At 31.1% G+C, this 123,924-nt stretch overlaps 8 protein-coding genes, 5 long non-coding RNA genes and 1 other non-coding gene across 23 annotated transcripts; 5 read left to right on the forward strand and 9 right to left on the reverse strand.

The window, feature by feature from the left end:
* Positions 1–17,028: 17,028 nt before the first annotated feature.
* On the reverse strand, positions 17,029–18,078 carry LOC121127967 (LIM/homeobox protein Lhx1). The gene has a single exon (XM_040723548.2). The coding sequence runs from the start codon at positions 18,066–18,068 to the stop codon at positions 17,205–17,207; it is 864 nt and encodes a 287-aa protein (XP_040579482.1). The 5' UTR covers positions 18,069–18,078; the 3' UTR covers positions 17,029–17,204.
* An 18,372-nt stretch (positions 18,079–36,450) lies between these two features.
* Positions 36,451–38,828, reverse strand: LOC121128432 (uncharacterized). Its single transcript, XR_005868152.2, has 2 exons — positions 37,126–38,828; positions 36,451–36,596 (listed from the first exon to the last, which is right to left on the reverse strand). It is a non-coding gene; the product is annotated as an uncharacterized lncRNA (long non-coding RNA).
* A 7,227-nt stretch (positions 38,829–46,055) lies between these two features.
* On the forward strand, positions 46,056–46,128 carry TRNAM-CAU (transfer RNA methionine (anticodon CAU)). Its single transcript has one exon. It is a non-coding gene; the product is annotated as a tRNA-Met (tRNA).
* Positions 46,129–50,483: 4,355 nt separating this feature from the next.
* On the reverse strand, positions 50,484–51,891 carry LOC121128231 (transmembrane protein 134). Its single transcript, XM_040723804.2, has 3 exons — positions 51,607–51,891; positions 51,419–51,551; positions 50,484–51,361 (listed from the first exon to the last, which is right to left on the reverse strand). The coding sequence occupies exons 1-3, from the start codon at positions 51,766–51,768 to the stop codon at positions 51,180–51,182; spliced, it is 477 nt and encodes a 158-aa protein (XP_040579738.1). The 5' UTR covers positions 51,769–51,891; the 3' UTR covers positions 50,484–51,179.
* A 1,710-nt stretch (positions 51,892–53,601) lies between these two features.
* On the reverse strand, positions 53,602–56,604 carry LOC121128385 (uncharacterized). The gene is made up of 5 exons (XM_071893116.1): positions 56,207–56,604; positions 55,883–56,135; positions 55,353–55,817; positions 54,093–55,293; positions 53,602–54,029 (listed from the first exon to the last, which is right to left on the reverse strand). Exons 2-5 carry the CDS (start codon positions 55,917–55,919, stop codon positions 53,684–53,686), a joined length of 2,049 nt encoding a protein of 682 aa, XP_071749217.1. The 5' UTR covers positions 55,920–56,135; positions 56,207–56,604; the 3' UTR covers positions 53,602–53,683.
* A 3,334-nt stretch (positions 56,605–59,938) lies between these two features.
* LOC121128190 (uncharacterized) lies at positions 59,939–61,415 on the forward strand. The gene is made up of 2 exons (XR_005868089.2): positions 59,939–60,945; positions 61,034–61,415. It is a non-coding gene; the product is annotated as an uncharacterized lncRNA (long non-coding RNA).
* On the reverse strand, positions 61,303–63,253 carry LOC121128188 (uncharacterized). Of its 2 annotated transcripts, none has more exons than XM_071892969.1 (6): positions 63,010–63,253; positions 62,669–62,884; positions 62,085–62,586; positions 61,778–62,025; positions 61,439–61,714; positions 61,303–61,377 (listed from the first exon to the last, which is right to left on the reverse strand). In XM_071892969.1, exons 1-6 carry the CDS (start codon positions 63,229–63,231, stop codon positions 61,321–61,323), a joined length of 1,521 nt encoding a protein of 506 aa, XP_071749070.1. In that variant the 5' UTR covers positions 63,232–63,253; the 3' UTR covers positions 61,303–61,320. The 2 variants fall into 2 exon arrangements, with proteins under 2 accessions (XP_071749070.1, XP_071749071.1); XM_071892970.1 differs by having other exon boundaries at positions 63,118–63,247.
* Positions 63,254–64,772: 1,519 nt separating this feature from the next.
* On the reverse strand, positions 64,773–69,298 carry LOC121128560 (metalloprotease TIKI2). Of its 2 annotated transcripts, XM_040724156.2 has the most exons (6): positions 69,037–69,207; positions 68,709–68,864; positions 68,212–68,643; positions 67,416–68,154; positions 65,376–65,727; positions 64,773–65,315 (listed from the first exon to the last, which is right to left on the reverse strand). In XM_040724156.2, exons 1-5 carry the CDS (start codon positions 69,073–69,075, stop codon positions 65,693–65,695), a joined length of 1,401 nt encoding a protein of 466 aa, XP_040580090.1. In that variant the 5' UTR covers positions 69,076–69,207; the 3' UTR covers positions 64,773–65,315; positions 65,376–65,692. The 2 variants fall into 2 exon arrangements, with proteins under 2 accessions (XP_040580090.1, XP_040580089.1); XM_040724155.2 differs by lacking the exons at positions 64,773–65,315; positions 65,376–65,727 and having other exon boundaries at positions 66,976–68,154; positions 69,037–69,298.
* Positions 69,299–71,127: 1,829 nt separating this feature from the next.
* Positions 71,128–73,333, forward strand: LOC121128561 (uncharacterized). Its single transcript, XR_005868194.2, has 3 exons — positions 71,128–71,360; positions 71,735–71,953; positions 73,040–73,333. It is a non-coding gene; the product is annotated as an uncharacterized lncRNA (long non-coding RNA).
* A 4,562-nt stretch (positions 73,334–77,895) lies between these two features.
* Positions 77,896–83,264, forward strand: LOC121128562 (uncharacterized). Of its 5 annotated transcripts, none has more exons than XR_005868195.2 (4): positions 77,896–78,252; positions 78,313–80,034; positions 80,088–82,440; positions 82,505–83,264. It is a non-coding gene; the product is annotated as an uncharacterized lncRNA (long non-coding RNA). The 5 variants fall into 5 exon arrangements; XR_011783324.1 differs by having other exon boundaries at positions 77,896–78,224; positions 78,297–80,034; XR_011783327.1 differs by having other exon boundaries at positions 78,774–82,440.
* Positions 83,265–85,443: 2,179 nt separating this feature from the next.
* LOC121128564 (tropomyosin) lies at positions 85,444–87,060 on the reverse strand. Its single transcript, XM_040724157.2, has 2 exons — positions 86,571–87,060; positions 85,444–86,140 (listed from the first exon to the last, which is right to left on the reverse strand). Exons 1-2 carry the CDS (start codon positions 86,924–86,926, stop codon positions 85,660–85,662), a joined length of 837 nt encoding a protein of 278 aa, XP_040580091.1. The 5' UTR covers positions 86,927–87,060; the 3' UTR covers positions 85,444–85,659.
* A 10,145-nt stretch (positions 87,061–97,205) lies between these two features.
* Positions 97,206–98,581, reverse strand: LOC121127954 (uncharacterized). Its single transcript, XR_005867976.2, has 2 exons — positions 97,913–98,581; positions 97,206–97,861 (listed from the first exon to the last, which is right to left on the reverse strand). It is a non-coding gene; the product is annotated as an uncharacterized lncRNA (long non-coding RNA).
* A 12,865-nt stretch (positions 98,582–111,446) lies between these two features.
* LOC121127998 (putative cystathionine beta-synthase MT1108) lies at positions 111,447–113,261 on the forward strand. Its single transcript, XM_040723574.2, has 4 exons — positions 111,447–111,785; positions 112,023–112,349; positions 112,493–113,011; positions 113,080–113,261. The coding sequence occupies exons 1-4, from the start codon at positions 111,701–111,703 to the stop codon at positions 113,109–113,111; spliced, it is 963 nt and encodes a 320-aa protein (XP_040579508.1). The 5' UTR covers positions 111,447–111,700; the 3' UTR covers positions 113,112–113,261.
* A 7,133-nt stretch (positions 113,262–120,394) lies between these two features.
* Positions 120,395–122,085, reverse strand: LOC121128297 (3-hydroxyisobutyryl-CoA hydrolase, mitochondrial). 4 transcript variants are annotated; one of them, XM_040723879.2, is made up of 4 exons: positions 121,917–122,055; positions 121,471–121,847; positions 121,223–121,422; positions 120,395–121,166 (listed from the first exon to the last, which is right to left on the reverse strand). In XM_040723879.2, exons 2-4 carry the CDS (start codon positions 121,729–121,731, stop codon positions 120,584–120,586), a joined length of 1,044 nt encoding a protein of 347 aa, XP_040579813.1. In that variant the 5' UTR covers positions 121,732–121,847; positions 121,917–122,055; the 3' UTR covers positions 120,395–120,583. The 4 variants fall into 4 exon arrangements, with proteins under 4 accessions (XP_040579813.1, XP_040579812.1, XP_071748957.1 ...); XM_040723878.2 differs by having other exon boundaries at positions 121,223–121,847; XM_071892856.1 differs by having other exon boundaries at positions 121,471–122,020.
* Between the last annotated feature and the right edge of the window lie 1,839 nt (positions 122,086–123,924).

Genomic DNA, 123,924 nt, shown 5'->3' on the forward strand with positions numbered 1-123,924 from the left:
ACTTTGAATTGTAAACTTAGCCCTGCACACTCTAAAACTTATTTAAAGGTCTAATATAACTATTTAAGGGACAATATGGATCTATAAAATTCCTAAGGAACAGTACATTATCATAGGGATTTAGGAAATAGTGTCAAAATGAATATAAAAAATATCAACTTGAGTATAAAATTAAGAGTTTATGATTTAGAGGTATTCGCGTACTATTGTGATACAGACACATTTAAAAATGTATTATAATAAATCGGTATTGTAAATTTGTCTATCACGTTCAAGGGTCATTTTCTCAACTTTACGTTAGCTTAAGTAATTAGCTTTTGTAACTAATTATTTATGCTTTTATATAACAGAATATAAATTAATTTAAATTCCTCAACTTTCATTCATTATTGAATGAGTATGCGTTCAGATGTCAATGGAACACCCGGTATATAAGGACCAATCTTAAGACTGGACCGAATAAATCAACATCACTCTAACGCATAGTTGTTACTTTTAAGCCATAAAATGCTTAAAGCAAATATTACATGGATATTGTACATATATATATGTACAATTATTAAGGCAAAATGGTCAAGTATTGAAGCCGTTCTATAGGTAGGTTTACCTTTACCATGCAATTCGTTAAACAATAATGGCATAGGTATACAAAAACGTGGGTGTTTTAATCAATATTCATTTTATTTATTGTGCAATTGAAGGGGTTTTTAATTTAAATTCTCCAAATACTTACATTTGGACGTTACCATAAATTCAAACTTGAAAAATTGGGGAAATACCTACCCTTGATTAATTAATTATTCATTAAATTATTGTTGGATTTGTACAAACTCCCCCTCCAAAAAAAACAAAAAAAAACAAGTTTAATAAATTAACCGCATACAAGTTTATATTTTTATATGTAGGTACATAATTTGTTAGCAAAACAACTTGGTCCTTTGTGCATATGTTTTTTATTATTTTGTAGATAAGTATTTGTAAAAATGTATGTAGAATGTATAAAATTAATGTTAGATTATTTTGTTCTTCCTTTTAAAATGAAACGTATTTTTCTTTTTCTAATTCTTTCACCCCCCCCCTTTTTGTAGATATATAATTATAGGTTACTGCAAATGAGAAAATACCAAAGGATATTAGGCACTTACAGTTAGAGAGAGAAAGAAGAATAAAGAGGGAAAGACATTCAATATAGGGAAGACAGTCGACAATTAGTGCAAGAGTCCTTTTTTGGAGCATCAAAAGGGCTATGGCCACAAAATATGCAAAATGGTGACCAAAACTTGCAGCATCATTTGATTACGATTGCATCCCCCTTATTTTGAAATACAAAGTTTCATTACGCAATCAAACGACAGCTGAAACAAGTTTTGTTTTTATCCCATGTTTCTAAGTGCAAAACGTTTTTAGCGATCTTCTCCACGCGGGTGTTAGTGCAATGAAGGTTGCAGAGATCATTGACATCTCCATCCGGACTCCCTACAACATCAAAAGTCCGTTAAAACCACATACATCCAAGAATAACCAAAACTTTTGGAGTAAGAATATGGCTGACTTCTGGCCCCCATAGACTTTGCAGTTTGGGGCCTCTTTGATAATGATGTCTTCCGCACTTCTTATGATAATTTAGATTATCTGAGAGATGACATTATAAGTGTGGAAGTCTCCATGTACTCGGGCTTCATTGTCAAGAGCTGCTAGTCTTTTCCGCGTGTGCTTATGAAGGAGAACATATTGAATAAAAAATATAGACAAATATATTATTCAAACAACTCACAAATTGGTTTTGACTTGTTTTTCTTGTTTCCATAAAAATCACGTTTTTCATCATTGAGTCCCTTAAAAAAAAGCAACAATTTTGTCTCCTTTTTTTTGAGATATTTGATAAAAACGGATTTTGGGGAGTAGGACCACTTCTTTGGAGGATTAATATTTTTGTAATGGTCAGTGCTAAATTATTTTTGCTTTAACTGACATCATTTGAATTATTAGTTATTTTGGCTATCAATTGATTTAATTGATCATAATTAAGAACTCACTCATTGTGAAGATATTGAATCACTCTATATCAAAGGGTCAGTTGCAACAAGCGTTGCAACTCTCCCCTTATTGTGTATTCTTTTTTGTGACTTTATATACCAATTGACGCATTATCATTGTACATGTAATATGTAGCCCAAAAATGGCTCTGAAGAGGCTTGTGTGGGAGTGTGATTGCACTTACAGACTGAATTGAAGTGAATATTTCCGAATCATAGTATTGATTAGTGATTTATAAATAATATTAATCTTGATTTTATCGTATCATACATAGAAAGTTAATGATTGCAATAATTAATGACATATGTTTATTCCTTTAAAATATTTTATAGTCTAATTATCTCCTTTTCCAACTAAACTCAATATTTTAACCTTTACAGCCGTCCTTAACGACAATTACAACATTTCACGGATCGAAGGACAATTCCCCCCAAGTCACAAATTTGCACATTTCTGGGCCTTGGACTTCTGATCCCTCTAATCTTACGACCTCAGCCTTCCACTATGATAGAGCACCGTGCAGAGAAAGTCCAACCGCACTCACAACAACATTGACTCCATCAAGTCAGCCATTCTGGAAGCATGGGAGGTCCCGTTCATAGAAGAAATTGTCTCATATTGCTTCTCATTTCGACAACGTGTCAAGAATGTTGTTGCAGATGAGGGAAACTACTTTGAATAGCTGAATTAGTAGTTTTTTGAACTCTCAATTAACAAATTTTTAATTCAAAAGTATAGTATATAATTAAATTTATAGCTGCCAGACCATTCTTTTGATATTTTTAAGTTTATTTCCGTCCACTCTGTGTATGGGCATGTGTTGTTAAACTTGTCCCAAATCTAAGTCAACTTATTCTAAGTGTTGTAACAATTCACAGTCTCGCCTACTATGAAAGTATTTAAAAGATAGTTCAGTCCGAGAATGTATAAACATCCAGACAACTCGGCGTCTACAACTTCTTAAGGAGACGTAGCTACATGGATATAACTACCTATATTAATAGTTCATAACATAAGTGTGTGTATTATCCGGAAGTTGTCAATTCCGAGTGTCATTTTCTCCTCTATTCATACATACATAAATAGAAACGGAACAAGTGCAATTAACATCAGCTATTGTCAAAACGTGTTATAATAATGATGATTACCTATTTAATTAGTCTTTGTGGAGGGTGGTGTTGGTGGTGGTAGAATCAATTACATAGGTAGATCTTAGGCAATTCTTGTTATTTATTTAGAACAACAAAGGAGAGGAGGGAATTCCTTTAAAGGACACACGGTTTTATAAGTAAAAAATATGTATTATTTCTTTTTGAGAATGGCTTCAAGCGTTTCACAAAAAATAAAATAAAAAAACTGTCGTTCGTTCAGTAGAAAAGTAAAGAAATTAACAGTTTTTTGTTGGTAAAAAATGTCAAAGGGATTTTCCCTATTTTTTTAAATTTAATATTCTTACAAAGTCGTTTCTTTAACCTCTAACGCCTTTAGTAGATATTTATTAAATTAACTCTTACTAGTAATTACACAAATAAATTCTCTTTTAAGGGTTATGTGTAGATCAAATATAAGTAGGAGTACATCATTAGTCATTAATTTCCATTGGACTAATTAATAAGATTAGAATGTAAGCTTTGTAACATTTTTTTATTAATAGTTATATGTGCAGGGTTGATCTTATCTTGTGGTACACAATTTATTTATTTCAAAAGTGAAATTTAAATGAGAGTTTTGGTGAGGACATTTATTTTGCGAAATCATCTTAAAGGAGTACGAACCACAACTTTTATTCAATGTCTGAGCCCTCAGCTCTAATAATTGAGTCCTAAATCCCTTGCAAACCTTGAATATGTAGTCAGACTCGAGCTTGGTTCACTCCGTCTCTGCGAGGAGTAGTAAACACCCTCTCTTCCAGACTCCCTAGATTGAGAGAGCTGGGATCTGGAGTGGAGGACATCCCTCATGTCGAGCTCCCAAAAGTTCGGAAAGTTGTCTCTCAGGAAGGCCTGAGTCTTTTATCTGGCTCAAAGTATCATTTTCTTATCTAGAGTAATCATCTGCATTGAGCCCCTCTTTCCTCTCAACAAAAAGTAACTACCGGACACTAGATTTTTTGTAATGAAGACATGTCCGACTGAAGCCTAGACATTGTTTGGATGTTTTTGTTGTGATGCAAAGGGTGTTCTTCTTATTCAGAGTGGCATCAACGGTAAACAAAAATCATCAAAAAAGAGCAAAATTTTGCCCAAATTTTTATTGGCCTAAAGAAAATTTAGAATCTTCTTTTCTCTTTCCAACCATCTCAGCTTTCTCTGCTCAGAGATAAGATCTCTTGTTCTTATTCTCCTCCGTGATTTTGTACCAATGTCATTCCGTATTGAAAATATGAAAATTAATATATACTGTTTCAACCACAGCAGACGGCCTAAACAAAAACCATAGCAATCCTAAACCTTGATCGGACGAAGGACCTCCTTAAAGTTGAATTCCCGTATTCCAATTAGGGCCACTTTTTTGGCAGGCATCCCCTGATGCCCTTTTCCACACCATTATCTGAAACTATACTACTGCCTTGAACATAAGCCTAAAAGGTACATTTTGGCTTTCAGGCAAGAACCCTTAAAGTAATGCATGTTTTTCTTGTTACTCTCACACTAAATTGCAGAATACTTACCTGTGTTTTCCAGTCTTCAATATTCCTTGAAATCGGATTCTCATGTCTGCGTCATATTACAGTGACTGTAGAGGATCCACCCCTCGTGGAATACTCTTGACTGAAGTAAAGATCGTATACTATTATGTATTTCATATATATTTGTTTGGCTGAGAGTATAGAGCCCAAACTTTCGTGTCATGTTAGGTATATTAATGAAGATTTTTTTTCTTCCTTGAAAAAACAACATCTGTTTTTTTTTTTTTTTCACTTGAATTCATTCATTTCTTGCGAAATTGCTGATTGATGACATATTAAATATATTTAGTCATAACTAGGGGTATAATTACAATTATTTTACCATCTTGTCAACCACTTGTTAGCCACATACATAGGTTTCTACCATATGTCATGAATAATTTCCCATGAGAAGAGTTGAATGATTATTACAAATACAATTTGTAGATTAATTTCGTTTTATGTTATGTATTTATTTTCTAATTTTCCATTTATTCTAGAGCTAATGCTTACAAAGTATTTCAATACTGATAATAAAAAATACTCATTACGAGAAGAAATGTACCTCATTTTCAACATGAGCGCCCAAAATCATCATCATCAGAGTATTTATTTAGTTATCTATTTTGTTAGTACTCAGGAGTAAAGAAGATTAAACTAATTGAAAATTTGTCAAATGATTTTAGCATCTTCTCAACTGGAGAGAGAGTTAGAGAAAAGGGAAAAAATAATTACCAAAGTAGATATTATTATTATCTTATAGATTATGTATTAAATGAGCATTTCTCTAATTTATTTTTTTCAATATTTTTAATGAGAATTCCGAACTTAATTAGAAAATTTTATTAGAAATTTTTTTCATTTTTACCCTTAATTAAATGAACTCATTTTTTGTCGTTTGGAGATTATGGATCATGTGGGTGAATTAATATTTGCAATCCTTTGTGATAGGGTTTTTTAATGGCTTAATATTTACTCTTTAGATAGTTTATTATTGTAAAAATTATATTTTTGCCTTTCTCTGATAGGAATATCCAATAAAATCTGAGTTTTATGTATCCTGAAGTCAAAATGGGCTGTAAATTTTGTGTCATGGATTTCAAATAAAGCATTGGTTTGTCTCCAATAGGCATTATTCAAACAATGGGAATAAAGTCTCCTTTATTTTTAAGATTCATAGATTTATTAAGAAGCAATTTAAGAGTATATTTATAATGTCTTTAATATGTTTCAAACTCAATTAATATTTGATTTAATAAGACAATGGATGCCTTTTTTCAGAAATTCATAGTTCCTAAAGGAATACATTAATAAAGCGTAAAAATTTCTCATTTGATAGCTGAAATTCTAAACTTGTGATAAATCCATCACAATAGGACAAGGAATATTATTAGACAAGTCACTTTTTTCGAGATTGCTGCTAGTACGTGAACAATATTCAATAATGGAAGACAAAAAAAGGATAAATAAATTAATCTATTTACCCAAGAAGCCGATTGAACAACAAAAGAAAAAATTAAAAAATACAATTAAAAACAAGGGAATTATAGTTTTATTTTTCTATATTTTTTATATAAAGTAAAAAGTTACTATGATTTAAATATTAAATCATTATTTAATTATATTCATTCGAATTTGATTGCTTATTCCCATAATTATGAGTTAGGACGCATGAATCTCTTTCAATCTTGAAATGAGTTTTTAATTAAAGACAAGCTACCTTTTATACCAGGGTTTTAAGCTAACATTTCATTCGTTTAAGGAAAAACCATTATTTGTTCTACTTATATAGAATGTCATAATAATTTAAAACGGAATGGTGACCTTATAAGTGTGTCCATTTTTAAATTTTTTCTACAGTACTTTGCAAAAACCAAGGACTTTCATAGTTATACATATTTAACACAGACTTTCATCAATTGAGTTTTAAACGTAATAGGGTCCTAGTGTCATGAGAGTAAGATCAAAGGGACCAAGAATGGTGTAACTAGTAGCATTTGATAGCTTTCTCTCTCGAATAAAGTTTGTACAAGATAGATTCTGATACACAGTCTAGACTATAATTGAATTTTGACTGCTGTACTTTGGCAATCTTACTGTATTGCTATCGTCCTAAGGTAACATCAGAACTACGGCTATGCAGTTTAAAAGTAGAAGAAAACTGTTAAAGCAAGGATAACTGAAGTTGACCTGGTCATAGGAACCATTCACAATTCTTCAAATGCTATCATATGCTATAAGTAGTAGCGATTCTATCCAAAATTGAAGAAATAATTTACTATGTCAGATGCCCTAAAGCTCCGATTCCAATACATATAGAAAAAGTCGTAAAAAGAGAGCTCAATATTTTGGGAAACTTTGCTGATAACGGACCACGTTCACATCTCACCCAAAAATTTTAACAATAAAAAATCGAGAAAAACAACAAAGAATTCGAAAGTCTTAAAAAATAACACAATCTTATTTACACCTTATTTTCTCCATTGATCTCTATGTCTGGAAATAATTACATTCAAGATTTTTTTATATATACTAATTTGTGATAGAATGCTCATTATGTTAAGTTTTAGTAAGTTTAATGATAATTTGTTTTCTATATCTTGGTATTAGTTTATTTAAAATACTTGTATTTTTGAAAAAAATATTCAAAATCAAATTAATCTTGATCTCAAGGGCTACTCTGAATTCTAATTTCGATCAATGTGGTATTATTAGAAGCATCTGTTTAAGCTTTTTTAAATGAAGCAAGAATTTTATGCCTTAGAGTTGCCAAGAAATGACCATTTTCTTGGATCGATAAATTTTTCACGTTTCGTTTTTATTAACGAGCTAAACATAAGTGTTGTATTCGTACTTTTATACCGAGTGGTCCATTGAAATCTGAACAATTACTTTGTCAATCATTAATGAAGGTTAAGTGATTGAAATTAATTCATAGTTTGATATATTAAAGCATACGGAATTAGTTACAAAAGAACTCAGACACATATCTATTTATGTTATTAATTTAGTTGCAATTATATTATTAATTAATAAATTATATCTGGTTGAAGTTTAAAATTCAAAGTGTTCATATTTGAATGGACCACTCGATCAGACCTAGGACAGCAGTCCATTCTCAATTTTCAGGTCTTAAATCAGGTAAAATCGATCCATTGGGACATCAATGTGGGTGTTTGTCTTTTTTTTAAATTATTCTGTTTTATAACTATGTCAAAATAATATATGTTCGTATTATATTTCATTACAATAAAAACCTAAATATTTTTTGCAAGATTTGAGCAATATCTTCATACTTCTCTCATATATTTCATTTGGTTTAATAAACCCATCAAAGTTTTTGGTCAAATTCCAAGGTCTGACAGTCCTAAAGATCGACCCAAGGACCGATAAGTTCGGTCCTACCAACTTGGACTGGTATAAATAAATAGAGACATCCACAGCACTACTGAACATAGCTAAATAGTGTCGTTTGTCATAAATAGCTTAGAGCATCACAAAATCCTGGGAATATACATATAATATTCAAATTAAATAATAGTAAATGTAAATATCAAGGACCTCTTCATATTTAATACAACATAAATTTCAGTTATATTTCCTCATTTTTTATTCCCCCTATAAAAGGCAATTTGACAAAAAAGGGGCAAACGATTTTTTGACAATTTTCCAAAGTATTACCTTTTATAAAAAAAACTATAACTAATAATAATTTTACTGCCATGTCTTCTCCTCCTTCATCCATATCCCTACCCCACACACCTCACGACGATCCATGTTAAATGATTTTTTTGTTGGAACATTTTTAACACTATAAATCTTGTTTTGTTTTTCACCTTCTTCCAAGGAATTTCATTTACAATAATAGACTTTATAATCGTCAGGAGGAGCAAACGTAATTAGAAAAAAAAAAGGTATTTTTTTTACAATTAAAAACGAATTTTGGTACTGTGGTCAATAAAATAAAAAATAAAACATTTTTAACTCTTTTTTTTTTTTTTTTTTTTGTGGATTTGTTTTGTTTTAGTAGGTGCCAAAAAATGTAATGACTTTTGTCTTTACATTCCCTGTTTTTTGAACATACCAGAGGGTTTTGTATGTACAACATACATATATTTGAGAGCCCTTTGCAAACTCATGCCCAAAAACTTTTTGACATTGCGTTGATTTATTTATTTTTCTTCTTCTTCTAACCAAGGATTTTTCATGTTCAACAACTTGTAGTTTTTAATGTAAACCGTTACAAGGGCGTCCGCAAGATTATATTATTGGGGCGGAGGCTTGATTTAAAAAAATCCATAGGTTTGCACAAAAAGTTTGAAAATATTTTTTTTTTAATTCAAAAATCTATAGCAATTCACCTATAAATATATTTTTTTGCAGATAAATTTCAAAAATCCATAGATATTCACAGAAAAAATCATAGTATCTATAAATATTTACAAAAAATTTATTTTTTGTTTATGGAAAAATATTTTTAAATTTTTTTTTTTTTTTTTTTTTTTTTTTTCTGCTGCATAATTTGGCCAAATTACTTTTTCATATCAAAGGCATATTTCAAAAAAAAAAAGAAAAGAAATAACCCTATATTTGACATTGCATTGATTTATTTATTTTCTTCCTTACTCAAGGATTTTTCATGTTCAACAACTTGTAGTTTTTAAAGAAAACCGTTATGATAATTTTTTTTTTTTTTTTTTTTTTTTTTTGCATTCATGCTGTGGATCCATGTTCCCTGCTGCTGTTGCTGTTCCTCACCCCCTTCTACAAAATATGGGGCACAAGTCTTGCTTCATACACGTGCCCTTGTTGTTATTCTGAAGACTCCAACCAAAATAATAATGATTCTTATATTGATGATGTCATTTCAAGGACCACACGGGGCTATTGACAGAGAGTTTATTCTTTCGTACGTTCAATCTTTCTTTCTTTAAAGCTTCTTCAATTCTTTTTTTTTATTCATGTTGTTAGAGCTGTTTTGATTATTGTTTTTTTTGTTATTTTAATGTATGTATTGGTTAGTTAGCGGGTTAGTTGGTTGGATGCCTCATCATGGTAGTTGTTGATTTATGGAACATAGTTTCCTAGGGTGGGGGGGATAAGGAGGTGATTGACAGTACTGAACATGGAACAAGTAAAATAAAATATATACATACTAGAACATACAATCTTAAAAATACACGTCAACACCATCAAAAATTAAGGTCATTTTCGGGGAAAATTAGTGATGGGACGGTTAATCGGAATCGGAGAAATAAGGGGAAATTTGTGATTCCGAGTCTTACTTATTACTGATGTTTAAGCATTTAGTACTTTTCTAAGTTATGAAAAAAAATAGCAGGCCTCCTCCGAATTAAGGAATTTTTTCTTTTTACTAGAAAATTAAATACTACTTGAAATTTAGTTTTTCTAATTTTTCCCCTAAAAATTTACTCTTCTGTGATTAACTATATATTTATACAAAAAAAATCTCCAACAAATTTAATATTGGTTGTTATTTTTTAATTTTTATATTAGAAATTTTATTTAAAAAAAGAAAATATTTTTTCCAGAACAACTAAGGATTTTTGAAAAGAAATTTCCAAAAAAATTATTTTTTGTAATCAGCTTGGGATTTTTGAATTGATATACGTCATTCAGTAGATTATCATAAGGATCTAGGGAATAATGTCAAAAGGAATATAAAAAATATCCACTGGAATATAAAATTACAAAGTTATGATTTAGAAGTATACAGGAACTTTGGTCGTGCTAAAGTACTGACGCATTTCAAAATGTAGATCAGTATTAGAGCCGGTAGTTTTAGCGCCATTACATCATATCAATTGTACAGTATGTCCACAAATTGATGGGGGTATTAAAAATATCCGTTTTATTGTTTAAAAAAATATTTTTGGTCGGAATAAAATGAAATTTAGCTGATACAATCATTAGGCAATATTGATTTTTTCTGATGCAAGGATTTTTGATGATTGCATCATACATCAGTATAAAAGTGCTCAGAAAATACCACAGGATGTTAGTTGAAATTCAATATCCAACATGGTGAGAGATCCCTCTAAAGAGACCAGGGCCAAGGCCAAGCCAGAGAGACTTTGCTCAAAGGTTACAGGTTCATCTCAGGACCATTGAGAATTGGCATAAGAAAAGGATGGATGGACAAACCCTTACAAATCAGGAGGGTCAAGGAAGGAATAAAAAAATTAGCAAAGTTCCCAAACTGGGGGTTTCAAATTCTTTGGCCAAAAAGAGGCAATCCACAAGAAACTTGCAGCAAGATTGACTTCAAAGGGCTATCCAAGTCATCTGTCCACAACTACCTGAGGTACTCTTTGAATGCTTTGCCATACAAACTTCGTCTGCACCCCATACTTTCAGACAACCAAAGGAAGACCCGGCTTCAATTCTGTCGTAAGTGGAAACACTGGACTGCAGATGACTGGAAATGTATCCTCTTGAGTGATGAAAGTCCATTTGAGCTATTTCATGCCCCAAATCCCAATCAAATCGGGTAAATATATACATAGAAATATGAATTAATGTCAGTCACTCAATCTTCATTAATTATTGAATTAGTAAATGTGCAGAATTCGATGGACCACCCGGTATCAAAAGATATTTCAAAATTTCAGAGCTAAATTTTAGTCTCGGAGCCTCCCTACAAATACTGATACCGTCTCAAGACTAGTTCATTATAATAAAAAAATTATAATAGTCAAATACAATTCTCAGAGGGTAAAAATCCCCAATTTTATTATTATACCTTATAGTATATACCTACATATATATAGCTGTTTTGTTACCTGATCACAACCAGGAAGCACAGACATTGACTGTAAAGATTTGAAATTACAAGTTATCTATTGCACATAATTCTGTTCAATGAATAAATCTACAATACTAGTGATTTATAGAAACACTTTTTTTAAAGCCAAATACAACAGATTTTTAGTATCCCTTCCCTCGTAAATTGTTTAGAGAGAGAGAGAGAGAGGCAAACATAAATTGTGTTTATATCTTTGTATTGAATACATAGGTACATATATTTTGTTACAAATACTTTTTTATTTGTTATGATTCTTATTTTTTTCCTTTAAAGATCCACTCTTTTAATGAGTAAACATGTTTATAATAAATATGTATTCAATACAAATCATTAACGATCACTATCCTCGTGGATTGTGTTTCTGAGAAGAAGAAAAGAAGAAAGCCTATTACTTCTTTAAATCACTATCAACTTTAATTGGGAAAAAACCAAGTTTTTCTTTTATTTATTAGATATAAAGTATAAATTATATTAGATAGATCAATTTAAGGAAATTTGAGTTATAGGTATAAAAACATCACTGAAAAGCGTCCGCTGGGGAATATATATATATTTTTTTTATTTGGAGGGGGGGGGGATTTATTTTTTTCTCAAATCCAAAAATTAATTTTTTTACAAGAAAATTTAAAAAATTAAATTTTTTGGAAAAAAAAATTTAAAAATTTAATTTCAAATATAAATCCTTTTCGAAAAAAAATTCAGAAACCTACCTCTATTCACAGAAGATTAAATTTAAATTAAATTTTTGAAAAATTAAATTTTTTAAAAATCCAAATAAATTTCAAATATTAAATTTTTGAAAAAAAAAAATCAAATTTGCTAGTAAAAAGTAAAAATTCCTCAATTGGGGAGGGGGCTACAACTCCTCCAGCCCACCCCCTTTGGACGCCCATGCCTTATAACAAGTATCAAAATCTTTCTAGAAGCTGACATAAAAAAAATCCGAGGAAATAATATACATTCAGTTCTAAAACTAAAATATATTGCTATAGCCACTAACGCCAATCGTAATAAAATGAACACTTAGATCAATGCCAGATTAAATTAATCCTATGAATGTGAAAATGTGAAGAACTATCATTTTTTATATTCTTCATAGAGTATACAAGTATTTGATAAGTTTCAACAGTTTATCATGATATCTTTTGTGGTTACGAACCAAATCCGAGACAATACTTTATAATTCCATACAAAAAAATGACGAAAAATGAACTCTTTCGTTAAAAGTCTAATAAATTCCTTATTTTTGATTTCAATGACAAAAATTATTATAAAATGAAGACATCCTAATTCAGAATCCTAAAAAAGTTAATTTTTGAAAGTTATTTAAGATTTTTTACTTAAAAAAATATTTTTGTAAATATTTAGACTCAAACAATAGTATTTAATATATTGCTCTCTGTTTGGGACATAAATAAATTTTTGCCTTATTAAGATTATATTTTTGTTTCTCAAGGAGGTAAAATCAATCAGTCAGACATCCTTTTTCATCCAAAGGCAAACAATTGTAACTATTGTAATCGTTTACCTATACAAACGGTGGATATTTGTATCATGGTAATTGAAAAACAAAATCCTGTTAATAGAATGGAAATAAGTAAATTATATTATGCATATTTTTGATCGATGAACAATCCCTTTATACCTTTTTATACAGAAATAATGAATTAATTTTTTTTTTTTTCCTTTGACGAAGTACAAATTAAATTCAAATATTACTATGTAAGGCGTTTCCATCTTTTGCATAATATTATATGGTTTTAAAATATTCATATGGAGCATTATTGATTCCATTTAGACAATGATTAAATTTTAAAGTACGAGAGATGGAGAGCGAATGAGCCATTCTTATTGTACAAAGTTTCACTAACACAAAAAAAAAGGAGTTTTTTTTTTTTACTCTCTTTGGAAAAGACAATGAGCCATTAAATTCAATGACAAGAAGGCGGTGTTTATTCTGACAGGTCGTTTCTATTCTCTTAGGAGTTTTTCTTACGTTTGACTTACTGTCAACAGCAGGAACAAAGCAGATGGGCCGCTTCACTAACTAACCCAAAAAGATTGGATTTCTATCTCCTTTTTTTTTTAAAGACGCAAAATGCTGTAACAGTGTAGAGAGCCCTTGAGAAACCCCTACCACGAACTTGAGGCTCCGGGCTAGTCAGAATATGTGTTAGTTCTTCAATAACATGTAATTATATGCGTATACTTGGATTTCTTACCCTGGATCGGGGATCTTCTCATGTAAATCTCAAATTTAATTATTTCTTCATAAACATAACCATCCTTTATGGTATTCATTCTATGAAAAGTTGAATACAATATATTGGGCATTCACTTTAGATGCAGTTTATAAGGATTTATGTCTCAGTCTGAATGATGGGCTTTGTGCCATAAAGCCCTACAGAAATCCCACAATTGATTATATAAAAATTAATTCCTATTCTAATTCTGAAATTTATATTGATTTTAAGTATTTAAAATTTATGCTTATTTCTGCAAATACAAAATTAACTTGACTGGATTAAACGGTATTTATTATGTTCTATTCCGGAAATGAGAAGTCTAATCGGTTTGAGTCCTTGATATGGGATATAAAATTGCTCCTTGAAAATCATTCCATAGCTTAAAACGCCCTCTACTCTGGAGTTTTACTATTAAAATAATAAATGAAAGCACATACGTAATTGACCAATTATTGAATTTCGTTTAGTAATATCTAAAGTATATTTTATGTGCCATAAGATATTGTTTCTCACTATAATCAATAAAGACTTGATTAAATTGTATCATTTGAATAAGCGAATCCAAGATAACGAAGTTAAATTAGCAGCGAATGTTCCATGGGGTGTCTCTTGCGTTCAAATCGGATACGTCCTTAAGATTTAGGACGGGCTCTGACGGGAAGTCAAAAAATTTCATCCCAAAGACTAATTATTTTAGGCGTAGAGATAAAGAGAAAGATATAAAAGAATTTCATCTATGATTTTTGTATCCTGAGTGAGATATCCACATAAAAATACAAATTAGGAATAAAAATTTATCAATTGATTTAACTTCTTTTTTTTTAAATTAATTTTTCCCTTGTTATCTATTCTTAATTCAAGCATAGGAATTATAATATTTATCATTCTTATAGTTATAAATATTGAATGCTAATAGTAACTCCAATCCTTGCTAAGGTGCTAGATTGGCGATGACGTCACAGACGGCATTTTAGCAAAGAATATTGATGTTTTGGTCCAATTTTTTATATACTTTGGAACTTTTAATACTGTATCTTTGCGCGTAAAAGTTGAATGTTAGCCCCTGTTTAAGGTTATTAAGTCCTTCTTACAAAAATAAGGCTTGCAATTATTAATGTTACATTCTTATACACAGATTGTGACCAAATGACTTCCTTTTTTATAATGTGTGGCATTCAGTCTGTACAAGTAATCGCAGGGTGGGGTGATTTCCTTCTAGCGGCAAGATTCTAAAGTTGGAGTATTGAGGTACGTGTGTTTCCCGTCGAAAATAAATATTGTCAAAAAAGGATTTGAAAGATTATTTAAATTACAATTAAGTGAATTTTAATTTAGCTCTAAAATTTTTTAGGGTGTAATTCGTATTTTTTCGATTTATAATTTACCTCTCTAAAACGTCTGAATTAAAAGTTATTTAAAGAGAAGCAAAAAAATACAAAAATCATAGGGTATTAATATAATGAAGTTTAGTTTAGGGCACTCTACACCTCTTTTTGAGAGAGGAATTTAAAATTTGAAGTGCATTTTATGCAAATAGATAGCTTAAAGGCCATATAATCCATATAAAGTTCAACCCAGATTCAAATAATATAAGTTATTTGACTATATTGATTAAAAATAAAAATATATATTGAAAAATATATATAATAGGCAAAAATACAACCAAGAAATAATCGAATATACATATATTAAAAATAAAATTAGCAATATCTGTACTACTTGAAGTTATTTAAATAGTATCAATTCTCTTTCTGCAGTAAATAAAGTCAAAGTTGAGATTCAAAAATAAATTACGTTACAGGGTGTGGATATGCTTTAGCCATCAGTTGGTACTCATTCACGGTAAAAATCCAGAATGTATCAAGAGTTTTTGAATCGAAATCTGTTGTGGTGTTTGGTCACATAAAAGTTTGATAAGTGCATCTTCCATGTCAGACGATCGATGATTAACAGAGGGATTAAAAGGGGAGTATCAAATTTTGTTTTTGAGGCGGACTATTAGTGTTGACACTCGGTCCAGAACCGAATTTTTTTTTTTTGGTTCGGTCTTAAGTGACTTTTTCTTGCCCGAATTTTATAGGTACCACTTTGTAGACGGATTTTGATTCGGTCTCACTTGATGTTCCGATTTTTTTTTTTGGTCTTATATATTATGAGAGACCTTTTTTCCCCTAGATAAACTGTCATTCATTTTTTTCAAAAAGATCTCAAAAGTACACAATATAAGTTCTGGAACAAAATCTGTATACGTGACGGCGGGAATTAAAATTAATTCAAGGTATCTCAGTTTAAACTTCACATAACGTCATTGTACTTGAAAAAACATATGATGTCATGTTATAAACAATTTATTTGTAAAATCGGTCTAGACCGACCGAACTAGACCGAATTTTTATATGAGGCCAGTCCAGACCGAGATTTTTTGTTGGACAAACAAAAAATATAACAATCTCAAACCAGTCTAGGATTTACAGAGCGGAATCCAACACAAGGAACTGTCTTCTGGGAAATGATCCAGAAAAGGCTTACAACAAATATGTACATTCAATATTATTTAAGCTTTAATGCCACACAATTTTTAACAATACTCTTTTGGACTGTTCTATGGGATGGCCTTGTCGTTCAATTCTAATCCGGCCTTTAAGACTTAAGATTGGGCGTTCAAACATTTTGGAACCGACTCATCCTTAATATTTAAGTAGATATGTAGGTGTATGTTTCGGCCAATATCCCCAAAACACGTACATGCATATTATATAATTTGTAGCATGCTTTTTACCTTCTTCCCTATAACGCTTATAATACATAGAATATAATTTTATTCCCGGTGTGAAGAAGAGGAAAAATAAAAGATCTTTATCAAGGATTATCATATAAATAACCTTCTTCTTCTTCTTCAAAACCTAATGTGCCTAATGTATATATATATAAGAACCATTTCTTCTTATTTCAAAATTGTCAAAATGTATATAATATGTAATATAATGAGAAAATAGACAACACTCCATATATAACCGAAAGGAGGAAAAAATGAAGAGAATAAATATATACTTATATTTTTTTACCAAAGAGAAAATGAAAATAAAAAATTGGGGAATGTTTGTGTTATTTATTGTTTTCATTTCGTTCAAAAACGAAAATGAAATAGAAATAACGTTTTCCCATTTTATAAATGTATATATATTATATTATATTCCTTATTATTTTACCAAATAGAAGAAGCAATAATGAATGACGTCATACAAAATGGATGGCGATGTATTGTATATCTATGTAATATAATATTTATTTATCTTTGTGGTATTTGTATGGCTTTAGTTATCACAGAAGTTAATATATATAGGCATGGTATTTGTAAATATATGTTGTAAAAAGGATTTTTAGAGGTAGGTGTTGATTGGTTGTCAGTTTTTGAAGAATAATATCCTTATAGCTGAGCAAAGTATTCTCCTCCAGAAGGAGGTGAAGGATATGACTCCAGAGGATAGGCGGGTTCTGGATGACTACTGTTATGGTTATAGCTGTTGACATAGGGGAGTTCATATGAGTCACATGTGGACGGAGGTGATGGGTAAGGAGATATCCAGAATTGGGATGGAGTTCTACTATTTTTGACACTGGACAGTCGACTTGCCATGAATCTCATCTGAGTCATTCTCTTTTCCTTACTCCGCTTGTTTTGAAACCAAACTTGAATGACCCGCATGGGCAGACCTGTTTCTTTAGCTAGTGCTTGTCTCATAGAGCGAGTAGGCTTTGGGGTGGAATCAAAAGCGGTTTTAAGGACATCCAACTGTTTTGTTTTGATGGTGGTTCGAGGCCCACGTCTGTTTTTGTTATCCTTTCCTTCTGAGCCACTAGAGTTGCTTTCTTCCGAGTCAGAGATACCACCGCATCCTTCAGAGTTATAATGTGTGGAACAGAGGATGTGACCGTCTTCTGAGACCCCGTAGGAGGTTCCCTCACTTAATAGGTGTCCACAAGAGACACAAGAGAAGCAGGAGGCATGGTATAGTAGTGTGGAAGATGCACGAAGAGAAAGGGATCCATACTCAATGACTTCTTGACAGGCGGAGCATTTGTGACCAAAGGATCGGTAATAGTCCTGTGGACAGTAGAGTCGATTCTGAGCATCCGAGTAACACTTTTCCGTGAGGCGTGATGAACAAAGGGAGCAAACAGAGCACTTGTCATGGATCTGAGTCTCTCCCCCGAGTGAGCTGAAGGGCTCAGAGTCTTGAATGGGTAAGGAACAAGTCCAGCAATCTTTATGCTGTTCATTTAATTCCATGATGATGATGATGATGATGTTGGTTCTGTATCCTTGAGGGTCAGTTGATTTAATGGTTTCACATTTATTTTTTTACTCAAAATGTTGAGGGAAAAAAAAATTAAAAAAAATTGAGGGACCGCGAAGAAGGGGGAAGAAGAAGACGAAGGAATAATAAGTTTATATTTTTCAACAAGTAACCCTCCCGCTGTGTCAAAAAAAGGGGTTGTTATTTCAGTATAAGTGGTTTCACTCTTAAAAATATACATTATTTTTTGCGACCGTCTTTAGGTCAGAGAGGTCGTTTGAGGGGGTTCCTCCTCCTCCTCCTTCTTGAGTTTTGTGTTCTTCACTCCCTTGATTGAATTTCACAACTTGTTGAATCGTCATACATCATTTCTGCAATCAATCATTCACAGAGTGCAACCCCATTTCCATGTAGGCATTTCAAGGGGCTTTCTTTTAAGGCTATTAATTACAAATGAATGACAAAGAAGTGGTTCTTTTTTGTCTTCCTATTGTTGTCTCAAGAAATTAGTCTTGTCATTCACTACTCCTGATAAGCATAATAATAACAGGAAGAATGTATTATTATTATATATACAATATACATAATATATGAAGACACTATAATTATAATTGTTCAAAACACATTTTGACAAGTTTATTTTAAAATAATTATACGACACGCCTTATTTTGTATACTTTTACACTTCCATTTTTATTTTTTTAGTTTGTCATTAATATCTAATAATAATAACACGAATAAGAACAACAAACTCATGGCCCGTGTGATTAATTCCCCCTCCTTCTTATGTGAATCTTTTATACAGAATCATTTTTATAAATAAAAAAAACGAAAAAAAGTCAATTTACTGGAGGAATAAGCAAGAATAAAAAGGAATAATTATTCGCCAAAATGAACTACAAGAATGTAACGAGACGTTTATCTATGTTTGTATGTATGTATGTACGTATATATAGTGTACAATGATATGTAACAATACACCCCAATGATATGCAAATTCGTTCCACTTGTTCGATACACAAAGTAGATTGTAGGACTTCTAGGAGATTTACAACCCAGGGAAATTGCACAATTTCAAACATTAATTATTTTGGAAGAAAAATTAAAAATCCATGGTTATTCACAAGAAATTTAATTTTTTTGGAAAAAAAATTGAGAAATTTAATTTCAATTATTAAATTTTTGGGAAAAAATTTAAAAAATCCATAGTTATTCACAAAAAATTTAAAAAAATCCATATTTATTCATAGAAAATTTAATTTTTTGAAAAAAAATTTGACAAATTTAATTTTAATTATTATATTTTGCGGGAAAAAATTGTAAATATTCGTAGTTATTCACAGAAAATTAAAGTTTTTCAAAAAAATGGGACAAATTGAAATTTTTTAATAGATTTCAAAAGTCCAGTTATTCTCAAAAAAAAATCAAAAATCCATGGTTATTAATATTTTAAATTTAAAATATTAATTTATTGGGAAAAATTTCATTAACTCGTAGCTATCGACAAAAAATTAAATTTTTGGAAATAAAATATGAACTATTACATTTAAAAAAAAAAAAATCTAGTAAAAAGCAAAAACTCCTTCATTTGGGGGCTACAGCCCCTCCAGCCAACCTCCTGTACATAAGGGAATATGTTCTAGGCTCACACATTATTTATGTTCCTTTAAATGACTTGTAAACTGTCCCTCAAAGGTTCAAACGTTCCGTATTTGGAATAACATAATATGTGTTTTGAAGCAGTATTATATGCGACATTTTAAATGTTTTAAATTTTTATAAAAATAGTTTGGTGGATTCTAGTGATACGAGAGTATACTTTCAGTCAGTGGGTGGGGTTGTGTATTAGCTATTATACGACTCCCAAAGTTTCTTTTTCTGCAGATCGGATCTGGTAACAGAATTCAAAAAAGCGCACAATTAGTTTAATAAAAGAAGAAAATTAGAACTGATTATATAAATATTTTAAATTGTAAAACTAGATTAAAATTTATTCTGTTTTCCTAAAATATTTAAATCAATACAAAAATTTCACAACTAAGTTATTGTTTACTTCCGGAATCCTAGAATTCTCCAGGATCCCGAAATTTAAAAAAATCTCTCTCTGGATCCTATTGAACGTCAAACGAGAAGCCTTAGTAGATAGTAAGTACATTCTAGGGATTGTCTCACGAGACCCTTTTGTTTTTCCTCGAGAAATCCCGATGTACGAAAAATATATAAAGAAGCCCTTTTTCGCATTCAAATCTACTCATCTTTTGATAAGAAAGTATAACGCCGTAGTCTTTTTGAGTGATACAAGAAATTTGACTAATTATTATTACTTAAAAGTATTGAGTTTTGATTATTAGATTTAAGTAAAGTCATGTTTTGGTTCGATTTCGAGTCAGACTGGAATCCAACACTATTGTTTACCGACGTAAAAATAAATACCTAAATCATATAATATAGGTCGCATCCTATTAACATACTACATTCAACTGGTTAAAAACCCAGTAAAACTAATATAGTTCATATGCGGGGAAGGAATGAATTGGCAAGTACGTGGAGTGGGAAAATTATATGATCACAACCTTATAATTGTATTATATAAATATTACTCTTAGTCTAAAAATTAGAGGGTCAATAGTTGTAATGGTTCCATCACCACTGCCTGCTATTAACATCGTCCATTATTCAATTTCTTGATATAAAAGCAAACGTTTGTTAATATAGATTAATGATTTTTCGGGATTGTTCTGGATTCATGAGATACCATTCAAATATTTCCAAGATACGAAAAACTGTCTAGAATGCATTGTAGTGTTGTGTCGGTCCATCCAGTCCTTGGTACCGGTCCTACGGACCGTCAATAATAGAACTTATCCAAGAAAAATTAAAAATAGTTGAGTGAATTCATCAAGGACGGAACTTGTCGAGTTTTTAGGATTGATAACCGTACTCAACTGATTAAACAAAGAAGGAATAAAGTTGAGTGAGGTCAACAAGGACCAAACTGTATAAGTTTTTAGGACTGAAAACAGGACTGAACTAGACGGAACCGAATTGAATAATTGAAAGGGACTGTAGTCTTGAATCCTAAGTAAGGACCCCACTAATGGCTTCTCCTCTTGTCTCACCCTGTCAAACAAAAAGAAGAACGAAAAAATAGAATATTTGTAAGTTATTTAAAGCAAGCATAGAACACAACAACCTTCCTCGAAATTAAATTCTCTGTAAATTAGTCTTTGAATATTTAATGGATATTACATTGTGAGTGTAGCTAAGCCATCTACTTAATGACTGTATTTTTTTTTTTGTAATTTCGGGAATGGAAATAGGTACAATAGATTATACCTAATTCTTTATTTTAACAAAAAGAAGACCCAAATGTGTATACTCATTTGCAATTATTTGTCATTATTATTATGGGTTCTTGATGGATGACATTAATTATGCAGAAGTCTGTGTTTGAAACTGAGCGCACTATTAGATATCAAAATAGGACTCTTATTATGAGGGAAAGAAGAAGAAGAAGAAACAAGGGGGGAGGAAGGGGGATATTAAATAATGAAATTGACCCCTCATTTGATGGGGGAGAGGGAAGTGAGGGGGGGTTGAATCTATCAAATGAAAGACGTGGAGATAAATCGTTTTTGAGTAAAAAAAAAAGCAAAAACAAAAATTGGTGCTTTCTAATACATATAATATCCCCTGCACTAACAAGAACGGTCTCTTGGGAGTCCCAGTGTATATATATATAAAGGTATATGTATACATACATAAAATGAAGGAAAGGAATAACCCAATTCTACTAGGGGAGTCAACAGAATCACTTCCAGAGGGCGTGACTGTACCTACAACCACCTTCTTTCAACTCTCTCATTCATCATCAATTTCTTCCAAAATGAGACTCTATTAGACTTGTAATGATGTTATATACCGGGTGTTCATAAATATGGGGTACACTTTTTAATAGAACTTTACCAGGATCTATTGCCATAATAAGAGGTCCTTCATCAACAGTATTTAGATGAGAAAAAACTTAGATTGCTGTAGTCTGTTACGAGCCACATCAATTTAAAAAAACTCTACTGCATATTTGTGGACACCCGGTAATTCATTCTCTAAAAACACCAATCAAAAAATATATATGATTAAATCAATCACCAAGTTATTTGTTTTGATATTTGAATAATTTGATAATTCTTTATTATTAAAAACAGAATTGAAAGAAAATTGACGAAAAATTAAATTATATATTTTATAAATCAAATATTTCATTCTTGATTGATTTAAATTGATTCATCCTTTTTTTTTTTTTTTTTTTTTTTCATTCTCTTTAAGAAGAAGAAAAATAACAAAAAGCGAGTAAATTGGCACATTCCACTAATATCATTACTTTCCATTAAGAACAAAGATATCATTTCCGACAAATTGGATTACCCAAAGAACCCGCTAAAATAAATAATAATCAACCCTTTTCCCTCGCGTGGACCCCTCATAATCTCTAAAAAAATGTCTTTATCTAAAGTCATTGTGATTGTACAATTTATTATTTAAATAAATATGGTCAAAGAATTTATTCTTTCGTAGTTTGACGGATTAATATTTATAATAATTAATAATTGATTCGTTTTTTTAAGCATCAAATTGGAATTTGTGTCTTTTTGGGGTGCATCTCGGTAGGAGAAATCTAATTTACTTAATCCGTTCAATTACTCCTGTTGTTGTCGTTGTTGTTGTTGTTGGAAGAGAAAGAAGAAAAGGCTCCTGTTCCTGAATTGATTCAGCTCCTCTGTTTTTGACAGATTCAATTTACACACGTTTTTTCTTACTCTTTTTCAATCTGGATTTTGTCGGGTTTTTCTCTGATCACACACACACACGTTTCACTTCCTCTCCTGTTGTTGATGAGTTAATTCTAATTACTCAAATTTTTTCTATATATCTCTATTGATCTAAAAATTCAATCAGCGCATTTCCAAATAGGTTTTTTTTTCTTCTATATATACAATTCTTTAGAAATTTCTGCATTTTTTTATTTATTCTTTCAATAGAAATTTACTTTTTTTTTTGTTCTCTTATTGTCCACATGCACACACAAAGCAGCTACAAGTTCACTATTGAAGACCTAAGCTTGTATGCACTATGTTACTCATTTTTGCTGATAAAGTAATTGAAAATGATAATAAATACATCAAATCACACGAAAATCAGCAGGACCCCAAGCTCTTATCTTAGAAAAAAAAACGAGGAAGAAAAGAAAGGCGTATCCATGTTGTTTAATGACTTCATTTGATAAAGGAGTGTGCACAGTACAAAAATGTATTTTTTTATACTTAAATTCAACTTTTGTGGCTGTATCTACATTAAGGACATTTTAACTTGAGTTTTATATAGTTTCCCAAAACTTGTAGTAGCATTTAAATACAATCATATCCCCTTTATTTATAACTACAAGGCTTAATTATCCAACCAAACGACAGCTGAGATTAAAATAAACTAGTTCTGTTCTCATGTCTCTAAATCTCTAAGTATAAAAATGCATCGGAACAACAATAAAAAAGGCAACACGTGTGCAATCTCCTCTGAACTGTTATCAGTAGCAAAAAAGCTCTAGAGACCATTAGAATCTCCATCCGGACTCCTACAACATCAACAAGTCTATTACAGTTCCATACAGCCAAGACGATCCACAACTTCTGCACAACAATATGGCCTGTCTCCATGAAGCTCTTCTCCAGTCTTGACCTCTATCCCATGGACTTTGCAGCAAGGAGTGTCTTAGAAAGTTTATATTTGACAGAAACTAAGTTCTAATTTATTTGAAAGAATGCAACACTTCATTGCAGATAGGATTGTTATGGCTACAATGCAGGGTTTTACACTGAATATATTAATTGCAGTTAGCATATTGTCGTTTCTGAAATATGGTAAATGTTGACTCTTGGTAACGAAAGAAAAGGTGGAATCAAAATCTATGGTAACTTCCAAAAAGTTATTATATTCAGATTTTTAAATATTGGCCGTTAAAATGTTTTCACAGTGGGTCAACGATATATCTGTATAAATTTAAAAATACATATTGCATATATGTAAGAAATAAGGGCGAACGGGGGTTAGAAGCAGGGTACTATTATTTTTTCGAAACTACCAGATTAAAAAATTATTTTTTTTGTCGGCACCAAAAAGATATAAAATACTACATGGCACAATATCAATATATTCATATCAATGGTCTTTAAAGATACCTTATTTTCTATTTCAATCAAATAAAGGGAATTTGTGTCATTTTTAGTTAAAACATCTATTGTCACAACAGGATCTCAATTTTTATTTTTTATACATTAAGGTGTCCCATAAAATCAAAAGTATTTTTTTTCAAAAACTCACTACTCCCCCCTATTTCTTTTCTATTTCATCTCAGCTACTCAAATATGGAAAAAATATATTTATAAGGACGATAACAGGTCCCAACGAGAGCTTAAAGTCAACTCGATGACTTGATTGTAGGGTGGACTGGGAAATTTACCTTCAAATAAAGATTACACAAAATTAACTAATCATTAATTTATTTTAACTTGTATTACTATTATTAAATAGATGTATGTCTTTTGTGTAAAAGTTTGGTTTGTCTAATTTGAAGTATTTTCAAGTAATTCAGTAAAACGTGTTTCAACTTTCACCTGTCCGCTCTACTCTATATAAACGGATGATTTTGAGCTTATCTTTCTGAATTGATATGTTAGGATCATCTTTAATTAATAACACAATAAATTAATGTTATTGGGTATATTTTATTTTAAGTGTTTATATTTAATAGTCAGGATCTTCTTCTGTTTATGAACGAAGCACAGTAGAAATTACTTTTGTTCCTCCTCCGCTCTAATTAAACTAGGAAAGTCTTTCGTCAACTTAACGGCTCTTTCAGTCCTATCATTAACTGTTCTAAGCATTGCCAATTTTTTTCGGGCTTCAATGACAAAAATCATAAATTTTAAAACGGGAAAATAGTTCATGCTTTTGACCACCGATATGAAGTCAAATATTTTTTATCTGAAATCAAATCTCCTATAATGATAAACGAGTTTCTTAATGAAACAATAAATAAAGTTATACCATAAATGATGACATAAGTTTCCTAAAGGTTAGCTTTTGACATTGTTTTGTCTATTTTTTCGTAAAGTTTGTATGATTTGAACAAAGCATAAATCATTATATAGTGTTTTGATTGATAATATACATTGAAGCTAAGGGTTAAGTTATATTATTACTATAAATAAGGACGATATTTTATCTTCTTTATTTATTTTAAGCCGGGAACTTAATAAGGACATTTTCATAGAGCTCTGACTGTCCAAGAAGCTTGGTGCACGAGGTGTATTTTTTTTTTTTTATGATTGTATCCATCTAAAAATATAATACGTAGTTTTATGAGCTCCATGTAATTATCTCTAACTAATTCTTTTGCTAGCTCACTCCGATAATATTTTAATAATTCGTCAATTTCCGAATCTGATACACTACTTTGTACTAATGATTGTACGGATCCTATTTTGAAGGAATCTATATTTTTCCAATAACCTTTTATTGTCTTGAAAGAGAAAAATATTTTGGACGGGCTGTTAGATTTTTGATTTTTACTTCGAAAACACTTTTTTAAATCAATTCATGAAGATGATGACGACAAGCAAATAAAATTTATCTTTCAAATTTTTGCTCCAGCCGCATAATGGTATCATTAAATCCACCGATCATTTGAAGCTGTGATATTGCAGTAAAGAACTTGCACATTTTCTTTGAGTTTTCAGTCTAGAATTGCTTTCCAAATAACTCGTGTCTGTTCTTTTCCTGTTGAATTATCCAACCTTGGAATTACAATAATTTGTTCTTGATATCCATATGTAATGAAAATGGCAAACGTTCTTCTTTCATCTTCCAGCTATTCAAAGCAGGCAGTAATTTTCCACAGCAATGTAAAGCTAAAAGTCGTTAATTGCCTTTGAAGTTAAAATCAAACAAGGTCACAACATTTCTCTAATTTCAAATGTAATATGTAAAACGTCACTGTCTTCAAAATATACTAAGACTAATTGTAATACTATTATGATAAATAAGATCTATTATTTATCAATTCTGAAAGATAAACTCAACATAATCCCTTTATATAGACTAGGGGGACATGGAAAGTTTAAACACGTTTATTGAATTACTTGGAGATACTTCAAATTATACAAACCAAACTGTTACGCAACAGACATACATTAACTTACTAATAGTCAAACGAGTTAAAATAAATTTATGATTAGTCAATTTTGTGTAATCTTCATTTGAATGTAAAGATTATAGTCCACCCAACGACCAAGGCATCGAATTGACATTAAGCTCTATTTTGCGCCTGTTATCGTTGTCTTAGACAAAAAAAAATCATATTTGACTAGATGAGATTAAAATGATATAAAATAAAAAAAATAGGAGGGAGGAAGTATGCATTCAAATTTTGTGAATTTTTTTTTTGCTAATGTCTTGGGACATTATTTTTATAGATATAGCACTACAGTGCCGTAATCACGTGTTTTTCATTTGGAAAAGGGACTTGTTTGGAAGGACTATGGATGAATCAACATTAATAGGCACCCGTTGATTAAGGCCGTTCTCTACAAATAGGTACAACCGCTGACTTGGCTTGCAAATAATTCATTAATCAATCTGAATTAGAGCAATATGAATTTTTTTAAGGCAATGCTGATCTTTTTGCGAAAAAAAAAGTATTTTTTTTCATTCATCAGCAGTTTCTTTTATTTCTATCACGATTCAAAAAATTACAAAAATTTGACACCATAAAAAAGGAAGACAAGACTTTGTGGTCTAAGTTTCTTTGATGGTTGTTAAAATCAGGGATGGTTCATGGTACAGAAAAAATTGATACTATAAGTAGTTAGAAAGCAAAGAGAATAGAAATTGCTTTAGATGATAGCTGTGTATGAATATAACTCTCAGAAAATGTGATAAATCTAGCAGACAATTTTATTTTTTCCGTTATTTACTAGTAAAGTAGTTTAAAGTTATGCTTAAAGAAAATGATGATCCATATATTGTAGTGACAAAGGAGTGATATAAAGTCCCATTTTAAGCATTAAGAATAACTTTACAAATAATAATGTTATAGAACTGAAGAATATCCCGCCAGAGCCTGTGTTTAGACACCAATTGTCTAAGTTGTTCAAATTGGCTAATTAAAAATGGAATTATTCCGGAAAAATCCACATTTTTTAGATCTTTGCCGAACTCCCAATAACTAATTATTTAATCAATTAAAAACAATAACATGAGATATTTTTTTATTAAATTTTGCATCTTTTTGTAACAAATAACAACTACATCTCTTTAATCTCTCAATAAAAGTCATTTAAAGAGAAAAAAAGAATGAAAAATTCACCGGGGATTCAACTACGGAAGTTCGGCCAATGACAATGGAGAACGTCACCTATCTGCTATGACTTTTAACACTATATATAACCAAACTTTAAATGTGTACTATCATTATGAAATGAAAATAAAACTTGTTAAAATTTAACAAAATTGTTTTATTGTCTTTTGGAAAATGGAAGTTATCTGGTCGGACTCTGTATATATGGCTTTGAGTATCAATTGCATAAAATTGGACTCCAAAGAATTTTGTAAATTCCAGTTATGAAAAGGAATTAAAAAAATTATTTTTGTATGTATATTATAAATTAAAGCAATTAGCTGATATTCAAAAGTTGCACCAATTTAGCTATTAATTAGCTAAATTGTAATTGTTTTAATTGAATATTTGCAATGTGGATAATGCAATAATTGAATATTCCTTAGATAAATATATATTTCATTTTATAATGTTTTACTTTTTTACTAATTGATTAACAATCTCAGACACATTAAGTCAGTGATTCTCAAACTTTTAACATTAGATATCACACCAGAAAATATCCAAATATCTCCAAATACTACCATTATTTAAAACTTTTTAAATTTGATAATTTTAGACATAATTTTACTTAAAATTTTGTATGACATATATTTTTCGTACAACTTAAAGGAAGTTTGTTACAGTTTGAGAATCACTGTATAATATAACATTATCAAAATATAATTCCAATTTTTTTACCTTGAATTTGGGATGGTGTGTTCTTGATTGCTTTTAACTCGAGAAAGACGAACAGAAATTTTATTATTCCAAATTTATGGTCTACAATGTGTTTATATATAAATATATATCTTTTTTAAATATCTGAATGATTTAATGTTGTTATTTTTCGCATTAAAAGATCAAATCTATAAAAATAGTTAGTAAGTACAAGTTTTGTAGATTCTAAAAAAATACATAAGTTATTTGGCTATATTTTTAGGAATCAGAGGAAATGTCTTTTAATTACAAAAAAACGTGGAAAAAATCACCCTTTCTTTGTAAGTCTAATAAATTCCGCATTTTTGATCACAATGACAAAAATCATAGTGTCCTGTAACGTAAAGACATATATGTTAGTTCATAATTTGAAAAAATCAATATTTTATTAGTCATTTAAGATTTGTTACTTGAATAAATATTTTTTTATATATTTATTAAGGTATCAAAACTAATTGATAGTATATAAAATATTGCTCTCTGTTTGTCATAAAAATAGAAAATTTGTGTAATAAATGTCATTGTTATGTATTTCGTGGAAAACAATCCGGAACACACACTCTTAATTCAAGGAAAAAATTGGTTAACTAGTTAGAATCCAAAGGAGATATGTCATTTGTAAATGATAGAATCTTTTAATGGTTAGTCATCTGACAGATGTAATAATTAATTATCTCTATGCTGGACTTCAAGTCGTCCCCGCTGCAGTAGGAAGTCACACTAACATCCTTCTCCAAAATGGTCTACTTATATGGAAAAGTCCATTACGTTGAGATCTGGAGAAGAAGGAGGCCACATGTCCTTGATATATTATTTTCGATATACTTGAGGCTCTGACACAGAACCTGATCTTTTCAGCTTTTGTAAGCCAGCTCTTCGGTGAAGATCTTCTCGTCAGTCCAAATGATTGAAACATGCGTACAATAATTGTGTAATTTCAGAAGCACCTTGCCCCGGGTCAGCCTCTTGGCCATTTTGGCCTCACTGAGAAGCTGCCACTTTTGTAAACGATACGGCTGCATCCTCAGGTCCTCCCTGAACACCCTACGCATGGTTATTGAGATACACAAGTACATGAGTCATCTTTATCATGGAGCTCTTCTCTTTGCGGTGGATCAACCTGGGTGTTCTCATGGACCTCGGACGACCACTCCTGGGCCTCTCATAAGCTGTCCTACAATTCTTGTGCAGCTTAATCTTGTAGTGGACCGATGAATTGGGGACATTGAGGTATTTCAGGGTCTTCTTAATGTCCCAACAGCTGTACCTTCCAAATGAAGCGAAATGATGCTGCACTTTGAGGCTCAAGAACACGTTTTAGAAACAGTTTGTTTAACTGCAAACAAAGATGATGAAGGCTGTGTAAATCCTTTGCAACAAACAGAATTGAAAAAAATACAGGAGTCCAGGAGAAATATTAAGTTGAAGTTGCTGTCCTAAGACCTATGTATATATCGACCATCCAATGAGAATTCCATATGGCACGAAAAAACTAGAAAATATATATTATCCGCAAAGTACTGTGACAGCCTGTATCTGGGACGTATAATATATTTTTTTTTCTATGCTTGATATATTTATTCATGGAGTTGAAATATTTTTCTGCAAAAAAAACTCTCTACCATTTTGCTAATATAAGTGAACAACGCTATTGCCTCATTGTTACAAAATTTTCATGACAAGGTGTTCTGCATTTTCTATTTAAAATTCTGATTTTTGGTTCTAATTTGCATAATTTGCACATACGAGATACAAATTTTACAAAATCGTCACTTGTATGAATGAATGAAAAATGTATTTGATAAAGAAAGGGCCATTAAATTTGTGAATTAGTCTCTTCTGTCCACTCTCCAAGTTGTACAAGGAAAAACAGTCATTTTTGAATTATTGATTAATTTTGATATTTAAGTGTTGGTCCGTGTTTTGTTCTTTAAACCAATTTTCTTATTTTATTAAAAATTTTTAAACTTGCTTCTATTTTAAATATAACATTTTTTGAATTCCATGTTCATGCCAGATAATTATTTGGCGTGCATTGTGATTTAAATAATTGTGACTTTGGCACAAAACAAAAATTTCAGATACTGAAAAGTGAACCTCTGATCTCATCCATGGTCCCACATGGAATTGAGGAGATTGACTTGGGCTGTTTTCTTTCACTCCTCCCATTCCAGTTTGGCCTTTTTGGACAGAGCCCTTCTTCCGCTCCAACGTTTTGGACTCGCTGATGGCATAGATGGCGTCCTGGAAACCCGTTACTGCTTGGAGTGGTCGAATGAAAATTTGTCGATAACGTTCAAAAAGTACTTGGGTTGTCCTGTACATACACTAAAGAGCTCAGGGGTTGTTTTGTTTTATAACTAATTGTTGCTTTAATATTTCGGAATATGAATCTTTTTCAATCACCCAACCTTCATTAATTATTGAATTAATAAGTTTTTAGATTTCAATGGATATGTTCTAAATTATTACGTTGAGGGATTGATATTTATTTCTTTCATCTCACAGCTGATAGTAGCTGATTTAATCAAACTTCTTGTCAGCTAAGCTGATCTTCCCCCAAACATTCTTCAAATTGTCAGGGCGACCATATTCATTTTCGGTTTCTTTTATTTTTACATACCGGGAGGACATGTTTTATGCCTCACTCCCTTTAAACAACCCCGTGTTATTTATTTATCTTCTACCATTTGTTCAAAAGCTTCATTTTACCCAAAAGTGATCTTTATTTGAAAATCTTTCCTTTGTCTATTTAATCAAAATACATTTATTTTGATCAATGATCAATGCCTCAATAATATACATATTTTTGTTCGTAAATTCTAGTGATGGGACAATTAATCGGAGTCGTAGAAACGGGTGTTCTTTTCTGGAATCGGACTCGGGAAAATAATGTTTAATTTGCGATTCAAATTCTTATTTATTAATTTTCTAAATTATGAAAAATTTCCCCTTTTTTTTTTCAAAAAAATTAATATTTTTAATTTTTCTCCAAAAAATTATTTTTCTGTATTTTTGAAATTTTTCTTAAAAAAATGTAATATTGTAATTTTTTTTTCAACAAAATTTTACATAAGAAAAATTTCTTTTTTTGAAATTTTTTCAAAAAAAATTTATATTTGATATATTATTTTCTCAACATTTTTTTTTTTTTTTCTTTAACAGCTTTGAATTTGTAAAATTTTTGCCGTTTTTTGTAAAAAACTATGGATTTAGGGAAAAGAAAATTAATTTTTTGAGAATTGCTATAGGTTTTTCTGAATTGTTGGTAAAACTTTAAATATCAAATTAGATATTTGAAATTTTATTCAAAAGAATTTAATTTTTCAAATAATTTTTTTTCCCCAAATATAATCCTGTGGGCGCCCCTGATAGCAAAATTGTATTTTTAACTATTATACAAATTAGTAATTAATTAGAATCGGCACCGGGAAATTTTAATTTGACTGACATAGTCATCGGGATTTTATTTGGAATCGTTCCATCACTGGTAATTACATGTGTTTTTTACATCACATCTAGGTAATATTACATCATATATCATAGAGAATGAAATAAATATGTAAACTTTTTGTCGTTGGAGAAAGAAAACTAAAATGTATAGACGTGGATTTAAGTACAATGACTTTCAAAATAAAATCCTTACTCAAAAACTATGAAAAAAAAAAAGAAAAAAACATATATTACATATTTCATTTTAAACTTTTTTTTCACTCTTTGGATTCGTACACACATTCATATGTAAACTTCGTTCTCTATTCTTCCTTTTTTCTTCATGGATTCCCTTGAGAGTTTTGGGATTTGCATTAGGCTCTCATTTCCATTCTTTATGTTAGACAGATGGGTTCTTTTAAAAAAAAAAATATATAGGAACAAAAAAATAAAAAACACAGAGAGTTTTAAATTTCCCCCAAATGTTTAAGACTATTTTGATTGCGTGTTTGTACATGAGTAAATAGTGGGATATTATTTGTTGTGAGGGGTCAGGATCTGTTAGGAGCACACATATTAGGGATGGGTATCGGAGGTTTTTGTTCCTACAGAGTAGACACGAGTAGTTGAACTTTTACCCAGATACACCGCAAGTAATTTCTCGCCTTAATCACAAATAATCTTCAGAACTATAGAATAATATACTAATGCAATTAAGTAATGTACCAAAGTTACTGATGAGAAGAGTTGAGAAGTTTGTAATGAAAAAACTACCTTTAAAAATTAAAATTGAAAATTTGGTTCTTCCTTGTGTAGTGTCTTCTTTTTCGTTCATTACTCAATAGGTCGTCGTGGTGTTCACTTCTCCCTCTGAAGAAGGCATTATCGCCTATATTTGGCAAAAAAAAATAATAACATTAGGTTGGGAAAAAAGTAATTTCTTATTTCCCAAATAATATTTAACTAATATATTTAGTTCATTATGCCTCACATAATGATCATACGAAAACGTACTTTCAAGGTGTGACTGTATACTATGAACGCTTTTGTAAACAGTATTGTGCTTGGGTGCTTCATTCGTGAATTGTCGTGCGTAGAGTATGGAGGTCTCAGAGGTAGAAATTCGACATATTTTATATTTTACTACCTGAAAGGGAAAAACTTGTCAAAAGGGACAAAGAAAACTTGCGATGTATACAAGACCGATGCCCTTTTGGTTCGCGTTGCATAGCTGTGGTTCGATCGATTTTTTTCCCTGCACAATTCTACCCTTTAGCGTGAACAACTCGACCGTTTGAACTTGGAGATCTAATGGAAGTGGCCAGCATTGGTGAATAGAGATATCAAGACAATGCCAGCCCGCACACATCTTTGATGACACGCCAGAATCTCCGGGAGCTCGGATGGGAAGGTCTCATACATCCAACCTACAGCCCAGACCTAACAACAAGTTCCCGTCTTTGGATACAAATTTGGCTTCAATGGAGGCCTGTGAAGATTTTTTGTCCGATTCATTTAGCTATAGAAACAAGGGTTTCTACGAAAAGGGCATTATGAAGTTGGATTCTCCTTGGTAACAAGTTATAGAATAGAACGACGCATACTTTAGTTAAATCGGATGAGTGTAACACTTCTTATAAAGGATAGCAATAAAGTGAAAAATACGAAATGACTTTTCCCCTAACCTATTATATTAGTATATATATCCTTCATCTATGATAAATACTATAAACCTGATTCGAGAAACACTGGAGAAGAAATTGTTATTTTTGAAATGTATTGCATTTACAGAAGACAATAAGTAATACCAACTTTGGGGGAATCCGGGATCTTGAGGAGTGGAGAATTGTTTTTTTGCCAAATTAAAAAAGTCCTTAAAGAACAAATCTTTAATTGGTGTTGCCTGTCCAGCACAAATGTATTAAGCCTTGAGAGCCTTCTTTTTGTTTCAGGAAAAACCCCCGACGCTGCTCCAAACGTTTTCGAAGATGAGTTCAGCGAGATTTAACAATGGCAAATGCATTCTGTCGTGTGCATATTTCATTCACCCATTAAAGAGATGTAGACCCTCACACACAAACTCTATTTTATACATATATATGACATATACTTTGGTAAGAAATGATATTTTCCTCTCAATAAACATCCAAAAATACTTTTTTGAAATTGTATCTACCGATGACTGAAGATTTTTGACTGAAGACAACTCAGTTAATCCCCTGCAATGTACACGTATTTGGGTAAGAGGTTGTGATTTTGTAAATTGATGTTCGGGATACGACTATTATTTGGACCCAGACCTATATTATTCCCCATGTACGTATGTAACATGGAAATCCAGCCTAGAAACAATTAACCAAATACTAGGTCATTTCTGTAACTTGTTTGTTGAAGGATTTTATTTTGTATCAAAAACAGAACAACTATTCAATCGCTCAAAATGTTTTGTCCTCTATTGTATACATGTCACTTGTGAGACTGTGCAGCTGTTATTTATTGATGGACTCACTGTTGCAGCAGATTCCATATGGCTATTTCGATATACTTGTTTAGTTTTTTGGGTATATTAAGTCTTGGAAAAATAACTTTTACTCATTTTTTTTTAATCTTAGAGTAATAGGGCATGATCAAACTGAAAAAAATATTTTATCGGCAAGGCGGTGTGACTTTCAATAGCTTGGGGTTTAATCTAAATTTTTTCTCAGTAACTATATTATATATTAAACTAGTGGTAGTACCCTGCATTCCCAAAGTAATTAGGTGTCGACTAAAGAAAAAATTTGCTTTAATAATGAAGAAGATAACTCTCCAAGAAATCGTTTGTAAATGTGTGCACGTCTAAAACATAACACTCTGAAATTTTTAAAAATAGTTAAATAATTCTGTAATTTTTAAAGTGGTCTGCGAATTAATTTATTCAACATGAAAGATGAGAGTCTTAGACACATGTCTACTCAATATGGCCGCCCATGTTCTCCACTACCAACTCCAGCCTGGACCAGAACTTGCTGCATGACTTGGCGATGAAGCTCTGATCGAGGTTGGCTCAGGCATTCTTGAGGGAAGACTTCAGCTGGTTCTTGGACTTGTATTGGACTCCCAACAGCATCCCCTTTAAACGTCCAAACACTGCGAAGTCAAGCAGCGAACAATCAGGCGAGTGAGGCCTTTTTCTTAAGCTTGTTGAGAAGAATCTTCGACCTTGCGATGCGTTTTTCCTTGTCTACAGGCTTGAAGGCTTGACGAGGAGTTCTCTTGTAGACCTTAAGGCGAAGATATTTCTTAACTAGCCGGTTCATAGTCCTTCTGCTGACGTTGAACTCCCTGGAGAGGCCGCTGACGGTGACCTTACCTCTCTTGCCCTCGGCAGACTTTTTCACGGCAGTAACCATTTCGTTCGACCTTCGAGGCCTTGACTTAGATCTTTTGGTCGCCTCAGGAGTCCCTTTGGCTACCACGCTGTAAACGGGGGTGTGGCTGCAGTTCAGAACCATTGCAATTTCAGTGGGAGTTTTTCCCCGCGCGGAAAATTCCAAAATTGCGACTCGGCATCTCTCCATATTATCGGCTGTTATTTCACTGTCGCTATTTAGATTTTACTGGAGTTTTGTTTATAACTAGTCAAGACTCTTGTCTCGAAGTATAAACCCGTTTCAACTCAATAAAATCCCGCATATGTGCATGGCGTAAAATTTAAAGGAGTGCTCAGTTTTAGACGTGCACACCTGTATTACTCTCATGAACACAATCCCATGTAACTACTCAATATTTATATCAATTCATATGATGTGTTCTCTCCTCAAGAAGCAAAGAATAATAATAAGACTTTGTAAAAAAACAAAAAACATTATGGGATAACTGAAGAGCCAGTGAGTGCTTTAGTCTCTGGAGCGCTCACTAAAAAGAACAGTGTTCCCTGTGTACACGCTTGATTGTACAAACAAAAGGCCAGCTATATTTCATTAATTCGACAACATTGTTATTTCTTAGATTTAAAAAAAATGTATATGATATGTATCATGGAACACTAGATACAGTATACACGCTCGATGCTACATGCCAAACAACTACGAAATCTATATTAACTACATTGTTTTTTAAAATCAAAAATGTCATTATTTTGTTGCAAAACGGCGCTACGTCCTTCTGCTTTGCTTATAAAAAACTAATAAACGTAAATAACGTTCATATCTCATTCAATAACGTTCAATTTTCCAACTATTATATAACTATATTAACTAAGCACTCAAATATATATTTTAGATGAAACACATTTATCAACTAAATATAAATAAACTCTTAAAAAAGTGTGAATTTGAATTATTTTAAATTCCAATATTACATTTACAAAATGTGATGATATATAATATAATAAAAAAACCCGTTTAATTACATGCTATAATTTATGATCAAATAACAACTACTATTGCATTTTTGTAGCCACACATTGAAAAAAGTACTCTAGAGTGTGTATTCTTTAAGTAAGAGTATTCATTTTTGGAGCTGGGATTTACCAATAAGTTTACATTAAATCCTCAAACTAAGTTTATCAGTACAGAACATGATTTTGTCATAAATAAATGGTTTTGAAGTCATCCTTTTTGTGAATGGAGTCAAAGATGAACATTTTAAAATCGTTTTAATCTTCCATATTTTTTCAATATATTTTTAATATTTTTTTACATTTTTTTCTTTCTTGTGTGAAACACACTTCAATATCAAAAGATTTGACATCAAAATCCCTTTTACCAATAATAATTATTGTTTTACATAAAAACGCAGACGAATGAAACTATGTAAGCAATGTTTTTATTGCTCCAACTATATGAAAGACGATGTACATATATGTGAGTAGTGGGTACATAATATGTATGTTGGTATCTCGCTACTCGCTTCTATTTTTCCCATACACAGTGTTTGACCTTTTTGTGACCTATACCTATAAAAAAGAGCGTACATATTAAAAAAAAAATAGCTCAAATTAGTGAAGAATTATTTTGTTTTTATTTTTTTACTACCGTCAATTTTTTAATGATCGAATAATATGGGGATGGGGCTCGCCCACCTTCTTCTGCTAAATTATGTAGGTATATATCTCCGAGTATATATATATATATATAACTATATTATAACAGAGCCTTGTGAAAAGTACCAAATATAAATCATCAATAGATTTATTGTGCCTCTAAGTTACAATGATAATTAAGGTGACTGTTGCAGCTTTACAGATACATAGGTGGTCCTGTATATGTTACATACATATGAACCTACGTATAGAGAAAGATCATTATTTCTCTTAGTGTTTTTCATCGTGTACATAAAATGAGGGTTTGTCATCATCACACTTTTGTAAGTATGAGTGTTTAATTTTCGAATAAAGTCAAGCATACTCTAAAAAGTATATTTATTTTATCCCTGAAGATTGTTATTAAAACTGAACTTGAAATTTTTATTCAATACGGCCTTACTCAGACTCAAAGACGCCCTGAAGGCTGCAAAACATTATGCATGTAGTTTTCTGACAAGTCAACCCATTTGGTTTAGATGGTGAACTCCAAAGATCTTACAGACCTTCCAGGGTTGTTGCAGACAACTCCTTCGACCTTTGCCTATATGGAATAATCCAAAGGATTAAGATCGGGGAGCTGGGAGGCGACATGTTCTTTGACACATTCAAAAGAAGCTTAGCTCTAGACAACTTCTTCTCCTTTGTGGCCGTCATAATGAGATATTTCTTCTTCCTAATTATGCTCCCAAGTAATCTTTAATGATCCTTTGGAGCATAACTTCCTTCGCATTATTCTTCTAGGTTATACCAGGAATCGTCTCCTCTGGATTTCTAGCAATGTGATTTTTCACACGTATGACCTTTGTTCTTACTGTTCGTTTCCAACCTTGTCCAGACTTTTTGGTGACTATTCCTTTGTTTTCAAATCGTTCTTAATGCCATATACGGCTGGACGGGTGATCTTGAGGTCATTAGCAATCTTGGTTGGGGCTTCTAGTCCATGAGCATTCCTAGTAGAGGATCTCTTTTGGCTTTCGTTTTGTCGTCCTTGAAAAAGCAGGCAATATTATAAGTAAAAACAATTACAAAGGATTATTCAAATTTAACGCAACCACACTTTTGTAAAAATTCCTACCGAAACTCGAGCCGTGATTATTTCTTTAAGTGTAAACTTAAATATGACGAATGGGGTGTTATATATATGGCCTGACTTTCTCTCGCTGATATAAGTATATCTATATACATACTTAATTGAACAAGGAGTTTAACTTTCCTTTACTCTGTACTTTTTGGATAATTTTTGTATAGTTTGTTTTAATGACTGATAAATTGGATGAATTATATATATTTTTGGACTCCTTAACTTTTATAATAATTTTATTAACAAAGAAAAGATTTTCCTAATTTTAAATTCGTATATTTATATTTTTGAGTGTTCCTTTTGATACAAAGTATATTATCATATTTAAAAATGTAATGAGTACAAATCAAAGTCAAATAAATTAAGAAGAAGGCTTAAAGCAATTAAGGAATAGCTTAGGTATGCGCATGCAATCCAGTTACCACATCTTACGTCCTTGAAGTATATACACTTACATGCGAGTATATATAGTTATATTATAATAATGATAAAATGAATTAGGTAAGCATCGAGTACAGGATTCTATCCCCGTAGCGATGTTTCTTAGTATGTTTAGTAGGTACAATTTGTATAAATATTATTTGACTTTTCGAAGAATGGATCTACAATGTGCATGACTCGGAGAATTTTTTGCTCTTTCGCGATCCTCTGGCGCAATATCCATCGTCGCAGTTACACTTCCATAATGATTAACCACCTTACAACTATAAGTCCCCTCATCCCCTGGTCCAAGGGATGCAATTTTAAGAACCACAAACCCAGACTCAGGATCGTAGTATACAGTATACTTATCTGAAGTGGGTAACTCAATACCTTTCCGCTTCCAAGAAACATGTAGTTCAGGAGCCCCCTCTATTTTTCCGATGAACACTGCATCGGATCCTTGACAGAATCGGAGGGATTTGAAGGGCTCTGTGAAGTGGGGAGGGGGAGTGTGAGGATCCGGGTCTCATGGGTTGAGATTGCTCCTTGCTTTCACTTGACACCTAGTGAATAAATATCCTTACTATTACTTTGATACTACTCCTAATGTCAAATACTTTTGAAACAAATAGGGGCATGCGTTGCTTCATTGCATGCCTTTTTCCCATCTGCGCAGTTGGATGATTACGGAGCAATTTTTATTTGAAATGACGTCATCAGAATGAATGGAAAATTATATTATTCTTTGTGAATCATTAAATGCTTATTAAATATAATAATTTTGTAAAACGAAAGTATGAACTAAATATATGTCAAATTGATATCATATTGACGTCATGGAAACTGCAAATAAATTTCCTCTGGCATCTCTCCAACTAAGAACAACGACCCAACATCAAATAAAGTACTTTGAGATGATGGGAAGATTATCCAATAATAAATAAACCTAATTATTATACCTTGTATACAAGTTTATTATGTATATGAAATGAGAGGCCAAACTTCGTTTTTGTTATCACTTGTATATAGTGAAGTCCTCTTTTGACAAGTTAAACAATTCTTTTTTAAAGCAAATGTACATTTTTATCTATAATTCATGGGTTCCCTTACAGAGTACACACACAAAAAAACTGTGTCTTTATTAATATAATACTTATTCTTTCTTTCTTCCTTAAGAAAATGCAAAGAGGTTTCTTTAAAAAGAGGGGGGGGGGAAGAAAACAGACTCACACAATAGATGAAAGAAATCCTTTAGTAACGTACATATATTCCTCAAAAGTAAAACTCATAAATATTTTGGTTAGCCCCCCTTCACACAAAAAAAAAAAACATACAAAAATACATCTTTATATACGACCATGTAAATGTCTATTTAAAGTAATTTATGACGTCATAACCCTACTTTTTCACTCTCTTTATTTTGAGATCAAGTCCATTTGACTATTCTCTTGGTCACTTTTGTATTGTATGTAGAATTTGGGTATACCTAAGGGGGAGGGGAAGACTGTGAACAGTTTCTTTTTCTAGAGCATTAAAAAACTTCAGTCTCAAAAACTTACATCACAATTGCATATGACTTATGAGATAATGCAGCATACAAAAAAATCGATAAGGTTTGTCCACTTTTCATTGAGATATTGTATAAATATTAATTTTCATATGTTTTTTTTATTAATATTATTCTTTTCACTTTATAACCAGGAGCGGAGTTTTTTTTTTTTTTTTTGGTGGGTGGGGCTGTTTTTTGGATTTTATTTTATAAAAAAAAACCAAAAATAAGAATTTTTTGGGAAATAAATTTGAATGATTAAATTTCATATATTAAATTTTGTGAAAAAAAATTCAAAAATCCATAACTATTGACAGAAAATGAAATTATTTGGGAAATAATAATATATCAAATTTTAAATATTAATTTTTTTGGAAAAAATAATTCAACTATTGAATTTTCTAGTAAAAAGTAAATAAAATCTTAATTTAGGGGAAGCCGCCCTCCAGCCCACTCCTTGTGAATACCCCTGCTAAATTTGACGTGTTAAATTACTTTAAGCTTGAAAAGTCTAGTTATTTATTATGTACTTGGGCCAACGATTATGTACTTGCCTCTATTTGTTTGTTTGATAGTCACCAGGATTAGAGCAAAAGTTATGGATTGATTTGGATCAAAGTTGGTACGAAGGTTATATATGATCACAGTAAGAGGCTATTATCAAGGTAACACATAACGTAGAAAATACATAATCGACCATAACTCTAGAAAAAATCGAGATACATAACTCAATTTGAATTTAGGCGGAGGTTTTCGCTCCAACGAGTTCCCATTCGAGTGCATCTCTATCTTTTGTCATTTTTCTACTATCCCCGACAATGGGGACAGTAGAACCATTTGACGGGTGGTATTCAAATTCAATTTGTAATTAAAAACTACTTACTGGTATAATCTTTGAATAGATACAAGGAACCTTCCCTCGGACTTCTCTACCTATTGGATAGACAGTTCCACTACATCCGACCACGGATTTAGATCAAACTAAATTGATATTTATGTTTTCTTTAAGTACTAACTTCATTGGGAAATAATTCACATGAATAAGTAAAGAAGTAACTTAAAAATGATTCTGCATTTTAAGTCTGTTTTTAAACGCTTAGAACATATGTATATAACAAATAGTCTACCTAATGCATATGGGGCTATATTAGCTATTAGCCCAAATCAATTATGTAGACTTTATTGGCTATTTTCTATATATCAGAAATGGGAAAAAGTCCTTTTACAGTACTGCAAGTCCAAGTTGAGTCTACCTTTGCTCACAATTACAAGTCATTTTCCTTGAGTTCAGTATAAACTACCTTCGAGTCTAAGTCGAGTGACAAGCCTCTATTTTAAGTCACAAGTCTTTGACAGTGAAATTAAGTCGGATAGTAAGTCAAAAGTCCAGGTCTTCACCACCCCTGTTATATACTTTATGACATTGTGAGAAAATCTAAGTCTGTTTCAGTAGACTCAAAAGTACATTATGGAATCCATATTTCATTAAGATTTGGAGGAATAATGAATCTACGAATTAACTTCTTCTAAATCCCTTTATTAGTATTTATCAATAACTAATTTTATCTCTTCCAAATCTTTGGCTTTATTTCATAGTTATTAAAGATACAAACCATTTTATTTATGTATGTATGGTGTCATGATTTATTGAGCACACTTGGAAGAAGAAGAAACTTCTTCATAATAGATGGGCCTGTCTTGAGCGTTAAGTAAATAAGTATGTTAATCATGAATAAATCCTTTATGACTCGTCTTTAAATGAATCACTCAACCTATTTATCAGGATGATTTTTATGATAACTGTTGTATGTATGTACAGAGTGCAGAAGGTAATTTTTCCCTCCAATTTGATTCTAGCATTATCTAAGGAATAAAAAAATCAAAAAGACAACTAGTTGACAAATTAGCTTTCTTTTCACTCCCTAATTTGTATCTTTTGGAATCAGACGGAAAATGAGTACATAGCAAGCAAAATAGAAACTGATTTATGATCTTGTGGACGTCAAAATTTTCACGGATTTATTTTTATATTATTCACTGTGCACTTGGTCCTTAGCCACAGAAACGACAGATTCATAGCAAAATCATCCAAATAGATTAAGAGGACCTTTATAAGAGAGCATCCAGCTACTCAGGCATGTGTCTTGGTGTCGTAGCATCTGATGAACAAAAGATGAACTCATTTTCTTCAAACTCAAGGGAAAAGTTGATTCCGAAACCTACTATGGGATTTTGAGGCTTGCTATCTTACCGAGGTTGAAGGACAATTACTCTGAAGGAAATATTCTATGCGCTCGGGATGCCAATAACTCTCATTCATCTCCCATGGCCCAAAAGTTTTGCCTCAATAACTTTATCCTCTTTGGCAGTCAAATCCTTCTAGCTCAATCTATAGACTAATTTGTGTATGCCGAGACTGATAAGACCTATGGACAAATTAAAAGGCGGCATCATGGAGCACTGGAACCAGATATCGAATAGATACACCCAAAAGACCTGCACAAAGTTTTGTTCTCGCATTGAGAATGGTCAGATTCAGTGATCCTAGTCAATAAATAAATCAAGTTTTTTTAAAGAGTAACTCTATTTATGTATTGCTCATTTTTTTTAAATGATTGAATCATGGACAAATTTGTTCCTGGACTCTGTATGTATATAAATCATCTGACTTCATACAGTGGCATGAAATGAATAACATTATTTTTTTCTAGATGGGGAAGCTTATCATTGACGCCATCAAAGTACGAGTACTACCCTTATTGTTGTCAGTCAACTACTTCTTTGGATATCTACTTCATTTTTGAGGTCAATACCATTCATTTTTCTGGTTCTTCCTTCATTCTATTTAAGCCATTACTTATATAGGGCTATAGTATATCCATAGGATTATTACCTTTAAAGCCCTCAAAAAGTAAGGAGAAGAGATCAAGATTGACATCTTGACTTTGTATAAAATGGATGTACGAACGTAATTCTTATTTCAGCAGCAGGTGTCGTGACACTCTCATTGAAACTAATAGTTATCTTAATATACTCATTATATATGTATAATCAAGGAAATCTATAGTTAGACTTCCTTTGTATAATGTATATCTACATACATATTGATCTAAGAGTCCGCTCTACTTTGAATCATTTATCACGCATATATGTACATTAGTGATGCGCAGGTTGACACTTAAGCAACGGGTCGGGCTGTGTATTTTCAACCCGCAATTCCATCAAGGATCTGCTCGTTGATCCCTTAGTAATTATTTTTTTTTGCAATTTTAATATAATATGTCATACTAAATAAAGTGACGTCATTCCAGAGCCATCCATTCCTATGATCAAAAGGGAATAAAAGGCATTCTTATAAACGTTGATAATAGATTGAAAGAAAGCAGGCATTTCATATTATGCCAATTAGTGTTAATTACATAAATACCAACAGGGGCGACCGCAGGATTATATTATATATATATAGAGATATATATATTTTTTTAGGGGGATCAAATATTAAAATATCAAAAATCCATAGCTATTCACAAAAAATTTTAAAAATTAAATTTTTGAAAAAAAAATTCCAAAATCCCCAGTGAAAAAATTAAATTAAATTAAATTTACTGAAAATTAATTTGTTTGGGGGGAGGCTACAGCCCCTCCAGGTGCACCTCTTGCAGATACCCCTGACCACTGACGTTCCCCTTTTGACATTAATTATGAATTAGTCTCCAAAACAACTCAGATCTTTGTATTCATCTTGTTGTATTGGTGTATTGTAAACAATAGGCGAGAAAATAAAGCAACTTACTTATTCAGATCTTTTAAATACAGATTGTTATGTGTAAGAAAATTATTATCAGCTGATAGTAAACAGCATAGATAAGAATAATACAATCCCCCGCTTTATATTAGACTAAAAGAAACCAAAAATGAACGTGGTGAGTCTGATAATTATAGAGAATGTTTGGAAGAAGAGAAAAATAGCTTTCATGGCGTTTCGAGCAGCTTTGAGATTAAGAAAATAATCACAGCCCCCACACCGTATGTAGCAATGATTTACGCAGGAATTACTCCGATATCGATCCTCGATTTTACTCCGAACCCGTCAAGGACTTACACTTGTAACTCCCAACAAATCCTCGGATTTACGCTTTGTCCTCACAATTTTTCCCGGGAGAGGAGTCTCCCCTCTGCTAAGTCCCTGGTTAAAATGAAATGTATAGATTATTTAATAAGTCAAACAAACTCTTGCAAGTTCCTTTTTAAATGAGTATGTTTTTGTTCACTCCTAAAAAGATGCATTTAGGTATTATAATTGTTGAGAGACTGAACTCCTTCGGTCCAAGTCCATCCTCGTACTAAAAATTGACCAAGCAAAGAAGAAATAACATTTTGCTATAATAAAAAAATAAAAAAAGTTCAATTTCCACAAATTTCTTATTTTACCCATAACATTTTGCATTTTGAGTTAATTGAGAAAAGATCCGTATTCGTATAGTTATTTTTTGAGATGTCAGTAACTTTTTGATTTAAACCTCATCCTTTACCTAGTCTCCTTGAGCTACAAAAATAGTTTTTGTGTTTTGGGTGTAGAAAAAGATCTTATATGATCCCCCACCCAAAAAAAAAAAAAAAAAAAAATCTTTTAGCTTGACCAGTTTCAAAAGAAGCATCGAAGCATAATTTACACCTCCTAGTTTCAAGTGTCCGGGCACCCATTAAGGACACCGACTCAAACTCTATTTTATATACATATATACCAGCAAAGGGTTACCTGGCGTTATCGGGCCATGTAAATAGCAGGAAATCCCATTGACAATTATCAAAATAATGGAAAATTATTCAGAAAAGACTTCTATATAGTTACATATACTAATAAATGTAATATGAATGTTTCGTTGTTTCCGAGAAAGATCCTAATAATTATTTTACTATGATTATAACAATGTAGCGGAAAATTGTGTAAATTGTGCAACATGTTATATACCATGAAAAAATTGTCCAGATGAAAAGTCAATTTTCATTCTTGTCAAAAAATTGTCAAATCGAAATTCGTGAAGAAAATCACAAAAAAAAACTTTATTGCACTACATTTGCAAAACAATAGTTAATAAGATTATTTGGCAACACAGAGCAACCAATATTTTTAGGTTGCTTCCAAAAACAAAAAAGTTATGGAGAATAATGTTCTTGAAAAAATAATCCTCGATAATTGTTCCTTTTGCAAATATTCCAAAAATTATTAAGTAAAATGTTCTGGAATTTGAAAATACTTCATTATTAAGTAAAGATTAAAATGTTATGTATAAAAGGCATCGTTTAATGACATTTCCTCTTAAAAATTGTCGTTTGATAAAAAAAAATAAGGAGTCCAAAAATGATAAAAATTTAAACAAAATGAAAAAATATTCAGAAAACAATAGATATTTCAGTTAAACATCAATTTGTATGTGTCAAATTTATATGCAAACGAATTTGCGGACAAATTTCTGCAAACTTTATTTGACTTTTTTGGTTTTGCTTAAATTTAGAAAACGTTGTTATTCGTATAACTGTTTTTTGATACGCCCTCCTTGAACAGAAAAAAATGATTTTTGGGTTTAGCATAAGGATAATAATAAATATATATATATATATTTATATATATCGACACTCCTTGGCTTAGCCTGACCAGGTTCAAATGAGGTACCCTTGCAATATTCCAGCCTCCTAGGTTCAACGGTGTGGACACACAAACTTTATTTTATATATATACAGATACAGATTATCTTATGAAAAAAGTGCACATGACTTAACTGGCTGCCGGACTTTTAGTGTTTTGCTAGAATTTCATGTTCCAGGAGGAAAAATAAGATGAAGGACCTATCGCCAGATTTATAAGCTCCACAGGATTGTGTATTAATATGATAAATACTATTTGAATAAATAAAAAAATGAATCGCAAATTAATGAAAATCATATGGGTTATTTTGTGTTCTGATTGTTTTATTATCATAATTTCATTTGCTAAAAATACATGACCTATTGAAACTGGTCTAATTGAATATTTGCTGACAATAGTTGAGTAACCCAGTAAAAACTATCTAGCTCTGTTTTGGTTCTTTTACAGAAAGACAATAAAGAAATCAAGATAACAATAAACTTAGAGGCATATATATTTTTAATAATAATGTTTTAGCCTACGTTAACCTGAGTATATAAGAAATTACAAAAATTAACACCATCCAAGACAATAAAAATTCCATGTAGAAAAATGAAACAATAATTTATAAAATACCAATATTTACATCAAGCCTCGGTAGCGCAGTAGGCAGCGCGTCAGTCTCATAATCTGAAGGCCGTGAGTTCGAGCCTCACCCGGGGCAATTCTTTTTTTAACATTAAATATTTTTTAGGATTTTCTAACGACTCATCCGTCTTATATCGCTGTAGCAGTTTTATTCCGATATATTTTATGCCCTAATTGGGTGAATGAAATAAATAAATTTTCCATGATAATTCATTAACCGAGTACAAATTTAGTAAAGACCTATTGAAAACATTCGAAATATCAAAACTTAGCTTGGATTCAAAATAACAGTAAAGGGAGTTTACACCTTTACTGTATCGATCCCTTATTAAACCTTTCAAACACATTATACCTCTTGTACTTACAAGAAAAAAATAAAATCATACACTTATATAAGTATAGATATGTAGGTATGTTATTAAAACTTTTTAAGCCACAAAAAATACATTTTTTTCTATCTTCTCCTAGTTATTCTAATTTTATTCCACCTATATGTAAGAGGAGGTGTAAATAAAATCTTTCATTATTAGTTATAACAATCTCATTAAAATGAGAGTAACATAATAGGTAGGGTAAAATGACTTAGAAGTGAAGAAAAACACACAATTTAAAAAGTCAAAATAGATCTGTATCACAAGAGTTGTGAGTATATTATTATGGATGGGAGTTTTGGTGAGTGCAAGGAAAAGGCTGGAGAGAGACTTTTGGTATCACTAGAGTTGAGCAGTTTTTAATCAAAAAAAGAGAGCGAGGAGAAGACGAGACATATGTAATTAAGACTTTTATTAATATCAGCCTTCTGTTTATGATTTTTGGGGAGAAAATGAATTACGGCTAAAAAGAGAAGTCCCTTCTGCATTTAAAATAGCATTCGCGGAGGGAAAATATTCATATTTATAATTCATTTTTAAAAGAATTTACTCCAAAAATAAGGGAGAATTCTTCTTTCAGTAGGAGTTGTTAACAACGTTTTGAGTAATGATCTATTTAAAAATGAACAAAAAAAAAAAAACCACACTCACTAACCGTTTATTTATTTTATAATTGCTTAATTGTGTCTTTCCCATACAAAAAAAAACCCCATCAATAGTGCTGTATCGGTCCATATTCATTCGTTCCGATTCAGTCTATTCTTATAATCGGTATTTAGTACTGATTAAAAAATAATAAATAAAGTTGAATGATGTTACCAAGAACCAAACTTTTTTGGATCAATAAGCAGGACTGGACTGGACCGAGAATGAACTGAAAGGGATTGCAGTCTTCAGTCCTAAATAAGGATTAACACAACACTAGTTTTAGAGGGAGCCTTGGGTATTGCTGTGTCAGCCCTTAAATGGTCCAATAAAGGACCAACACTCTTGAGGACCGGTCCCAAGGACTGATAAGACTCAACTGGACCTATTTAATAAGGACTTACACATCCCTAGCCTCGGGGACAAGTGATGTGTAAGTCCCACTTTTGATTGGAATTCCGCACTGGGTAGAATTTCAAGTATATAGCTACACCGAACAAACATTTTTAAAAAACCATAAATAATAAAAAATGAACGACTTTTCTTCTAATAAATAGAAAGGGTATTTTAAGCAAATATATAAAAATTGTTTTTGAATAAAAAACGCCATTCAAGGATATATACAAAAAAAAAGTAAGTTAAAAAAGACCATAAACATTATATAATACATATTGACATTTTCTAAAAAAAAGTCCATTGGAAAAAGGAAAGGCACCACATTGATTTTCTAAAAAAAAAGATTTATTTTTTAATTTCAATTTAAAAAGTGAAATAATTAAATGGCTTCTTCCATATATATTTGCTCTAGGTCCTATTTACCCTAAAACTGGTCCTGCATATACCTATGTGTATTTAAGTAGATCAATTATTAGGATTATGATGTTTTACTGTGGAGATACAAGTGATGAAAAAGTGGACATTCAAAACAGAAGCTCATAAAAAATTTAGAAAAAGACTTTTAATAGTCAAATTAGAAAAAAATATAAGTATAAGTATGATCTTTGTTTCATGATTGTCTTATATAACATAGAAATTTTTTTTAATTCTTTTTCGTATGGCTTTAATATGAAAACCCAAATCTTCGCTACAAAAAATGTATAGACCTTTAAAATATAACATATTCATCAAATACAATAATTCTATACCATTTTTATTTTGACAAAAATGTATAGGTAGATTTATTTACTTTTTATCAAATTACGGAAAGATTAATAATCTTTAATAACACGCAACCTATCAACCAATTATGGTTTGTATTATTCAATTATCCTCATGAATTTCTTTATATAATATTACACTAACAAATGGAAAAATATTATAACTTAACTATTTAATAAACAATTATTTTATTATTAAAAAATCAGCTGCAATTCAAAAAAATATCAGAATTATTAAGTACTCAGTCAAGTATATAATTACTAATAAAAAAAGACATATCCATTACAAAATTATGGATTACTACACTACCTTATTTAGAATATACTATTTTTTATTATAAGATATAAGAGCTTCTATATAGAATACCAATAAAATGCTCCTATAAGTCGATGTAATAAAAATTAAATGTTTCAAAAACGATAAGGATATTACAGATGACTCCATACTTTCATTTTTTTTTTTTTTTTTTTTTTTTTTTTGTATAGGAAGCAAATTATCAATTATGAATAAGTCATCCATTAGCTCATAGTCTATAATTTCGATTTGAAACCAAGCTTCAACATAAGATGAGGAGGCATAAAAATTTATTCAAGAAAAATTGTCAGGATGACCATTTTTTAGTTTTCAAAATATAACTAACCTTTAAAAAAGAATGAGGGAGATTTAGGTTATGATACTAATCCTTTGTGAGTAAATTGAAAGATGATAATTAATGGAGGATCGAAGCATTGTGTTTAGGTTTGTTTTATTTTTTTATAAAAAGATGTTTCTTCTTAATTTTTTTAGATTTTATGATAAATCTCCAAAATACATTATAATAAATAATCTTATGATATTAGAGAGACACAATGCCATATTATATCGATGATTAGTTAATTAATATATATTTGAAGAAATAGAGAGTTTTCACAGATTACATTGATTACCTAATAAACCAAAAGCGATGCCATGTTGAAGGAAGAGGTAGGAGGAAAAATTCATTATACTGAAAGGTCTAAGCCAAGTCTCAAATCTAGATTTACAAATGCTTCAATATTTTCATCGTGTCTATTTGGAGTCATCCAAGAAAGAATAAGATATTTTAATATATCTAGTGAACAAATTGAGTTACTGTAGGAAATATATTCAATTTTACAGTTCCAATGGAAAGCAGGGGATCTGATGGGGATGTGCTTAAGAGTTCCTTCCCACCCCTCCCAAATGTAGAAATTTTTGTCGTTACCATCCAAAAATTAGAATCGCTTAGTAGGAAAATTTTCCATGGTGAAACGGGTCATTTGTTAATTTTAACTTTAATATTTATTAGGTCTCTTATAAAAAAAATTAAACCCTGTATAGAGTAATATGAAGATTACATTGTATTGACCTCTTAGTTAAGATTGAAATGATTGTAGAAAAATTTGCTGAAAAATCGTTTTAAATCAAATAAAAAGATAGCAAGACTTTCTTAACTATAAAGCCTTAACTTTCGATCCCCCTTCTCTTCTCAACTCATAGCTTTCGAGTCCAGATCGATTCGCAAGTCTTAGTTCTCGAGTTCAATTCAAGTCCCAAGTCTTCAAAATATAGACTCCAGTCCAAATCGAGTTCCCACCTCTGGTTGAAGGCATTAGTTCATACTATTTATTAAATAAAATGATCATCTTTCATCTATTGGCGTTAAAAATGACAAAAAATTCAAGACCTGTATGCAGAATATTACTTGATGCTTCAGAAAAACATTGATATTTTAATAAACTCAAATGAATAGATACGACATCTGTCTAGGTATGTAATTACTAAATCTCTATAATTAAATCTATTCCGGATGGATTAGAGATTAGAAAAGTGGAATAGTTAGATAAAAATATCATATAAATAATAACTAACTAATTGGCTACACGATGTTGTAAGTTACGGATATGCTGAAATTCACCTAATAAAGTGATTGATAGAGGGTAAACATTTAAGTCCATAGGTTTTTTATTCCTATTGTGACATACAAATACACAGTAAGGATTATAGTTCACCATTTTCCGTATAAAGAAACAAGGATTTGTATTCTTATAAATCCATTTGTTTGTTTATGCCTCCAAGATGAACGATTTTCATAATTATGACATAACAAGTAAACGCTCTATTAAAGCTTGAAATGATTGTGAGAAAATTTGTTGAAAAATGGATCGAAATCCAATAAAAAAAGATAACAACAAATATAATATTATTTTCGATGACTTAAAAAATGAGTAAAAATACCAGCTAGAGAAATACATATGAATCCATTATTTATAAGAAATGTATTTCGATTATCGATTACAAAATAAATTAACACATATTTATTATATGTATGTATGGATGAGCATACATAAATCAAGTAATATACAGTAACTGACAAATATGGCATCATGAATGAAGATTCCTATGAAAGGTTCTGAGTATATGTATGTATGTGAGTGAGACAAAGACATAAAATGATTTTAAAAAAGGATGCAAAACATGGAGACACATAAACAGGATATATACATTGACATTATCTATAAATCTGACTTTGGGTAGTAATTTTGGGCTTTCACATATTATGTAGTACGAATAACAGCTCAACAAAATATTTTGGTTTTTATTGCTAAATCATGAACAAAGTGGAAATTGCTTACAAAAATGGTTTCAACTACAAAAAATATAATTAAAGTTCTAGACCATTTGTTCAAAACAAAATCCACATTTTCAAATATTAATGCGTTACTTTCATAGAACAAAAAAAAGATTTTCAAATTAGAAAATGTTTTAGGTGTTTGATAAAAAAAATCAATCAAGACATGAGGCCAATTGTATAGCTCTTATTAAAGTATAAACATAAATGCAAAATGAATACGTACGTGTGATATAAAAAATAATAATTAATTATCATTAAGACAAAAAAGTTTCATTTGAAAGCGTATTGAGTTGAACAAACAATGTAATAAATTGGATTCATTTAATTAAAAAGAGGTAAATGACGGAATTCGAAGCCTCGTTTTCCCTTCGCAGCTAAATATACATATACAATATGATAAGCTCCAGGAGTAAAACAAATAACACCAGCCATTAGAAAAATAACGCCTTGATAGCCATTTAACTCGGGAAGGAAATAAGTAATGACTCCGACGATGATTAAACCTTGAATGGAAATAAATAATGTCATTGGAGAAAAGAAACAAATGTTGAGCGACTCACCTAGACCCACAATGAGTAGACAGAAGGAAGCGAGGACGATCTTCCAGTTATCACGGATTTTAGGATGATTCCACCAATACTGCGAACTGTTATAAAGTCCTCCAATGAGAGAGGTGCTATCCTGGGAAATCGTCTAAACAAACAAACAATAGGAGATCATCGAATAATGGATATTTACTATTACTTACATCATCCGGATTATATGACGTTGAGGACATTCGAATCTCTTTCGGAGCTATTGATGCTCCAGGCTCACTTTCCTCCTCCACTGGAGTAAGAGGACCATAGAGTCGTATCCTATCCATCGGAGATACCTCAAAGGCCTCATCGATCGTTCTGAAGTTTGACATTCGTCACGAGCAGCCCACAATTCTCCAGAAATGTGAAACAGCGAAAAAAAGGGTGTTAAAAAACGAAAGAGGTTCTGTTTAGTATTGTATATCGGGAGGTTTCAAATGTTCCGTGAATTCATTTACTGTATCTTTGTTGTTTTTTTAGAGTAGAAAAAGAAACCCATTAAATTTAGTAACTAGTTTAGTACTTCCAACGTTGTCAGCAAAAGTAGAGCTGACGGAAAGAATTTATAGCAAGGAGGCGCTGTAGTTTAACAAATTATATAGTTCCTTCAAAGTTCTTACGGCAATGAATACTTCGTTATGAATGGATTTACTTATGATGTATTGAATTCACTATAACACATATACATACCTCATTTAATTACCAACTATTCATTTATGCTAGGATTTTTTTTAAATTACTTATTTATTATAGGTTGATATATTTAGAACCATAGTCGTAGGAGATTCGACTTTTTTTAGAGGGGTCAACTTCAATTTTGTTCAAATTTAATTTTTAATACAATACAGATGTTGGACTTGGATTTTGTTAATATTTCATTTGATGTCGTTTTCATTTATCCCTTTTTTTTAACGGTAGTTTCTTAATAGGACATTTTTTGCTATGTATTTTATTTGTAAAAAACGTTTCGTATAACTAAAATCTACATTTCATTTATGCTCTTTTTCAAAGAATAAACACACCTTGATTGTCGAGTATTGTCTGCTCTTCATAATGGTAATTATCAATAAAAAAAAGTCCAAAATATATATAAAGGAATATTGAATTACTGAATTTCCCTTATCACAGGTATTGTAAATTCTTAATGAAATATTATTCATCTCATTTTTATTTGGTTGCAACTTGATCAAGTTATAAATCATTGTTATCAGTTAAAATTGTTTTATGCTTGTAATCATATATTTATGATTATTGTAATATATGTTATGGCTTATAAATTTTGGTAATCATTATTAGGAATTTCATGAAAAAATGAACCAACATTTAAATAATTTTTTGAAACCCCTTATATTTTAGTGATTTAGTTGAATTCCTAAATGAAAGTGGGAGTTTATGATTTTACTGAGGAACAGTATCAATTTCGTCAGACACAACTAGACGAAATATATTCGTCAATGAAAGTTTTTATCATTTACAGCGAGATGAAATATTTTTTTTTTTTTTCTGTTTTGTCTTACTAAACAAAATTTTCCTCTTTTTGATGGAATAAAAACGAAACGAAATGTAACAGAACGTGATGAATTGAAAAATTGGTGACAAAATTAAAACATGAGGTGCATAATAGTTCAATTTAGAATACATTATAACTTTCTTAAACGCCAATTTCCGAATTCATTCTTAATATTATTTTCTTTTGTTTTATATCTAAATAACAGATACATTACTAACGAGAATGGACATTCGGTAGAGCGCAAAACCTATGCCTAAATTATGTATTTTTTAAGTTCTTTGTTACCTTGGCCTCTCAAAATTTAATGGACACTTCAGGGGCGTCCGCAGGGGGTGACTGGAGGGACTGTAACCCCGACGCATATGCTCTTACTGTTACCCAAACTGCTACCATAAATAATCTTCGTACCATGTTTGATCAAAATCGATCTGTAACTTTTGGCGTAATCCTGGTGACTAAGAAGCATATTAACAAACAAACAGGGGCAAAAATATTACTCCCTGTTCAGCTTTCTTGGCCAAGGTAATTAGTAATTACTATATATATATCCTATTATAAATGTCAATATGGACTTTTTAATCATTATAATTGTTCATTATTTGAATTGTTTCTTCGAATAATTATCATTCATCATTAAGAAAGTGAGCTGAAAAAGTGGTAGGAAGTAATTAAATATTTATTTCATGGAATTTAAATACAAAATGTTAATTACTTTATTTTTACTATAATAAAATTGCTTAATAAGTAAAGTATGCAACTTTTTTTTCATTTATAAACTTATAAATTAAATCCTTGGATCTCTCAATGATAACATCATGAATTTCTTTGTTAATTCCATTCAATTCTGTAGCTTTGCTTGTTAATAACATAGCACTATAGACATAGCCATACAATTGTTGGGATTTCAACTCCTTCTTAAGTTGATTAAGATCCAAATTGAAAGAAGTAACATTGAGGTTGTGAAGAGTTCCAACAAGGGTTTCGTAATATTCATAGCGAAGTAAAAAATCAATTTGGGACTCAAATTTAGGGTCCAACGATGTATTGAACAAAATTTGCAAATCTGTTACAGCATTTGCATATCTAAAAAATAATCATTAATAGAAGTTACGTTAGTCAATTATAGACAGAGATGTGTGTCCTTACCTGGCATTTTCAAAGCTAGTAAATTTGACATCCTTGATGGTGTTTGCTTCTTCTTGAATATAAGACTTGTCCATAGCATTATTTTGAAAGAAAAAACATTCAACCGTCGGTCTTCCATGACACAAAACAGAAAATGGACTACTTGATGTTCTCGCTCGATGAAAAATTGAGTACAGAAATTCATTTTCAACCTTCTGGTCCACTTCTTTCTCTAAATATTTATCACCAATATACTTTAATGCTATATTAAATGTACTGTTCAATTCATTAATTGTCTGTTTCTTCATGGCTTCAGTAGTTGTGGGTTGGTAGGGTGTATCAATGATGAGCTTCAAGTTCTCTGAAATAGTATTCATGTCTTCCTCATTTGAGTTTAAGAAATACGCATAACTCGACGCATGAAGACGAGCAAGAGCCTTCAATGCGATCTTAAATTGTTGGAAATCAAAAAATGGACCACTGACTTTGTTGTAACATCCAATATCATCAAAAATTGCATATTCCATATCAGAAAAAATGACATCTGCAAAAGCCAATCGAAAGCTCTTCTTTTTGTCTTTCATATTTTTATCAATAAATTTTTGAATTTGCGTTCCTATGGAAGACTCAATATTTGTAGACTTAAATATAAAATCCCTACTAGAAGAAGTATCTACAGTGAGGTCACTATAGAAAAGAGCACTATCCTCCATCAATGTCTTCGCTTTAATGATCCAATTATAAGTCTTTTTTTTATCATTGACTTCAGCTTCTATTTTGGCATGATATTTAGGATGTTCCCCATTAAATTCAGAGGAAACGACACGAATTTCATCATTGGATTGAACATTTTCATAATGCTTAACTGCATTTTGAATCCATATGTCTGTAATTATAGTTTCAGAAACAGGTTTGAGAACACTCTGGCGCCGAATTTGAAACTCTCTTTTAGATGAAGGACTCTCAACCTGGAATCTGCTTGATTGCTTTTGTGGCATTTCTGATATGGTTTCAGACTCAATGAGAACAACGTTTAAACTGGTCGAGTCCAATGTTGAAGCATTTGGATGTAATTGATTTTTTAACTTTCTCCAGTGTGAATCCAACAATAACATATTTTCTTCTTTTTTGTACCATGTTTCAAGAAGATGTCGAACAAAACCATCACCAGGCTTATCTTCAATCTCATTAGTCCAACTTCTAATGGTAAAGACTGGCTTATCTGATGACATAAAATATTATTTTTTACAGGAAAATTATACTCATTTACTATTTTCTTACTCAATTTTGATGATGATTTAATGATTACATCACTTTTTGTTAATTCTGAGCCAGTTTTTTTCTCTAATATTTCTTCATCCTCAGAAGAGGATGACGAAGAGGATGACGAAGAAGATGACGAAGAGTAACTTTTATATCCTTCGTTTTTAATTTCAAATCCATTGTCATTTGAGTAAATGCGTTCTTCATGACATTCGTTTTCTATTCCGCATTCATCACCTAAAGTATTCTCAAATGCATCTTGAATGGCTTCCTCGTTTGACTTTAAATCCTTTATAACTTCTTGGGTGGATTCACTAGTAACGTGCTCAGAGAAGTCGTTCAACGTCCCATGGCTAAGGATAGAACTATTATTATTGTCATCATTCGCCAGATAATGATTCTTCAATTGAACTTCCCTGTTTTCCATCTCTATTTCCTCGTATTGATAAACCTTAATTGGTGTGCCAATAATTTCTTCTTCGTCTAAGAAATAATAATATATCGATTGAAAAAATGTAATAAATGCGTTCGGAAGGATTGTAACTTACCATGATTTCCATTTGAAACAATCTCCTGATCACTCATTATTAGTACGAGAAGCTTGAAAGTGATTTAAAAGTAAAGAAAATACATGACGATAAGAAAATTTTCTATTTATCTTTTATCTCAAATATTTGAATTTAAACATTTGCTTAAAATTGATAATTATTAATCTGTTAAAAGATTTAACTGATAAAATGAATGAACTTCTTTGGAATAGGGACTCGCAAACACAATCATACAGCTTGAACGACCCAATTACTGCTTCCCGTAAATTACATTTTAATTAATTTACCCATTATGTATATTATATATGTAGTGAAATAAATTACCTTATTTAGAAGAAAACTTGCCTCTTATAAAGTTAACTATCTAATTGATGAAAATTCCAGATTTACAAAAGACGATTTGGGATGCAAATAAAAACTACTTTAAAAAATTATAAAACCTAAGTATACTTCTTTCAAATAGTGTTTCAGGTTTGAGAGTCACTGCTCTTCAAGTATGTTTTTATCAAAGGAAGTCAAATTAATTAACGTGCTTATTTTTGAGAAAAATACTTCCTTTTTAGGTGATTCTTTAAGTTCGATTGATGTTATTTCTTATTTATTTCGCAGAAGATATTTTAAATCAAAGATTGAATCACCTTAATATATTAAAATACAAGTAAAATTAAATCTTTGGTACATTTTCATGTGATTATAATTACGAAAAAGGACAAAAAGTTACTAAATAATACCTATAGGCTGCTTTGTATAGATAACGTCAACTTGATATCTATGATTAATTATCTTATTGAATTATTATTTATTTAAGGAATGAAGTCATTCCTGATCTTCGTCTTCTCAGATATTAAAAAATCTCCAAAACTAATTTTTTTAACCTTTTTATATTGGTATTTTTTGCAAGAAACGTTCAGAGCCAATAAGAAAACGTATGCTGAAAAAAGTTTTATTCTGATTTTTTTTTTGTTTCACAAATAGCCAATTTATTTGTTGAAATTGAACTACAGGTTCAACAAATATGATTATTCGAAATATGGTGTACATAACCATTTTTTCTAAAATTGCCAAAATGAAGGACTCAGTTTTACTTTGAGCGAGACCTAGCGCAAATATAAGTGTGCATGCGGGATCCTTTTTTCAAATTAAAAAGATTTATTAAATCATCAAAAAAAATCTACTCTTTGCTTGGCTTCTAATTTTAATAATCAAGTGCAGAGCTGGACCAACTGATCCTAATGCCCCTCCTCCCTAAAACCGACCCTGACTCCATATCTTGAGAACTAATTATTGGATAGGAAAAAATATATATTTTAGGAGTTTGTAACTAAAAATTTTCGTGTATTCTAAATTTTATCTAATTTTTAGTTGTTGAGGTAAAACCCAGGGGCATCCGCAGGGGACTTGCTAGAGCGGCTGCCCCCCCCCACCCAAAAAAATGAAGGATTTTACTTTTTACTAGAATTTTTTTTTCTCAGGATGAAAAATTTTTACGCGAAATCAGGGGTAAAAAATTAATTTTTTCTGAATATCTATGGATTTTTAAAACTTTTCTCCGAAAAATTAAAATATTTGAAATTTTATTTCAAAAATTTAATATATGTGATTTTTTAATTTCGAAATTTTTTTTCCAAAAAATTAAAATATTCGAAATTTTTTTCCAAAAAATTTAATTATGTGGTGAACATTGGTGGATTCGAGAAATGTTTTTGGAAAAAATTTAATTTTTAGTAAATAGCTATGGATTTTTTTTCAATAAAATTCCAAAAACCAAGTTCCCCCAAAAAAAAAAGAAAATATATATATATAATCCGGCATACCCTTCCGACACCTTTCGGCCTTTGATGGGGAATGATCCAAATATAAAATATCATCAATTTATCGTTAATAATAATTAAAATGACTGATATTGCAATTAAATATGGCTTAATGAGAAGTTAACTATAATTATTAATAAATAATTTATAACATCATTTGGGGAGGTTTAACTCCAAAAACTATAATCTGAATTTTTATATACCTAATTAAAAAAATTGGGCTCCCCCTAATTCAGAAAATTTAGGGGGCTTTGAGCCTCCTGGAAAGGGGCTAGCGACGCCTCGGACTGTGTGCATTTTAAATTTATAATATGCCACAAAATGCTACTCAATTAGTAATTGTGGCTAGTAAAGTCAAAGATTACTCCATTAGTATATTAATTACCTAATATAAATGCATTGAAATTTCATATATTAGTTGCAAATTGCACACGATTTGGGCTTAGAGTTACATTAATGTAAAGTAATGGAGTAATTTTCAAATCATTCTCTGACTTACTAAAAAAAGAAATGATTGAATATTAATTGACGAAGTACGTCGTGTACAATTTACTATTTTGTAAAAGTTGTAACTTGTATGAGCAAATTGTAAAAGATGCTACTTAGAAAATGAGATTAAGATAAAGTGAGGTCTCATGTGTGTATTTTTGAGTTTGGAGGCTTGTCCCAAGAAAATGGATAAACTTTTCAAATGTTTCATGTTTTCATGTTGGTATGTATGTTTCAGGAACTTTAAGTTGGGTGACTTTTTTCGTTAATATTTTTTAATAGATATATTGCCTCAAGAAACAAACATTTACTAATATAAATATAATTTATACAAGGCATCTATAACAATACATAATATGCATTTTTAATGAAACATATTTTTCATTTTTTTTTCCATAAAAAATCTTATCTGAAATAATGATATGTGAATACATATATGGGATGTAGTCTCTATATCTTTATATCTTATTGCTTATCAAAATTTCCTTTAAAGTAAGAATAAACAAATATTTGATAACAAATATCACTTATTACACTTTCTTTAAATCAGAGAAAATATATGTATAAGTAATTGTATTAGAGTGATCAAATTCAATCTATTTATTTTTTGTACAAAGATTTTGTTAAAATGATTGATCAAGAGTTGAAATAAGCTTTGAGACGGATTTTGAAATTCATGGCATAGACTATCCTAAATAGTAAATATATTATGTATTTTTCAAATTATAATTTTACCGTGGTTACCATGTGTATACAATAATTAATTAATAGATTATATTTATTCTATGCATAATGACTTATTGCCATAGGTGTGTACTTGGACTCGATATTTGTGACTAGACTATGACTTGATTATATATTTTGAAGCCTTAAACTCGACTTGATCTCACAATCAAATACTCGAGACTTGACTTGTACCTGAGACTATCGACTCGACTTGACCTCAAAACCTAGTTTGTACTTAATTCAAGAAAAGCCGTAATTCTATTTGTCCAAAAGCATGCCATGGAAGATTTTCACCCCATAAGGTACAGAATGTTTGGCCTCCTGACATTACTTATGTAACCTAGAGCATTGATTTTTTTTGTCACCCTGACCGCCCTGCTGAGTTTGGCCCCCAAACTCTTCCTGAAAAAAGCCTCTGAAGGTGTTTTTTAACCATAGTCCATAAGCTACATAGATAAAACGTGCACCAATCTATAGTAAACCAATACTGACAAAAAAAATCCATCGTAAAAGTGAGGTCTCAAACTGGACTAAAGGAATTGGAGATTAGGGTAAAGACTTGAAACTCGACTTGGACTTAGAGTATACCGACATTTTCCTATCTCTGTTAATTAAATATTTGTATCGTCATTAAATTTTTCCCTTAGATATATATTGCTCAAAGGAGGTGGATAATGAATTAATAATCATTATTTATGCTATGATTTTGAAGTAATTGAATTACTAAACTAAGTTGAATTGAACATAATATCAAGTTTAAAAAAAGATCACGCCTTTTTTATTACATAATATATATAATTGATAAGTGGCTAAGGATATAAACTTTTTTTATCAAAAATAAAACATGGGAATTATCATCATGTTTAAAACGTGACCATTCATTAATTAACAGTTATAATATCATGATCTATCATTTCCATATAAAAATGTATCATATTCATTTAATCAATGATTACAAGGGTTATACAATGTATTTTAGAAGAGGTAATGATAGTGGTGCCTCATTTAATAGTTATTAAAATTAAAGAACTCTGTCCTTTAATTAGAATTAGTTACAAATATATTCTTACTAACACAAAAGTTTACCCTGTATTTGTTGTCAGCTGTTGATTGTTTTACTTATGTTCCCTTAATCAGTGTTCTGACCGTTGATTGGTTGAATTTGATTTAGCTTTTGTTAAGCTGTGAGTAATTCAGAATTGTTGAGAATAGTTGGGAATTGCCAATTACCATGAAGTATAGTTGAATAATAATATGTAGTTAGAAGGATTGCATCAAAGCTTTTTTAGATTGGCCAACAATTATCAACTGTTTTTGAGTCTTTTCCTGTTTATTTTGGCATGAAAGTTTGTGAGATAGAATAAAGGGATTATGATACTAGTTTAGTTATATCAATGCTTCTATTAATATTTTAAATATAAAAGTTAAAAGAACACGAATTACAAAATTTAACTATGGATAGAAATAATCTTTAGATTCAATGACTGATTGGAGATTTCAAATTTGTTTAAATTAAAATTATATCAGCTGAGTTTTATTACTTCAATTGAAATGCTTTCAATTCCATTGAAATATTTATATGAACATAACATTTCATTTTTATACGAATCTACTTTCAACTTTGAGTATAGTTTTGTTTATATTTTTCATATACATCTACGATTATGAATCTCCTATTAATGTTAATGTAAGCAAAGGGAAAAGCAGAGAGTTGTAGAGCTTTTTTTTTTTTTTTTTTCATGAGTTATAAAATGTTTGCAATTTTGATTATCACTCCAACATAATAATATACAAATTGATGAGTAAGGAAACTATTACATAAAAAAGAGAGGCTTTAGAAACACCTATGTATACCACTTAAATTAGAGAATGAGTTGCTTTAAGGATGCAGAATGTCAGTTTTATGAAAAATGTGGTAACTTATGGGAGGGTCCTTGTCCAGGTGGAGTCTGCGAGCTGGCACCTTGGTTCATATCAGTCTTTATTTGGACGATCATCGGGACCTTGTGCGGAATAGTACTTTGTTTTAGGTGTAAGGTGAGTAAAACAATCATAGACTTATAATATATTAGTATGTTATTGGCTTCCATATCCTCTATTATGAACTATGTTTACGTGTCTGTAGTTTTGTCTCTTTCATAAACTATATTTCAAAGAAGATAGACGAAACTTGCTTCCCTTTATGGGACATAGCAGTGAGTACCGCTCTGATCCAAGAATGAGTTCTACCTTCCAAGACATTGTCCTTGCAAGGAGTTTGTCACAACAGGCCGATAGATATGTGTAAGCATCTCAGGACTTAGCATAAAGGTGAACATCAAGAAACTTTAAGGAATGGATTATTATTATACTTTGTAAGATTCCAGATTGTGTAAAATAAATCGAAAAAATGAATTATGTATATTGATATTTTTATATTTCTACATTCAAGTTATTTACTCTTATCAATCTTTGGAAATTAATAACATCCTAAAAAGAAAATACAGATGATTAATATAGAAATATAATATGTTTACTATTCAGTCCTTACAATCTTTGACAAACAGTTCCATGTATAAAGTCCTTTTAACTTCCTTATATTTGGTAGATGTTCAATTAAACTATAAAGAGACCCTAAACTAAATCGAAGTGGGTCTTCAATAACAAATTCTCTCAAGGAACGTAGTATCTCCTTGTCGTTTATTATTGCATCTAATAGAAATTTATCAGATATGATACGCTTACCAATTTCAAGTTTTTTCAATTTTTTTAGTTGTATGAACGAAAGCAAAAAATTAGACGAAACATCTCCAGAAATCGAAAGGTTCTACACATAATCAAAGTAAGTACAGCACATTTAGATGTGAAAATTATGTTGTGGTATAATTACTTTCAGAGTATTTGATTCAAAAGGAATATAGGTATCCATATGAGATAGTCCTTGCCAGTTGATAAGGGCCAAATCCTCTAATCTTGGACAATGGTAGAAGAAGGTCGTAATGAGCCTCTCTTCCATATCCCGCATACTTACTAAAGTTATTTTTAACAATCCTTTTCCCATCGATTCCATGGCGGGTAGTATTGATGGACAGCTCAAGATTCCACCCATGACTTGAATTTCTTCTAATTTATTGTAATCTAAAAATGGATAGATATATTTATGATCGGTTTTATTATAAGTTAGAAGCATTACTTACTAGGTAGAAGAGAAAAATTGACACTATGATTATGATCGAAAACAACTTTTTTTATTTGAGGACACCAAGCGTGGATCTTATGAGCATTTTCAGCTAAAAATACTTCTTTGAGACAAAATGGATGAGGAAATTTATTTGTTGAAATAAAATTTAAAAACTCTCCGTTGTCAAAATATTCTAGTGAAGTGGAAAGTCCAGTGAGGATGGCAATCTTTCCACCAGGACTTAAACCCGTTTTGAAGGTAGATAATCTCTTTAGTTGTGTACATTTTCTGATAAAGTTTACTGAGTAGTCGGAAACATACTTGGAGTAGTTAATATTTAAATAAATTAGGCTTTGACTACAATTATTGGTGCATGCTATGATGATCAAGTCAGAACAATCATGCTCCACAGTTAAACTTGAAAGAAGAAACAAATTACTAAGTCCTTTTAAATAAGAGTTATGATATATCACTGAGGATGAAAGGTCTCCATTAGATCCTGGGCCCACGTTTAAACACCTGTAGGATTAAAAAAATCAGGATAGCATGATTTAAAAATGGATTCGAACAGTATGTGTGCAAATATTTGATCACAACTTTCCTTAGTCCAGTAAACTTTGATAGAGAAGTAACAATGTTAGTTCGAAGACTCTCTTCAATGTTCCAAAGGTTTAGCTCTCCTAAATTGGAAACAGCTATCAAATTTACAAATTCACGGATGCAAAATAGTTCTTTAGAATAATTTAATAAGTTATTTGCCGATGGGTTGGAAAATCTTTTTCGTCGTTGTATGGATTGCTCAATACCAATCAGTATCTGAAATAATCCAAATAAAAATCAACAGATTCTTTTAAATGTTTCATTATTTCAATATTTTTATTTCATATATCATTAATTAATACATGTCAACATAGCAAGGACGAATTAGGAAGATGCATTACCCTTGACGCCACTTTAGATGTCAGAGTAAACGGGACGTTTCGAAATATAAAGTGTCGAAAAATGGATATACATTTCATTAAAACTGGTACTAAATCATGACACCCTACATTTTGAATTCTCACTAAACGTCTTGAGTAATATAAAGTAGATTCCTTGATAAAGCTGGATAATGAAGCCAAGGCTAATTCAAGGAGAGAAGGAGCTTCTTTTGAAGAAGACATTTTTGACAAACTGAATTTAATCATTCATTTCTTTCTTATGCGTCAATGAGACATACTGGCAAAATGCCATTTGATTTGGGCAATTAAGTTGCAATATATGTATATTTTGTATACTCCATTTCTCAAATTTATCGAACCCTTTGTGATAAATTAAATGAAATCCAAAAAACTTCAAAACCATGTAATATTAATAATATACATTCCTTCTTTGAGTTCTATGTTTCAATATCCATTATTTGACGAAATCGTGTATTATATATATATATATATATTTTTGCATATTATTTCGTAGTTCAGTCCAATAAATAATTATAATTATAAGTATTTTGTTAACATAAATAATCAGTATATAAAATTTAAATGTAAATTCAAGAACGTAAAATATTTAGGATACTCTGTCTCTTTGTCACCCTTGTATGATAATGATGGAATTTATTGCTTGGATTTATTTTATATTTATTATTTATGGAAAAAAAAATTACAAGAACAATTTTTTCCTCATAAGAGTTAAGAGATACATCACTATAACGAGACATATAAGCAAAGGTTCAATTAGACAAGCTCCAACGTATATGTAGGTCCAGAAATCTTCTACCAGGACCTTCATGCTATTTGACTATATTTTTTCTCTTTTTGAGGCCTCTAGTCCAATAACAACACTCAGAATGTCCGGATTGGGTCATTAGTTGATGAGCTTTGATTTAAATATTCAGAATTATTAGATTGCTACATGACATTTTTAAGACATCTGTGTATTCATACTCAACTTCGTAATTTAGAAAAATTTGATAATAAAAAAATATCCACAACACCAATCTTAAAGTACTTCCATCCATCCTTGCAGAAAAAATTATCCGAATTTTTTTATTTATTAGGATCGATACCAATTTTTATTTTTTAGGGCTATTTAGAAAAAAAATAAACCTTAAATACCCAGTAATAATAATCATAGAAAAGATCGAACATGGTCATTTATACGGAACTATTTAATATCCATCAACAACATAACAGCGAAGATAATTATTAGGCAAAAAAATTACGGAATCCAAAAATTGTATCCGAATAATTTTGATCCTAGTTGTATTATTTTATAAATGGTTGGGGCGGTTGCCAGGGGTTTTATTAAAATTTGTGTCTATGGACAATAAACGACAAAAAAGAGTAAAACACTTCAAACAATTACTGATAATTTCAAAGATTACGAAAATATTTAACTATGTTGGTAATCAGAGTAAATCAGAATTAAAGAAAAAAGCGAATATTCAAAAATAGCTGTTGTTATCACGTGATGAAGGTTAAGTCATTTTAAGACTTTTGATTCCATTTTACTAATCAGTATAAACTGTTGATTTTGTTTTCATTTAAACAATTATTTGATCTTGTTTTTGAATGGAAATATATCGGTAATGATGGGCAAATTTTGCCAATTATTCTCAAACTACCTATAATTGTCTTGCTAATATATCATTGGGGTCTTAATATATAATTCATTTTTTTATTAATGCAAGACCCTAACTTTGTTACAAAAGATAAGCAGTATATATATAGAATATATCAATAAATAAATCGATGTATATTTCAATTTGAGAATATAAATAATTTTTTTTTCTTATTTAATTAAAAAATAATAATAAGATATTGCACCATTGACTTTAATACTTAAATGCATATTTATATAAGGCACAAAAAAACCTGTACAGGTATTATGGTTTCTTGGAAATTAATATGTTGCTATTTTTAAAATAAATATGTAAATTGCAAATGAATTTGGAACGTTGGGATCCATTATAATCCTTTTCTAAGGAATAAGCTACTTTTGTAATATTATTCAAGTGATTGCTAATCAAACAACAAGACTTATGATGACAAGGTAAGATAGACTCTCATTTCATGTTGAATAATGCTGTCTTATACATTTAAATCTTCATCTCCTTCTTTTGTGTTTGGTATTGAATCAGTCAAGTCTTTAGAAGGAAGCTTTTTAGGATCCAAAGTAATCACAGATTGATCCAAGGGTCGATTCCAGTTTTGTGCATTTGCCTTTACTTCCTTTTCCTCTTGCTCTTGCTTATTTCGTTTGAATTCTATAACAAAATAAATGCTTTAATTATAATTATAAATAAGTTCTAAGAATTAAGGAGTACCTTGAATTTCATAGAAATATTTTGGACTTGTAATCCCAAAGAACCATCCTAGTTTTTCACCAATTGAGTCAGCCATTTGAACAGCAGAGCAGCCAGAAAACGAAGCATAATAAATTAACCAAGGGATCCACTTGAGGGTTTTAGGATTCTTTATAGTCTCTTTCGGTGGTGTAGTTTCTTTTCGTACTTCTTCTTCTTTCTCTTCGTCTGTAGAGTACTCCTCAATGACACCATCACTAAAATGAATTGTTCTCCTAGGGACTTTAGTTTTTTCAGTCGATCCTTCTTTTTTTGTATCCGATTCTTGAATTATGATATCACCAGCACTGCTTGGAATTTTCCGTAATAACTCCTGAAAGAATAGAGCATTTTACAGAGTACTTTAATTATAAACAAGTTCCCTTATTATTAATTAAGCAAACCTTTTTATTTTCATTTAATTTAGGATCCAATTGATCCAAAACAATTGCTTCCGACATCATTTTTTCAATCAATCAATATGCACTGACATAATGAGTTAGAATTCTGGTAGTCAAGACTACAAAGTCAAACAATTGGAGTAAAAATATCTAGTATATTTTATTATTGTTGTATGAAGTGAACAAACAAATTAGAAATCCATAGAGATTAATTATTGTACTATTATTACACATACGACATTACGTACAAGCTACAACTGTCAACATCGTAGGGAAGACCCAAACAGATTGTTATAACTTTTATGGCATTGATCAAAGAAGGCTTTAGTATATATTTCCTATTGATTAAATCTGAATTAGGTATATGTTTATCTAGTTAGCGCTATGTCAAATTAGTTGAATTATAACATTTTTTAATAATTCTAAAAATATCAAAACTTGATACTTTGTTTTTAAATAATTCATATTATGATTATTTCTGTATAAATTCAAATAAGTTTATACTCAAATGATGTAACCTAACATAGGCATCAGATTGGATTATATTTGAAAATAAATCTTCATAACCCTCTTTCCTAGCTCAAAACGGTAACTATCTACCCTCATATCATATAACCCATTGCTATAGCCAAAAAATAATATTAATGGCGGAATTGGGCAACTAAATTGAACATGCATATATTGAGGACATAGTTAAGCTTTTTTATGGTGTAGGTCCTATAATGAACCATATCAATTTAATGTAGTTTTCGGTAGTGACATCAAGTATCAGAGAAAACTTATCTGGCTCCCCTACATGTTTTGAAAAGAAATACATGAACATAATTAAATGCATCCATAAGAATACGCCTTATCAATTATCAAATACAGAAAAATGTAACTCATTGTAGAGATCTTTTTTTTTTTCATAACCTTAATAACATCATTTATATGTATAAATATAACTAATATATTTTATTATGAAGATGTGTTAATAAAACTCCCTTCCGATTTATTTAGTCAATGCGCAAAAGGTCCATAAAACAAGTGCGCACATTCAAATAATAATAAAGGTGGGTGTAAACACTTAAAATCCCGACCATTTAATTCAAAATCTATTATTTATCATATGAACCTTATATACACTTAGTGTATTTAATCAAACTGTCATATTTTTAAATTCAAATCTTCTTAATAAAAACTAAATTGGAAGACTATTTATTTTTACTAATAATATAAGTAAATAATAAAGCTAAATACTGCTCCACAAAATCAATGTTTTATATACGAAATATTGAGCATTATCGAAACAAATAGTACCTAATTTTGTGTAAATATAGATATACATATAATATATGGTAAACATAAACTAACACTTGACGACTTACATAAACATAAAAAAGTACAAATTTGAAGATATTATGGACAAAGAGTATGGATTAAATTAAGGACTAAACTATACATTTGTGAATGAGTATTATGTTAAGAAAAATGAACTCTAATAATATTAGGTACAAGATAACATGAATAAGATCTAAATGCTTTTTGTTATAATGCTCTATTCAATTTAAAACTACAAAAATGTACGATGGCAACAACCAAACATAACTACTGAATAAACTCGAGAAACAAATCGTGCTACCTGATGAAAATATATTGGTCAATGTGATGGATGGGGATGAAGTAGGAGATTTAGAGTAATTATTGATAGTATCAATTCCATACCAAATGCTTAGGGACTTATCGTTATCCACATAAGACTCCGAAGAAGATTGCTGACCTATCAGTTTTTGAAACTTTTTAGTTTCCTCTGTTTGCTCTTGTTGCTGTTGATACTGAAGAAATTGAAGTAGAGCTCGCGTTTTCTGATTTTCACTTAGATCATTAAATGTTCCCTGAACAGTAGCCTTCGAAGATGAAGAATAAGTTCGATATACTGTTTTTGAGTCATATAAAGACTCTCCAGGTTGAATATGATCAATTTTAAAACCGGCAGATTGTACTAAATCTAATATACTATTATTCCCAATAAAATGTCCAGCACCAAAGGCAAAAAAGTATGATTTTCCGGGTCGGTTCACTAACAAGTCGATAACTCTTGCAGCCATTCGACGATTTCTTTGATCAATCATGTATTGACGGAAAAAGGAGTCAATGGTTTGAGCCATACTTAACTCAGATGGAGATAAATGGAGAAGGGAGTTATCATCCTCCGGGGCTAAACTAGGTAACAGAATAGAGTCACGGCTATAAATAACTTTATTCAAGTTCCCAGATTTATAACTCTCTATCAGGTCGTCAGTTGATTGGTGCGCAGATGCACGTTGAAAATATCGGAGTTCCTCTTGACGTTTAAGAGTCTGATTAAGAGCAAATACAACCTACAAGATAATTTATATATGATTAGTATAGCACTATGGGGAAGTAAATATGCCTACCTGCGAGGCATTGAGTCGGTTCAGAGGGCCACATTGCTCTTTCACTCTCTCAATGGCTTTAATTTTCTTTTTCTGCTTTCCTGCTAATTTACTTAAATACAAGTCTAAAACTGGAAAACCACGGGAAGAAATATCTTTTTGATTAAGAGAATTGATCATGAGAGTTATCCAAATGGGTTGCTTTCTTTCCCAATTACTCGTAATGGCTGAAAATAGATACTCCGGATCAATGCCTCGTTGTTCTTGATATGGAGTGATCCAAGAAGGGATTTGTTTGTGGATATATTCTAAATGGAGTCTTAGGCGAACGTAGATATCAGTAGGAATCACCTGAGAAAGATGTTGTCCTTGGGGTAGGAGTTGACAAGTGGACAGGGCGGAGAGTGTGCCAGGGTCTGTAAGATCTAACTCGAAATAAACCAAATCTGAGTCCTGAAAACAAAGAAATATAAAATAAAACTCTTGAAATTGAAGAAAAAAACGACAAAAGAATTTACTCTGAATGCATCCTTGGAGTTTTGAGCTATATAATTCCAGACACGGGTATAAGGAACGTGAATCGTTCCAAAGAAATACGACGGAGGTTTCAAATCAATTCGCCATAGGAATGAATTGTGTGCTTGGCCGTAAGGGGATGTCAGAATAATGAACATCTGAAAAATAAGAGTAACAGTTGGGAATGAATCATGGGATCCTGATCTTGGAAATAAACTACAATTAACAATACATAAAATCAAAACTTAAATGAAATTCAAATTGAATGTCAGTCACTTGTGAGTGTCAATTGTCAGGGGTCAAATAATTAATTCTAAGATTTGAAAATACCAATTGAAAAATGGGGTATCGCATAGCAGAACCCATCATTATCCTGGTTGCTCTTGTTCTTCATTTCATCTCAACCCGTCCCTTCCAAATCCCGATCTCTACATTCCAAATCAGATTTCTTTGTTGTCAATCTTTTGTTTTTCTTTTATTTACAAGAGAAACTTGTAATACAACGGTTCAAAAAGAACATTCTATCACAAACTTGCATCATTAAAGAATATACGTATGTATATATAAAAAGTACCATAAAACCCCGAATCATACCCTCTATAAGTTATAATTTATAACTTATAAACGATAACAACAATTTCACTGACGTAACAAATTGCATCATAATTTAAGGAGACGCCATCTTGAGGGCCCAAAGTTGATATTTCTACTATAATTATATAGTAAAATGAATCTCTGATGAAACTCCATCTAATGTCTTTAAAATTAAAAATTGACTTGAAATTTCTATTGAATATATTTAAAGTTATAGGTACTGAAAATCCCAATGGAATGTCTGGATTTGTAAAAAAAATATCCGCGATTAAAGACGAGAAAAGTAGGATAATTAGAGAAAATTGTATTATTCTTTCCATTGTTTGTAATAGTTAATTTGTTTCTACAATATGAAAATAAGATTGTATAGCAATATCACAATATATTTCTCATACATATTATGGTATGGTATAACTTGTCAATAGAGGAATAAATCTTTGATAGATGGTAAGGTTTAGCTCCTATTATATGTTAGCCTCATTTTTACATCCAATAGTTTACTACTTTCTTTAATAGTAATGAAAGAAGGATATTATTGTTATAAAACTTGCTTGATTAGGACCCCAAAATGGCCGACCTCAACAATTCTAATGTCACATGAAAGCACTCAAATAAATAAATTTATGGAAACTATTCATAGTCGTAAGCAGTGGTGTTAGTAGATACTTAGCCCTTCTCCTCCACAATAAAAAAAATTTATAATTAATAATAATTACAAATAAACTATTCATTTAATTATTTCAAAAGTGGGGAGGGGTTGATGACTGATGAGGGACGGCTCTTTGTCCTCCTTGTTCTGTCACCAATACTATGGTTCGCCAATACAATATATTTAAGACTTTAAAGTAATCATTTTGTCATTTGCAAAAAAAGAGGCCTCTATCAGTGTTGAATTTTTAATAAATTTAAGAATAAATATCAATATATTCTCATTCTTGTTTTTTTTTTAGAAAATAAATTGTGATTCTTTTTTTTTTTATTGTATTTTTTGGCTTGAAGTCATTGTTTCTTTTAAGCAGATTTTCAAAGTATTCTATCTGTGCTGTATGAAAACCAAAGAAAATCCGACATTTCATGAATGTAAAAGAAACTATCCGAACGCCCTGGACAAAATGTAAAAAAAGGTGACGATTGGCCACCCCGTAAATTTATATTATCGATAAGAGTTAAATTGAATATCTACTTTTAATCATGAAATTTGCGTAACAACTTAAAATAGGTAATAATATTATATTTATAGTATTTAATTATGTAGCTAGTAGAGTTGGGTCGATCCTAGGAGTGCATTCCTAATCGGATTTTTTTCCTCGGGTGGAATTAATTAGAAATAATAATAGTTCAGTCTTTTTTCTTATCGGTCCCAAGGTTAATTAACCTTGATCGGTCCTATCTTTTTCAACATTTCTACCATTTATTTATCTAGCTAACATGCTAGCTATGAGGCATAAGAACCAATTGGTTCTTTGAGTTATTAATCTTACTTCACTCCTAGTTAGGATGAATGAAAACAAAATCAAAGTAAATAAGGAATTATAGCTAGAACTCAAATGACTACCTTGAATCCTATAGTTAGAACGTAATATGTATTACTTAAGTATTATATTTATACTTCAGGACTCTCGTTTCTTTCTGAGGTTAATACATATGACATTTTATTTTTCAAGAGCAGTTGTTAGGACTGAAGTCTATCTAGTTTATTTTACAGTTATCCAAAAATAGTATCTAGATATAGTTTAGGGAATTTGTATATATATATATATATATGCAGTCCATTGACGTCATATTCGCTCTATTATGGGCTACATTATATTAATATTTTTATTTTTTATTATTCAGACTCGATTTTATTGATTGAGGTACGTACATCAAACCACCATGCGGGTTAGTTCTCGGAGGGCTGCATGCAGATACGTTTACAGTCAGCTATGGCACTTTGGTTCTTCGATGATGGACTTAATTATCAGGGATTCCGGATTATTATTTTCGGTCTAGGATATTCTTTCTCCATATCAGAAAGTGTCCAAAGTCTCATTGATTAATATGGACATAATGATGCAAAGGTAATTTAATACTAATTCTGTTTATTTCAAGTAATTAATATTTTTTATTAATTAATTTATAAATATTAAATACAGAAAAAAATTATATAACTCATAAATACGTAGAACTCTGCATCAACAATGATCTCTCCAAGATATTGAATAATTTGTAGTATAGAGCGTTTTCACATGACGGGAACATTCTATACTTGTCCATTTTGGCGGCCTAAAAATTATATAACGCTAAAAACCTCTTTTCTCTAAGTATTAAGGAAAATAGTGAACTTGTGGATGTCCATATGTTCCATTTTATCAAGGTTTCTTTGTAATATGAATCCATATCGTTTTATTTGTATTATTCTGTGGTTTAAAAAAATAATTATTTATAATTATAGGGACAACATTCCAACACCATTTGAAAATTCAGGGAGAAGTCATCTTTTTCTAGAAATTTCGGATTTCCTGAAGTCAATGGATTAAAATAAGGCAGGGGTGTCTAAATATTAAATCCCAAAAAGTACATCATTAAAAATAATTTGGAAGTTCCCATTGAGCCTAATCTGAATACAATTGGAAATGCATTATGATGTGGATTCATATGAGCTCGTGAATATGTAAGTGTTTATATATATATATATATTAGGTTTTGCAAAATTATCCTCCGATTTTTTGGGTCTGACTAAAATGAAAATCATCAAAACATTGTTGTGAAGGATTTTAGAAATTATTTTTCATAATAAATAATATCAATTTTGATATTATAAAAAATACATTTGAGTAAATGTAATCATCATTCGAATGTATGGTCCATATTCCTTACCCCTAAAGTTAGGCTTACTTAGTTTAAATTGAGCTTAAGGCCGGTACTAGTATAAGCGTAGGAGAGGAAAAAGTTTAGGGGGCAACTTTAAAATAAAAGACTGAATAATAACCGTATATAGCAAAATCACAGTTGGAATATTGCTAGGTATATTTGCAATTTAGCAATATTGGGGGTGAGGGCAATTGCCCTCACGTCTCCTGAGCCTATGAGTTGTAAGGCAGTGTCTAAGGTCGTCTTGACTTCCAGTCTAAATTGCCCTCTCTCAGCTGGCTTCTTTCTAAGGTAATCCTGCAAAGAGGAGTGTAAAAATGTTGACTTACGTTTGCAATTAGCTTTACTAGTTTATTTGTCCTTAAAAATTTGGTCGAGGAACTTCTTAAAATCTTATGTCAATGAATTGGAAGATAATGATGCAGTTTACGCTTATTTTAAACAAAATTAGCAACAACTTTGAATGATGATACTAGGCATAAATGAATGGAATAGAGCTTTTTTTTATCGGTTGTAATCTTGTTCATTGCTTCTTATTATAAGCTTTGTTCGTAAGGCCAATCGTAAATTATTATCCTTAGTATATTTTTTTGCACTAAAACATTCCTGTTTATAGACATAAACTAGGGTATGATTGTAAAGGAAAACAGTTTTTCAATGATTAAATTCAAGATAAATGAAGAATTTTGTCTTTTTTTTTTTTACTTTTGCAATCTAATTCTAAAGTTAATTAATTATCTTATTCATTTACCTTGGATTTGTATCACGTATTAAAGCTCTTCCTTTCTTGATTGATGAATTTAGTAATCTGATAGTTGTCTTTCTGTGCGTAATAGTTAGTTTCATTTATATTGACAATACTAAAAGAAAAAAATATATATTTCAGGTTATGGATGAAGGGAAGCTGTTTCTGGACGACAAAACTAGTGTGGAATATGTTAAGCAAATTTTGAGCCTTCGGAAACAAATTTTTAAATCATGTATCGAAACGATAACCACTAGATTCTTTTTTTGAAATTTAGTTCGCCAATAAATGACTGTTATTGACGATGTGTTATTATAACTTACAAATAATAAATTAAGTTATTTACTGTAATAAAGCCTAATATTTGTCATTTAAAAATATTTTCCTTTTTTTTATAAAAGGTCGATCCTTGTTAATAAATTTCTTCTCATAGTATATATTTCAAAATGATAAATTATGGCACGTGACGCTTTTAGGATACTTCCTAAAAAAACTCGAAAGACCTTGTCACAAAAATAGCTGATATACCAGCCTTCTTGATAGATACTTTTTGAATTTCCCCATATGCAAATTCGAATATTAAAGTTTAGGTATTTGCGAATTTAGATACGCATATTTGATGCATCATTAATGCAACCATTTCTGTATATCTTGTTCGTACATACTATATACGTATTTAAATTTACTTTGTATTACATAATTAACTAACAAACTTTAAATATTCACGTTTTATGGGATAGTTTTGAAAGAGTCTCATGTGATCCTTAAGATAGCGTGTGTGCATAAAAAGACCACACGAGAGTCAACGCCATGATTTAAAGATGAATAATAAACCTTTTTGATTAAAACTATTATAACATAATTTAAATTGATTATTATTTTAATAATAATCAATTTATAATATCTTACAAATAAGATACCTTACAAAAATATAGCCCAATAAATTTTGGGTTATAGTACGAAAACTGTAGGTCTGGAAGGGCTATAATTTGAAATGCATTGATGTAAATATTATCTCTTTAGCTTCCTTAGGTACGTTGCTTTAGTTGATTACAGACGTTAGTGACGGAGCATCAGAGAAATGTGCAGATTTAACCTTTCCATCAGATTTTTAATAAATTCTGTTTCTTGATTCGAAGTATTGACATTTCTTTTTAGAGATTATTTTTGAGATGTGTCTGCTTAGGAAAGTTAGTTGAACTATCATTCAAATTATAATGGTTATCCTTCACGTCCAATTTCCAATCTTAGTATCGGAAGCTCAATTACAAAGAAGGATAGAAATTGTCTTATCTTATTTTACAACGGTAGAAAAAAAGTCGGGATCGGAAATCAATAAATCAAAGAATGCAATTCTCCAAAGTGGCTTATGGCATCCGGGAGCAGGTTTGAAAATTTCAAATTGTTCTAACAAAGAAATGATAACTGTTATAGGCATTAAATGGGTGGGCTCTGGTCTCTCAGAATTAACGAAGAATCCCAACATGGGATGGAGATATGTGATAACATTAAGTCCATACTATGAATATGTTATGGAGCTGATCTTATAAATGGATATATCGACGACTTTTCCACTTTGCTTGCTGCAACACAAAGGGTTCTTTGGAAAGCGACTCCCACGTACGATTGTGGAACGACCGTGGATATATTCATAAGAATCTTTGTAAGAAACCTTTTTTTAAGAATTTACGTGACCCTGTATCTTTGGAATAGGAGGCACTTATAAAAAATCAGCGAACAATATATGATATTGGTATTCACTCTGTTTGTTTGTTTTTTAGCGAAAAGTTTACTTTTCCTCTCATTAAACATGTCAGGCTACACAATGTGCTTGTTCCTTGGCATTTGAAAATGTATTTTTCTACTTCAGAAGAGTGTTATATAAGTGTGATGGATGGATTAGGGAATTAAATATATCTCGTAATTGGAATCATCGGATTATGTTTTCGACTTCGCGAATAGCTGATGACAGAAAATTGTCAGCTCAATTTCAAATAGCCACAGGAATTTTGTTTTTTAGCACTTCATGTAAAGATTGAGGTAAATTATTCCAAACTATTAGACACACTTCTTCGGAATGTCAACGATTACATATTCTGAGATAATTAATTAGTTTAAACCTGAAGGGTCTGAAAGACAATAATGTTAATATAATTACGGCGATAATTTTATTCGGCATGTCATTAAAAAAGAAAGAAAGAACTCCTTAAGCTAGGTCGATAGGGAATGCTTTATTAAATGTAAAGAGTTACCTAGCTAAGAATATAACTGTAGGAGAATCCGTGGCTGCAGAGGAAATTCGTGCTATTTTGATTTGGCGGTGGCAAGATATGGAGCGTTCGAATTGAAAATCCTTAGGGCGATCGAAGGTGCTTTGGACTGGGCCTCTGATATAATTAGATATCATATATCAAACACATCAAGACATTTTTGTACCTTGCAGAAGATACTCTAACTCTTTTGAAAGAGCAAAAAAAAACAAAAAACAACGAGCTAGTTGTGTTTGTAGGCCTTAATCTAATGAGGAAATTTTAAACTATAATGTTTTATTATATTTTTGTAAATGCATCTTAACCAGAAATTTTTAGATAATTCTAATTTTTATAAACTATTTGTTGTCTGCTTAACTGCTTGTTGTTTTAGTATTCATTGGTTTGAATTATCATATGTCATAATAATCATGGTTTTATATTGTTATGCCTACGTAGGGAATAAGTATAGTATTCCCTGGCCTACGGCTGCTCAAATAAGATTACTAAACCTTAATCCGATTGATCCTTTTGAATCCATCAACATGGATCCTTCATATGCTGTTTAATTTGATATTGTATTGACAAAAGCCAAGTATGATCGTCTTCAATCTTTGATAGAAAAAATACATCTTAAAGAGAAGAAACAAGGACGGAAGCTCCATAATGCATGTCTTAACAATCAGAATACATAATAATATTCAAGTTATAAAAATTATTAAAGAAAAAGAGCTTTTACAACCCCAGAACATTTCAATTCTTGAAGGACGTTTCAATAATGTTCAATTTGGAAACGAGACAGGATTGCTGGAAAAGAAAACTGAAACAACTGCGTTTTCACCAGAAGTGATAGATTTTTCTACAACTCTTTTTTTGTTACAGTCCCAAAATCATTTGATTTCGTTTCTCAACTCCTGACTTTACCGAGCGAGCGCACAATCCAAAGATATGTAGGCAGCATTGTTTGCTATCATGGATTTCAAATACCAGCATTTGAGGAGCTGAAACGCCAGAGCAATTATCCTTATTTTAAAGAGGCTAGCCTCTGTATAGATGGCATGTCCATTAAACAGATGATTGAATTTGATAATAAGTTAGGAATGTGTTTTGGTTATCTTAACTTTGGTGTTCTCAGCAACAGTGGCGAAGAGTTACCAGCAAATGAATGCATTGTGATGCTCTTTGGCCTTAAAACCTTTTGGAAATTACATATCGCTTATTTCTTAATCAAGGGAATTCCAGAATCTGTTCTGGCAAGAATCATTCGTCAAGCTATGGTATTCGCTGTTGTAGCCGGTGTTATGGTAGGATCCATTTCTATGGATGGAGCTAGCTACAACATCTCGGCATTAGATATTCTCCGCTGAAATCTTCAACCTAAGGTTAATAACTATTAATGAGTATGAAATTGCTAATATAAGTATGATTCCTTCTTTTAAATTCAGAATATTGACGACATATGTACAATATTCCCTCATCCATGCAAAAATAAAACCGTAGTTACAATCTGCAATCCTCCTCATATTGCCAAAAACGCCATGAATCTGTTTGCAGATTACAAAACCATTATATAACCCAATAAATAAAAAATATTAAATGTGTAATTTGCAAAATAACATTATTTCATAATGAAGAAAATCCTTGTCCAGACACATCTTTAATTTCATTTAAAAATTATTAGAGTGATACTCTGAATAGGGGACTTATTATACCGTCAGTGTCGATTTTTCGACTTCTTTCTTGTGGGAAAATATATTTCGTCAGCACAATAGCTCACTTGGCAGCATTAACATTCCAGAAAATTGTTTATAGAAGTCCTTACTAATGTCAATATGTCAACCATCTTCGAAGGATTAACAAGACATCCCTTAGAAATGTCAGAAGGAATTGATGATCATTATATCCCCATTATTCATTTGGTTTCAAAAAAATATATTTTTCTTTGCATGAAAAAAGTATTGCCAGACATAATATTAATGTCCAACAATAAAATTAAAAAGATGGAAGTGCCCTAAACCCATATAGGATTTTTCAAAATGTTTAGTTCCAAGATGAAGATATTTTTTTGAAATGAAAATATAATTGTAATTTAAAAAAATATAAAAAAAACTATTGACATACCTGTGTCCAAAACATTTTATAGTTCTAACACATGGTTTGATCAAACTGTTCAAGATATCCTTGAGAAACTGTGGAAAAGGAATTATCCTTTACTTCAAACTACCTCAATTTGAATTGCATCCCACCCTATAGGAGGATGAACCAGAAGAAATACGTTTTAATTCTCAGGATTCATTGAGGACAGTTGCATTTAGATTTCGAACTGAGAAGGGGAGGAATATTGAATTCGTAAGTTCGTTTCCATAATGAACAAATGTACCGCACCAATCAATCTGGATAAGTAACTATTTTGCAAGCTATAAAGATATTTTTTTGAAATGTGATATGAATTTTTGGTCCAATAAGGACTGAAACAAGTATTTTCTTTAAATCGATAATTGTTTTACTTGTGACGTCAAAATTATTTGACTTTCTATGTCTCTAAAATTTCAGAATATGATTTACATTCAAAATGTTGTATCTCTATTTCTTTTAAATCCCCGAGTTCAAATAAGTTATCGAATATATTTCTATATTTATTATTACACGACAAACTTGAACAGCTGAAGGCAACATTTCAATTCTTGAAGGACGTTTCAATAATGTTCAATTTGGAAACGAGACAGGATTGCTGGAAAATATTTCTATATATCACCTCTATATATTTCTTTCTCTTGGTTATTTGATAGAAAAGAGACGGCTTGCAAAATAATTAATGACAAATATTCACCAGACTATCAATTTCCTCAGGCTGACGGTGCTCGATGTACTACTTACATTCATACTTAGTTCCACGAAACATCTTTTTTAATTGTTTGAAAATAATCGGTGGAGGTAATTTTATTGATTCATAAGACAATAAAATTGCTAGTTTTTTAAACAGTTGGATATCGATAAAAACTAAAGTTTTAAAGATATTTATAATTTGTTTCCATTAATTGAACACAAGGGAAAAAAGAAACTGTTCTTGATAAAAGGTAATTCCTTATTTATTCCCACTAAAAGGTATGTAGAGATATATATTAATTTTTTCATTCGTAAATGTTGAGAGCTTTATGGAAAAAGGTGAAAATCCAGTGTTGAATGGACATGTTAAAAAAACGAAAAAACGAAAAACAACATGGTTACTCCAAAATATTCTTTAAATTAACAATTAAAAGAGAAAGAATAATGCTCATGACGTTTCATTAGATCAGCCGGAGTTACATGTATGCATATTTATAGATATACAAAGTATTCCACGCTTGCATATTTAACTGTCGTAAGTATTTCAATATCCATATATGTCAATCCTGTCTGTTTTTTAACTGGCCCGTTAATTTGTAATTGGTTAAAAAGAACGAATTTTATTTTCCTCAATAGTTGACATTATTATTTAATTCCTGAGTCATGAAACATCCTTTTCGAAATATATTCAGAACCTGATTGAACGTTTGTATTTACTCATAAAAGACATGTTTTTACCATGCCCATTTCACACTGGATTTTCACTTTTGAGTATATTCTAACTCATTCATGGTAAACAGTATTAACTTCAGCTCTATTTCAAAAAAGTCATGGACAACTCGAAAAAAGATTTGAGACATCTCATCATCGGAAATGAGAATAAAGAATCTCAGGATCAAAAGGAAGAACTGTTACCCCTTTTCAACGTTTCTCTCATCAGTCTGACACACATCTTCCTTGATGCAGGCTATATTGCTATGTGGGTTGGTTTGCTCAATGGTATTTCTTCCTCTTTACCATTTGGATTTATCGGAATAATTACTCTAAATTTTGGACTTCCCATCTCTCTAGTGATTGAAATCACTTTTCGAGTCATTGGAATCCTCATCAATCTAGGATTCATCCTTGGCTCTATCATGGAGGCACCATTTTTTATATGTTTATGGATAGTTTATGCATATGCACTTGTTCTAAATTTTTTTTCAATGTGGGCGCATGTTTTTTGGATTATTTTCACATACCCTATACTCAGAGAAGATGAAAAATCCAGATGTAATTGGACTGGTGTTATTGTTGTAGGATTTTTACTCTTGTACATTTGGATTATTCCATTGGTAACAAAACATTATTGTGCTATTAAAAGAAGAAAAAATATCAATCCAACTTAAATTAAATTTGACTCATTCAACAAGATTTTAGAAGATATAATCTAGATCCTTGGAAATGTTGTTATCGAAAACTAAATTTGTATTTTATTTTTGATGAGCATATTAAAAAAATGAAAATGAAATGTCCATGGCTTCTTCACTAATTGAGAACTTACATTTTAGTATTAAAAGAAGGAAATTAGTTTTCATTACAGTTCTTGGCAGTTCTCTTTCAAAACGAGTGTTCAATAAAAGTGTGAAGGGGATATTGTGTAGTGATGCTAATCGATTGCATTTATTAGCTCGCTAGTTTTTTAAAAAGTTGTTAACATAAAAAGTGAATTTAACCTGCTCTCATTTTTAATTTATTCCTGAGCATTGAAATTCCTTTTCTACTACATGGAAGCTGTCATTGATATATAAGAAACACTTGTTTGTACTCATTTACTCTTTTTGAACATGAAAGTTTATAGTACTCTACCTTAATTCAGACATATGAACTGGACCAGCTCAAAAATTCTGATTCATGGAGCCGATGCTCATCATTTGAGTGGAACTATTCCACCAACACTCATAGGAAAGGTGCAGTAGAGGGTCTAGGGGGGTCTATATCCACACCAAATGACGATCAAGTTATCAGTAAAAAGTATTTACTAATGTCGAAATGGAACTCTGAATTTTGTACCATCTCACAGTAAGTATTCAATTTTTTTTTTACTCTAACCATAAAGTCTGATTCTATTTTAGCTAAACATATCAAGAATTATAATACGCAACTCAGTAAAGGGCAAAAACAACTGCTTAAATGGTCACAACAACGGGGTAGTAGCTTTGGATGGTTTGCAACTAGTTTGTCCGAGACTAGTTTCTTCGCTTAAAGACTTGGCTATGATAATTAAGGTTTCCAATATTACATAGTCAATATATATTCCTTTTTTATCACTTAAGGCTTAGCTAGGGTTGATGGGATCCAAGAAATGGTGTTAAGAAAACTCATAAAAGGCAAAAACAACTGTTTAAATGTTCACACCAACGGGGGTAGTTACATTGGGTGTTGCATTATAATTAGTAATTGTGTATATCCTTCATGATAATAGTATGTTGTTATATAAGCATAAATAACGGGGGGGGAAATCTTTCTTGATGCTCTTAATAAGGAGTAATATCGCCGGACATTACTACATAATTAGCTTTTGCTCTAAATCTTTCAGATGGATTTATTTCTAACATTTTTTTTTATTAGTATATTTATTGTCTAATTTTATAATTTTGACATTTACTTTATTATTAATAATTAGTTAGATCTCATCGGTAGAGATATGTCTATCCTGTGTACAATTGTATATAGTAACTTCCACATGAAGAAGAGGGGTGATTATCTTTTTGATTAAACTCTACGTCTGGCTTGTGTTTAGCAACTTAAAGTTATGACATATTTAATTGAATTCATGTCAGAACAAGGAAATATTATTTGGATCAATCTATTATTTCAATATTCTGTATTTATAATTTATTATTATTACTGGTTATATGATTACAATTGTTTAATTTTGTATATTTAACATAAATGTATGGTGGTTTATTTTTTATTGTGTAGATAATATTTAATTTAAGCCTTCTTTTTAAATTTGGAACTTCAAATATATTTCGAAATACTCTACTTTGTCGTTTCATTAGTTATTATTCTGAGAATATGTTTAATAATAAATTACAATTTAATGGAGTGTGACGTATTCAAATCTGCTGCAACGGATAAAAAACGTCTAAGTCAATTATACGTAGTATATCTTTATTAAACATTTTGCTAATAAATACTTTCATTATACCCTCGAAAATCATAATAAAGCAGGCAGCTGATCAGTATTTTAAACAATGATACCATAAGTCTTTCTCTACAGAATTATCAATTTTAGGCCCATAGATTAGTTAACATATAGCAAGGCACTATCTCGCCAACACAAAAATACTCTTTTGCATTTTGTTGTCAGCTGTCTTTTCCCTCGATACGCTTGATACGTCATGGCTATTTCATAGTTTATTATTTTTCATAAATACACAAAGTAATAATTTATTCTATACTTATGCTCTGATTTTGGCTATTTCTTCATAGTAATAATATAATAACTAATCATATCCAAGGTTAATAAAAATACATTTCTAAGTATTTCTATTAACCTTGATCATAGCTATTCATTTTAATCAAATATTACAAAGCAATGCTATAGTATCGAATAAAGTACTATGTAGGTTTTAATAACATGTAATTTATTTTAAAAATGGTGAAGAAATAACCTGACAATGATAGTCTTCGAGTATATAGGATACACATTGGGGTTGGTATGATTGACTTATTTGGCTAACGACGAGATTATTTTAGGCCCTTTTTCTTTTTGCAGGAAAGGTTGCGTGATACAATAAAGATAACGACGTGCTAGCTCGATAGACACAAGCAACGCAATAAGGATATTAATTATAAAGCACTACAGGCAGAGAGTGGATACTCAAGGCAAGGAAGGTAGGATTTAGTAGTTCTCAATTCTGATGGACTTAAAATTAGAAGCTACTACATGTTTCTCCAGGCATGGACCCAGTTTGAACAGGTCGTATCTCCGTAGTGAAAAGAGAAGAATATGGGTGACTACGTCATAACAATAACACGATATTATAGGTCGGTGTTAAGCTTTAAACCAAGTAGCGAAATGTGACTGTTAGCCTGAGGAAATACAATGGTGCAGCGTTTTAACACTTTTTCGCAAGATATCGCTTTTCATTTGAAGTCACTATGTCATTTTTCATACTACCGACGTAGGCTGGGATGTAATAAAGAGAGTGATTGATGAATGATGAACAAAAGATGCTCAAAATGCCATCAACCTATACGCTAAATAAATAGAAACCGAAAATTAACCTGGTAACCCTGACAATTTTAGGAATGTTTTGGAAAAAAGCAGCACAATTGTCATGACGTTTATTAGATTAAGTGTGAGCCGCTCTCAGATGGTTGGAAAGGAAGTAAACACAAATCCTACTCCATATTATATAGTAGAAACATTGTTAGGAATTACTTTGAAGTCGATCGTAAACTCTAGTCTTAGTTAAGGTAAATAGGTTTCTATTAATCTTGTTCTTAGAAAGACATATATGAAAAGAGGGATTTATTACAGAATTTGACTTTGCTCTTCGATAGTTCGTGTCATCTGTCAATGTCTACTTCTATTCTGATTCAGTCATCCATTTCATCCAATTTCCTCATCTACTCCAGGGTTCGGGACATTAGGAATCCTTATTTCCACTATTAAAATGAAGGAAATTCGTCTCTTGGGTCAGACTCTATCAATGCTTTTTTATTTCAAAGAATTGGAGTCCTGAGTCTGTCTCAACAATCTACATTCTTGATTCTACAATTTGACAATGTTTTCATTTTATTAGTCATTCAAACCCATTGAGGATCTTCCACGTCGTAGTGAAGCATATGAAGCTAAGTCTCACATTCTCAAGAGAATCACTTTTCCATAGCGCACTACAGCGAGGAACGAATGTAAGAAAATCATCGTCTTGAAAATGAAAAGAGCAAACTCGTGAATTCTTAGAAGGTGCCTAGACTCCGCCAGCTTGCCTAGGAATTGCTCTAAGCCATGCACTTTTTAAGCATTCATCATGAGGGACAAAGTGTAGATACACAGTAGGGTTATTGGTGCATTTTTATATCCACTGCGACAATTTGGTACACAACAGTAGGCTGGTATTATGAAAAAATATCTGAAACATGATTTCAAATTAGGTACACATATTATATAACTACGATAAAATAATTGTCTCTTCAATTAATTATTATCATTAATGTAATAACCATTCAAAAAAGTAATTATTATTATGAAGTCAGTTTAATCAAATTATATCAATTTTCTTACAAGCTTCCTTTAATTCCAGTCTCAACAAAATTAGTTTCACGATTATTAGAATATTCCGTAACATGGAGTGAATAATCTAGGATTTTATCCAAATTATACAAATTACTCGAGGATCAATACCAAATTTCGTTGTTACGTATAAGAAAAATATAACAAACTGAATAGGACAACAAAGAACCTAACCTGTAAGGGAAAAAAGGATACATTAAAACGTGATTCTTCCATGTGTCTAGAATTCCGTGATAGTAGCACACGCAAGCATATTTAAATGTCGGAAGTCTTTCAACATAAGTATATCCATGCATGTAAATCCGGTGTGTTTTTAGCTGGCCGTGAATTGGTAATTGGTTAAAAAGAACGAATTTTATTTTCTTCAACAGTTGTCATTATTAATTAATTCCTGAGTCTTGAAACATCCTTTTCTAAATATATTCAAAACTTGATTGAACGTTCGTGTGTTCGGACTTAGAGTAGAACTGAGGCTTAAAATCAGAGTAATTCAAGCAAATATACTATTTTATATTATTTTTCCTTCCTCTCTAGTCACAAGTAATTGTAGCTGATCTAATGAAACGTAAGGAGCATGATTCTTTCTCTCTTCCACAATTATTTTTCAAATTGTCAGGGTTACCATGTTGACTTTCAAATACAAATACAAAGTTTAATTGCCGATGAAAAACCTGGATATTGTGACATTTTTAGTCTTCCCCAATACTAAATATAGAGACGCTAACAAAAAAAATTCAGAAGCCCAGTGAGTGATTTTCAAAAAATAGACAAGAAATAATTTTGTGTGTTGATTAAACATTACTGTATAAAAAGCAAGAGCCCCAAATAGACCAAAAATAAAGTTGACAAACATTATGGGGACTCTCCACCTTCGATTAGAACAGTTTATAAGTGGTTTTTAAATTTTTCAGAGTGGCCATATACGTTCAGAGTGACGCTGAACGTTCTAGACGCGCTGTTGAGGTTGCTACGCAAGAAATCGTAGATAAAATCCATAACTTGGTGATGGATGACAGAAGAGTGATGGTGTGTGAGATTGCTAGTTCTGTGAGGCATCTCGAATAGGAACCCTATTTCCATTAATTTTGCGACCACAACTGCCGAGGTGTAAGCTAGTGCATTGTCGTGATGGAAGATGACTTTTTTGTGGGCCAATCGTAGGCGTTTTTCTTGCAGTTGGGGTTTCAAACGGCCCAATAACGACGAATAATATTCATCTGTAATAGTTTTAACTTTTCCAGATAGTCGATTAGCATTATTCCTTAGGAATCCAAAAGATAGCCGCCATAATATTTCCTGTCGATTCCTCCATTCAAACGAATGCCAAACAGAAAGAATCAGACTGATTTGGCTGAAAATTAGTGTATGTTCTTCCAAGAGGTGCAACTTACTACCTTAATACACACGAGTAGGGTCTTCCCTCGGACTTTGTACGGACTTTTCTAACGACTTTCGTATATGTAGTCTCCTACCAGTGTTGGTTTTTAGAAAATTGGAACCAGTCAAAGAAAGTTTTATAGGGCTTTTTTAAATCGTGCAATCGTTACAATTCTAAATTTTTATAATCAAAGTCGTCGGTACCTGTATAAAGTCCTAAATTATACCTGACTTTATGTAAACATAAAGATTAAAGGTGTATTAGTTACATTTAATCCTTCTCCAGTCAAACGTTAATATTTTGTCACTAAGTATGTAACACGTTGAGGTTTAATTAATCCACTGTCTTTCAAAAGGGAAATATTTTTTTTATATTTTTCTTGTTGGTAACAGTTAATTTATTAATAGTTATTAATTAATAATTTTATCAATATAAGAATCAATAACTTAGTATGAGTATGAAATGACTTAAATTCTAAACGAAGGTTATCTAAATTAATGTAATAGTCAAATTTATATGTAATAATACTCTTTTTGTGTTTATAATACCTATAGTCAGCTGCTTTGAGTCGTATACGAGTCAAGCCATGAAAACAACTGAAAGGAAATTACATTGTATCCTTGTTTATTTCAAAAAACGGATCGTGTACCTACTCAATAAAATACGCATCAAATTAATTTTTATATGATCTTCAGGCGGCCAATTGATACTATTTTGTAGTAAAAGGGGATTCTTATATTGAACTAATGTAATGAAGTTGTGATACTGATCACGGAAGAGAATGTATAAAAAAAACCCAGTGTAAAACATTTTTATTTGACTTTTATTAAATAAAGTATTGATTATAATGCCCATGAATTATACACACATTCATTATAAGTAATGAATTTAAGGAGTAACTTTTATGAGTAGCATAATTTATATTAAAAAGCAAACGCCATTTGGTTAGAAAGTGTAGGCTTACTTTCGTCAGCAGCCCAAACAATAAATCTCGCACAAAATAAGGAAATCCTCAATTCACTCATTTCTTGGACATGAGCTCTTTCTTAACATTTCCAGTTTGGGACTTAAAGCGCTCTAACTCTAGATTTATATGTTTAATTCTGAATTCCAGCTTTTCAACATCCACTTCCTCACAATCCGCTCGTTTATTAGCCTCAACCAATTGAAGATTTAAATGCATTATATTTTTCTTAAGGACTTCAGCTCTTTTGCCAGCTCTTTCCCGGAATGCCTCTCCCTCAATCATTTTCTTACCAAATACTTTGAACTCCTCTTCTAAAATGACTATCTTCTCTGCATCAGAGTCTGCTTTGGATAATGTACGCTCTAATTTATGCTTCACAAAATCCGTTTTCTTCTCTACTTCCCCGGCTCGATTCATCGCATCCTCTTCAAGGAAACGAGCATCTCGTATATCGAACTCAAGCTTACCTATTTGATCCTCATGCAAGGAGTTGTTATGCTCCAACTCCTTGCGTTTTTTCTCAAATTCGTCAGCTCTGAAAATTGGGTGAGATAAGGGAGATTAGTCTTTAATAACTACGTAATCAAGGGGGATAAACAGGATTATATTTTGGGAGGGGCTAGATTTTTTATTAGTTTTTTTGGGAAAAGAATTCCAAAATTCCATAGATGTTCACAAAAAAAAAAAATCACAAATTAAATTCCAAATATTCCATTTTTTGGAAAAATTTACAAAAAATTTGCAAATATTTATAAAAATTCAAAAATTCACAACAATTCACAAAAACATTCAAAAGTTCAAGGCTGTTTGCAAAATATTAAATTTTTTCGAGAAAAATTTATAAATTCATTGCTATTCAATGAAAATTATTTTTTTTTGGAAATAAACTTCTAATATTACATTTTCTAATTAAAAGACAAAAATCCATCTGGACGCCCCTGGACCTATTAATTGAGGCTACATACTTGGCAGAGACGACGTTGACTGTATTAGAAATGGACTCAAACTCTTCATCTGCTCTATGTAGCCTTTCTTCGTAATCAGTGATTGATTTCGTGAGGACATCCCCGTCCTTTTTGGCATCATATAAAGCTTTATCTTTCTCGATATACTTTTTAGAAGAGAGTGTTAGGGCGTCACTCTTTTCATCCAAGTCATTTTCTAATTTCCCAACCTTCTTGGCTAAATCTCTTGCAAGGGATTCAGCTGCTTTTGCACGATTTATGGATCCCTCTACATCCTTTTCTTGTTTGACACATTCACTCACGGCACTATCCTTCTCAAAATGAAGATTAAAGACTTTTCTTCGAATAATGTCCATGGTTTAAAATCTCTGACTCACTTGTTTATGTTGTTGACTTAAAAGAGAGAGAAATAAATAATAAGGAGGAAAAAGTGCTCTTATGACCCGGAGAAGAAAGTCACTCTGCTCGAGCTAGCTCCAACCCCACCTATGATGTCTGCTATTTCCTCATCTACAGCTTTCTTTAATTTTTCCCTTTTGCATACTTAGTTCATATTTTTCATTAAAAATACTTTTCACCACGCAAGATTTGAACATAACTGTTTCTTAAATAACAAATTTACTTGCTTTCATTATTCGTTTGAAAGTGAGTCATTCGGTCATCAAAAAAGGGATTAAGCGTCATTTCTCAATCCTCCATCAAAATCAATAAAGGTCTCACAATTAGTTCCATACTAAATAGTACTGATATTATATAGTAAAAAATAGAAACATGGCGTTATTGTTCACATATAATAATAATCATTTAAACATCCATACTCCTTAATGGCAAAAATCTCGTTTTAAAAAAAGAAACGAATTGACAGAGATATTTGAGATCCAGAACATGGATGTCATGTTTTTTATAATGAGACAATATGTTTATTACTATTTTTATATACAGTAGGTAACAACAGGCACTTAAAACAAGGGGCGTAGAAAGAAAATTCGGGCCAGGAAATAGTATTAGATACAAACGGGGTCGCAGCTACCTTATACGCAGAGTGCTCCGAAAACTAAGGTTATTTAAGTTTTCAAAGTGAGGCCGTGAGGGGAGGCTAGGAGGACAGGAAGATGGATAATTGAGGATTGCTACCATTCTAAACATACATAGTACTCACATTTCGTATAAAGGGGGCTTCATCTAAAAATGTATTAATTGTAGGGAGGCCTTGGCATAGTAATGTTAGGAAAACCCTGTCTGAAAAAATATTATAGGGTCCTGACATAATTGGTAGCGGACCTGGATCTACCCCACCCCTTTCCTTTATTTATTTACACCCTCTTGTGCCTAAAACCACTTTTCCAGATTTGTAGATCTTCGCTATTTTGAACTCAGATTTAACTGTATAACCCTCGCGACGTCCAAAGATAATTAGAAAACGCTCCAATTACCCACACACACAAAAAAAAAACACCTCAGAAAATTGACTGATTGATTAAAGATAATTTATTATATATATTGTATTTTCTTTATATATTCTATATAAGAAAAAAATCACAATAACCGAGACCGATATCGTGGTCTGGTTTCCGATCTTGGCTCGAATTTTTCGCACCTGGTTCTAGCAGTTCAAGAACCGGAACAGTTAGGGCATAAGGGAGGAACAACCTTGGTTATTACTTATTATACAGATTTGGAATTAAAAAGTTGCTGAATAAATATTGGTTACGTTCCGATTATTTCAATTTTACATTATTGAAATGACCGGATTAAAGATCAACTAAATACCCGATTTGGATTAAATTTTGCAATTACTTTAAAATATCTTGTCTCGCATTCACTTTTTTAAATAATTTATGACGAATAAAATATTTTATTGCCTAACTATACTATAAAGAAAAATAGTAAAAAGAGAAAATAATTTTTCCCCTTTTGACTAAAAAAGTCACCGAACAACGTAGATTTCATATAATGCGGATTTTTCCTGTTCCCAAAAATTAGGATAGGCGGGCCCCTTTGTTGTATACAAGTTCCAACTTTTATAACAGATTGTACAAGTTACATAATCCCTAATATATTTGCAAGTAAAATATCAGTCCTTTTAATCCTTACCCGCAAATCCTCTCTCTGAAAAAAACTTCAGACGAGATTTGATATTTCAAGTATATTTGCTTTGGTGTGAGCATTTGATCCCAAACACGTCTTATGAAGTCATGTACTCTTTTTACCTCTTTAAATTTGTCTGTGCCGCTTTGCCATGAGATGCTGTACCTAATAGTTGATGTAACAATTTTAAAAGGGGTACCTATTTGTGTTCCTTTTTGAATAGAGTGAGTATTGCAAGAGTTGATTTTACCCCTCTAGCATTAAACACATCTTCCAAAATCACTAACCCCAAATTATTCTTCACTTTTTCAGGTAGATATGTAGGAGTTCGACTTGCTTAGATGATGTTAAATATTCATCAGAGTACCTTGTATTTTTTTCTCCTTTTTATTTTCTTATAAAGGAATGATCATTTTTACTGAGTTAAAATAAAGATATTTCAATCTTAACATTGGTGACCCTGACGTGATATCTTGTCTCCTCAAAAATCTCATTTTGATGGTCAAGACCATGCGAACAATGTCCCTCAGATCGAACAAAAGTACGTAGCGGAATAGGTCAGCAACTTAACTCTTGTCGTAGCAGAACTATGTTTTCCAAAATTCTTGGCGATGGATCTGGAAAATTGTTTTCGAAGAATTGAGCTGGATTTTTTGAAGATCAGACCGAATATTGTATAATGGCTTCAGCATTACCTGGTGAAGTTTTTAGGTCTATTCCTGTTAAAAAAGAAGGACTCCTGTATGATTGTGCAAAAAAGGCAACTTTAAAGAAATATGGTCTCTCACCTTCAGATAGAATTAAAATTTTTGATGATATGCTGTGTGATTCATCGGATTTTCCCCTTGGGAAATTATAGATGAAGTTGAGCGTACCCATGACGAGGAATACATCCATGATTTGTGTCATCATTTACCACCTGAGGCCCTCATCAGAAATGTGCCTAAAGACCAGCAAGGGTACTTGGGAGCACAGTTCCATTCAGTTGAAGAGTTGAAGCAAATGTGTGTTGCCACCAAAGAACTTAGCAATTAACATATTTCCACTGTTGAAGGCTTGTCTGCTTTGCCTCCCATCAATCATATTTTCAAAAAACCTCTTCATAACACGCCCAAAATTACTAAATCTGAGGAGAAAAAAGATGTATGCTATTATCATTCTAAATTAGGAATGAACGCAACTACCTATTCAGGAGCTAGTTGCCATTCTTTTGTACTTGTTTCAAAAAAACTAAATTGCCCTCGGTTGCACGGGACCGAAGTTGTAAATAAATCATCAAACTTCTTTTGTATCAAAGACAATTCAAATTTGATTAACTTTCTGGTAGATACAGGAGCGCAAGTGTCTTTTATTCAATTTAAAAATGTAAAAGTTTAGTTGGAGAAAAACTCTCCCTTATTATTTGATATGGAGGAGCCCTTGTTGATTTTATTGGTACTTCTAATTTTTCTTCCGCTATTCACGTCGTTCCCAAACCCAAAGGAAGCTGGCGAATGTGTAGCGACTATCGTCAATTAAATAGGATGACAGACCTTGATCGGTATCCCCTCCCTAATCTAAGAGATTTGTTGGCGAATCTACTGTTTAATCATTACACCATTTGGGTTATATGAAGATTTGAATATGCCTTTTGGTCTTAAAAATGCTTCTCAGTCATTTCAGAGACTCATCGATTCAATTCTAAGAGGAACTCCAAATGTGATAGTTTACTTTGATGATATTCTTCGTTGCTTCAGATTCGATGGATGAGTATTGAAAAACGTTTTATCAAGACTTAAAACAGCTGGTATGATCTTTTCCCCTGAAAAATGTGATTTTTCATGAAATCTTTAGACTTCCTTGGACATTATATTTCATCGAAAGGTTTTAGGCCACTAGAATGTAAGGAAATGGTAATCTATAAAGTACCAACTCCAAAATCAAAAAATGAACTGCATATATTTTTGGCCATGACAGAATATTACTCTCAGTTCATCGAAAGATTGTCTCATTGGTCAGTTCATTTGTACCCCCTGTTAAAGAAGAATGTAAAGTTGAATTGGAATACAGAACATGAATACGCCTTTCGATGAATTAAAAATAGTTTGTCTAAAAGTACTCAACGATCATTCACAGATAGTCCATTGCCTTTAGCCCTGACGACTGATGCATCTGATACAGGGATGGGAGTTGTTCTCGAACAAAAGGTAAATGGACATTGGCAACCTCTAGCTTTATAGTCTCGGGCTCTTTCAATGACACAATAGAAATACTCTACGTTTGATAGGGTATTATTAAGGCTTAAGGAAAACATCAAACATTTTCTATTGGCTTTGGATGGACAATTTTTTAGAGTTTTCATGGACCACACACCTTTAGTCACTCAGATTGACATTCACACTCCCTCCTGGACATCAAGATAGTTCCGTACTTTTGCATTCATAGATAATTCAATTTTGATATCGAACACGCTTCTAGGAAATTAGGACCGGGCTAATTGCACGAATGTTGGAAGAAAAAGAAGGCTAGATCAATGCACTACCTGTAGTTTTATGGTGGTTGAGGAACTCAGTACACATATACTGGGGTTCTAAATATTCACCTTTTCAATTCCTCACAGGCTGCTCTGGATCCATGGCCTTTAATTTCTTTAACGCATCCACCTCGACTTCGAAGGTTTCTTTAAAACAATGGAGAAAATAACACACGTTTCTCTGAGACACTTTAATAAAGGACCCATTAACAAAGAGTTAAAAAAAAAAACGACTTCGTTTTTGTTGAAAATAAACCTTTTAAAAGAATCTTTCTCCAACTTTCTTGGGCCCGTTTAAGATAATTGAGAGGTACGCTCGTTACTATAAATTGGACTTTGGATCAAGAACTGAAAATATATCGATGAATAGACTTCAACCTGCATTTCGAGTTCCAAGTATCTTTCTCATCTCCGAATATAAAATGTAGAAGAGCTACAACTAGAGATTGGATCTATTTGTTTATTTATCAATGTTTTTTTGATGTCTTTTATTGTTTATTACTAACTAAACGATCTCTATACTCACTCTGTCGTCTAGGGGGAGTAACGTAGGAGTTCGACTTGTTTAGATGATATTAAATATTCATCCTAGTACCTTGTATACTTTTTTCCTTTGTTATTTTCGATCATTTTTATTGAGTTAAAATAAAGATATATAAACCTTAACAGATATATGGTAATCAGCTCATTTCCTTAGGTCGGGGTCCCTAAGCCTATAGCTAGGCATTATGATCTTCTTGTTTTAATCGGAACGCTATTCATTTCTCTCATTGGCAATCACTGTAAACGCTCAAGATCCCTTTTACCCTCAGCTTCAAGCATCGCCCTCTTCATTTGGACCCTGCATGTGAGGCCCTCCTCCTTCAAGATAATCAAAGACGAAGTTATTTTTTTTAAAGTCAAGCATTATCCAGCCTCCAAAGATCTTGAATGAATCGTCCCAATAGTTTTTGGGAGCTGAACGAACTCAATTTCTATTTTCTTTCAAGTATGGCACAGTGTGTACATATCAGGATGTGGTTTACTCTTGGAATATCCACTTGATTCCGACATTTTTTCTCTCTCGATAAGGATGAGTCAATGTCTTAGAACTTCATCAATGGATTTGTTAATAATGTTTTCTATCTTTTCAGTTTTTACATTTTCTTTTTTGATGGAGATGGTGTTTCCCAGGATATTTGCCACTTTCATTGGATTAAAGAAACAAAGATTTTAAAGAAATTGTAGTCCGATTCGTGAGGATTTGAGTTTTGAATAAATTCACCCTTAAGCACCAGATATATCTCTGAAAATTTCCAATACTTCCCCCAGACTTGGGAGTCAATGTTGCTATAGTTAAGAATGACAGTTCCATCATCTACAAAAAACAGGTTCGTAACTCTTACTAAACTTTTATTTCGGAACTGGACTTATAACCAATATTCGCGGCGCCATTAGGCCATAAAAATATTGCTTACTCATGACATAACAAAAAAGTAGAAAGGAAAACCATTTTAAATAAAAAAAGCCCTCAAATTCAAGGATCCACAGCTATTAACAAAAATTAAATTTTCTGGAAAAAAGTATACAAAACCATGGTTCATCTCAAAAATTTATTTTTTTGCAAAAAAAGTTCTATAATTAACAGTTGTTCACAAAAATAAATTTTTGGAAAAAAATTTCAAGAAATTAATTTGCCAATATTAATTTTATTTAGATAAAAATTCCAAAAAGTTTTAGCTGTTCACAGAAAGTTTTTTTTTTTTTTAAATTTCAAAATGAAGATATTCAAGCAAAATTTTAGTTTTTGGAAAAAAATTTCAAAAATTAAAGTTTAATTATATTTTTTTTTTTGAAAAAATAATTTAAATATTAAATTGTTAGAGGACAAATTCAAAAATCTAAAGCTATTCACAGAAAATTATATTCTTCCCAAAAAAACCTACTTATCCATGAGTAAATATCATCCATAATCTTTTTACTCCATACGTACATTTTATTTTCTTGCCATTATGACGCGGCAACTATCGTTTTATCTTATTTCATGGCTGAGCATCGTGTTCTTATATTGTTTTTCAACTATTTATTACGCTGAAATAGAGTCAATATTTAGAGTATTTTTATTAGGCTCTTGACATCATACAGAATTAATTTAAAATAGTTGTAGTTTAATTTTTTGAATATGTTTTACTTTAAATGGTACGAAATGACTTTCATTTCACAACTCTATAAATGGGGTTCGTAAATACAAAATCCACATAGTATTATTTTTCTAACAATTGAGTGGGGAAATTTCCATTTGTATTTTTCAACTAATAATTAGTTATATCAAGCAATGATTATTGTTAATAATCTTTTGGAAGTGCCACAAAATTGTTTTAAAAATCACAAATGCAATTATTAAAAATATATAGATTCAAATTGAAAGGCCCACTTCAGGGCCGACGATTGTTTCATAAATCAAATGAGGACTCTAAACTATAGTTAAAAGTATTGGGCATCCAACTCATCCCTGGAATTTGAATAGAAAACCTATAATTTACTCAAATAGGTATATAAAATATCGGTTTGTATGTATATTTGAGGTAAAATATAAGCTTATTGATTTTTATTCAACACTGTTTTTGTGTTAATTCTCAACGTATTGGCTCAATCTTTTCAAATTCTCTAATACTTATTGGGTTGTTTTTCGTCTTTTAAAAAGACGAGAATACGAATGAATGTATGTAGGTATTGAGTAGTATAGAGAGAGTAACGCTGATAATAGGATTTTATTGAGACTTTACAATCTGTGAGTAATAATACAGTACTATACTTTACTTTTTTTTTTTTAACTGATCTAAATCTGAATTGTGAAGGGCTTAATGGAATTCTAACTTTTTTTTCTTGAGGCAATAAAAACAATGGAAAAATCGACATAAATTATCGTTTATCTCAAAAAAGGCTCCATATTATTTTATATCGTATGGTTTGATAAGTTTTTCTTCTCTTAATTTTTGTGCCACATAAGCTTTGACCCTACTGATGGCAACATTCAACAACTTTTCTTCTTAAGTATTATTTAACTCACTAGAAGTAATGTGGAATAACATTCTAGCTTTTAAAACATTGCACAGTGTTTCCTTCAATTTGAACCCTACAAATTTATTGACTATCCATAAAGTGGGGAGTAAAAAAAGGCGTACATTGTTCATTCTCCCACAGTCTTTGCATGGCCTAAAATAACTAATGATAACATTCGATATCTGTATCTGATTTTTTTGTTTTAAACTTTCAAAATCGACAGGTATAGATATCTAGAAATATTAAACAGTCTTTAATAGTTTTAAGAAAGATTTCGATAAAAAAAATAAAAAAATCAAGTTTTTACTAACGTGTTTGACTAATAACATTTATTATAGTCCTAAGTTAAGTGGCAAGCTATTGTCCTTATTTGAAGGAAAGGTTATCAGAACAATGATTAAGCGAATAATGAAAAATATAAAAGAAAGAACACACGCAACCACTTTTCTTTTCTAATCTTAAAATAGTTATTTATCGAAACTTGACCCCTATCTTTAATTATTTATTACTTGAGTGTGCTACGTGCGAGAGTACTCATCAAAAACAGCTCAAGATTTGCCAAGGAGTTATGTTATATATTATTAAAGCAAAATTTGTCCTTTAGCCGACGCCTAATTACTCTGGGCAATGACGGGTTCTACCGTTCTATATTTATGAGTTGAAAAATGTCTGGTTTTTTCATGAAAAAAAAAAAAAAAAAAAACAATTGAAAATGGACATGTTCGATGAACATCCAAGATTTTTGTTTAAAAGTACAAAAAATATATATATATATATATTTTATTCATAAATGCTTACATTTCAAAGTATTATCATACTCCTTAAGAAAAAAAATCATCATTGATCAGACAAGGTGTCCTTTTTTTTCGGAAATCATAATATATTCACCCCTATAATTTTACAAGTAAAAGAAACAAATTGAAAGTATTATTAAGAGAAGTATTTATCACAGGAAAAAGTAACTTGAATTTCCATAAACGGACTTTGTTCGCTTGGGTCACTTTAAAATCAGGAAAAGTTATTTATATTGGTATTTATTATGTCTGGTTACTTTAACATTAAAAGATCATGCGGGTAGGATGAATTAATGATGTTGTCAACAACGTGTACATGGTGTGTCATGGATCCTCATAAAAATACATTTATCCTACAGTATCATTGTTAGATAGTTGTTCATAGTTGAATGAGGGGGAATACATACATATTCAGAGATGAGAAAAAGTCGAGTCTCAAATATTTGCACAAAAGCTCATAATTAGAATATGTTACATCTAGAAGATGTAACTAGTATAAACAAATTATACAAATTGCAACTAAAAATGAGATGAGTAATTTTAAATTAAAGATTTACAGTACTTGTGATGTATTCCATTATTACAATAATAGAATATTCCATGGATACTCAAAATATTAATGGTATAATGTTTTACTATTTTAATAAAAATTAATTAAATATAGAGTTGGATTCGATTTAAAATTCTCAAGTTCCGTCGAATTCAAGATTTCGATGATTGAAGTCACAGTCGAGTTCGAGTCAGGCGATGATAATCATATTTTATTTCGAGTTTCTAAAATTGGGTTCGAGTTAGCTATCAAGAAATGACATAAATCAGTAAAGCTTATTAACATATTACGTTTATAAGCTTTAAAATATTCCGTGGCCCTTAGCCTGCCCAGTTAAAATTGTTGGTTATATATATGTAAGAGGATGGCAGGCCGTAGAGCTATTAATTATTTGTATAATTGCTATAATTTGTAGGTTATGGCGCTTTGTTAAGAATAATTAATTAAAAAAATGTTTGTAATTTGGCGCCATTTCTATCATTTATTTTGAATAATTAATTATAAATTTGTATTTCGCAGGAATAGTTAGATATTACTTGATATCGAAAATATATAACTCGATACTTGATTACTCGAGATTCATATAAATATTTCGAGTTTACCTGGTTCGAGTTCAAACTAGAGGTGGATCAGGATAGAAAATATCGGGCTAAGTCGAGCTACGAGGTCTCACGTTTCGGACCAAAATATAGAAATATATACAATGAAGGTATTCATTCCAATATTTTAAAGGTAAATATATTTAAAACATCAGCATGTAATAACTAATTTATGAAGTCAAATAAAACAAAATCTATTTTCTAAAAAGGCATTCATTTTTAAGCTTTGCATACTGATCAACTTATTTAAATCTGTTTATGATAGCTCGATCTTACAAACACTCCTATTTTTTAAATTTATATTATTAGAGGTCAGTTGATTAGACATTTTAGGTGTTTAATGTAAGTCGATACGAAATCAATCCTAAAAATACGATGTAATAGAGAACACCCTTTTTGAGGAGAGAGAGGTTGCTAAATATTGATAAATATTTCCTAGCAAAACAAAAAAATTAAGGAAGTCTCGTTCGTCTTTTTTAGAGCCACCACCGTAGGCTGGATTGGAAGTTTTAGGCTGTAATGGAATGACAAAGGAATTTTTGTTATCAATTTCGGTATAAAGAGATTTTGAAATTTGTTGTTTTTACTGGGAGTTATTTTATCCTCAAAAATATGCCCACAAACTCGAAGAGATTTGATCTGCTATTTGGAATCTTATATCTTCATTTTAATGCAGTTTGATCAATTCTGAACTTAATTCTTCCTCCCTAAAAAATCTGTCTTTAAACCTTCGGTCAATGAGAGTTAAAACAGACAAAACATGAATCTCTTCCATTTTTGTATGTGTAACATTTACAAATAATCAATAACAACATCGCCAGCTTATTTTTCCTGAGGTATCAAATTGATGAAGACGTCATCGATTAGGTGTAAGAGAATTATTTAAACTTATTTGTCGCGTTCGAGTAATACTCGAATCCAACTCTACTAAAATGTAAGCATTCTATCGCACATTAAAAAGTTCAATTACCCACAGTTATTTTACTCATAAATACATAGTAACCAGGTAATTTCTATCGATCTTAATAAAAAGATAAATATAAAGGAATATTTGATAATTAGAATGATCAATGTTGTAATTAAATAAGACATATTGAGACAAATAAATTGTAACTTATATAGAGATAGAAACTTGAAAATTACGATTAAGGCTTTTTTGTTTAGTTCAGTATAAACTAAATTTCCAATCGAAGCAGAGTTTATGGATGCATCAGTCCCAAAATTTGAATGATGCGTTCGAATCAGACGTAAAAGGCGTCTTATGAAACAATTTTTACTAAATTACGTCCTCAAATACGTTGGTTAGTGATGTCATCATCAATTTACTTTGGATATCTTGGAATTATTATAAACATTCAATGCTTTTAAATAAGAATACGGCATACTTACCTTAAGCCTTAATTAATAATTGTGGCAACGACTATATTGTATGAAAGGCACTGGAGGTTTGACAACGGAACAAATTCAATTAATAAAGTGACGTAAATATTTTTATTTCAAGTTTGAGTCCTCATTATCTTTACCCATATTATTATAAGTTGTTCGAATGAATACGTATGTTTTTACTCTATGTAATGACACTTGACAGTATAAGTTATTAGAATTGTTAATTGCTTCTTTATAAGTTATGACCCTCTAAATTATGTGTTGCTTTAGACTAAATCCACACTATACATAGTGATGAAAATTGTGCAAGTAATGGGCACCTTAAAAAAAAAAAAAAAAAATGTTTTGGAGCATCTACATTCACCTATCACCATTGGCAAGAATTACTCCTATGTCGATCCCCAATTCTACTCCGAGTCCAACAAGGACTTACAATTGTCCCAGAGTACATCATGCGCATCAAAGAATCTCCACATCACAATAAAGGATTCAATTGATGATTTTATTTATTTAAATAAAGTATCTCCAACACATACTTACCAAGTAATTATTACTTAAATTTAGTTATGAAAATCGTCTGTATCTTGATCAAGTTAATGAAGAAATCAACTTCAAATGAACATCGTAGCCCTGACAATTTTAAGAATGTTTTGAAGGAGTGTAGATTAGCTGTCATGACGTTTCATTAGATCAACTATTAGCAGCTGGTGTGAGGGGAGAAATAAACAAGGATTTAGGCAGGAAGGACTCCGAGGTCGATCCTCAATTCTACTCTGAGTCGAACAAAAACTTGCTATTATAACTCATCAACAAATCCTCAGGGTTTACGCTCGTTCTTTAATGAGGACACACCACTGTTATTCTCGTCTCTTATTAATCAATGCTATGATTTTAGTTGAAAGTAGTAGAAAGTGAAGTTCACTCCTCAAGAATTAAATAATAATTAAGACAAAATACTCTTCAGCTAGCTAACAAAAAGAAAAAAAGAGTGGCTTACGATTAGCATCACTGCTTATATCTACATACATACTTGTATTGGATATTAACGTCACTTACAAACCGGTTCTCATTCATGAAGGACTGAGAGATAATATTAAATATCTTTATTTCAAAACAGTGATATCATATTATAATATATATTTTTTGCTTGGAAATAAAGAATAGACATTCCCATGATTTGGTTTCATGCTAAGAAACAGGATTTATTTTTACATTCATCTTTCGAATAAACATTAATTTATTTGCATAACTACTAAAATATAGAACAAAAAAAAAGGCGAAAGGTCAACAATTTATTCAGTGTATCGTTGGTGCCTGCATTAAATTTATATAATACTCTTATTGGCAAGGAGATTCGGGCATATTTTTTTGAAACATCAAAAATACGTGATTTGACTTATAAAATTGTCTTTTAATCATTAAATAAAACACTTTGAGGACGTATAAAGGCGTTTGAGTAACGAACGTAATTTAGTTATTATCGAGGATGTTCCCCAAAGATCTCAAAAATCTTGACAATCAAAAAAAGAAAGTATAGGGAGGCATCAACCTAAATTGTAAAAAATGTGGTAGCGTAAGAGTGCATCAATTGATAGCTGAAAAAAAATGGAAGTTTGAAAATTTCCTTATTATAGGGACGATGGTCTCGTAAGAGACTGCTACTAGAACTGAAGGCGAGTTTCGGGTGTGTACACGCCATATGGAAAATTAATTTCTAAACACTCTACATATGATTTATCTTTACCCTTTACAATGAGACATGAGCGTTATATATATATATATTACTTTGTAAACAAAGCGGCAGATAGTAACGTCATCTTGTGTCAAAATAATGCAACTCTCTGAATGATCATATTATTTAATACCAGGGGTAGTACCCTGCATTTCTTCAGAGTTATTAAACGTCAACGAACATACACATAAACTCCCTGAGAAATCATTGATGTTACCCTCCGCTGTTCATGAGCACACACACACACGTAGCCACTCCCTCAATACTAGGACGTTCTTTCCTCAGAAATAAAAAAAGAATATTAACAGCTTAAGGAAAAATATATAATATGATTTAAAGTCACATTATTTTTTTAAATTTTTCTATAAATACAGCGTACCCGGTGACGTCTTTTCAAATATACATGAATCATTTTGTTCTGATAGATTGTTCTTAAGTTGAATCAATATTACTTTTTAAAGACTTTTTCATGACAGTTAGCAAGATTTTTTGCAACAACTCATTTCAATCAAATTGTATCAACTCACTAAATACTCAAATTGTATCTCATGGTCACCTATAGAAATGCCCAGATTCCCTTAATTGAACATCATTTTAAATGATTGAAGGAAGCAAGAGTTGAAGTTATTTTAAATCTCCAGGAGTGCAACTTTGTTTATTAAGTAAGAAAAAGATAAAATATAGGTGGTGTGCGTTACTTTCAGTACTGAGGATGCTGCAAATTTTTTTCCCTGCATGCATCATTTTTTTTAAAGCACCGTAAATACTGTCGCACCACCTTGCGGATAATATTATTTATTTAGTATCAAAATAAAGAGGTTATTTGATTAAAAATGTTTCTTGTTTGGTGGATGGAAGATTAACACAAAAAAATAAATTTATAAACACGATAGTTCCTGTGGTGCTACAAAATTTTGATTTGATTTATTGTGTTATTTTCACTACAAGAAAAACAACAAAAAAACGTGTACACAATGCAGGCCTGACCCCCCTGCTGGGCCTGGCCTCGATACCCACCTGAAAATACCCTATATCAGGACATCTTAAAAAACCAAAAATGGCGAAAAAATTCGACGGGAAACTTGTGGTCAGATCTCTCTCGCAGTTCTTTATGAAACATAGTGAATAATGTCCCCCATCTGATGTAAGCATCTTCTCGAGGAAAAAGTGAGAGACTTCACCAAATCTAGACGGAATAGCAGAGTTCATATGAAGATGTAAGAAGAACGAATAATCGACGATACTGACATTAATTGCTGCTAGAGGAGTTGTTGAAACTTGAGACTTCATAAGTGCTGCTATAAGAGATCTCTGTATTTTTTCATTTACATGACACGTTGACAGTGGAAAAGTGGATACTTTAAAGCTTAAATCCACTCTATCCATGGCAAATGTCTTTTAATTTTCATTTAAATATGTATCTATAAAGCCTGCTCAGTCTCCAGACCTCAATCTCATTGAAAATCTTAATAAGTGGGCAAACTTACAAAATCGACCAGAGATAAAATAGTTATTTTTGTACATAGTAGATTTTTATCAATAATAGAGTGAATACGACCTATCAATTATTATAATCAACCATAGAATGTTAAGAATGGAGTTTTTCTTACCAGTTTTGAGTCAAAAAAAGTAATATTCTATTTATTTCAAATTTTTCTGCCAAAATTTTATTAACTAACAATAAATTAAGAATGGTTCTCACACAAATAAAAAAAGTCATTACAGATACTAAAAAAGTGTTATACAACTTTTTGTATATTAGGGCGTGTTAAATGTAATGCAAACTCGAGTACTAAAGTACTCCCTGCGTAACGTATCATCTAAATAACAAATTACTATCCTAAATATTGTATAATTTACTATATATAATTCAATACCTTAAATGTTTATATAAAAATGGTATATTCAATACTAAAAGACGAAAAATGTTTATTGTCGTCACATGTCAAACTGTGAGTGACATAACAAAAAAAATGTATAAGAAGTGATTGAATTAAAAATAAATTCATCAATTTAATGGATATCATCTTACTTTGATAGTTTGGTATCTGGTTGTTCCACGTTTATTACTTCATATCCAATTAATATTGTTCAGTATATAAGTAAATTAGTATGTTATTTCTGGAATACTAACAGAAGACTATCCTTTTATTTAAAAAATAAAGAAAATGTTAATTCATTACTTGCTTTTTAAAGTTATAAGTTTATTCATACAGTTCATTTAAGATACATTTTCCTCACTATTGAGTCATTTGAGTCTATATACTTTAAATATGGATTTAATTTATTGCTATAAGTAGTTATATGTTGTAAATAATTGTGCTATGTACAGGGAGTGGGGATCAAATTATCGCCTACTTTAAACCTTGATAACTTAAAGACGACATTATCAAATAAAAAACCGGTTACCAAATAGGAAAGCTATTCTCGTCAGCTGACGATAAGTAGTTCAGTTAGCATCATGCCGTCATCATATGAGGAGATAAAGAGCTATAAGTGGAACGAGGAGCTTTCGAGGTCCGCCGTAGTCATGGCATTGGTTAATATGGAGGTGAAATCTCCAATTCAACGATTGCTTCAACCTTAGGAGTGAATTTACGGACTGTTCAGCGTATCTGTAAGAAGCTAGAGGACACCTGGGATGTTGATGCCACCATAAAGAGGGCACCCAAGGAAAAGGGCGCAGACAGGAAGGTCAGGACACCGACTTTGTCGACAAGGTGAAAAAGATGGTTGAGGATGACCCTACCAGGTCCATGAAGGCCATGGCGAGGGATCTGGGATGCCCTGGGTGTGGCAACAGGACTCAGCACCCTGCCATGTGTCCAAAATCTCCATGCAGTGGTTAACTGAGATCTGTTATGACGTCGTAACCAAGGATTTGTGGCCTCCTAACTCTCCGGACCTTAATCCTTTGGACAATTTTGTCTGGGGTTATGTCGAGAGACATACCAAGAGACATCCCCATAGCACCAAGGCCAGCCTGATGGACTCCATCAAGGAGGTATTCGGCAACGTGGACAATGAGAAGGTCAGAAGAGCCTGCGGCCGGTTCAGAGGCCGTATTGAGGCTGTTATTGATGCCAACGGGGATTATATCGAATGAATGGCTACTCTATACCTATATGCTCGTCATAGTTTTGATTTTCAATAGAAAAGTTGAAAAATGTATATTTTGTGTTGTTTTTTTGTAGAAATATATTATGGCGACAATTTGATCCCAGCTCCCTGTATAAAGAAAATATCTGGATTGTAAGATATTTAACTAGATGAACAAGAAATGAAATGGGTCTATCTATTGCTACTACATTCCTAATTTTCGGAAAATAATTTATGTACTCGTGCCCGAGGAACGACAATACATACAACATAATACTGCAATGTAACACTTTACACTTATGAAATTGACTAATCACACAACTAAGTTATGAACTGGGACGACTAGTGGCCCTGCTCTACTCTATATAATAATTTAGACTTTAGAAGTGCTTGGGAACTGTGATTGCACGGACTATAGAGCATGTTTGAAATTTGGGAAGTCAACTTATAAATTAATTAACTTAATAAGTTTCATAAATTAATAGTACTTAATACCTATCCTTTATAACCATTTATAAAAATAACTTTACGAATACTCAACATAAGCCTTAGATTATAATTAAGTTATGTTTAAATAAATTATAATAATTTTTGTAGCTGGAGTCGGAATCGGTACAAATTTTCCGATCCTGACTCCGACTCCGCAGCCTTGGTGGACTCGGACTTGAAATATCAGGTTTGCTATGCAATCTTAGGGCTCATACTTGTCTAAATTTAGTACAACTCCTGAGTCCTTTTTTCTGTTTTGTATTATTCATAAAATTTTATTACATGCCCGTCAGGCTGGTTCTAAATGGCACCTTTTAAGTCATATAAGGGAAGGGTTGATGCTATATCCAAAACCCAAAAACCGTTCTTTGCAGCTCAAGGAAACTATATAGGGGGGTTAATTTATTTATCAATAAGTGATTGCTTATTCAAAAAAAGAACTCTAACGAATAACTACGTTTTCTAAATTTATTTGAGGTGCAAAAAAATAAACTTCCAATGGAATACGGGATTAGTATGTGGAATAAAATTTGTAGAAATTTCGTTTGTATTTAAATTTGCCATATACAAATTGATATTTAACTGAAATGTCGTGTCATTTTGTAAACAATTTTTCAATTTTTTCTCTCTTACTTTTTTTTTCCATTTTTTCATCAAACGTCAATTTTCAGTTTTTTAAGAAGAAATGCCACAGGACAAAAAATGACGACGCAGGAACATTTTTAATTTCCAGAACATTTTGTTACATAATTTTTGCAATATTTTTAAAAAATGAAGCAGTTATCGAATGTTATTTTTCCTTAGCTAGTAGTATATATTCCTAACCATAAAATGCACTGAATCATTATTACTTTAATACAAAGGATGAATCAAAAAAACTATTAATTTTGACTTTAGATCATCATTTGTATCAAAATAACAATGATTTGGTGCATTTTATAGTTAAGAATATATACTGTTCTAAAAATACTCGAACATATTTCATAGATATATATTTATTTTGAGAGGTTCCATTTTTATAAACATTAATACATTAATGATTAATATACAAGATACTCAAAAACTGTATTTAATATGATTTAAAACAACAAAACTAAATTTATTATACTTTTTATGATAAATAGATGTTAGCATTTGAATTCTTATGCTTAAAAAGCAGATACTTACGAATACTTTTCTATGTTTTTATACCTTGAAACAACTTTTGATAAGTAGCAGCCAATACAAATTCAATATACAATATAATTTCAAACCATTCTAATGTATAGGAATTATTAGTTAAATAGTATTTACTCTTTCATGGTGTATATTTATTATTGTATTCAGTATTCTAGGCCCAAAGCATAGAGCGGCATCTCATGGAATATATTGAATCACGTTATTTACATCTCACGCCCTTTGTTTTGTTTTTTAATTTATTCATACTTTTAAGCAAAATAAACAATTTTTTAGTATAACGATAATGAAATTACAAGATCTAACTACACTTACATAAGGGAGGTGTTAAAATCAAATTCAATTTTAGTACTAATTTTCGGATGCAAGAGCATATTCTAATCACTCGAAAAAATAACTACTAGGATAAGCAAAATTTGATAAGGTTATATACTTCCGAATGCATTGTATTATACTAGGGAAGGGGTTTTCTAAACGCCTTATGTATTTACATTGACCAACTTTGCTCATAATTAATTTGGATATCATCTTGGAAATGAATAAATATATGTACAATCCAAAAATATTCAAAATATGCTTGACGAATATTAAAGATAATGGTTGTAGTATTCGTATAGAAGCAATATTGAATCTTTTTTCCACGAAGCTTATTTTTGATTTCTTCTCTTATTTCATAAACAGCTTCCCTTATAATCGGTTGTCCAACTAGGTGTACATTTGATTTCGACAACACACATACCAGTAATAAAAATAGATATATTACTTAAGTCACTTGCAATAAAATTTTGGACTCAGTTCTGATACTTATTTGATCCGATTTGGAGGTCAGTATCTACAACAGTGTTTTTGATCGTTTGAGTATCCAAAGTATTTCATTGGGCCACAATTTGTATTTTTCTTCAAAATAAAAAATCAAGATTATATTCTACTGTATCACCTGAGAAAAGGAACTCTAATTAAACATTTGAAATTCAGCAACATTACTTTAGAATTGAAACCATTGAGCTATTTTACAAATAGAGAATTTTGTTTTAAAATGTCATTTTCAGATGACTATAAGGTGAAAAAAAAACAGCTTTTGAGGACTGAAACTTTTCAAATAAAACTATTTCAACAACACACGACAGAAAATCATTTAAACAGAGATAAAAATTTGGAAGAAGTTAACCTTTTTGTGATCTTTGACCTGTCATATAACCTTAAAACTATACTTTTATAAATTGAAATATGATAGAGTAATTGCTTTGAGTAGATTTAAGAGATTGAATGATTACAAGATAAAATAATTTTTCCTTAGTATAGGTATTGAAAATCGGATAAAAAACCAAATATTTAGATTTCAGGCTATAATTAAATTTGTTCATTTTCATCATGCTGAAAACCCTCATGAATGAGTCATATAGTGCTTATACATAAGCCAAATTAGGGTAATCGTGTTCGGAAAGGATATTATCCGACTGCTTGAAGAAGCGGATCCTCCAACAGAATCCGAAATTTCAAGTTCCAATGAGTCTATACAGATATAATAGATGTAAATATTGTCGTATAATATCTTCTGTAACTTTTATGTAAATCAAATATATATTTTAAATTGCATTCATCTATATCTTCCCCTCTAAAACGATGTGCAAGATAGATACTAGAATACAAGTTCATTTCTAACTTTGATTAGGAGAGTTGTGCTCTCATAAACCTTCAATAAGTATTTTGGTAAAGAATAATAATAATTTTTTTATAAAGCTTAAGAGTTTCGTTTGACAGCTTTGAAGTTTGAAAATTGACGTTTTTTTTTTCAACAATGAAATTTTTTCTTCTTCAATTGTCGTCCAAACGCAGCCTCATCTGATTTATTTTGTGCTATAATATTTTTCACATGAGTAAAATATCTTTAGAACATATTTTTGCTGTTTTTCCTTAAAGTAGAATCTTTGATTATAACGTAACATGAGTAACATGAATATTTTAAGCCTTTACTCCCAGACCCCATTATCTACCTTTATATATTTGTTTTAATTAATTTGTGTATTACTTTTAGTATTACACTAAATTAATCTTATAAAAACTGTTTCAATTCTAGAACCCAAGAGATTAATAAAATATGAATGTGATTCCATCATCAACTTCTGAATATTTATATGATCAATAAATTCATCAATTTCAACATTTTTTGAAATCAATTCGAAAATATAGCTAATAAGAATGAATTAAACTTATTGACCAATTAAAGGGACAAAATAGATTTCTTATAACTTTACTTGGAATATTTATTTATTTATAAATATGAACTCAATCGAAATTTATGAATTTAATGATCAAAGCTTATTAATTCATTTAGTAGACTTACTTTTATCTGATAAATTCTTTCTTTTTCTAACAGAATGATTGATTTTGGTTGTTCATTTCATAAGAAAAAAAAAATTATAAACAAATTGTACGTATTGAACGAGATATTTTATGTAAAAAGTTATTAAATTTGTTATTATTTTACATTTTGCTGTCATTATCCAAGACAAATATTTAAAAAAAAAAAATTAAACCATGTACAATAAGAACAAATATTTTTTTCTTGGATTCTTAAATGTAAATAATGTGTTTCTTATACAATCTACTTGTAGTAATTGTAGTCAAGTACATTACATCTGTTGGTCTTTTGAGCCCACCTCTATCTATGACATCCAAAAATGAATTTAAGATACATATAATGTGTCCCAGTTTCATGGAAATATATCAGATCATTTTTGATGAACAGAACAATTCAACACAACATTTTTTTAATTAACTAAAGGACTTAATGTTATTTTTAAAAAGGACTTAATTCCATTTTTTTTCACTCGCTAAAAAATGTCTACAACTCAAAAAAGTAATAACCACCACCAAGTTGACGATACCATCCGAATCTCCTTTCAATTTATTTTTATAAGTAATATAAACTTAGTGTGTTTTAAATGTTGGAGATAAGTCTTCGGCTGATCTTTTAACTTTGTGAATTGAAGTTTGAAATGTTAGATTGGATAAACTGTTGCGCTTACCAGATATGGTTTTCCATTTCAATAACTATTCTTCGAATGTAATTAAATAATATATTTGTGTCCTTTGAACGTTAGAAATTGGTTTTCTACTGCCATCTCTTAATTTTATATAAAAATGTTTTGATGTAACTTTGTAATTCTCCGTTATTTTTACCATAATGATTTAAAGCCTTTATTGTTGATTCATAAAATTTTTAGTGATAAGTTAACTTTGTTTTTTTTTCTATAGGATGTGGATGAATTACTTGATCACTTAATTTATGGCCGTATTTGATAACCATGCTCACTTTCTTTTTAAAGATAGGTTTAATGCCGTCTAATTTTGCTGTAAAATTTTTTTGTCATTTTCAAAAGATGGGGAGACAAAATTTCGATGGCATAAAAAATGATTATTGAAATTTTTGAAAATATGCACTGGGTCAAATATGAATATTTTTTCTCTTCTGTCATTTAAAAAATGATTTTTAATATAAAGTACCTTAATTGATAATTTATCGAAGTATAATTATATGAATATACAATATATTATCTACTTTTATTCAATCCCATATAATTGAAATACATTGAATGAATTGGAATAATATTTTTTGTATGACAACTTGTAAAATATCAAAAAGAGTGCATACTCCTTCTTCAGAGCCCTCCCTGGTCAATCTATGTACCTGTTTAGGAGTAGTGTCTACTTGTACATATATTTTATCATCATCGTAGTTTTATGTACATTCTTTAAATAGTCATTCCTAACAAATATAAGTTAGTGTATGATTGTACACCCAATCCAATCGTCTACTTTCATTACTTCCATTCTTAGGTAGCGTTCTTGGAAAACTAGAATTTTAGTTGGTTCTAGGCCCCTTACACTATCCCGTATTACAATAAATAACAACCCTACGACCAAAAATTCAATCTTTTAACAACCATACAAACGTAATTATTAATTTAACTTAATGACGTGGGTATTAGTGATGTAACGGATTTCTCTTGATATAATCTCTTGACACTGCAATTTATTGAAACTTTACAATTAATAATAATTATTATCTATAGAGCCATGGATATCAAAATGAAATAGGTACTTATAGAGGGTGGTGTTATGTTTTCCATGTAGGGATAATCAGAGGTGGGGGAAAATGTCGTTATACTGGAAGTTTAGTCTCAATTCTTTGCTAACAAGTCCAGGTCCTTAATTCTTTTTATCAAGTACAATTCGAGTCCTGTGGAGTTGTGAGATAATGTGGTGTCGCAAGGTCTTCAAAATATGAACTCAAGCCCAAGTTGAGTCGCAAAAATCTAGAATCCTATCCACCAACTATAGTGATAATACATTTGTAAATTCATTCTTTGGACCTTCAAAAGTTCTAATCGGGGAGGGGGGGGGGAGCCTGCATTAACACACAGTTGGATTTTCTACGTAATCCGTCTCTTCTAATACTTGTAATATGAGGTTTTAATATATCTCACCAAATATGAATGATATGTATCTATGTATGTCAGTATTTTGAAACTTTCTAGAACGAATATGCCGTTGATATTACTTGAGAATATCTAGGATGATTCTATTTTACTTTTTCAATGTTGAAATAATAAATCTAAAGAAAGGGTTGTCTCTCCAATTGTTGGAATAATTTATCGCAGCACAATAAGTTCCCCGGCCGTTTCATTTTGGATTAAGGAGACTCAAAAGTAAATGAGCTTAATCTTGTTTGTTGAAGTTGAGAAATGCTATATCAAGCCATTAAAATGTGGAAGCAATATTAAAGTGTCTTTTAAGCGGCATAAAGTTTATTATTATAACCAACTTACCTAATTAATGCTCGATGAAATATTTAACTTTTTTGAAGATTTATTTACTTATCTGCCTTGTTGATACAGACTGAACGTTGGGGGGCGCTACTGCCCCCATTTGCCAATAGCACTGACTTGTAGCTAGACCTCTATATGCATATACTCTGTGATATCTATTTCATAATTTATTATTTTTGATAAATTAACTAATGTATAGGTTAGTTATGCTCCGTTTCCAAAAGAGAAGGCATGCAATTTATCATTGATCCCTGGTCGTTTATATTATATATATATTGGCTATTTTATTATTTCTATGAGGAAATTTTTTGCTATGATAGACAAATAAAAATGTATTACTACGCTTTTAATAAAATATTACTTAGGCATATAATAATATAGTATCTAATTAAATACTATGTAGGATTTTAATATTACGAAATATAAAATATGTTCTCGTATGTAATTCAAGGAATAATGTGATAGTGTTAGGCTGGGAGTGCATAAAAGATAAGTAGCCGTTGGTATGATTGACATATGTGGCTAACTACCAGATTACTTATGACTATTTTAATTTTCTTTTTGAAGGAAAGGTGGAGTGATATAATAAAGGTAACGACAATTAATTGAAAAAATGTTTTTATTTTAGTATTAAAATTTTGATGGTTTAATAATAGAACTACTTTCGGATTTGAACTTGAAAGTTGCATAGCTCAACAACCACTCTTTTTACTTTCGTATTTTATCATTTTCTAACCGTACTTCACAATAATAGTGATAGAAAAGGATGGGGGATGAAGGGTTCTGCGACTGCATGGCTCGGGGAGTGAAATGCTTGGAGGTAAAAGGACGAGGGTAGTTGGTCATGGGGTATATGCCCTCTTCTTCTTTTGTGTATCAATTCGAGTTCATCCCTGTTATGCTCTTTAAACAAAAAAGGGAAGATTGATTGATGATGAACTTATTGAGTAAATATTGTCAGCTCTTGCCTCCAATTCGATTTGTCCTTTAGATTTACGACGGGATCGAAGGAAATATCAAAATCTTGGGACTGCTATATTAATTACCCTCCTCCTTTCAAGAATAGAAAGATTTGTGGTAGTGAAATTTGCGTCCACACTTATGCAATGTTAATAAAGAGAGTCAACAAAGCCTCAAATAAAATAAAAAAGAAGACATTTTGAAGATTACAAAATAGGAAGACCCTAAATAGAAATGTCCTTTGATTTATAGACAGAGATACTCAAATGATGGATACAATCAAATCTTAATTCAAGCTTAATTAACATTGATTTCCCTACAAATATACACAAATTAATTATAATATTTTAAAGGAAAAAATATGTCCATGGATTTTAAGTGAAATAATTATTTTGAAAGTACTCACATCCTTGTTCCTGAAGCCTTGAAAACAAAGATCAATATTGTCAATTTACAAATATTAAGTTACTCCTTAAGGCAGTGATATTTTTAAAACATGAATTGACAGAATTTGTCGCACCCCTATTTGTTTAATTGAATGAATTAAGTGTATATTAAAACATATATACATTTAGTTATACCAATCAAAAATGAATGATGTAGGCAATACAAGTACAAATTCAAGCTCAAAGAACAATAAAACGCGAACACCTATGAGGTAATTGAAATGCACACAAATACCACTCCATATCTAGCAATAATATAGGCAGGGGTTACAATGATATCAATTCTATTACGAATCCAACAAGAACTTACATTTACAACTCCACAGCACATCTTCCGAGTTATTCCTTGGCTTTCGGGCGCTATTGATTAAGTTTATGTTTATATTTTGTCCCTTCAAGAATTAAAGAATGTTGATAACAGCTGTGGAAAAAAAAAACTTGTTCAGTTTGCTATTACAAAAAGAGCACAATCTTCTATTGTCATATTTTTTTAAACCTATACTGATTGGTTAATTTCACACATAAAAAGCTGTTAGAGTGCTCATGTTATGTGCACGCATGAATAAAAATGAGCTCTCAATTTAGCTGTTGCTGATTGTTTTACATATCAAACCACAACAAAACAGTCATATTATAGTAGGTTGTGTTGTTGCCACGAGATCAATATTTTTGTAGCGGTATCAAAAAAATAGTATCCGTATTTAAATAATTTTTGATTGAAAGTATAAAACAAAAATGTCGTTCACATGCATTTACAGGGGCGTCAAGATGATTTTATTAATTGCATTTCCTTTGTTTTTCATCCCCTATTGTCAACATTTACTACCCTACCAAGTATTTTTGGGGTGAAGCTATAAATAGCTCAATAGTATAGTCAAAATTAAAGTTTTGTAAGAAAAATATTGAAAGTGAGGCCATTGGAAAGGGTTACATTTGGTTGTTATTTTGAAATGTGGCCTCTTTGAAGGGTGAAAATGAATGTCTAAGGTCCAAAATGTGATATTTAGTTTTTTTCCAGGAAACCTAGTGAAATTTTCCAGATATTTCCTACTTCTTACTAGATACTGAGTAAAAAACCTGCCGTTTTCACTCCCTACTTTTTCCTCCTCTCTCTCTTTTGTGAGCGAGCAAGTAGAAATCCACCTAACAACTCCCTACTATATATTTATTTAGTGATGCTACTAGGAGTCAACATCACAGCTATATTAATAGTAATACAGCTGAAGATTGCAACTTATTTTGCTATTACTTTTTCTTCATTCCTTCTTCCTTTATGAGGAATCGGTTACTTAGTTAAACATTCATTCACTACAATAATAACTAGCATGCCTCGAGTCGTCTAATGAAATCTACTACTATATAAATCCCATAAAAGTGGAGAAAGGCCACATTCACGTTTCCAACTTTGAATTATTCACAACCAAGATGGGATCACCTGAAAGTGAAATGCCTGAACATCTCTACAGCTCAACGGAGCCATTGGACGTCCCAAGATACAAAGATTTAATAGGTATTTCATTGATGTTTCTATCCCACTCTCTAATTTGAGTTGGGATAATAATAAGAGAGGTTTGATGATATTTCAAATGCTACTTTCTTTAAGATATATTTTTATAGCGTCTTTCTATCTGTCCTATTTTTGTACATTATTTAATTCACCGTATGATGCAATACGATTCCTAAATGTTTATTATATATACATAAGTAAAATATCAAATAACAGTATTTATAAAATTCCTTCTCCTAGGCAACACTCCACTCATTGACATTTCAAGTATCTCAGACAATCTAGCACCTGGAGTTAAGATATATGGAAAATGTGAGTTTCTAAATCCTGGCTTCTCTATGAAGGACAGGATCGTCAAAAATATTTTGGATAAGGCAGAGAAATCTGGTAAACTTCAAATGGGTGGTACCGTGGTTGCTGCTTCATCTGGAAACACTGGAGCGTCCTTAGCTTTAATAGCTGCTACTAGAGGCTACAATGTAGTCGTTACTACAACTCCAAAATGTTCGGAGGAAAAAATGAATTCGATCAAGGCCTACGGAGCAAAGCTTCATGTATCCCCTTCAGGTATGAATATAAATTATCCATCCTAATGCCAGTTTAATACAAGTATGTCTGCTACAAAAGTGCATTTAAAAGACAAGAGGCCGAAAACTAGGTCATACAGTACAGTCAAATAATGAAATTTATCTTATTTTTAAACTATTTAGGATTGAGTGATGATCATCCTGAGAGTTATCTGAATATGGCACGCAAACTTGCAGCAGATAATGAGGGATGGTTCGATATTGATCAATATGAAAACCTTGATAACCCCGAGGGTCATTTTCTTACTCTTGGACCAGAGATTTGGAGACAAACAAAGGGTCGCGTCTCCCACTTTGTACTTGGAGGTTCCACAGGAGGAACCATTTCCGGTGTTGGAAGGTTTCTAAAAGGAAAGCAAAAGGATATTAAATGCATCTTAGCTGATCCATATGGTTCAATCTTTTACGAGTATCACAAAACTGGCAAGCATGGAGCACCAAAGAAGTTCTTAGTCGAAGGAATTGGAAAAGGATATATTCCAGGCTGCTTAAATTTTGATGTTATTGATGATGTTGTTCAAGTTTCGGATCAGGATTCATTAAGTACTTGTCATATACTTGCTCGTAAAGAAGGCCTCATGGTAGGGGGCTCTGCTGGTCTTAACGTCTTTGCTGCAAAAAAAAGTGGCCGAATCTCTTACAGTAAGTGATTTGTTGTGTCTGTATTTAAAGAAAATGATTTATAATTCATTTAAAATCTTCTTTTCTAGGAACCCTCCGTCGTGGTTACCATTCTTTGTGATCTTGGAGTCAAATATTTAACAAAAGTGTACAATGAGAAATGGTTATCTGAAAACGGAATTAATGTTTCATAATTAAATTTTTATTTATTTATTTTTATCGTGTGATTAATACTAATAAATGCATATATATTATGCACGTCAATTGTCAATGAATATTGTTTTATTCCACATATTATAAGCTCCTATGGACTAAAAAAAACACGAATATAATATGCTTCAATTTTGTTTTTGAGGGACTTACAAATTAGGGAGTGGGATAAAAAAATACTGGAGCTGCATAAACTATGCAACTCCTTATGCAGCATAAGTAATGTATATATTGAGAACAAGTTATTTTTGAAGCTTTAATTACAAAATACTTTAATATATCTATAAGTTACCAGTAATATCCTGTACGCCCTGCAAATCAATTTGAAAAATATTTTTTTAACAATATTTTTTAGCAGATAGGATTTTGTACAATTTACAACTTGAACAAGTAGATTGTATATAGACGTAAAATGAGTAAAAACGTAAAAAGACCACAAATTTATTTCAAGCAAAACTTGAAGTAAGTTAAAATCAATATACAATGTCAAAATTTCCTTTTTGATCCAATAATCTGAACACTTGGTGTGTTGTGTAAGTATCAACATTTCCTAGGATCTATGTAATAATTTAATTATACGGTATGTATCTTCTATGATCTTGTTATGAGTCACGAATTTTATTCAAATATCTTGAGATGTTGTATTGGTATTTTTTCTTCTTTTAATAATTTGAGAATTCCTTGATACTAATGAAATAATCCAATGAAGTGTGCAGTAGTAAAAATCTTTAGTCATAAAACAGATGGATTTTTCATCTTCTCTGAGTAAAGGTTATATAATAGGTATCCAAAAAAACATGGGCCCATATTGAAGAAAAGTTCAGAACAAGCGCTTAAGCATAAACTATGCTTAAACAAATACAAAATGCTCCTCAATTATAGACCCAAGGATGAATTCTAAATTGATGTGGATTTAAATGATGTTTACAATAATTGCAATCACTAGAAACATGGGAGGACCAAAATTAAGAGCAATTATTCTGATAAATCCGAATGGAAAAGAGGAAGGATTACCATTGAGCAAACCAACCCAGATAACATTATGACATGGATCAAAGAAGTTGTGTGCCCAACTGATGAGAGAAACGGTGAAAAGAGGTAGAAGATCTTCCTTTTGATCCTGAGATTCTTTATTCTCATTTCCGATGATGAGATGTTTCAGTTTTTTTTTTGAGGAGTAATCCAGGATTTTTTAAAAATAGAGTTGAATTTAATACTGTTTAACATAAATGAGTTAAAATATACTTATGTAAAAAGACTTTTGGCAATTAAATATAAATAGTGTGTAAATCTACTATGTAAATTTATAAAGCATTCAACATAGGTTAATGAAACGTTAAAATATGTCTGTACATACCAGTCATAAGTTACAATTCGTATAGATCGTATGTCTTCACTTTCGCATCTGTACTTAAAACATATAAGAACTTGTTATGTATTTTTACTTTGATGATTACAAAAGTATAGATCACAATGATTATTTTAATTAAATCAAGGTAATATGTATTGAAAATCTATGAAATTGGTGAGATTTGTAGCAGATATATATTTTTTTTGGATGCAAAATAATAAATGTAATGTAAGTAATAAATGTTCATTTAATCCACTTTTCTGGAATTTTCTTTTTGGGTTTTTCGGCATATTTATCAAGTATTTATATTGTCGATAGTAAATTTTATATATTCAGTGAATCCGGATTTCATTTATACTACAGGGTCCACCCTACCGGTGGAGTCATTTATGGTATGACCCCTCATTTCTTTGCAATTTATATAGTAATTGCAATATTTTTGGAAAAAGGTAATCGCAATAAATAAATTATTTTTTGTCTAAATATATATATATCACGATTCCGAGAACCGTCATAAGTTAACATTTTAGCAGACAAAAAAAGTTAAACTATTGTATCGCCAATATTTTAGTCCTGATTGGAACTTTGAAACATGGAATCAATTCATATAAATTTGAACAGAATTACACTTGTGCCATAATTATGTACATTTATCTTTATATTTGATCATTTTACTTAAAATATAGACCTGACCCAGTTAGTTTTGCTTGGTTTGTCATTTGAGGGAGTCGATTTTCTTTAAATTTATCAAATAGTGAAATGTATTATTGGACGTCTATTTAATATAAAATTTCCTACGATTAGAAACATCCACAATTGTTGGATACGATAAATTATTACTTGAAATGAAGGAACTTTAATTTGATTTGGATGCAATACATCCTTGAGATATTCTAGATGTTTCTCAGCCAGCCTTCCAACTAATTTAAAACATAATCTTAAAAGTAATTATTGTTCTCAAACTAAACAAATAATTCCATCGACAGAGGACATATGTCTTTGGATTTGAAGATTTCGAATTGAACATATATAACCAAAAGAGGTTAAGAAATATATTAAATTATTTCTTAGACAGAGTAATGGGATCATCAATAAATACAATTTCAAAGGTCCTTGATGTTGATTGTCATACGAAGTTGAAACTATAATGAAACGGCCAATTTTGTAATTTTTTTTCATACTATTACCTTTTTCCTGGACATTGAAAGATGAATATAAATCAACTGGCTCCAATCAATAATTCTGAATCATGCACAAAGTGTTATACTTATGAAATTATTAGTATAGAACAATTTACTTCCAATGATAACTGCGGCTTCTATGAGAAGAAAAGAATAAGCAAAAAAAGTCATAATTAATTGGAATGGGGTTTTCTGACCGCATATCTATCTATGCACATTGAAAATCTTCACTCATAAATAAACTGGATGCAGCTAATTATGAGAATTGTGGAGGTCATGTGATACAAATTTAAAGACTTGAGACAAGCTAAATATATTAACTGTCGAATTTAATCACAGGTTTTTTGAATATGTCGTCCTTCAAGCATGGAAATAGTCTTGATAATTTCCAGTATCGAAGCGTGGGACACTCCACACAGGAGATAAGTTCCTTCTACAAGTATCCAAAATCAACAGTTTATGACTTCATTAGGGTCTTTGATGAGGAGGGAAAGATTAAGAGAGCTGTTCATTCAACAAGATCTGACTAAATCAGGACTAAAAGGTTGATAGCTGACTTGAAACGATCAATTGCCATACATCCAGACACACCCATTACTAGGCTGGCCAAGGACTGCAACGTGAGCAAAGTTACCATCAAAAATGCAATCAGGATTGAGCTGCGTTTCTTATCTAGGATCAGAGCCTCAAAGCATCTGATAACAGAGCACAATAAGGTAGACATAATGAGCAAAGGCAGCATTCTTATCAACCAAATGAGGAGCAAAGGTGGTCACTTGTTTATTTCTTTGGACGAGAAAATCTTCACACACACACATCCTACTTTTAACTTTAGGTATCAAGCTCTTTAAAAGAGCTTATGATAAACCTTAAACAGTTTAAATGACGTAGTTAGTATTTCAGCTGTTGAAGTTACCATAAAAGACTGATAAGGACCGGTCCTACAACGGGCACATTTTATTAGGACCAGACTGATAGAACTGCAGTCTTTTTAGTGTTTTAGACCGATCTAACACTACTCATCAGTAATCTCTAGTGTTGAATGCCCAGTCCAACAAAATAACTACTAACTGGTTTAGAAACATAAACCATATGACATCACTAAATATCCCTTTCATAGTGGGAATGAAATTCCCTGGAAGGAATTTTTCAAGGAATGAAAAGACTGGAAATGAAATTACCGGTACCTATAGGCATAGGAAATGTTTGAGTTACAAGAATATCCACTAGAGGGCGCCCTCTATCCAGCCAAAACTTGACAAAAATTCAAATTTTAAACACGAGGACTTTGAGGAAGTCAAATTTCTGTCAAAATAAATATTATTCATAATATCCTTGTAATATAAACTTTGTATTGATATTGAATCGTGTTGCGTATCTGTATACAAGTCGTGTCGGACCTTAAACAGGCCCTATTGAAACATTCTCGCCAGACACATGTTGTCAGCTGATGCATAGAGCAAATATCACGTCAAAAGTCACAACATTAGAAAATATAATTATGAATGAAAACAAAGTAAATGTTTAAAGTTTATAGTACAATTACCTTTTATGAATAAAATGATGCTTGAAATTTCGTACATGACTATATTGAAGTGTGATGATTCCAAAAACAAAGTCAAAAGTAAAATATTTAAATTTCTAATGACCTCAATTTTGATTTAAAAAAAATCTGAAATACACTAGCAAGTACTTGATTGAGTATAGAATATGGGCCTGAGTTTGTATACTTACTATTTAGGGGCGCTCTACTTTTCTTTAGTACTCCTTGGGGTAATGCAAAAGTAACCGACCATTTTCCTAATCTGAGATATGTTCATTAAAAAAAAAAAACTTTCCGACCGAGCTCACAGAGCTCCTGGCGCGTCGTCAAAGATGTGTGCGTCCTGGCGTAGTATTGATGATGTTTTGTTATATCCTATTCACCAATGCTTTTGTTCGATTGCCAGCAACCAAGGATCGAGTTGTTCAAAGTAGAGGGCAAAATTGAGGGGGGAGGTCGCTCGAACTACCACTGTGCAACACGAACCGAAAGAGTATCGGCCCCGTATACACCTCAATTTGTCTTGATCGTTTTCGACACGTTTTTCCTTTTCAGGCAGTAAAAATGTAAAATATGGCGAAATTATTCCTTAAAGACCTCAATATTTGACGCACAATAGTTCAAGGCTGAACGGGACAAGCACAACCCTATTCAAAAAGCCTTTATAGTAAACCCTCACACCTTTACCACAACTTAGAGTATGATCCGATGTGAGCAATAATGAACATTAAACAAACTTTAAAAAAAAGTGTGGGAAATACGAAACTACTTTTTCCCCACTTTAACATTATATACAATACCTGAGGTTTATCATTTGAATAATTTTAGAAAAATCTTTAGGTATCTTTAAAATAAGTCAATATTTTCCCACTATTCTTAATTTTGCCAGATATCTATGATCAAAGATATGTCTATATGAAGGCTTTTGTGTCCGATTCAGCCGCGCCTTTCAAACCATCAATGGGACCGAATCTCAAAATTTTGGGAGTTATACGTCTATAAGACAAAAAAAACCAAAAAAACCACAACACATTTTCATAAGTGAACAAATTAAATAGTTTTACCAAATCCTTGATTAAAAATTGCAAAATGATACGAATAATTCCTAAAAAAGACATTGGACAGATATAGTAAAAGTTGAATTTATAATAAATCGACGTTTTGGGACCATAGTAAAAAGTGGTGGGGATAAAATGTACTTTAAATGTAATTATTATAAGCAGTAGGTGGTACATATGTGAACGAATAAATAAACCAGAGATGTTGAGCCTTATATGTTTTAGCAAGTATTTATTTCTGTTTTCCTTAATTTAATTTCATTCGTTTTATACTTTATATAATCCTCCCGTCATAATAATAAAAGGCTCAACATTAATCAAAGAGAGTTGAAGTAACGAGAATTCCAGTCCACTAACCAAGGTATCTTTAATTTTCAACAGAAAGAGGCACAAAATAATAGATTTCAGTATACTGTAGAAGTAAATAAATACTTTATGATGAGTAAATATTTTCTTACCTTTTTCACAGTCATGTGTTATTTACTAACATAAAGTCGTAAAGAGCCACACTTTTACTTTAAAACATTCAAAATATACCTATACTAAATGTCCCATAGCCTTAAAAGGAAAAAAGTAAATTAAAAAATACTAACGGTAATTATATTCATATACTCTTTATTTTATGTATGATGAGTAGAGATAAAAAATGGACCCTTTATGAAAAACTGTTTTCTAATTACTTTTTCTGTGTCCAATAAAAAAATCAGGGTGTTACCTCGCTAATGGATGTTCATTTGCGTGCTTCTTTTCTCCTAATCCAGGAGCGTCCACAGGGAATGGGCTGGATCCCATCTTTATTTTTTACTAGAAAATTGGATATTTCAAATTTTTCCCCCAAAAAATTTAATTTACTGTGAATAGCTATGGATTTTTAAATTGTTTGTGAATAGTTCAGGATTTTTGAATTTTTTTTTTCAAAAAAATTATTATTGATATTTTTTTTTGAATAGTTGTGGATTATGGAAATTTGAGAAAAAAACTTATAATTGAAATGTAATTTTTGAATTTTTTTTCCAAAAAAAGTAATTGTTTGTAAATAGCGGTAGAGTTTTGAATTTTTTTTTCAAAAAAATTTAATTTTTTGTGAATAACTAAGAATTTTTGATAATGAATTTATAGTTGAAATTTTTTCTTAACAGCTGTGCATTTTTGAATTTTTTTCAAAGAAATCTAATATTTATAAACTTTTTTTCAAAAATTAAATTTTTATAATTTTTCGATTTCTTTTCAAACAAAATCTCCCCCCCCTTCAAATATCCTGTGGAAGGCTCCTGTTATCAGTGTTCTGAACGTTGATTAGTTAAATTGGAATGAACTCTTTTTAAACATTGAACAATTCACAAAAATTATTGAGTAATGATTCCATAGTTGGGAGGAATTGCCTAATTACCAACTACGGCATAGCGGTTAAAAGTATTATGCATTTTTGGGGATTTTTTGCTATTGAAATATATGGATCAAAGGATTTGCATCAAATTTTGTGTAAAAGAATGAAATGAAGTTCTCCAAAATAATTGAAATACTTATATTGTTAAACTGTTCTGAGTAAAAACATAAAATGTTTACAAGTGGTGGGTACTTTTCCAAGATGGCCGGGAAGTTGCCAATGACAGGCCTCACTCTGGACGCCCGAGAACGTCAAGAACAGATGAAGAGCTTGAATCAGTGAAGAAAATTGTTTACAGTAAAATATTTCGGAGGAAAACAATATCTTCTTATAAATGCATATTCTACTAGCGAAACATTAAATTTTTAACCACTTCATCTCTGAATGAAGTAAAAATTAATTCTAATAGTTAAAAAAATAATCCTTAGCAACATCAAAGATCACAGAAACCTTTCTAAATCAAATTTAATAAGTAGACCTTAAACTTAATGAAATATATGTCATTTCCTGGAAGGCATAATTTTATAAATTGAACAAGACTCTAGATTTGAGATAGACTCTTAAGAATTCCTGTGTACAAGTACATAATTGATAGTCTTATTTTTAAATATTATAAAGTAAAGTACTCTGAACGACAGATACACAGACATAAATTTATCAATAAATGTTGCATATAGATGATAAATTCATATTTATATTATTTAGTAGTAAACAACTTTACATATTGCCTTTGTTAAAAAAAATTAAACATTTGTAGATTGATCCTAATTAATCTATTTTCTTCGTCTAACGTAAACTTATTTCTATCATTCAACAAACAAAAATAAAACAAAAAAGACAGAAATCATCAAATAATGTCATTTTCATAAATTTAAAGATTGTTCATTTTTGAAAAAAGTATGATCAATAACCACTTCTTCTATGGTCTTTGGACTCCAATTTGGTGAAAAATCCTTATCCACAAGTAGGGCTCTGACTCCCTCATATACATCTTCATCTTTTAAAAACTTTAAAACAGAGTTGTATTCATTATTCAAGCATTCTCCAAGAGATGTTGCCTTTTTTCCCATCTTTAAAAGTTGAAAAGTTATTTCCAATGACTTTGGACTCCCTTTAGAAAATGTTTCCAGGGTTTTTGAAGAAAAATCGTCATCTGAGGGTTTTAGTTTTTTAATTATTTCTTCAGTATTTTTAGAGGTTCCAAATATATAATCTATTTTTGTTAACAAATCTTCCGATATAGAAAAAGGACGGATCGGAAATTTATCATGATAGAAATTAAGAACCTTTTCAAATTCATCGGGTAAAACGGATTCTAAATCATTTCTTAGATCAGGAAGTACTTTTTGAGGGCACATGTGTGTCGCTATTCCAGAGTGATATGTGTCAGAGGCTTTCATTTGATATCCAGTCATTCCAATATATGTTCCAAGCTCACCTCTCATTCTAGTTAATATTAAGGATGTTCTATTTATATACTATACATAATAACAAATATTTACCTTGGTAAGAACCATGAACTTCCTGTATCCGGAAAGAATCCAAAAAGCACTTCTGGCATAGAAAATACAGTGGATTCTGTTGCAATACGATATTTACTGTGTATAGTCAGACCAATGCCTCCACCCATAAGTAATCCATTGACGATTGTGATCACTGGAATGTTTAACTGATCAATCGCATGAGACATTTCATACCCTTCCTTGAACAATAAACTTTGATCAGGACTCCCTTTCTCTTTGGAAATTACATTAATAATGTCACCTCCAGCACTGAAGCATGAAGGATGCACACTGTCTATAATTAGTGAATCAATTATTCCTTGAGTGTACCAATGAGTGATTGTATCATTGATAGATCGGACCATTTGAAGGTTAAGAGCATTTAATTTCTTGGGACGATTTAGTTTAATTATTCCTTTTCCATTCTTCAATTCCGAGATAATATTGACATTTGAGGCATTCTTCTTCAAGTTCCCCAAATGAGAGATGTATCGTTTTGATACAAACATATTCCAATAATTTTGAAATGGTTAAAAACACAAATCCTTCCTCTCTGTTTTGGGGATATATCAGTAAAGATTTTTTCGTTGCTGTTTTGTAGCCTTGTGATAACTCGTTTTCGCCACTTCTCAGTAGAGAGAGAAAATAAGAATTTGAACTTTTAATTTACTAATAAATTTTAAACTATAATTACAAATTTTGGGACACTTTCGTAAAACATCCATTCGCTGCTATATGGATATGCTAATAATTAATTAATACAACCGTTTTGTTATCATTGCAAATTTATCCAGGTATTACAAGTCTACGCAATATTTTTCCTTTAAAACGTGTATTTTCATTTTCTTGACTTGTGACAACTCGACTTTAGTGTTAGATTAAAATTGTATATTATGGAAAAGAAAATAAATTTCGAGTACTATCAATTTATCAATTTAATAGTTGGATTAAAAAAAGTTGTTGCCTTATTTAGTTACAACTTAGGAATAATATTCAATAGACTTATGCATGGGTAAATGTAAGTAAAAAATGTATAATAGTTGCATCAGGAAAATACATTGCTAATATAATATTGCTTACTTTAAATGGGAAATGGGATAGATATTAAGGATATTATACATTATATATATATTACTAAACTCATTAAAAATATTGTATTAAATCTTCAAATCGGGCATAAATATATAACTTAATACAAATTACAAACACAGTCCTATAAAGTTGCATGGGTAGTTCAATAAACACTCCAAATACTAAAAGCAGGAAAATGCATCGCTGCTTTAAGTAACTATTAATCTACCTACTCAATTATAAACGGAGCATACAAAAATATATATAATGATTTTTAATGTACAGTAATGTCAAAATACAAAAATATTTAGGTGCAACATTCATAGAAAGTAAGCTAAATTTTCCAAAAATGTTGTTGCCTCTACGATGTGGATCAAGGGAGTAGCACCACTCCACGGGGATTTCAGTTCGTTGTATTTCGCTTTTCCAATTTTTTGCGGCTCGTTATACACACCACCTGGATGTAGGTTGATGTTGATATCTCTCTGAGGTAGCAGACTCAGTTCAGAGAAAACGTTCGTTGCGTGTGTAGACCCTACTTTGACTTGATTGATTTTCCCCCCAGTTGATTCCATCCCCAAACACAACTTGTGCCTTGATAATTTTGAGGTTTCCTGCATGGGTCTTTCAATCATAAAAGTCAGTTACTTCCATTTGCTTAACAATTTATGTATTCGGTTTTTTTTCTCGAGCTGTGAGTACCACAGAAGCCAGTTAAGAAGGTAACTGTATGCTTGTGTCCACAGAGCATATTCATGCATATGCTCTGTGTCATTTCAGAATTTGGAATGAACATGGTGGGCTTAAAAAAGAAGAGGTCGACAGTGTGGACTTGCACCGCCTGCTGAACGAAGTTGTGTAGAATACCAGGCAAAATTGTGTTCATATTATGTCCCGGACACCCGTCACAGAATAAGGCAATGCTTTTAATTCCAGCTTCATACTTATGTTTCAGCCAGTTTTAGATTACACTGCTAACTTTATTGACTCCCCGGTTAGGTATAGCCTTGTACCATAGCTGACAGTAACATTCTTTCGATTTAAGTTTATATATATATATATAGTTTCATTAAAACATGATAGCTGACGTTTATAGAAGATTTTTCCGCGGTTGTATTGAGGAAAATATATAATCTGCGTGAGATCGAAGGTTCTCACGATGTATGAGGAGTCTTCCATGGATTAACATTTAGATGCTTCTGTGTGTGCTTCTAAGTGTTGCTGGGAAGTGAGAGATTTGGTCCAACCGAATAGGGTTGTCCTGTTTAGACTTCATCCTATCACCGAGTCGTTTCTTCTTTGCCGAAAATTGACTTTGTATGGAACTTGAAGAGTGTTTCCCAAATCTTCTATATTTAGTTTTGCCTCCGAAAATAAGTCCTTTACCAATTTGATTTTTAAAAGTATATAAGTCATACTGCTTGTTTGAAGGAACACTTACAATCTCTTCTATAAAGGATCCATCAGCTCACAATAGTAACATCTATCAAATGAAATCTGATCTTATGGTGCCATTTTTTACTACGAATATGGATCCTTTATAGAGCAACAAAAGAGTCCATCAAATCTACTCCTCCCATATAAGAATTATATGTTTTGATGATAGATGGACATGGAATATAAACCACTTT

The sequence above is a fragment of the Lepeophtheirus salmonis genome, chromosome 13 (genome assembly GCF_016086655.4).
Source record: "Lepeophtheirus salmonis chromosome 13, UVic_Lsal_1.4, whole genome shotgun sequence".
NCBI classification, from domain to species: Eukaryota; Metazoa; Arthropoda; class Copepoda; order Siphonostomatoida; family Caligidae; genus Lepeophtheirus; species Lepeophtheirus salmonis.

Excerpts from the sequence above, each read along its gene's own strand:
- LOC121128231 (XM_040723804.2), bottom strand. The coding sequence starts at position 51,768 with ATGTCAAACTTCAGAACGATCGATGAGGCCTTTGAGGTATCTCCGATG. Across the intron at positions 51,552-51,606 it reads CGTCATATAATCCGGATGAT|ACGATTTCCCAGGATAGCAC; the intron begins GTAAGTAATAGT and ends TTGTTTGTTTAG. Across the intron at positions 51,362-51,418 it reads TCTACTCATTGTGGGTCTAG|GTTTAATCATCGTCGGAGTC; the intron begins GTGAGTCGCTCA and ends TTTCCATTCAAG.
- LOC121128188 (XM_071892969.1), bottom strand. The coding sequence starts at position 63,231 with ATGTCTTCTTCAAAAGAAGCTCCTTCTCTCCTTGAATTAGCCTTGGCT. Across the intron at positions 62,885-63,009 it reads CATCTAAAGTGGCGTCAAGG|ATACTGATTGGTATTGAGCA; the intron begins GTAATGCATCTT and ends GGATTATTTCAG. Across the intron at positions 62,587-62,668 it reads CAAAGTTTACTGGACTAAGG|TGTTTAAACGTGGGCCCAGG; the intron begins AAAGTTGTGATC and ends TAATCCTACAGG.
- LOC121128385 (XM_071893116.1), bottom strand. The coding sequence starts at position 55,919 with ATGAGTGATCAGGAGATTGTTTCAAATGGAAATCATG. Across the intron at positions 55,818-55,882 it reads TGTTTCAAATGGAAATCATG|ACGAAGAAGAAATTATTGGC; the intron begins GTAAGTTACAAT and ends ATTATTTCTTAG. Across the intron at positions 54,030-54,092 it reads ACTAGCTTTGAAAATGCCAG|ATATGCAAATGCTGTAACAG; the intron begins GTAAGGACACAC and ends ATTATTTTTTAG.
- LOC121128560 (XM_040724155.2), bottom strand. The coding sequence starts at position 69,075 with ATGATGGGTTCTGCTATGCGATACCCCATTTTTCAATTG. Across the intron at positions 68,865-69,036 it reads GATACCCCATTTTTCAATTG|ATGTTCATTATTCTGACATC; the intron begins GTATTTTCAAAT and ends CTTATTTTTCAG. Across the intron at positions 68,155-68,211 it reads ACCGACTCAATGCCTCGCAG|GTTGTATTTGCTCTTAATCA; the intron begins GTAGGCATATTT and ends ATTATCTTGTAG.
- LOC121128297 (XM_071892855.1), bottom strand. The coding sequence starts at position 121,731 with ATGTTTGTATCAAAACGATACATCTCTCATTTGGGGAACTTGAAGAAG. Across the intron at positions 121,167-121,222 it reads AGTTCATGGTTCTTACCAAG|AATGAGAGGTGAGCTTGGAA; the intron begins GTAAATATTTGT and ends AATATTAACTAG.
- LOC121128564 (XM_040724157.2), bottom strand. The coding sequence starts at position 86,926 with ATGGACATTATTCGAAGAAAAGTCTTTAATCTTCATTTTGAGAAGGAT. Across the intron at positions 86,141-86,570 it reads GTCAACGTCGTCTCTGCCAA|AGCTGACGAATTTGAGAAAA; the intron begins GTATGTAGCCTC and ends CCCAATTTTCAG.
- LOC121127967 (XM_040723548.2), bottom strand. The coding sequence starts at position 18,068 with ATGGAATTAAATGAACAGCATAAAGATTGCTGGACTTGTTCCTTACCC.
- LOC121127998 (XM_040723574.2), top strand. The coding sequence starts at position 111,701 with ATGGGATCACCTGAAAGTGAAATGCCTGAACATCTCTACAGCTCAACG. Across the intron at positions 111,786-112,022 it reads AAGATACAAAGATTTAATAG|GCAACACTCCACTCATTGAC; the intron begins GTATTTCATTGA and ends TCCTTCTCCTAG. Across the intron at positions 113,012-113,079 it reads AAGTGGCCGAATCTCTTACA|GAACCCTCCGTCGTGGTTAC; the intron begins GTAAGTGATTTG and ends CTTCTTTTCTAG.